Genomic DNA, 128697 nt, shown 5'->3' with positions numbered 1-128697 from the left:
CTTGCAGTGAGCCGAGATCGGGCCACTGCAATCCAGCCTCAGCCTCCCGAGTAGCTGGGACTACAGGCGCCCGCCACCTCGCCCGGCTAGTTTTTTTTTGTACTTTTTTAGTAGAGACGGGGTTTCACCGTGTTAGCCAGGATGGTCTCGATCTCCTGACCTTGTGATCCGCCCGTCTCGGCCTCCCAAAGTGCTGGGATTACAGGCGTGAGCCACCGCGCCCGGCCCTATACTAGTGTTTTTTAAAAAAATTTTTTACTATTTTTTTATTTTATTTTATCTTATCTTATCTTATCTTATTTTATTTTATTTTATTTTATTTTAGACAGGGTCTCGCTCTGTCACCCAGTTCAGTGGCATGATCTTGGTTCACTGCAACCTCCGCCTCCTGGGTTCAAGTGATTCTCCTGCCTCAGCCTCCCGAATAGCTGGGATTACAGGTGTGCACCAACATGCCCGGCTAATTTTTGGATTTTTTTTTTTCTTTTTTCTTTTTCTTTTCTTTTCTTTTTTTTTTCTGAGATGTAATCTCGCTCTATCACCCAGGCAGGAGGGCAATGGCACAGTCTCGGCTCACTGCAATCTCTGCCTCCCAGGTTCAAGCGATTCTCCTGCCTCAGCCTCCCAAGTAGCTGGGATTACAGGTGCACACCACCACACCTTGCTAATTTTTGGATTTTTAATAGAGACAGGGTTTCACCATGTTGGCCAGAATGGTCTCAAACTCCTGACCTCAAGTGATCCACCTGCCTCAGCCTCCCAAAGCTGGGATCACAGCATGAGCCACCATGCCCAGACTGTTTTTTTTTTTTTTTAAGATAGGGTCTTGCTCTATTGCCCAGGCTGGAGTGCAGTGGCATGATCACAGCTCACTGCTGCCTTGACCTCCTAGGGTTCAACCCATCCTCTTGCCTCAACTTTCAGAGTAGCTGGGACTATAGGTGTGTGCCACCATGCCTGGCTAATTTTTAACCTTTTTGTAGAGATGGGGGTCTTACTATGTTGTCGAGGCTGGTCTTGAACTCTTGGCCTCAAGCAATTCTCCTGTCTCAACCTCCCAAAGTGCCGAGATTACAGTTGTAAGCCACTGTGGCTGGCCTGATTTAAATACAGTTTAATTGTGAGTCTTGGTGATTGCAGCCTGTGAAGGACAGAGTTAGGACTAACTGGCAGGGCATATTATCATGTGGCTCCCAGCTGTGCTGGAGAAGGGGCTGTCAGTCTATCCTCCTGTCTCTGGATAGGATGGATGTCAGTGGTCCTGTTAATGTCAGTCTTCTGGGCAATAGCCATCCCACTCTTTTATTTTGATTTTATTTATTTTTTGGGTTTTTTGTTTTTTGCTTTTTGTTTTTGAGATGGAGACTTCCTCTGTCACCCAGGCTGGAGTGCAGTGGCCCTATCTCAGCTCACTGCAAGCTCCGCCTCCCAGGTTCACACCATTCTCCTGCCTCAGCCTCCTGAGTAGCTGGAACTACAGGTGCCCGCCACCACGCCCGGCTTAATTTTTTGTATTTTTAGTAGAAATGGGGTTTCACTGTGTTAGCCAGGACGGTCTCGATCTCCTGACCTCGTGATACTGTTATGCCTAGACCGTTTGATCCCTAAAGAAGACCACCAGAGTCTAGTGTCAAAGCCAAGCGGCAAGGATCTTTACTACAAGTTCGAACTTGGTCCCTCCATTCCACAGTATACAAGAGGGCCCCGAACAATGCGAGCGTTTGCTTTTTATAGCCCGAAAGTTGCAGGGGAACAAAGAAATTCTTTTGGCTCCCGCGCTTTCAGTAACCTCGAACGGCTGTCCCTTTATCGGAGACTTTCCAGGTGGTGTTTGTACTGGGCTCAGGGAGTTGGAGAGATATATGGTGGTATGTGGTGGGATGGGAGGATGGGATGTGTTTGTACTAGGCTCAGGGAGTTTTGAGCCCGGGGCTGAGGAATGTGCCCAGCTCCTTTCAATACGCCCGCCTCAGCCTCCCAAAGTGCTGGGATTACAGGCGTGAACCACCGCACCCGGCTATTTTTTTTTTTGAAACAGACTCTTGCTCTGTCACCCAGGCTGGAATGCAGTGGCATTTAACTGACATGTCAGTTAAAATCAAGAGTGAAGGCCTAATCCCAGCACTTTGAGAGACCAAGGCGGGTGGATCACCTGAGGTTGGGAGTTCGAGACCAGCCTGGCCAGCATGGTGAAACCCCGTCTCTACTAAAAATACAATTAGCCAGGCATGGTGGCAGGCACCTGTAATCCCAGATATTCAGGAAGCTGAGGTAGGAGAATCGCTTGAACCCGGGAGGCAGAAGCTGCAGTGAACCAAGATCACACCATTGCACTCCAGCCTGGGCAACAGAGTGAGACTCCATCTCAAAAAAAAAAAAAAAAAAAAAAAAAAGCAGTGAAGTCTGGGCACGGTGGCTCACGCCTGTAATCCCAGCACTTTGGGAGGCCGAGGCGGGCAGATCACTTGAGGTCAGGAGTTTGAGACCAGCCAGGCCAACATGGCAAAACTCTGTCTCTGCTTATAGAAAAATTAGCCAGGCATGGTGGCCGTATGCCTGTAATCCCAGCTACTCAGAGGTTGAGGCAGGAGACTCACTTGAGCTCAGGAAGCGGAGGTTGCAGTGAGCCAAGATCACACCACTGCACTCCAGCCTGGGCAGCAGAGCAGGACTCTGTCTCAAAAAAGTCCAAAACAAAACAAAAACAAACAAACCAACCAACCAAAAGCCCGTTCCTGGCTGATGCTGATAAGACATGTTAGTTAGACTCTGGCTATATCTAGAAGGTGCCACAGCCAGGACACCTGTGTCTGGCTGGGACATCTGTCAATGGGACCCTGGTTCTGGAAGGAGATGGTCAGTCCCCCCATGTTCAGCTGGGGTGCTGACAGCTGAGGGTGTCACACTCACCTGGTGCTGCCGGTACAGCAGGGGGATGGTGAATACACCGATCACTCCTGTGGGTACAGAGACGGGGGGCGTCAGGGTGTTCCCAAGAGATGAACAGTTCCATCTGGAGCCCTGTCCCCCACCAGACTCCAAGTCCCCACCTTGCCCCTCACAGCCTTCCCAGCTCACCCAGAATGAGAAGCGTCAAACCATTGAAGATGGCACCCACGAAGGTCAAGATGTAGAAGAGGAGGGCCAGCTGGGGGTGAAGGTCAGGGTCAGCAGAGCCCACCCGGAGTTCCCTCCCACCTGTGAGTTTACCCAACAGTCACCCTCCCACCCGGTAGCTGTGCAGAGGTGAGAGGGGAACCCAGAAGGGGCTGAGAGCTCCAGGCCACCTTGAGGGAATCCACGAGGTCTTCTACCAGGAAGAAATGCCGCAGCTGCGTGGCCGCCGAGACCACGCGGGAGGCGATCTGCTGGGACAAACGTTCCGTCTGCTCCCGAGTCAGGGTGAGGTCCACATCCAGGTAGGCCCTGCGGGGACAAAGGAATGTGGGGCAGATCAATGGGTGACCAGCTCAGACTGGTGCAGGCGCAGCTGAAACAAGGGCGAGGAATGGCGGCCGGGAGAAGACCAGAGTTAGGACTGAGGGGCAGCCCCAAGGAACCACGTGTAGAGGGCTGGGGTCAGGGTCAGGGTCGGGGATCGAGGATGAAAGGTACCAGGTTAAGATTGGAGATTAGGACTGGAGGGTAGGTGAGAGGATCGGGATGAAAAACAATCAAGATGAGTCGGGGTCTGGGTGGGAGTAAGTGCCTGATTTGAGGTCATGGGTCATGCTTTAGGGTCACGACAGGGGCTCAGGTCAGGGGCCAGGGGTTCTCACTGGAAAGGGTTGGCTCCGTCCCCCCGGTGCACGGCCTGCAGCACTTTGCGGTAAACCCTGAGAGAGATGGTGCCGCAGAGCAGCAACAGAGCCACGTGCGCGGCCACGGACACGATGCTAAAGTGCAGGAGGCAGAGGAGGGAGACCATGAGGCCTGTGAAGACCACTCCTGACGTCCTCGTGTCCTTCCAGTACAGCAAGTCCGCCACTGTGGAGGGGTGGGGAGTATCAGGGCTTGTTCCTAACCTGGCTGGTCTCCTCACCTCCCTCTCCCTGTCCTACAGCTGAAAAATGACTCCTTTACACACCGGTTTGAGCATAACCTGATTTCCGTGTTTTTTTGTTTTTTTGGTTTTTTTGAGAGACAGGGTCTCACTCTGTCGCTCAGGCTGGAGGGCAGTGGTGCCATCATAGCTCCCTGCAGTCTCGACCTCCTGGGCTCAAGTGATCCTCCCACCTCAGCCTCCTCAGTAGCTGGGACTGCAGGCATGCACCACCACTCAGCTAATTTTTTTTTTTTGCTTCTGTTTTTATTTTATTTATTTATTTTTGAGACGGAGTATTGCTCTGTCACCCACGCTGGAGTGCAGTGGCTCACTGCAAGCTCCACCTCCCGGGTTCATGCCATTCTCCTGCCTCAGCCTCCTGAGTCGCTGGGACTACAGGCGCCTGCCACCACGCCTCGCTAATTTTTTTGTATTTTTAGTAGAGATGGGGTTTCACCATGTTAGCCAGGATGGTCTCGATCTCCTGACTTCGTGATCCGCCTGCCTCGGCCTCCCAAAGTTCTGGGGTTACAGTCATGAGTCACTGCACCTGGCCTTGTTTCTGTTTTTAGAGGTGGGGGTCTCGCTGTGCTGTCTAGGCTGGTCTCGAACTCCTGGCCTCAAGTTATCCTCTCGCATCAGCCTTCCAAAATGCTGGGATTATAGGTGTGAGGCACAGCACCCAGCCCGATTTGCAAAAATTTTTTTTTTCTTCTGTTGCCCAGGCTGGAGTGCAGTGGCACAATCTCCACTCACTGCAACCTCCGCCTCCCTGGATCAAGTGATTCTCCTGCCTCAGTCTCCTGAGTAGCTGGGATTACAGGCATGTGCCACAATTCCCGGCTAATTTTTGTATTTTTAGTAGAGATGGGGTTTCACCATGTTGGTCAGGCTGGTCTCGAACTCCTGACCTCGTGGTCCACCCACCTTGGCCTCCCAAAGTGCTGGGATTACAGAAGTGAGCCACCATGCTAGGCCTCAAATTTTTAGTGCCCTCTTTTCTTCCATGCTTATCTCCCTTCTTCTCCCTCTAGAAAACCCAAGTTAACCATCTAGCAAGTCCCATTAATTTTACTCCTCCCCATATAATTATATGTGGACACAGAAATACAAACTGATGCTTCTTGGTCATTTCTTATGAAAAACGGAATTATGCTGGGCATGGTGGCTCACACCTGTAATCCTAGCACTTTGGGAGGCCAAGGCAGGCAGATCACCTGAGGTCAGGTGTTCAAAACCAACCTGGCCAACACGGTGAAACCCCATCTCTATTAAAAATACAAAAATTAGCCGGGCTTGGTCGCAGGTGCCTGTAATCCCAGCTACTCGAGAGGCTGAGGCACAAGAATCACTTGAACCTGGGAGGTGGAGGTTACAGTGAATTGAGATCACGACACTCCACTCCAGCCTGGGAGTCAGAGCAAGACTCTGTCTCAAAAAAAAAAAAAAAAAAAAAAGAAAGAAAGAAAAGAAAAAAGACAAATGGAATTACATACACACTTTTCTGCATCATACATACTTCACTCCACTTTTCCTCCTAATCAACTGAAATAGCTCCCTCTCCTGTTTTTTTCCCAAAGACAGGGTCTCACTGTGTTGCCCAGGCTGGAGTGCAGTGGTGTGATCATAATTCACTGCAGCCTTGAACTTCTGGACTCTAGTGATCCTCCACCTTTGGCCTCCCAAAGCACTGGGATTAGAGATGTGAACCACCATCCCCGATTAGCTTTTAATTCATTCATTCTTTTTTGTTTTTTTGACAGAGTCTCACTCTGTTGCCAAGACTGGAGTGCTGTAGCGTAATCTTGGTTCACTATAACCTCAGCCTCCTGGGTTCAAGCTATCCTCCCACCTCAGCCTCCTGAGTGGCTGGGACTACAGGCACATGCCACCATGCTTGGCTAATTTTTGTATTTTCAGTAGAGATGGGGTTTTGCTATGTTTGCTAGGTTGGTCTTAAACACTTGGCCTCAAGCAATCCACCTGCCTCAGCTTCCCAAAGTGCTGGGATTATAGGCATGTGCCACCGCGCCTGGCCTTAATTCATTCTTTTAAAGAGCTGCATAGTATTCTGTGTTGTGGCTATGCTGTCATTCATTTTATTTAACTATGTACCTGTTGCTGGGTCAATTTGTTTCCTAACCCCTTCACCACAAGCAGAGCTGCAAGCAACATCCTTCAACAGATATTCTCACCTCCTGGAGCGGCTATTTCTGAGATAGATTTCCAGTGTGGAATTGCTGGGCGGACTGGTTATGTGTTTGTTTATTTGAGATGGAGTCTCGCTCTGTTGCCCAGGCTACAGTGCAATGGCACAGTCTTGGCTCACTGCAACCTCCGCTTCCCAGGTTCAAGCGATTCTCCTGCCTCAGCCTCCTGAGTAGCTGGGATTACAGGATGGCACCACCACGCCTGGCTAATTTTTTATATTTTGGTAGAGATGGGGTTTCACCATGTTGGCCAGGCTGGTCTCGAACTCCTGACTACAAGTAATCCTTCTACCTTGGCCTCCCAAAGTGTTGGGATTACAGACATGAGCTACCATGCCTGGTCTTGTCTTTTTTTTTTTCTTTTTTTTTTTTTTTGAGACAGAGTTTCACTCTTATTGCCCAGGCTGGAGTGCAATTGTGCATGCGATCTCGGCTCACTGCAACCTCCACCTCCTAGGTTCAAGCCATTCTCCTGCCTCAGCCTCCCGAGTAGCTGGGATTACAGGCATGTGCCACCATGCCTGGCTAATTTTTTGTTATTTTTAGTTAGAGATGGGGTTTCACTGTTAGCCAGGATGGTCTTGATCTCCTGACCTCAGGTGATCCACTCGCCTTGGCCTCCAAAAGTGCTGGGATTACAGGCGTGAGCCACCATGCCCGGCCGTATTTTTTTATTTTTATTTTTTATTTTTAGTTTTGGAGAAAGGGTCTTACTCTGTCACCCTGGCTGGAGTGCAGTGGCATGATCACGGTTCACTGCAGCCTCTACCTCCCAGAGTCAAGCAATCCTCCTACCTCGGCCTCCTAGCAACTGGGACTATAGGTGGCATCACCATATCTTGCTAATTTTTTTTTTTTTTTTTTGGACAAAGTCTTCCTCTGTCACCCAGGCTGGAGTACAGTGGGCATGATCTCAGTTCACTGCAGCCTCTGCCTCCTGGGTTCAAGAGATTATTGTGCCTCAGCCTTCCAAGTAGCTGGGATTACAGGCATGAGCTGCCATGCCTATCCTGGCTAATTTTTAAATATTTTGTAGAGATAGGGTCTCGTTATATTGCCCAGGTTGAATTCCTGGCTTCAAGTGATCCTCCCACCTCAGCCTCCCAAAATGTTGGTATTATAGTCATGAGTCACCGTGCCCGGTCATATGTAATTTTTAATGTCTTAAATTTTGAAACACTGCTTACTAGTAAGACCATAACAGTTCTTATTTCCACAAGAAGCAAGAGAAAGATCTTTCCCCAGCATCCTGCCCTGCCGTGGGTCATAGTTCTTTTTAACTTTTGCCAGTCTGTCAGGTGTAAAGTGATATCCCCTTGATGCCCTTAGCAACACATGTTTCTAAGTCCTAAATGTATTAATAACGCCATACTCCTTTCCAGGGCCTAACTCAAATTTCTGACCCCTTTCTGAGACCCTAAAACACACCTCCTAAACCCAACCTCAGCCCTGAGCAGTGACCTTTGTACCCCAACCTTCATCTCATCTGTCTAAACTTTAGGCTCACTCCTGTAATCCCAACATCTTGGGAGGCTGAGGCAGGAGGATCACCTGAGGCCTGGACAACATAGTGAGACCCTGTCTCTACAAACAAAATAAGAAAATTAGCCGGGGGTGGTGGCCTGCGGCTGTAGTCCCAACTACTCGGGAGGCTTAGGTGGGAGGATCACTTGAGCCCAGGAGTTCGAGGCTGCAATGAGCTATGATCCCACCACTGCACTCCAGAAAGAGCAACAGACTCTGTCGCTTAAAAAGAAAAAGAAACTTTAGTAGTCTGCTTTCATTTGAGTCCTGAAAACCAGGAACTCGGTACCTTTCTATTTCTTTCCAGACCCTCTCTATCCTCCCACCCTCCCTCCAACTGACCCCTCTGACCTGTCCCTCTTAGAGGCTCACCCCTCACTTCTGTATCCTTCCAATGCATCTCTCATTTACCTCGAAATAGGACAGCCTCCTCCCTCCCCATCGCAGGGCCCTCCCAGGCAGGCTCCTAGTGGCCGGCGCCAGTGGATGGGGGAGGGGCCAGGTCGCCTGAGGCGGGGGCTAAGTTTAGGCATGCTGGGGGGAGGGGGCCTCCCCGCAGCTGTTCTGGCCCGTCTGGCCCCTGAGTGACAGCGCTGCCTGGGACGAGGCTGGGGGAGGGGGTCCTCCCTGCTCCTGGGCCCCAAAGTGCTGGCTCGAAGGAGAAGGGACCCCATTCTCCCTCTAGGTCCTCCCTAGACTGCCCCTAGGCCCCCTAGCCTCAGCCTGCAACGCTGGGGAAGCAGACCAGTAACAAACGTGCCCCAGAGGTGCAGGAGATAAGGGCGAGTCCGGACCCCCTTCCGCCGACCTCAGCCCCCGTCCAGCCCGTTCCGCAAGCCCACCTTTACTCCCCATATCGGCTCCGAGTGAGAGGCTGGGGACACCGCTGCTTCTCGGGGATTTTGCCCACTTCAGTAGAACCCGGAGGACAGGAGTAGGGGGGGTGGGGCCCCTTTGGACCCAGCCAATGGCTGTCCATAGAGGTGGGGACAATTCCAAAATTGGAACCGTCTTGTAAACAGCCAAAAGCAATGATGTCTTTAACCATTCCATAGCTGTTCCTGGAGGTGGAGCATATTTTAAAGTAAGGCTGGGCCATTTTACAACTGGTCAATAGATGTGGTCTGGAAAAAGAGGGCTTTTGTTTGTTTTTTCAAATAGAGATCGAGTCTCCCTATGTTGCCCAGGCTGGTGTTGCACTCCTGGCTTCAAACGATCCTCCCAACTCGGTCTCCCAAAGTGTTAGGATTACAGGCATGAGCCACTGCGCCCGGCCAAAAAGAAGAGTTTTTAAAAGGCACAGAGTTTACTTATAAATATTCTATGGCCACATCTAAATAAGGAAAGAACTGCATTTTTTCAGGAATTTGGTCTGTCCAAAATCAGCCACTAGGAGGAGCACTCCAGAAGAGGGAGGATTATTTTATTTTATTTTTATTTTTTGAGAAGGAGTCTCGCTCTGTCAACCAGGCTGGAGTGCAGTGGCGCGATCTTGGCTCACTGCAACCTCTGCCTTCCAGGTTCAAGCGATTATCCTGCCTCAGCCTCCCGAGTATAGACGGGGTTTCACCATGTTGGCCAGGCTGGTCTCGAACTCCTCACCTCAAGTGATCCGCCCGCCTCGGCCTCCCAAAGTGCTGGGATTACAGGCGTGAGCCACCACGCCCGGCCGGGGAATTTTTTTTAAAAGAGCGGAGTTTATCACGTCTAGCCAGTAACAATACCTTTTCCCTTTTCCACTATCTGCTGTTCCTTTGCGAGGTTGGTCCCTTTAATTCAAAATCCTCTCACCCTTTGCCTTGTGTGGTCCAACACAGCATCTTCACACACGTTACTTACCTAGAAGGCGTGGCTCCACCGTGAATTCTAATTGGTCCGTGCTATCGAAGCACTGTCCCCTTATTGGCTCTCGCTCCAGTGGCCCCCGCTGCTTTTCTTCCTCTTCCAGCAAAGGCTCTTCGGACCCAGAGTTCGAATCTCGCGATCGGGATGGGGACGGAGTACCGGCCTGGGGTGTGCCAGAGCCCGGACTGAGCTGGGGAGTCAAGACCTCGGGCGGTGAGGACTGAGCAAGTCGGAGTCGTAGGTCCAGTTCTGACACGGTAGAGAGAGAAGGCCATGAGCTTTCTTCTTGGAGGTGCCCCGAGGAGAAACCACCCACCCCTCTTGGCTTCGGTCCCAGCACCTCGGACATCTCACCTTCCCCAGCTTCTCCTGCCTCCAATCTGTTGGATTCTTCGGGTTCTTCGTCTTCCAGCGGGGTGGAGCTGCTGGTGGAAGAGTCCTCCCCGGATCCCACTCCCCGTGCCACCCAGCCCAGCTTGTCCAACCGAAGCCTCAGGTCTTCCAGGGGGCGCTCGGATGGAGGGGCGGTGTCAGAATCACCCCGGCGTCCAGGCTCTGGGGATTGGCTCAGGCTGGGGATGCTCTCCAAGCTGTCGCCCAGGCTGGGTTGAGGGTGCTGGTCTCGTGGTTCCGAGACTGAGCGGCCCTGGGGGCGGGGGCGGCGGGCAGTTGAATCCCTACGGCCCCCGGAGCCCACTACGCCATCAAAGGCGATGTAGGAGAAGGTCAACTCCCGGGGGGTGCCCCAGTCCTGCGACGTGGTCTCCTCCTCGTCCTCCTCTGAGAATTCCCGGGCTGTGTGAAGCTCCCGAAAATCAGAGTCGTCGTTCCCTCCTGCAGTGGGTGAAGGAGAGCCTTGTTTCCCTCAGCAGGCCCCTGAGCTGCCCAGCCCTGAACCCCTTCACATGCTCCCCTCCACTTACCTTCTGTGGAATCAGGGGTTGAGGAGGCTGTAGACGGAGCTTCTTCTGCGAGAGGGAAAGAATCGAAGACTCTTAGAAGCTTAGACTGTCCGAATCACAGAAGTGTGCCAGTCCTGGAATCTTAGAATATTTGAATCACGGGACTTTTAGAACATTCTGCACACAGACTCTAAAACCTAGCATCACTGCCTGATGAAGCTCAGAGTCTTAGAAGTCCAAATCCAAGAATCTTAATCTTAGAGTCTTCAAGACTCTAAGCTGGGCTGGGTGGCCAACAAAGTAGGAATCTTAGGAGGTTTCAATTCATTCATCCGTTCAACAACCATTTATTGAGCACCTACTATGTGCCAGGCACTGTTCTAGGTCCTGGGGATATAGCTGTGAAGAAAACAGACAAAATCTCTACCTTACTAGAGCTGATACTCTTTGGGAGAGACAAACAATAAACAAGTGAATATATGATGTCGGGTGCAGATGAGCATATGAAGCAAATTAAAGCAAGGTAGGGGGAGAGAAAGTGAAGAAAGTGAAGGGGTGCTGTTTCTCATAGGGTGGTCAAGAAGGCTTCTCTGATAAGAGGAAGTTTGATCAGAGATCTGAAGGAAGTGAGGAAGCCATGCAGATGTTCAGGGAAGACTTCCAGGTACAGAAGGAAACCAGTGCAAAGGCCCTGAGCCAGGCACCAAGATTGGCATCTGAGGAACAGAGAGGTGCGAAGATGTGACTGGAGAAGAGTGACTGAGGAGGAGAGGGGTGGGAGGTGAGGACAGAGAGGTAAGGGGGGTGGGGAGGGACAGATGAGATGGTCCTCCCTTTGTAATCTGAAGTTAACAACAAGATCTTAGAATGTTGGGATGATACTCGGATATGCTGAAATCACCAATTCTTGGCATTTTGGCATCGGGACACCCAAGACATGGAAGTGGCTAGATCTAAGGGTGTTGAAATCCCCAGCTGTCAGAACCCCCATGTGCGGGACAGAGAACGGTAGACATGAACTGTTACAGCTGTGAGCTCAGAGATTGGGAGGATCAAGCTAGGCGTTTTCAGCTGGGAATCCAGCCCCTTAGAGCTAGTTCAGAGCTTTGCACGTAGATGATGCTCAATGCGGTTTAGAAATTGAAATCTGACGCCCTGTGCCCTCACCTTGTTTTCTCAGCTGGGGAATGGGAGGCCTGGAGTGGTGTGGGTCTTCCGCAGGATTACCATTAATCAGTGGTGAAGGCCACTAAGGACCCATGAGTCCTTGCCCCCAAACCACGGATGGCTGTTTTCCCGGGACAGGGGGTTGGACAGTTTGGGCGAGGTCGGGGCTGTCTCTTGGACAGAAAACGGGGTGGGATGCGAAGACGAGTGATTAGGAGCCAGACCCCTGTTTTTCATCCTGGATCTACCCTCCGTTCAACCCCCTCCCCGCCAGCTGCGGCCAGCACCAGAGCCTGGGGACAGCTCCCCGCGCGCGTCCACGTTCCCGGGCGGGGCCGGGAGGCACATCCCAGAGCGCAGCGCGCCCCTCGCCTGCTGTCTCAGTGGCCCCTCACCTCCGCCCTGTTTCGTCCAGGTCCTCCGGGTCAGGCTGCCCCCGTCGCCACCAGAGAGCGGGGGAGGGGAGAGCTTCCTTTGTCTCCTATGCCTCCTCCCCCCACCCCGGCTCTCCTGCGGGCAAGCGCTGAGGGGACACCGGGGAGTACCCCACCTGGACGTCTGGGGCCCACCCCAGGCCCCAGCCTCCCTCTACTCACTGCAGTGGGCGAAGACCGGCAGGACCTGCCCCATGGCCCCCCTCGGGCCTGCATCGGGACCCCCGCCCACTCCGGCTGCGCCGCCCTGGGCCCGGGGTCGCGGGCGCTCATCTCCGCCGCGCCCACGACGCCGCTGCCATCCTCGCCGCCTCCTCCTCCCGGGCTGCTCCAGCAGCCGCCGCCGCCGCCGCCGCCGCCGCCGCCCTGTGCTCGGCTCGGCGGGGGCGGGCGGGGCCGCGTTGGGAAAGGCACTGCAGCGCGCGGCCGGGGGCGGGGCCAGAGGATGGGCGGGGCGGTACCAGAGGGAGGGCGAGGGGCGGGGAAACGCCGAGGAGCAGACGGAGGGGCGTGGCCTTCTTACTAAAGGGGCGGAGCCAAGAAGGTGGGCGACAGTGCCAGGAAGGAGTGGAAAGCGGCCTGAAGGGCGGTGCCTAGACCGCAGAGGGCGCAGCCTTTAGGGGAAGAGGGGCCGAGGCCTGGAGTCGGGCGAGGGACACGGGAGAGGATGGTGAACGAGCCTTGGCAGAGAGGATAGGAGCGTGGATCCCTGAGTGTGTTGGGGTGGAGCTAGGGGTGCCATTGAGGAGGGGGTGGAAAGATTCTAATGCTCTGAGGTAGGGTCTGAGCCTAGATTTGCAGAGGGAGCGAGAAAGGGGGCCGAAAGAAACGATTCAGAAACTTTTGGGGCACGCGGAGGAGCTCAAACATGGGCGGGGCTAAAGCAACGGGGAATTATTCAAATATAACTGGGTGGAGTCGGATTCCAGGCGATTCCAAGTGTGCGAAAATTAGAAGGGTCTGGAGCTGTGTGCGTGAATCCTGGATGGGCAGGGCCTGGAAGAGAAAATAGCCGAAGCCCCAGAGGGGAGGGGTCGAACTAAAAAAAGTAAAGAAAAAAAAAAATATATATATATATAGTTTTTGAGACAGGGTCTCGCTCCGTCGCCCAGACTGGAATGCAGTGATGCCATCACGGCTCACTGCTGCCTCGATCTCCCGGGTTCAGGTAATCTTCCCACCTAAGCCTCCTGAGTAGCTAGGATCACAGGTGTGTTCCACCGCGCCTGGCTGAATTTTAATTTTTGTAGAGACGGGGTCTCTCTATATTTCGCAGACTGGTCTCAAACTCCTGGGCTTAAGCAATCCGCCTGCCATGGCCTCCCTAAGTGCTGGGGTTACAGGCGTGAGTCACCGCGCCCGGCCAAGTATGGTATTTACAGGTTTTGAGGCTGGGGGCTGTACCACGGAGGCGGGAGGAGCTTGGATTGGGTGTTGAGAACACAGATTCTATAATTAGTTTCCCTGTAACACCGGTTACTTCTGTGACTCTGTTTCTTCCTCCATGTGTAAACTGGAGATGATGATGTATAACAGCGTGCGACACATTAGTACTATGTGATAGTTTGCTACTGAGACAGTATTATCTTTTTTCTTTTTTTCCTGATTGAGATCCCAAACCCCGCTTTGTAGGTGCAGGAGAGAGGAGACCCAGAAGTGTAATTCCTTCTAGTGACCCGCCTAAAGAGGGTCAAAGGACAGGAAGGAGATTTAGATGGTTTAAAATCTCACAGCGGAGGGGATTAATGGAGGGGGCGGGCAGGTGTACAGGGTGGAGACTTCCTGATCCCAGGGCTGAAGGATGGCGGCCCTGGCCCGCCAGCTGCAGCGTCTCCTCTGGACCGCTTGCAAGAAAAAGAAGAGGGAGAAGGAGGGGGAGGAGGAAGAGGAGGATGAAGAGGAGGGGCGCGGGGCCCTCGATGGGCCTCGGTCTCTGTTGACAGCGCCGCGCCGCGCCCAGCGGCCGCACGGGGGTGCCGAGGCGTCTTGTGGCCTGCGCTTCGGGGCGAGCGCAGCGCAAGGCTGGCGCGCGCGCATGGAGGATGCCCACTGCACTTGGCTTTCGTTACCTGGTCTGCCCCTGGGCTGGGCCTTGTTTGCCGTCCTCGACGGCCACGGTGGGGCTCGAGCTGCCCGCTTCGGTGCACGCCATTTGCCAGACCATGTGCTCGAGGAGCTGGGCCCGGAGCCTAGCGAGCCCGAGGGCGTGCGCGAGGCGCTGCGCCGAGCCTTCTTGAGCGCCGACAAGCGCCTGCGCTCCCTCTGGCCCCGCGTGGAAACAGGCGGCTCCACGGCCGTGGCGTTGCTGGTCTCCCCGCGGTTTCTGTACCTGGCGCACTGCGGTGACTCCCGCGCGGTGCTGAGCCGCGCTGGTGCCGTGGTCTTCAGCACAGAGGACCACCGGCCCCTTCGACCCCGGGAACGCGAGCGCATCCACGCCGCTGGCGGCACCATCCGCCGCCGCCGCGTCCAGGGCTCTCTGGCCGTGTCGCGAGCGTTGGGCGACTTTGCCTACAAGGAGGCTCCGGGGAGGCCCCCCGAGCTACAGCTTGTTTCTGCGGAGCCTGAGGTGGCCGCACTGGCACGCCAGGCTGAGGACGAGTTCATGCTCCTGGCCTCTGATGGCGTCTGGGACACTATGTCTGCTGCTGCCCTGGCGGGACTGGTGGCTTCGCGCCTCTGCTTGGGTCTGGCCCCAGAGCTTCTCTGCGCGCAGCTGTTGGACACGTGCCTGTGCAAGGTCCTGGGGGCGTGGCGTGGTATCTTTGAGGCTTGGCGCAGCAAAGAGAGAAAGCCTCGGGGTTTTGGGGAGGACGGCTTTGATGCAGAGGCAAGAGTAAAGCTAGAGAAGGAGGGGATGGGGCTCAAGCGAAGGGCGTGGCATGAAGTGGGCAGGGCCAAAATACAGGAGCGGAGCCTGAGGGATGCTTTGAGGCAGGAGGGGAGAGTTAGCAGAAGGGATTTAAGACAAAGGGCTTGGTCTTTTGGAATGGGGCGATTCTGGGTCGTAGGAGCCAGGCCTGAAGTATGATTAGTACTGGAAGGTGGAAGAGCAGGTAAACATCAAAGCGGGCAGAGCTTTAGGGAAAGGGCATTATTCTCTCAATAGGGAGGGCCTAGGACCGGGTTTGGTCCCAGTAGGAGAGGACTGGCAGGTGAATGGGACGTGAAAGAAAGGGGCATAACCAGAATGAAGTGGGGGACTTGAACTTGGGGATTGTTGGGAAGCTCTGCCTTCGATTCTCCCCCACTGGGCTCCGTTTTCTCCACCGGCTTCAGGGCAGCCTGGACAACATGACCTGCATCCTGGTCTGCTTCCATGGGGCCCCTAGGCCTTCTGAGGAGGCGATCAGGAGGGAGCTCGCACTGGACGCAGCCCTGGGCCGCAGAATCGCTGGTGAGCAGGCTCCAGGGGCCCAGCTGGAGGGGTGGTCGGCCAGCGAAGGCTCTGCCATAACTTTTTCTTTTTCTTTTCTTTCTTTTTTTTTTTTTTTTTTGAGATGGAGTCTTGCTCTGTTGCCCAGGCTAGAGTGCAGAGGCACAATCTTGGCTCACTGCAACCTCCACCTTCCGGGTTCAAGCGATTCTCCTGCCTCAGCCTCCTGAGTAGCTGGGATTACAGGCATGCACCACCACACCCAGCTAATTTTTGTATTTTTAGTAGAGACAGGGTTTCACTATGTTGTCCAGGCTGGTCTCAAACTCCGGGCCTCAAGTGATCTGCCCACCTCGGTCTCCCAAAGTGCTGGGATTACAGGCTTGCACCCTTGTGCCCAGGCTAACTCTTGACCCTTTCTCAGAACTGTGTGCCGATGCTCAGGAGCTGCCCAGCCTGAACACAGTTTTCAGGACTCTGGCCTCAGAGGACATCCCAGATTTACCTCCTGGGGGAGGGCTGGACTGCAAGTGAGTTGGGGTGAGGAAGGGTGGGGTAGAATGGGGGTGGGGTGGAAGGAGGAGAGTCCCCTCCTGAGGGCCTTCCTGTGCTCTCCAGGGCCACTGTCATTGCTGAAGCTTATTCTCAGATCTGCCAGGTCTCAGAAGAGTGCAGAGAGGTAAGGATCCTGTGTTCTCCAATGTTTCTGTTAGGAGAGGATCCCCCCACCCCTCTTAGTGACAGGGAAATTGAAGCCAGTGAGGATAAGGGATTTGCCTGATATATTTTGTTCCTCTTTTCTCTTCTCTTCTTTTATTTCTTTCTTTTTCTTTTTTTTTGAGACGGAGTCTCGCTCTGTTGCCCAGGCTGGAGTGCCGTGGCCGGATCTCAGCTCACTGCAAGCTCCGCTTCCCGGATTTACGCCATTCTCCTGCCTCAGCCTCCCGAGTAGCTGGGACTATAGGCCACACCCTGCTGTTTTTTGTATTTTTAGTAGAGGATGGCTTCACCGTGTTAGCCAGGATGGTCTCGACCTCCTGATCTCATGATCCGCCTCCGCCTCGGCCTCCCCAAAGTGCTGGGATTACAGGCTTGAGCCACCGCCAGCCTCGCCATCTTTTTTTTTTTTTTTTTTTTTTTTTTGAGATCGAGTCTGCTTGTAGTCTGGCTGGGAGTGCAGTGGCTCGGATCTCAGCCTGACTGCAAGTCTACTCCCAGGTGTATGCCATTCCTGCCTCAGGGGCTCTCCCGAGTAGCTGGGACTACAGGCACCCGCCACCTCGCCCGGCTAGTTTTTTGTATTTTTTAGTAGAGACGGGGTTTCACGGTGTTCGCCAGGATGGTCTCGATCTCCTGACCTCGTGATCCGCCCGTCTCGGCCTCCCAAAGTGCTGGGATTACAGGCTTGAGCCACCGCGCCCGGCCCATCTTTTTCTTCTTTTTTTCTTCTTTCCTTCCTTTCTTTTTTTTCTTTTCTCTCTCTTTCTCTTTCTTTTTTTTGAGACTGGGTCTCGCTATGTTGCCCAGGCTGGTCTCAAACTCCTGGGCTCAAGGGATCCTCCTGCTTTGGCCTCCCAAAGTGCTGTGATTACAGGTGGGAGCCACTCAACCCAGCCAGCTTGCTATATTAATACATTCCTACTCCCAGCCCTGAAGCATTGTGCAAGGCATGATGAGGAAGACGCAGATGCAAAGAAGAGACTGTGATTTCCCTCCAAGAAATGTGGACCTGCAATGCTCTACATTGCCCCATCAGCCCAAGTGCTTCCCACATCCAAGAATAAGATGGAAACATTCAGGGAATGCTAATGACTAATTCTAAGGCCTGGATGCACAGCAGATACCATCAGGACATATATGAGTATGTCCAGGTCTTAGACGAAAGAAGCTATAATGGGGCCCAGAGAGCTAAGAATTTGAAGATATCCAAAGAGGTAGTGGTGGACTAAGGCATGGAGTGGGATCAGGGAAGAAATGGGAGGGAGAAAGCTGGGTTTAGAGCCCCAAGGCCTTTTTTTTTTTTTTTTTTTTTTTGAGATGGAGTTTGCTCTTGTTGCCCAGGCTGGAGTGTAATGGCGCAATCTCAGCTCACTGCAACCTTCACTTCCCGGGTTCAAGCGATACTCTCATCTCAGCCTCCCAAGTAGCTGGGATTACAGGGACGCGCCATCACGCCCGGCTAATTTTGTTTTTTGTTTTTGTTTTTGTTTTTTTTCTGTCGTCCAGGCTGGAGTGCAGTGGCCCGATCTCAGCTTACTGCAAGCTCCGCCTCCCGGGTTTACGCCATTCTCCTGCCTCAGCCTCCCTAGTAGCTGGGACTACAGGCGCCCGCCACCTTGCCCGGCTAGTTTTTTGTATTTTTTAGTAGAGACGAGGTTTCACCATGTTAGCCAGGATGGTCTCGATCTCCTGACCTCGTGATCCGCCTGTCTCGGCCTCCCAAAGTGCTGGGATTACAGGCTTGAGCCACTGCGTCCGGCCTAATTTTGTATTTTTAGAAGAGACTGGGTTTCACCATGTTGGCCAGGCTGCTCGCAAACTCCTGACCTCAAGTGATTCGCCTGCCATGGCCTCCCAGAGTGCTGGGATTACAGACGTGAGCCATCACGCCCGGCAGAGCCCCCAAGGCCTTTGCATGGCAGAGATGGGAGTTTGGTTATTATCGTGTTGATGAGGGAGGACTGTTGATAATTTCTCGGTAGCTGAAGGAGGTTATTTGTCAGTTTTCTTTTTTTTTTTTTTTTTTTTTTTTTTTGAGACGGAGTCTTGCTCTGTCACCCAGGCTGGAGTGCAGTGGCCGGATCTCAGCTCACTGCAAGCTCCGCCTCCCGGGTGCACGCCATTCTCCTGCCTCAGCCTCCTGAGTAGCTGGGACTACAGGCGCCCGCCGCCTCGCCCGGCTAGTTTTTTTGTATTTTTTAGTAGAGACGGGGTTTCACCGTGTTAGCCAGGATGGTCTCGATCTCCTGACCTCGTGATCCGCCCGTCTCGGCCTCCCAAAGTGCTGGGATTACAGGCTTGAGCCACCGCGCCCGGCCATTTGTCAGTTTTCTTTGAGTCGTGAGAGGCGGAAGCCCAATTCAAGCTGGGAAAGCACAACAGGGAATTTACTGGGCCATGTAATTGAAGAGTTCAGAGTCTTAAGGCATGGCTGCATCCAGTTGTCAGAAATGATGTCATCGTGAATGGGCTCTTTTTATTTTCTCCGAGTTGGCTTCATTCCCTTTCAGGGTCTCCTCCTGAGATAGCAGAGACTTGCAGCTCCAGGCTTACAGCCCAGCAGCCTATCCTCCCCGGTGAAGAGAGTTTGCCAATTTCCCCTGAGTTGTGCCGCAGTGGTCTTTGGGGGCTGGTTCTCATTGGCCACACCAGGTCACGTACCTGACCTGTCACTGTGTCTCTAATTGGCCAGGCTGGGGTCGCATTTGGGGTTGGGGTCCACTCCAAACCTTAATGGATTGTGAGATGGGGTATGGTGGTCCCTCAAAGGAAAAGGAAGAGGTGCCAGGAGACAAGACAGGATTTCTAATTCCCTTCTCCCACATTTTGTGTTACAGAAGGGGCAGAATGGCGCTGGGAAGTCCACCCCCACGCATTTGGGCTCAGCTTTGGACATGGAGACCTGACAGCTGTTGTCCTTTGGGGACCCTTTGCTCCACTGGGGCCTCAACAGAACTAAAGAAGAAAACCGACCCTTTCCCCAACTACATGTACCAGCGGAAGGAAGGAAAGCCAATGTAGGAACCCAAAATGCTTATTTCTTCTCTTACTTCCCTCTCACAGAAAAGTCTTACGAGAGGGGAAATTCCACTAACATCCAGACCAAAAAGAAAAAAAGCCCAAAACGAAAAAAAAAAAAAAAACCCCAAAAAAACCCCCAACCAAATGTCTTTGAAATATTCAGATTCTGAGAGATCACCCAGTTCAATAACCTCTTTCCTTCTTATTATTCATCTGTTTTTGAGGGGAAGTAGAGTTTTGATTATTAAACTTTATTTACGTAAGTGATTCCAAATGCATTTTCTTGTAAAAAACAAACACTGAATAACACGGTGAAACCCCGTCTCTACTAAAAAATACAAAAAACTAGGCGGGCGCCGTTGCGGGCACCTGTAGTCCCAGCTACTAAGGAGGCTGCGGCAGGAGAATGGCGTAAACCCGGAAGACGGAGCTTGCAGTGAGCTGAGATGCGGCCACTGCACTCCAGCCTGGGCCACAGAGCGAGACTCCGTCTCAAACAAACAAACAAACAAACAAACATGATTTGCCTAATCTGTTAGCAAATATGTTATAGGGCTGCTGTGTGCCTGGCCTTAGCCTCACAGCCATGAGCCAGACTGACTCACCAAGATCCTTGCCACCGTAGGGCTGACGTCTTGGTCATGAGACACAGCAAATAAGGGAATCAATAAGTAAAGTCATCTCGCCAGGTACAGTGGCTCACACCTGTAATCTCAGCACTTGGGGAGGCTGCGGTGGGAGGATCACTTGAGCCCAAGAGTTCGAGACCAGCCTGGGCGACATAGCAAGATGCAATCTGTAATTTTTTTTTTTTTTCTTTTGAGACTTAAGTCTCACTCTGTCACCCAGGCTGGAGTGCAAGGGCGCTCTCTTGGCTCACTGCAATCTCCGACTCCGAGAATGGGTTCACGCCATTCTCCTGCCCAATCTGTAATTAATAATAAAAAAAAAATAAAATAAAGTCATCTCGTACACTGACTAGTGTCACGAAGAAAATAAAACAGGAGGATGTGTTGAGAAAATGACTAGGGGAGTTACTTCGGGTTTTTTACTTTTTTCAATTTTTAAAATTTTAATTTATTTAATTTACAAAGTTTTGAATGGGCAATAAATTCACTTGGTTTGAAATGCAAAGAGTGTGACATGGCATACAATGAAGTCTTTCTCCATCCCTCTCACACTTCAATTTTCCATGGTGGGGGAGGTAGCTTTTGAAACAGGGGGATCAGGAAAGGTCTCTGAGGAGGGGACAATTGAGCAGGGACCTGACAGAGAAGAGTCAGCTCTGCAAATACCCCAGAGAGTGTTCTAAGGCAGAGGGAATAACCAGTATGAAGGTTTAGAAGCAGAATAAAATTTGGCCTTTTTTAAAAAAAAAAAACAGAGTTTTCACTCTTGTTTCTCAGGCTGGAGTGTAATGGTGCAATCTCGGCTCACGGCAACCTCTGCTTCCTGGGTCAAGCTATTCTCCTGTCTCAGCCTCCCAAGTAGCTGGGATTACAGGCACGTGCCACTACACCCGTCTAACTTTTTGTATTTACTACAGACGGGGTTTCACCATGTTGGTCAGACTGGTCTCGAACTCCTGACCTTAGGTGATCCACCCGCCTCGGCATCCCAAAATGTTGGGATTACAGGCTTGAGCCACCAGGTCTGGCCAAATTTGGCATTTTCAAGACAGACTTGAGACCTCCCAAGTGTGGTGGCTCACGCCTGTAATCCCAGCAATTTGGAAGGCCGAGGCAGCTTGATTGCAGGAATTCGAGACCAGCCTGGGCAACATAGCAAAATCTTGTCTCTAAAAAAAAAAAAAAAAAAAAAAAAAAGATCTCTGTGACCACCAAATTCCCTAGAATCCCACACTCTCTATCTCACTGGTAACTCTTGCAATGAGTTTAAAGTGGACTTTTTACATATATTAATATATGGTATTTTGGGTGTTTCCTTGATTTTTTTCATTCCCTTTGTATCTTTGGCAACTTTTTATCCACTCAATGGATGTTTTCATTCTGTGTCATCCAGTCATTTACACACTTCATGCCACCCGTTTTTTTAAGAGACAAGGTCTAAGTCTCTTTCCCAAGCTGGAGTATAATAGCACAATCATTGCTCACCACAGGCTGGAACTCCTGGGCTCAAGCAATCCTCCTACCTCATCTTCCCAAGTAGCTGGAACCACAGATGGATGAAACCACACCCAGTTAATTTTTTTTTTTTTTTTAGAGATGGGGTCTCGGCCAGGCGCAGTGGCTCACATGTGTAATCTCAGCACTTTGGGAGGCTGAGGTGGGCGAATCATCTGAGGTCAGGAGTTCGAGACCAGGCTGACCAACATGGACCCGTCTCTACTAAAAAATGCAAAAATTAGCCGGGCGTGGTGGTGCATGCCTGTAATCCCAGCTACTCGGGAGGCTGAGGCAAGAGAATCGCTCAGACCCAGGAGGCGGAGGTTGCCGTGAGCCAAGATTGCGCCATTGCACTCCAGCCTCGGAAACAAGAATGACACTCTGTCTCAAAAAAAAAAAAAAAAAAAAAGAGATGGGGCCTCACTATGTTGTCCAGGCTGGTCTCAAACTTCTGACCTCAAGTGATCCTCCCGCCCTGGCTTCTCAAAGCACCAAAGCACTGGGATTACAGGCGTGACACACCGTGCCCAGTCCACACCTCCTTTAGTTGTTGCTCACTCCGTGCTTCAGAAAGGGATGTCCAAGGGTTTCACTATTCCCTGCCCTCATCTTTTTGTTTTGTTTTGTTTAATTTTTTTTTGAGGAGTCTTGCTCTGTCTCCCAGGCTAAAGTGCAGTGTCACGATCTCAGCTCACTGCAACCTCCGCCTCCCCGGTTCTAGTGATCCTCCCACCTCAGCCCCTCAGCCACCCAAGTAGGTGCGATTACAGGCATGTACCACCATGCCTGGTTAATTTTCTGGTTTTAGTAGAAACGGGTTTCACCATGTTGGCTAGGCTGGTCTTGAACTCAAGTGATCCATCTGCCTCGGCCTCCCAAAGTGCTGGGATTACAGGCGTGAGCCACTGTGCCCAGCCTCCCCTGTCCTCTTGATGGACATTTAAGCTATTTCCAATTTCTTGCTGTCACATCACTGCTGCCATAAAGATTATTATGTACATATGCAAGCATTCTCTTACGCAGGGGTCTTGCTACCTGTTTTGTACAGCACTTAAGCTAAGAAGAGTTTTTTTACATTTTTTTAAGGATTGTAAGTAAAAAGAAAAACCGTCAAAGAGTGTGTAAACCAGACCCTATGTCTAGCATATCTAAAAGATTTCCTATTTGAACTTTTACAGAAAAAGTTTGCTAGCTGGGCATGGTGACTGATACCTCCAATCCCAGCACTTTGGGAGGCTGAGCCAGGGGATCACTTTAGCCCAGGAGTTTGAAACTAGCCTGGGCAACATAGCGAAACCTTGTCTCTACAAAAATTTAGCCCGGCATGGTGGTGTGCACCTATAGTCCCAGCTACTCAGTGGGCAGAGGTTGGAGGATCGAATGAGCCCTGGAGGTGGAGGCTGCAGTGAGCCCTGGTTATGCTACTGCGCTCTGGCATGGGCGACAAAGAGAGACCCTGTCTCAAACAAACAAACAAGCAAACAAACAAACAAAAAACCACGTTTGCTGATTGTTGCTGTAGTGTAAGTGGCACCCAGAAATACCACCCCTCCTATTTCACAGATGGGAAAGCTGAGACCCAGAGAGGAGAAAGCAGTTACCCAAGGTCACACAGAACTGGAGTTCTCATTCAGCTAGATAAGTTTGTTGAGCTGCTGAGCCGGGCCTGGCTGGGGCGAGTGAGGTCTGGAAATTGATTAAGTCAACTGAGTGCAGTGGCTCACGCCTGTAATCCTAGCACTTTGGGAGACTGAGGAAGGTGGATCACCTGAGGTCATAAGTTCGAGACCAGCCTGGCCAACATGGTGAAATCACATCTCTACTAAAAATATAAAAATTAGCTGGGCTTGGTGGCCCGTGCCTGTAATCCCAGCTACTTAGGAGGCTGAGGCAGGAGAATTGCTTGAACCCAGGAGGGGGAGGTTGCAGTGAGCCGAGATCGTGCCAGTGCCCTCCAGCCTGGGCAACAGAGGGAGACTATATCTCAAAAAAAAAAAAAAAAGAAAAAAGAAATTAAGTCTACCCCTTCTCCCAGACAACTCAGCCTCAGGAGACACACTGAGAAACAATGATAACCTCTGAGGATCAGGGTTCAAGATCTCCCAGAGTGGGGTGGAGAAGGGGAGGGGAATTAATGTCAGAGCTTGGCCTGTAAGGAGGAAGTGCTCTCCAGGTAAAGGAGGTCAGGACAACATCCGGACATGGGACTCGGCTTGGAAATACGCTGGAAAAGTGGATTCTCTCACCTAGTCAGCTGGCCCTGAGAATTGTTGGTTTTACACTCAGATCTTTGTGGCTTTCCGGGTTCTGGGGGCTCAGGCAAGAGGGTCATAGGCCAGATTCATTCCCTGTCTCCAGGCCTCAGTTTACCCATGTGTAAACGTGAAACTAACTGATTTCCCAGGGCTCGGGCGCCTCACCCGGGCCAGGTGGCGCTCTACCCAAGGGGCGCGACCACATCAGTGACGTCACTCGGGGCGTGGCCGGCAAGACACGCTGCGGAAGCCTCGGAGGGTGTCTGGGCTCAGCCTGGAGCCGGCGTGTGGGGGCGGGGGCTCCGGGGAGGGTGTCCTCACCTCCGGGCCCTCCTGAGGGCTGGGATGATCCTGCTGTCCTCCGCAGGCGAAACTGAGTCAGAGCGGGGCGTACGTGGGTCGGAGGCTTTACATACCCAAGAAGCCGGCGCCTCCTGCCCACCTCGGGCGAATGCCAGGCCCCCAACTCCGGCACTCCTCGCCAGTCCCCACCTCCACCCCCACCCCACCCCCGACCCTGCGGCTGTGAGTCAGCGGCCGACCGCGCCCCCTTGGCCCACTTCCTCCTCACCTTCCCGGGGCGGGCGGGGTGGGGTGAGAGGGGTGGGGCCCTACTCCCCCCACCTCCCCTCCCGCGCGGGTGGGGGGCTCGCCCCCTTAGTAACCCCTCCGAAATTGACAGAAGAGAGACGCTGGGGAGGGGCGGGGTTCTGAAGATGGGATTTCAGGGAGAAAATCTGAGACCACTTGCTTAACTAACTGGAGGGTCCTCTTCGACCCCCAAAATTGAGCGGAGTACGAGATGGAGAAGTCGATGGGGAAAGAAATAGTGCCCCTTCCGAGACGCTCCTGAGAATTCCCACAGTGGAAGCGAACTAGGGAGCAAGGGAGGTCGCCTTCCCCTTCACCAAGCTTGCCCCTCCATGTGGTGGTGACTCCCAGGGTGCACCCCTGGACGACAACGTTGGGGAGAGCAGCAAGATCGCGGAAGCAGAGGGTGCCGAGTTGCCCTTTTAAGCGCCCTCCACCCCCTCGCCTGGAGGCGCGCGCGGCCCCTTTAAGGCGCGGGGCATTGTGGGTGCGGGGAGTGGAATTTTGGAACGAAATGTAACGAAGAGAAGTACAGTAGTAAGAGTAACAGTGTAGCCGCCGCCGGCAAGGGGGGCGCGTCGGGGAGCAGACGCCGCATCCTCTTTCTGCCGCAGGGACCTCTCATCAGATCGCCTGAGGGAAGCGGCGCCCGGAGACCCGCCCCGGCCCGGTCCACGTTCTACCCAGGAAGCCGGACTCTATGGGGCGGGACCCTGGGGGAGCCTGAGTCGAGCCCGGAGCCAGCCCCGAACCCCTGAACCTCCAGCCAGGGGCGCCCCGGGAGCAGCCAGTCCGTGGGCGAGCCGCCCGCCCGCAGATCAGCCATGAGGTGAGCCGGACCTGCCCCCCGACCCGTCCCCGCCCGGGCGGGCTCCGCGCCCCGCCTTTGTCCCCCTCCCCCCCAGCTCGCTCCGGGCTGGAATTTGGGGACAGATCCTTGGGAGCCTCGGATTTGGGCTGAATCCCCTAGGACAAGCCCCAAAACCGTCGATCACTTCTCCACGACTGACTTCCCAAGCTCGGGGGGTGGTGGCGGTGAGGTTCCCCTGGGAGCCCTCAAGATTTGGGGACGCTCGGAGGACTCCCGAATTGTTAAGACTTTTTTTCAGAGGACCTCAAAGTTGGCAGCGACTCCCCGCAGGGATGCCAGGATTGAGGCAGGGCTCAGACTTTCCTCCCCCTCCCCCCAAACTTCAGCTCGAGGTCGGGGAAGGATTGTGGGGGAGTGGTTTGGGAGACCCTGGGACTTGGAAGAGAGACTGACACTCAGACCCTTGGTGTGCAGGGACCCCGTTTACGTGGTGCTGGAAAAAGTCTCTCCAAGTGAGACCGCGCTCCTGAACTTCGGGGGTACTTCTTAATCCCCTAAATTTTGGGGGGCACTTAGGTCTTCCTGTGGAAGAGGCTGGTGTGAACCGATCCAGGGACCCGGACGCAGCCTCCGGAGTCTGGTGGGACTCCCCTCCCCCGTCGCTCCGCACGCAATCTGCTTAACAGGCAGTGCCTAGGACAGAGCGGGCGCTCGGAGCAGAGGGCGGCTCCCTGCCCCGGGCCATAAGGGCGGCCCGGCTCCCCCACCTGCGCGGCCCTGTGGAGGGAGGGGACGCAGCAGCTGGGGGAAGGGGGCCTTTGTCTTCCTGACTCACCTGTCGAGACAGCTGGTGTGGGGGGCGGGCACCGAGCGCTGTTGGGCCGGCTGCCTTCCCCACCACGGCGCCTCCCCCTTTGCTCGCCGCCCCCCCCCATCCATCCGGAGCCTTGGGGTTGGAGGAGGGGGAGCTGGAAAGCTTCAAGGTCATAGCCCTCTTCCCTAGGGACCCAGGCTTCCCAGATAATTCCAGCTATCTTCCCAGGAATTTAATCCTGGGGGCGGCGGCCCAAGGGACCCAGGGATTTGGTCTGGCCGGGGCCTCCCCCGAACTCCTGGACTCACCTGAGGGCGGGGCCAGTGTGGGCAGGGGGACCCAACCATCCTCCCATTCTCCCCTCCCTTGGCCCCCCATAATCTCTCCCATGGGGCCAGAGCCTGACAATACTATCTCCCTTCCTCCACTCTCTCTGGGACTTCCTGCCCCAAAGCCCCCAGCCTTAGCAGGGAGGCCCCTGGGGACGGCTGGGGATTAACCCCGTGGTGCCCACATCCCCTGCATTTCCTGAACCCCTGCCCTTTGACATCGGAGTGGAGTGGCGTTCCTTTTTATGACCACTAGAGAATTCCCCTCCCGCGTTTGTTCCTTCTGATGTGAAAGGCATGGCTGGAAAATTTGGAGCAAGGAGGACACCCACAGATACCCTCAAGACTTCCTGCCTATCCTATCCGCTCCCCATTATAGCAACATCCCTTCCAAGTCCGCCCTGGAGAGGGGTCAGTTTAGGGAGCGTCGCTCTCTTCCTTCGCCCTCTTCCTCCGGGACTCTTCTCTCCCCTTGCCCCCCAGCCCCGCCCCTCCACCCCCCTCGCGTTTCCGGTCCCAGGCTCAGTGGAAGGCGGATGACGGATGTCCGAGTTAGTGCTGCCTCACTCACTGCAACCGTAAAAGGGCAGGAGTGGTGTCTGGGCCGGCCCCCTGCCCTCCCCACCACCACCACCACCACCAGCCCTGGAAGCCCTGGCCCTCCCACAGGGCCCACCTCTTGCTGGGGCGGTGATCAAGCATCCCGCCTTGTGGGGGTGCTGGGGTGGGGTGCAGTGCAGAAGTGACCAGATGCCTGTCCCACCAGAAGGCCACTCCCACCTTTCCAGGGGTCTCCCCTGCAGGTGGTCACACCCCGACTTACTGGGCTGTGCCTCTTCTCCAAGGACAGCCAGGATTCAAAATCCATGTCCCTATTACCCAGCTGGGGAAACTGAGGCTCAAAGAGAAAAAGACATGGCCAAGATCCCTCAGAAATTCCTAGGCAATGTTGGAGGGGTGGAGGAACCTAGGATCCACTGATTTCTGGCTGGTTTGGCTGGGGGACAGTCCTGGGGGCAGTTGGAAGAGAGGATGTTAAGATGGAAAATTACAAGATATAGTTCTTTTTATCCCAATTTGACAAATATTTGTTGAGTGTCGGCTGTGTCCCAGACTGGAGCTGGGGTGCTGGGAAGACAGAGAAGCGAGGCAGAGGTCTAGAATCTCAGGGCAGAAGGGACTTGGGGAGAATTGGGGTCTATTTCTTTCTTCCAATAATAGCTATTTTATTTTATTTTTTTTAAATAAGAGACCATTTGATCAAGCATCTATTTTATGTGGGGCATTTTTGTGCCTGACAGCAATTCTGGGTTGTTTTTTTTTTTTTTTTGCTCTTGTTGCCCAGGCTGGAGTGAAATGGCGCGATCTTGGCTCACTGCAACCTCCGCCTCCTGGGTTGAAGCAATTCTCCTGCCTCAACCTTCCGAGTAGCTGGAACTACAGGTGCCTGCCACCATGTCCGGCTAATTTTTGTATTTTTAGTAGAGATGGGGTTTCACCATAATGGCCAGGCTGGTCTCTAACTCTTGACTTCAGGTGATCCACCCGCCTCACCCTCCTAAAGTGCTATGATTACAAACATCAGCCACCACACCTGACCCCTCACAGCAATTCTAACAATGATACTATTACAGCCTTGTGGCCTCCCCACCCCGGGACTCAGTTTATAGATGGGGAAACTGAGGCACAGGAAAGTTAGGCAAGGTGCCTATTAAAGTCAAACAGGGGCCAGTCGCAGTGGCTCACGCCTGTAATCCCAGCACTTTGGGAGGCCGAGGCGGGCGGATCACCAGGTCTGAAGATGGAGACCATCCTGGCTAACATGGTGAAACCCAGTCTCTACTAAAAATACAAAAAATTAGCTGGGCGTGGTGGTGGGCGCCTGTAGTCCCAACTACTCGGGAGGCTGAGGCAGGAGAATGGCGTGAACCTGGGAAGCGGAGCTTGCAGTGAGCCAAGATCGTGCCACTGCACTCCAGCCTGGGCGACAGAGTGAGACTCAGTCTCAAAAAAAAAAAAGTCAAACAGGACCAGGTGCCAGGGCTCATGCCTATATCCTAACACTTTGGGAGGCCAAGGCAGGAGGATCGCTTGAGTCCAGGAGTTTGAGAACAGCCTGGGCAATATGGTGTGACCCCGTCTCTATAAAATATACAAAAATTAGCTGGGTGTGGTGGCATGCGCCTGTAGTTCCAGCTACTCTGGAGGCTGAGGTGAGAGGATCGCTTGGAGTTTGAGGCCGCAATGAGTCGTATTCTTGCCACTGCACTCCAGCCTGGGTGACAAAGTAAGACCCTGTCTCAAAAAAAAAAAAAAAAAAAAATACAGATAACATGCCTTCTGTGTTCTCAATGAAGAAAAAGAAAAAAAAAGGAACTTGCTTTCACTGTGAAAACACTTAAGATAATTCAGATAAACCAAATGAAACGGAAGCTGCAACATTTATCTTATGGGAAACTGAGGCCCACCAGGAGGAAGGGACTAGAGTGGCCCACACAGGCCCCACAGAGTCGAGACCTGGTTCCTTACTTAGGGTTGCTAAGAAGATTTGTCGTTTGGAAGGGTGGTGTATATGTATCCCAGGTTTTATGGTATAAGGAGGGTATGGGGTAAGTCTTGGGTTCGGGGGGCAGAGAAAGGAAGGGTCAAACTGTGGTCTGGAAGTTTCGTGAAAACCGGATTCACCGTGCTTGATTACCTCCGGTGATGGGAGGCTGTCTCTTTCTTTTTTTTTTGAGACGGGAGTTTCATTTATGGCCCAGGCTGGCGTGCAGTGGCCAGATCTCAGCTCACTACAAGCTCTTGCCTCCCGGTTCACGCCATTCTCCTGCCTCAGCCTCCCAAGTAGCTGGGACTACAGGCTCACCACTCCTGTCCGGCTAGTTTTTTTTTTTTTTTTTTGTACTTTTTAGTAGAGACGGGTTTCACCATATTAACCAGGATGTCCTCATCTCCTGACCTCGTGATCCGCCTCGGCCTCGGCCTCCCAAAGTGCTGGGATTACAGGCTTGAGCCACTGCGACCCGCCGAGGCTGTCTCTTTCATGTGGAGCTGCAGTACTATTACAGGTCCTGGCGCTTAGGGTTTTTACCAATATATCTTTTCATCCTTACAATGAACCCAGTGAGTTATTGTTTCCAGGGCTGGAAACTGAGTTTCAAAGAGGCAAAGCCACACAACAAGGAGGCAACTTGAACGGTCTTTTCTTTTCTTTTTTTTTTTTTTTTTTTGAGATAGAGTCTGGCTCTGTCGCTATAGCTGGAGTGCAGTGGCTGATCTCCGCCACTGCAAGCTCTTGCCTCCCAGGTTCCGCCATTCTCCTGCCTCTAGCCTCCCGAGTAGGCTGGGACTTACAGGCTCGGCCCACCTCAGCCCCGGGCTAGTTTTTGTATTTTTTAGTAGAGACCGGGTTTCACCGGGTTAGCCGGGCTGGTCTTGATCTCCTGACCTCGTGATCCGCCCGTCTCGGCCTCCCAAAGTGCTGGGATTACAGGCTTGAGCCACCGCACCCGGCCTTGAACGGTCTTTTCATCTGCCATGTGCTAGAGTTTTCCAAAATGTGGGGACTTGCAGGGAGGAGAGAGTCCTGGGCTGACTGGAAAATTAAGGCACTCTCATGTCCAATGGAGGGTTCTAGACTTCAGGAGAACACTGGAAACAGGCAGACCTCATTTCCATCTCACAGCCCTGGCACTCCTGTTTTATGGCTATGGGATTTTCTGTTCCTGCTTTTGTGTAGTTTACAGTTTTATTTATTGAACTTAAGTAGTGAATTAGGTTTTTATAGGTAATTTCAACCCATGATAAGAAAAGAAATAATAAGCAGTTTGAAATACTTATTGAAATTATTGAAATGGTGGCTGGGCCTGGTGGCTCATGCCTGTAATCTCAGCACTTTGGGAATTCAAGGCAGGCAGATCACCTGAGGTCAGGAGTTTGAGATCAGCCTAGCCAATGTGGCAAACGCCCAAACCCCGTCTCTACTAAAAATACAAACATTAGCCTGACGTGGTGGCACACGCTTATAATCCCAGATACTCAGGAGGCTGAGGCAGGAGAATCGCTTGAACCCGGAAAGTGGAGGCTGGGAGGCTGAGGCACGAGAATTGCTTGAACCTGGGAGGTGGAGGCTGCAGTAAACAGATTACGCCACTGCCAGCCTGGGCACAGAGTGAGACTCTGTCTCAAAAGATAAATGGTGCAAAATATTTGTTTTCTCCCTCCCCAGTCCCTGAGTTCCCCTCAATGGAGGCAGCCACAGTTAGTGTCTTGGGAAACAGTCTCTGCATATATCACCACTCTGGGTACAGATGTATTTATATGTTCCTCACTGTTGGGTTTTTTGTTTGTTTGTTTGTTTTGAGATGGAGTCTTGCTCTGTCTGTCGCCCAGGCTGGAGTGCAGTGGCGCGATCTCAGCTCGCTGCAACTTCCACCTCCCAGGTTCAAGCGATTTTCCTGCCTCAGCCTCCTGAGTAGCTGGGATTACAGGCACGTGCCACCATGCCTAGCTAATTTTTATATTTTTAGTAGAGATGGGGTTTCACCATGTTATTCAGGCTGGTCTCAAACTCCTGAGCTGAAGACATCTGCCCGCTTCAGCCACCCAAAGTGCTGGGATTACAGCGTGAGCCACTGCGCCTGGCCTACCTTTCTTTTGAGACGGAGTCTTGCTCTGTCTCTGTCACCCAGACTGGAGTGCAGTGGTGCAATCTCGGCTCACTGCAAGCTCTGCCTCCCGGGTTCACGCCATTCTCCTGCCTCAGCCTCTGAAGTTGCTGGGACTACTACAGGCGCCTGCAACCACGCCTGGCTAATTTTTTTTGTATTTTTTTAGTAGAGATGGGATTTCACCATGTTAGCCAGATGGTCTCGATCTCCTGACCTCGTGATCCACCCACCTCGGCCTCCCAAAGTGCTAGGATACAGGCGTAAGCCACCGCGCCCAGCCTGTTTTTTGTTGTGTTTTTGTTTGTTTGTTTGTTTGTTTTTGAGACAGAGTCTGGCTCTGTCCCCCAGGCTAGGGTGCAGTGGTGCAATCTTGGCTCACTGCAACATTTGCCTCCCGGGATCACATGATCCTCCTGCCCAAGCCTCCCAAGTAGCTGGGATTACAGGCTTCGGCCACCAAGCCTGGCTAATTTTTTCTATTTTTGGTAGAGACAGTGTTTCACTATGTTGCCCAGACTGGTCTCAAACTCCTGACCTTGTGATCCGCCCGCCTCAGCCTCCCAAAGTGCTGGGATTACAGGCATGAGCCACTGCGCCCGACCCTTTTTTTTTTCTTTTTCTTTTTTTTTTTAAAGCCTCTGATCAACACTACCTTGTACTTTGGCTTTAAAAAATTTCAATTTAGCTCTGCTTCTTCATCTTTAAATGAAGATAAGAACTTGTGGGAACTTGGTTTCAACTATGAGCCCCTCTGCTTACTTGCTGTGTGATCTGGGGCAAGTGCCTTCACTCCTCTGTGCCTGCAATTCCCTCTTGTCAAAAGGGTGAGTGTCAGAGCCTATCCCATGAGGTTGTAGAGCCGTGCAGCAGGGAAACTGGTGTCCAGCACCAAGAAGAGTGTCTGGGACCCAGGCTGACTGAGAAATGGTAGGTGCCCTTGGTAAAAGTTTGCCTTTTTTTGAGAGAGAGTCTCTCTCTGTCGCCTAAGCTGGAGTGCAAGCGGCCTGAACATGGCTCACTGCAGCCATATCCTCTTGGACTCAAGCGATCCTCCTGCCTCAGCCTCCTGAATAGCTGGGACTACAGGCAAGCACCACCACATCCAGCTAATTTTAAAATTTTATGTACAGATGGAGGTCACCATCTTGCCCAAGCCAGTCTCTCTCTTCTTTTTTTTTTTTTTTTTTGAGACAGTCTCGATCTGTGTCCCAGACTCCCAGGCTGGAGTACAGTGGTCCGATCTCGGCTCACTGCAACCGCCTCCTGGGTTCAAGCGATTCCTCTGCCTCAGCCTCCCGGATAGCTGGGATTACAGGCATGAGCTACCATGCCTTGGCTAAGTTTTGTATTTTTAGTAGGCATAGGGTTTCACCATGTTGGCCAGGCTGGTCTCGAACTCTTGACCTCAAGAGAGCCACCTGCTTTGGCCTCCCAAAGTGCTGGGATTACAGGCATGAGCCACTGCACCCGGCCTTCCCAAGCCAATCTCAAACTCTTGAGCTCAAGTGATCCTCCTGCCTCAGCCTCCCAAAGTGCTGGGATTACAAGCGTGAGCCACCTTCCCTGGCCAAAGTTTGCCCTTTTTTACAGATGTTTAGTAACTATTGAGTCACTACTATGTGTTGGGTGCCATTCTAGGTTCTGGGGACACAGCAGTGAACAATTGGGACACAAATGTCTGCCTTTTTGGTAGCAGAGACAGACAAATATTGTGTTGGGCAGGGGTCACTGCTGTGCAGCAGGGGATGAAAAGCAGAGAAGCGTTCCCAGCTAAGGGAGTGAGGATGGCTTCTCAGAAGGGGTGACATCTAAGGAGAGACCTGAAAGTGGGGAGAGGCTAGGCCTGAGGAAGAAGCAGCACACAGGCCTGAGGCAGGAATGTGTCTGGCCTGCGGGAAGAGCAGCATGGGGGTAGGAGGCATAGGGTCTGGAACAGAGTCCCCAAGGGACAGTGGAGCGGGAAGAAATGAGATCTGAGGACACACAGATCACGGAGGCCCTGGAGAGAACTTGGCGTTGATTCTGTAGGAGCCTGGAGCTTTCAAGAAGCGGAAGAGACATTCCACCTTGTGGGTTTTTGTTAGTTTGTTTTGTTTTTTTAGAGATGGGGTCTCACTATGTTGCCCAGGCTGGTCTTGAACTTCTGGGCTCAAGCAATCCTCCCTCCTCGGCCTCTCAAAGTGCTGAGATTACTGGTGTGAGCCGCTGTTACCGGCCCCACCTTGTGTTTTAACAGGATCCTTCTGTTACAGTGGGGACAGTGTGCCCTGGAGAGGGGCAAGACCACCCCTTTGTCACCCAGCAGGCGCCAAGTTCTCCGGCCAGTCCAGAGCCTCAGCAGGGCAGGGCCGCCTGGGAGAGCAAAGTGCAGCCAGGGCGGGGCAGCAGCAGCCCCGGGCTCCTGGCCAGAGTGTGCCCTGGGTGTGGGTGGCAGGTGTGGGTGAGGCCGAAGCCTTAACCCTGCCCTGCCAGGGGCAGCAGGAGCCAGAAACAGCCCCCGAGGCTGTGCTTGTCTGGAAAGGGCACCTGGTGTTTGGGTGGGGCTCACGCAGTTCCCCGGGGTTAAGGCTTGGGAGCCTGAATTCACATCTGCACTCTGTTCCTCACTAGCTGTGTGACTGTGGGCAAGTCACTCAACCTGTCTGGGCCTCTGGTCCTCACCTGCAATATTAGGATGAAAGAGTGGCTCTCTGGATAAGCTGCAGTGAGAATTAAATGAGTGACTTTGGGGGAGGGTTTAGGGCCCCTGATCCTCCTGAAATGTCTGGTAAGAGGGAGATGGCACAATTATGTAAATCCTAGGGTCCCTACCCCAGGTTCCTACCCACAGCTGAGTCTGTCTAGGGACTTTCTATGCCCTGACTTCCCAGCGTCAGTGTCACACCCAGCCCGCAGCCCTCCTAGAGACAGAGGCTTTGTGGGGGGGTCTAATTTCTCTCCCCGGAAACCTCTGACCACCAACTTCCCCATTTCAGGAAAAAGCCCATTGGGGGTAGGGTGGGGGGGGAGACCAGTGCTTCTCCTTCCCCTGTGTGACCTTGGGCAAGTCACTTCCTGTTTGAGTTCCTGTGTAGGCCTGCGTTGTTTCCTTACTGGGGGAGAGGGGACTGAACCTCCAGAGGGGCTGGTGGGAGGGTCCTAGGGTTGTAGCTGTCCTGGGCCCCAGTGCTGCCCATGAGAGGGAGGTGGAGAGTTACTGAGCTCTCGATGTGTGCCGAGCACTATACAGCTTACTTAGCTTTTTTTTTTTTTTTTTTTTTTGAGACAGGGTTTCGCTCTGTTGCCCAGGCTGGAGTGCAATGGCGTGATCTCAGCTCACTGCAACCTCCACCTCTTGGGTTCAAGCAATTCTCCTGCGTCAGCCTCCTGAGTAGCTCAGAATACACCATGTGCCCAGCTAATCTTTTTTTTTTTTTTTTTGAGGCCCAGTCTGGCTCTGTGCAGGCTGGAGTGCAGTGGCGGATCTCAGCTCACTGCAAGCTCCAGCCTCGGATTCCAGCCATTCTCCTGCCTCAGCCTCCCGAGTAGCTGGGACTACAGGCGCCGCCACCTAGCCGGCTAGTTTTTGTATTTTTTTAGTAGAGAGCCGGGGTTTCACCGTGTTAGCCAGGATGGTCTCTATCTCTGACCTAAGTGATCCTTCCCGTCTCGGCCTCCCAAAAGTGCTGGGATTACAGGCGAGCCACGGCCCGGTCCAGCTAATCTTTCAATGCGTTTTTGTAGAGACACAATTTCACTGTGTTGCCCAGGCTGATCTCGAACAGCTGAGCTCAAGTGATCCCTTAGCTCTCCCAGCTTCCCAAAGTCACATGATTGCAGGCGTGGTAGCCACCGCTTACGTATACAGGCACTTTAGGTGCCCAGGTTCATGTGCCCCTCCCCCACTGCCCTGGAGCTGGGGACTGTCATTTTCCCAGTTCACAGGCGAGAAGCGTTCTTGAGTGGGAAGGTCACGTGCCTGAGTCACATGCAGTAGGTGGCTCAGTGGGGATTTGAACCCAGGTCTGGGGATATCAGCTCCTGAACTCTGCAGCAGTTTACTGACACCTCCCGCCCAGGCTGAGTCAGATGTTGCCTTTTCCAGGAAGTCCTGCCCGACTCTCCAGGCTGGGGCAGGCGTTCCTTCAGGGCACCACCAGACCCTGGGCTCTTTGGTCCTATCCCTGGGTTGGCACCGTCTGGGGACAGCTGTGTCTCCCACACTGGACTGTGAGCCCCAGGAGGGTGGTGCGAGGGGCTGGCTCTGGTCACTGCCAGTAATGGCCATCAGCCCACCCAACAAGGGCCAGACACAGAGCAGGGAGTATCTGGGGAATGGCCGCTAGTGCCCTGGGGAGGCAGGCGATGGGTGGGCAGCGGGAAGTCCCTTTGGAGGAAGAGCTCAGAGGTCTGGGATGGATCCCCAACCTACTGCAGGCCTCACACTTCCCCTTCCAAGTCTCAGCTTCTTCCTGAGCAGGCAGTGGTGGCGTGGGGGCATGTCCAAGCCTGCTGGTAGAGATAGGGAAACTGAGGCCAGGCAGGGGCTGGTCCCTAGTGCAACTCTGGGCTCTTGGCCTCCTTCTGGCCCCTCTGTCTTCCTCCTGCCCTCGCTCTGCTAACCTGCATCCCTCCCCGACGGCGTTGGCCTCAGCCTCTTACACCTCTCAGCCTGTCTCTCCATCTTTATCTTTTTTTTTTTTTTTTTGAGACAATCTCGCTTGTCACCCAGGCTGGAGTGCAGTGGCATGATCTTGGCTCACTGCAAGCTCCACCTCCCAGGTTCACGCCATTCTCCTGCCTCAGCCTCGAGGAGTAGCTTCTGAGACTATGGCCCACCACCCGCCCGGCCTTTAATTTTTTTGTATTTTTATAGAGATGGGGTTTTCACCTTGTGTAGGATGGTCACCCGATCTGGCCTCAGATCCAGCCACCTCGGCCTCCCAAAGTGCTGGAATTACAAGCATGAGCCACCGTGCCCAGCCTCCATCTTTATCTTTTCCTTCTTGTTAGTTTTGTTGTGTTGTGTTTTTTATTTTTCATTAAAAATTTTTTTTTGTAGTCTGGGTATGGTGGTTCACCCCTATAATCCTAGCACTTTGGGGGGCTGAGGCAAATGGACCACTTGAGCCCAGGAGTTCGAGACCAGCCTGGCCAACACAGTGAAACCCTGTCTCTACTAAAAATACAAAAAATTAGCTGGGCTTGGTGGTGCGTGCCTGTGATCCCAGCTACTCACGTGGCTGAGGCAGGAGAATGGCTTGAACCTGGGAGGCAGAGGTTTTGGTGAGCGGAGATCATGCCACTGCATTGCAGCCTGGGTGACAGAGTGAGATTGTCTAAAAAAAAAAAATTAGTTGGGTGTGGTGGTGCATGCTTATAGTCCCAACTACTTGGGAGGCTGAAGTGGGAGGATCAATTGAGCTCAGGAGATGGAGGCCACATTCCAGCCTGGGTGACAGAGCAAGACTGTGTCTCAAAAACAAAACTGAAACTAAAAGTAATTATTATTAGAGATGGGGGTTGCCCAGGCTGGTCTGAAATGCTTGGTGATCCTCCTGCCTCAGCCTCCAAAGTGCTGGGATTACAGGTGTGAGACACCATGCCAAGAACATCTTGATCTCTTTCTGTGTCTTTCCGCCTTTTCCTCCAGGTCCGCTGTCTGCCCATCCTTTTTCCCCACTCCTCCCCTATCTGTTCATCTGTCTGTCTGTCTGCCTTTCAGTCTGTCTCTCTCCCCTTTGTCAACCCAGCTCTCCCTTTCCCACCTCTCTCTGCATCTGTGTCTTCCACTTCCAGTTTCTCCCTCCCTGTGTCTGTCTGTCTTACGTCTCGTTTGTGTGTTTGCCCGTCTCTCCTGGTCTGATTTTTTCTCCTGATCTCTCTGCCCGCTCTCTTTCTGTCCACCTGGCTCCTGCCTCCCTCACTCTCTTCCTTCCACACTCTGTCTTTGTCCCTTGGAATCTCCCAGGGAGACCCAGATGAGAAGGTGACCGGCCCCTCTCCCTTTTCCTCCCGCCTGCAGCGAGACGGTCATCTGTTCCAGCCGGGCCACTGTGATGCTTTATGATGACGGCAACAAGCGATGGCTCCCTGCTGGCACAGGTCCCCAGGCCTTCAGCCGCGTCCAGATCTACCACAACCCCACGGCCAATTCCTTTCGCGTCGTGGGCCGGAAGATGCAGCCCGACCAGCAGGTACAGCTTCCCGCAGGCCCCTCTTTGCGGGCTCAGCCCCTACCTGCCCCACCCCTGCGCCTGCCACCCCTAACCCTCCCTTTCCCCTCCCACCAGGTGGTCATCAACTGTTCCATCGTCCGGGGCGTCAAGTATAATCAGGCCACCCCCAACTTCCATCAGTGGCGCGACGCCCGCCAGGTCTGGGGCCTCAACTTCGGCAGCAAGGAGGATGCAGCCCAGTTTGCTGCCGGCATGGCCAGTGCCCTAGAGGCGTTGGAAGGTCAGAAACAGCGGTGGGCAGTAGGTGGGCAAAGGGGACCACTGAATGCGGCTTTGTGGCCTCAGGCTGCTGGTTTACCACTCTGGGACTTTGCTTACTCATTGGTAAAATGGAGCAAATTCATTGCTATCCTGAAAAATTATCATGAGGATTTCGTGCGTTCCAGTGTGCCTGTGCACACCTATGCATAAAATGCACGATTGGCCTAGCGTGGTGGCTCATGCCTGTAATCTCGGCACTTTGGGAGGCCGAGGCAGGTGGATTACCTGAGGTCAGGAGTTCAAGACCAGCCTGCCCAACATGGTGAAATTGCATCTCTACTAAAATACAAAAATTAGCTGGGTGTGGTGGCAGGCACCTGAAATCCCGGCTACTTGGGAGGCTGAGGCACGAGAAGCACTTGAACCCAGGAGGTGGAGGTTGCAGTGAGCCGAGATCGTGCCACTGTGCACTTCAGCCTGGCGACAGAGCAAGACTCCTTCTCAAAAAGAAAACAAACGCACAAAAAATGCATAATTACTCAGGGATCAGTACTCCATGAACTTTACACAGGCACACTCCTGGCAAACCACCTCCCAGATCAAGACATAGGTAGGTACCGCCCCAGAAACAGGATCTCGCTCTGTTGCCCAGGCTGGTGTGCACTGGCACAATCATGGCTCTCTGCAGCCTCCACCTCCTGGGCTCAAGTGAGCCTCTTGCCTCAACCTCCTAAGTAGCTGGGAATACAGGTGTGCATCACCATACCTGGCTCTTTTTTTGAGACAGAGTCTTGCTCTGTCACCCAGGCTGGAGTGCAGTGGTGTAACCTCAGCTCACTGCAACCTCCACCTCCTGGGTTTGAGTGATTCTCCTGGGGGACAAGAGTGAGACTTCATCCCAGAAAAAAAAAAGAGCCTCCTGAGTAGCTGGGGTTACAGGCATGCGCCACCATGCCCAGCTATTTTTTTGTATTTTGTTTTTATTTTTATTTATTTATTTTTTTGAGACAGAGTCTTGCTCTGTCCCCCAGGCTGGAGTGCAGTGGCGTGATCTCGCCTCACTGCAACCACCGCCTCCCAGGTTCAAACGATTCACCTGCCCTAGCCTCCCGAATAGCTGGGACTACAGGCGTGAGCCACCACACGCGGGTAATTTTTTGTATCCTTAGTAGGGACAGGGTTTCACCATGTTAGCCAGGATGGTCTCGATCTCTTGACCTCGTGATCCGCCCGCCTAGGCCTCCCAGAGTGTTGGGATTACGGGTGTGAGCCACCGTGCCCGGCCTTTGTAGTTTTAGTAGAGAAGGGGTTTCACCATATTGGCCAGGCTGGTTTGGAACTCCTGGCCTCAAGTGATCCACCTGCCTCTGCCTCCCAAAGTGCTGGGATTATAAGTGTGAGCCACCACGCCCAGCCACCTGGATCATTTCAAAATTGCTTTTCTACTTTTTGTGGAGATGGTCTACAGGCTGGTCTCAAACTCCTGGGCTCAAGTGATCCTCCCACTTCAGCTTCCTAAAGTGCTGGGATTGCAGGCATGAGCCACTACACCCAGTCCAGTTGCTTTTCTTTTTTTTTTTTGATATGGAGTCTCTCTCTGTCTCAGGCTGGAGTGCAGTGGTGTGATCTCGGTTCACTGCAACCTCTGCTTCCTGGGTTTAAGCAATTCTGCCTCAGCCTCCCGAGTAGATGGAACTACAGGTGCACACCACCATGCCTGGCTAATTTTTGTAGTTTTAGTAGAGACGTGGTTTCGCCACGTTGGCCGGGCTGATCTCGAACTCCTGACCTCAGGTGATCCACTTGCCTTGGCCTCCCAAAGTGCTGAGATTACAGGAGCAAGCCAGGCGCCCAGCCCAGTTGCTATTTCTTAAACCTTAACATGCACATGAATCACCTGGGGATATGGTTACAGTGCAGGCTCCGGTGCAGATGGGCTAGGGAGACTGAGATTCTGCATTCTCACAAGTGCCCTGGTGATACCGAGGCTGCTGGTCCGCGGACGTGACTGAGTAGCGAGGTTTTATGTGACTGCCATGCATCTGGCCTGGAATCACTGCTGTAGAACTGAAAGTCACCAAATGCAGCGGTGTTTGCTTTGTGGGGCAACTTCTGTGCTAGTGCGGAAGGGGTTTGCTCCTCTGGGGCACACAGAAAAATACAGTGCGCTTCAGTGTAGTCATCTGTAAAATGGGGCTAATTCTTGTTAATTCATAGCCAATTCCATTCAGGTGGGTGCTGGGGCCAGCGGCCTGGAGGTAGGTGAGGAAGAAGCTCTTTACCTTTCCAGGTTCTTAGGTAAGGTCCAAGTGGCTGTGACAGTGGTTAAGAGCTGGCCAGGGGCCAGGTGCAGTGGCTCACGCCTGTAATCCCAACACTTTGGGAGGCCGAGGCGAGTGGATCACTTGCGGTCAGGAGTTTGAGACCAGCCTAGCCAATATGGTGAAACCTCGTCTCTACTAAAAATACAAAAATTAGCTAGGCATGGTGGCAGGTGCCTGTAATCCCAGCTACTCAGGAGGCTGAGGCAGGAGAATCTCTTGAACCCGGGAGGCGGAAGTTCCGGCGAGCTAAGATCACACCATTGCACTCCAGCCTGGGGGACAAGAGCGAGACTTCATCTCAAAAAAAAAAAAAAAAACGAGCTGGCCAGGTGCTGTGGCTCATGTCTGTAATCCCAGAACTTTGAGAGGCCGAGGTGGTTGGATAGCTTGAGCTCAGGCGTTTGAGACCAGCCTGGGTAACATAGCAAAATCCCAACTGTACAAAAAAATAAATGATTAGCCAGGCGTGGTGAAATGTGCCCGTAGTCCCAGCTACTCGGGAGGCTGAGGTTGGAGGATCACCTGAGCCTGGGGAGACTGAGACTGTGGTTAGCCGTGATTGCGCCACTGCATTCCACAGCCTGGGTGACAGTGAGACTCTGTCTCGAAACAAACCAACAGTGGTTAAGAGCCTGGAATCGGCCTGAATTCAAGTCTTGTTCCTGCACATTCCAACCTGGAGAACTTTGGGGCAAGTGACTGTCCCCTGGGCCTTAGCTTCTCCTGTCACTGGGACATCACAACAACACCTGCCTTAGGGCAACTCAGGCCAGGGAGGCTGGTGCTGCCTCACCTCCCAGGGTGTGTCCTCCTGGGCCTGGAGCCTCAGGGCCTCAGGAAGGAGGAAGTGAGTGCCCCTGGGCAGGATTCCTGGGAGGCCTGGAAGAGCAAGGGAAACGCCAAGGGCTGAGCAGAGTTCTGGGACTGACTTGTGGCCCTTTCTCTCTCACCTTCCAGGAGGTGGGCCCCCTCCACCCCCAGCACCTCCCACCTGGTCGGTCCCGAACGGTCCCTCCCCGGAGGAGGTGGAGCAGCAGAAAAGGTGGGGCTGGGCCCTGGGTGGGGAACCTTAGCCACGGCCAGTTCCATACGGTCTAGAACCCTTGACTCCTAGAGTTCAGAACCCAGCCAACTTGCAGTTTTCAGAATGTTCAAGAAATTTCTGACACTGAGAGTTGCAGAACCTCCTGGTCCCTGCAGATTCCTGGAAATCAGAATATGGTGGTTGAAAGAATCTCGTGGCTGGGCGTGGTGACTCACTCCTGTAATCCCAGCACTCTGGGAGGCTGAGGCGGGCAGATCACCTGAGGTCAGAAGTTTGAGACCAGCCTGGCCAACATGGTGAAATCCCGTCTCTACTGCAGATACAAAAATTAGCCGGGCATGGTGGCGCCCGTGCCTGTAATCCCAGCTCGGGAGGATGAAGCAGGAGAATCGCTTGAACCTGGGAGGCGGGGGTTGCAGTAAGCCAAGATCGAGCCACTGCACTCCAGCCTGGGTGACAGAGTGAGACTCTGTCTCAAAAAAAAAAAAAAAAAAAAAAGAATCTTGGGCATTTTGTCATTCGGGTGTTCCTGACAGTTTAGTGACTGAGATCTCGCATTCAGATCTCTCCCTGTCACTGCCCTGCCCTCTATTCCCCCCACTCTCACCCACCCCCATTCTTGGTTCCCTAGGGGAGGAAGGCTTGGGTGAGGATTAGGAGCCAGCGTCCCTGGAGACCTCTGAGAGAGGATGGAGGTCGCTGGCCCCTTCGCTGGTCATCCTTAGGGCCCTGATTGACGGCAGCTCCCTCGCCTCCCCCTACAGGCAGCAGTCCGGCCCGTCGGAGCACCTAGAGCGCCGGGTCTCCAATGCAGGTGATGCTCAGATGGCTTCGGGAGTTGGGAGGGGGCCTCCCTGGAGGAAGAGGCCAGCTAGCTGGACAGTGAAGAACGAAGCTTCTCTTTCAGCTGCCCCCTTTTCTGTGTTTGTTTCAGGAGGCCCACCTGCTCCCCCAGCTGGGGGTCCACCCCCACCACCAGGACCTCCCCCTCCTCCAGGTCCCCCCCCACCTCCAGGTTTGCCCTCCTCGGGGGTCCCAGCTGCAGCACATGGAGCAGGGGGAGGACCACCCCCTGCACCCCCTCTCCCGGCAGCACAGGGTCCTGGTGGTGGGGGAGCTGGGGCCCCAGGCCTGGCCGCAGCTATTGCTGGAGCCAAACTCAGGAAAGTCAGCAAGGTGAGGGGCCGGGAGAGGTGGGAAGGGGCAACAGGGCTTTTATGGGGGATGAGGCCAGGGCTGCCAGCGGTGTCATAGGCCTGGAAGGCCAAAAGGCCTGCCCCTAAAGCTCCTGCCCCTTTTAAATTTCTCCAGCAGGAGGAGGCCTCAGGGGGGCCCGCAGCCCCCAAAGCTGAGAGTGGTCGAAGCGGAGGTGGGGGACTCATGGAAGAGATGAACGCCATGCTGGCCCGGAGGTGAGCCTGAGCCTGGACACCCGAGTCAACTGGAGATTCCAGTTTAGTAGGGCCCAGTCAGGGGAGGGCTCCGATTCCTGTTTGGTTTGTTTCTTTTGGTGAATGTTCCCCACTTTGATAACCAGGTTTGGGATATAATGGTGGGGTTTGTCATTTCCTGAAATGGCTGAGGCTTGCAACCACCCAGGTAGCCTGTAGAATGTTCTGAAACCCAGAATTCTAGAACCGTAGGAGATCCTGCCTTGGAATTCTGGGAACTCAGATTCCGGCAATCTCAGTGTTCTAACACAGCACCGCTCCACCCTCGGAATCTTACTATTCCCTAATATAAGAATCATAGAACCTTCTCTATCCTGATTCTAGAACCGCAATATCTTGAATTTTTTTTTCTCTTTCTTTTTCTTTTTTTTTGAGATGGAGTCTCGTTCTGTCACCCAGGCTGGAGTGCAGTGGTAAGATCTCAACCCACTGCAACCTCCGCCTCCAGGGTTCAAGCAATTCTCCTGCCTCAGCCTCCTGAGTAGCTGGGATTACAGGCATGAGCCACCACGCCCGGCTAATTTTTGTATTTTTAGTAGACTCAGAGTTTCACCATGTTGGCCAGGCTGGTCTTGAACTCTTGACCTCAAGAGATCCGCCTGCTTCAGCCTCCCAAAGTGCTGGGATTACAGGCGAGAGCCACTGCGCCCAGCACAATCTCTTCAATTTCGCAACTAGAGTTTCCTTAGGTTTTCTGAGTTCCAGAATTCTATGCCCTAGCATCTACATTTCTAGAACTCCCCTCGGAAGGGGATGGGTTGGGTGACGGAGCATGTGTTTTTGCTTTTCTCTCCTGCAGAAGGAAAGCCACACAGGTTGGGGAGAAAACCCCCAAGGATGAATCTGCTAATGTAAGTTAGGGGCTCTTCTTGCCCTTCACCTCTTAGGCCGGATCATGAGGGTAGGGATAGTGGGATGTGTGGGGTTTGAACCTGAAAGAGGAAATGCGCAGAGGTGCGGCAGGGGCTGGCTCATGGCAGTTTTATTTCCTACCAGCAGGAGGAGCCAGAGGCCAGAGTCCCGGCCCAGAGTGGTGAGTGAGTGCCCAGTCCAGCCACAGGAACTACAAATCCCAGAATACCCTGTTCTCACATGTTAAGCACCTTCACGGGAGAGTCAGGGCGATGGTGCTGGGGATTGTAGTCTCCTGAGATGGGGCTTTGAACAGGGGCTGATGAGATTGGGGGAGTAAGATTGATTGGGGGGCAGTCTTTTGTCCCTGATCTTTCTGATTTGTTGCCTATCCCCAGAATCTGTACGGAGACCCTGGGAGAAGAACAGCACAACCTTGCCAAGGTAGGCCATTGGTACTGGGGCCCTTGGGGAGGTCAAGACGGGCAGATCGCTTGAGCCCAGGAGTTCAAGACCAGCCTGGGCAACATGGCGAGACTCCAACTCTACAGAAATTAGCCAAGTGTGGTGGCACTTACCTGTGGTCCCAGCTACTCGGGAGGCTAAGGTGGGAGGATCACTTGAGCCCAGGAAGTCGAGGCCGCAGCGAGCCGCCATCGTGCCTGCACTCCAGCCTGGGAGAGAGAATGTGACTGTTTCAAAACAAAACAAAACAAAAACTGGGGACCTCAAAATACTTGGACTTGCCCAATTTATAAGGCGGAACTCAATGTGATCCCTGGAATAGGAGGTGGGGAAGCAGGTCCTCTTTTTAATTTCATTGCTCTCCCAAACCATGCCAACTCCCCCAGGATGAAGTCATCTTCCTCGGTGACCACTTCCGAGACCCACCCCTGCACGCCCAGCTCCAGCGATGACTCGGACCTACAGAGGGTGAAACAGGTAACTTGGAGGGGAGGTTGGGAACCACAGCAAGAGAGTTCTAGGTCTGGCCCCTGCCACTGGCATGCCATATGATCCTAGATAACATCTCAGAAACCTCAGGTTTCCAATCTGACAAATGGAGAGGCTGGATTGGATCAAGGATGACCCAGACCTCACGCCCCCTTTTCTGGCGCCTGTGACAGACATTATTAATCTGTCACCGCGCTCATTCCCGATGAGTGCCTTGAATCCCTTCCGCACATTGACCCAGCTGTCCGTCACCAATTGGAGTTGGCAGGAGGCTGGAACGCACTTGCCAGCCTTGGTACTGGATGTTCTCCAGTACTTTTCCGGCTCCAAGGATCCAGAATTCTCCCCTAGAATCCTCCAGTCACTCTGCGACCTTGACAGCAATGTCATGGTGTCGGGGTAGGGGTGGGTCTCAAACCTACTCCCTCTGGCTTTTCCATCAACAAGAAAGAGGGGACTCTGGCAGGGCACGGTGGCTCATGTCTGTAATTTCAGCACATTGAGAGGCTGATGTGGGAGCATTGCTTGAGGCCAGGAGTTTGAGACCAACCTGGGACAACATCGGGACACTTCATCTCTAAAAATAACTTTAAAAAATTACCTGACTCAGCTGGGCGCGGTGGCTCACGCCTGTAATCCCAGCACTTTGGGAGGCGGAGGTGGGCGGATCACGAGGTCAGGAGATCGAGACCACGGTGAAACCCCGTGTCTACTAAAAATACAAAAAATTAGCCGGGGTGGCTCACGCCTGTAATCCCAGCACTTTGGGAGGCCGAAGTGGGTGGATCACCTGAGGTCGGCTTCAAGACCAGCCTGGCCAACATGGCGAAACCCTGTCTCTACTAAAAATACAAAAATTAGCTGGGCCTGGTCGGGGGCACCTGTAATCCAGTTATTTGGGAGGCTGAGGCAGGAGAATCGCTTGAACGCAGGAGCCAGAGGTTGCAGTGAGACGAGATTGGGCCACTGCACTCCAGCCTGGGCAACAGGGAGACTCTCTCAAAAAAAAAAGAAAAGAAAAAGTTACCTGATTGTGGCGGCAGGTGCCTGTGGTCCGGGCTACTTGGGAAGCTAAGGCAGGAGGATTGCCTGAGCCTGGGAAGTTGAGGCTGCAATGAGCTGTGATCGTGCCGTTGCACCCTAGCCTGGGCAACAGAGCAAGTCCTCATCTCAAAAAGTAACAGAAGGGATATTCGTTCCTACAAGTCCCAGTACCCGCTCCTGATTAGTTGTACCCCATTAATTTTAGGAGCTTCTGGAAGAGGTGAAGAAGGAATTGCAGAAAGTGAAAGAGGAAATCATTGAAGGTGAGGTGGTTTGGTTTGGTTTGGTTCTTAAACATTTACTTATTTCGGAGGCATCATGTCCCTGGGCAAGAGCCCTGTTTTGGAAGGGAGGAGGCAGAGACTGTGCCCCTGACCTCTGCTTCTTGTTTCCTTCCAGCCTTTGTCCAGGAGCTGAGGAAGCGGGGTTCTCCCTGACCACAGGAACGGACCCAGAAGACCCGCTTCTCCTTTCCGCACACCCCGCCTGTCACCTTGCTTTCCCTGCCTCTACTTGACTTGGAATTGGCTGAAGACTACACAGGAATGCATCGTTCCCATTCCCCATCCCACTTGGAAAACTCCAAGGGGGGCGTGGCTTCCCTGCTCACACCCACACTGGCTGCTGATTGGCTGGGGAGGCCCCCGCCCTTTTCTCCCTTTGGTCCTTCCCCTCTGCCATCCCCTTGGGGCCGGTCCCTCTGCTGGGGATGCACCAATGAACCCCACAGGAAGGGGGAAGGAAGGAGGGAATTTCACATTCCTTTGTTCTAGATTCACTTTAACGCTTAATGCCTTCAAAGTTTTGTTTTTTTAAGAAAAAAATATATATATATTTGGGTTTGGGGGGAAAAGGGAAATTTTTTTTTCTCTTTGGTTTTGATAAAATGGGGTGTGGGAGTTTTTAAATGCTATAGCCCCGGGCTTGCCCCATTTGGGGCAGCTATTTAAGGGGAGGTGATGTCTTACCGGGCTGGGGGTGCCTCCCCCCACCCCAGGGACTCCCCTTCTCTCTGGCTCCTCCCCCTTTTCTATGAGGAATTAAGATGCTGTAACTTTTTGGAACCTCAGTTTTTTGATTTTTTATTTGGGTAGGTTTTGGGGTCCAGGTCATATTTTTACCCCTTGGAGAAAATAAGATGAGGGAGAAAGGAAAAGGGGAGGAAACTTCTCCCCTCCCACCTTCACCTTTAGCTTCTTGAAAATGGGCCCCTGCAGAATAAATCTGCCAGTTTTTATAAATGCTAAGATCTCTGGAGTGATTTGAAGGGCTGTTCTGATGGGGATAGAGGCGTGCTCGGCCCCCCGTGCCCCTCCAGGAAGATTTGGTCTTCTGCTGAGAACCTCTGCCTCCGCCCAGGAATCCACCTTCCCCTCATCTTCCTTCCCACCCTGCACATTGTACCTGCTCCCACATCCTCAGGCCCGCAGCCAGGATGATCTCTGGCCCCTCTAGCCTCCCTCCTCATGCCCCTTAGGAGGCCATTTCCTCCCCATCCCATCCTGCCCTTCACCACCCTGGGGGGAGGAGGGGCAGAAGAAGCCTCACTTTGTGTGGCCTTGGGCAAGTCCATTTGCTTACTCCAGGCCTCAGTTTCTGATTTGGGAAAGGGCTCATAAGATGATTCTCTGCCTCTACTCTACCACTCTCCCAGCTTCTTTCCTTTTTTTTTTTTTTTTTTTTTAATGTGTTGGGGTCTTGCTCTTTCACCCAGGCCAGAGTGTAGTGGCAGGATCACAGCTCACTGCAGCCTTGAATTCCTGGGCTCAAGGGATCCTCCTGCCTCAGCCTCCGAAGTAGCTGGGACTACAGGCGCTTGCTACGACGCCCAGCTAATATTTTTGTTTTTCGTAGAGATGTGGTCTTGTTATGTTGCCCAGACTGGTCTCTAACTCCTGGCCTCGAGCAGTCCTCCTGCTTTGGCCTCCTAAAGTGCTGGAATTGCAGGCGTGAGCCACTGTGTCCGACCTTCTTTCCTAATTTCAATGACATTTTGCAGACGCACATCATGGTTCTAAGACACATTCTTAAGATCTTTACCCCAGAGCTCCTTTAATTATAACACGCTGACAGTGTATGTAAAAAGTAGCATTCAGAGTCACAGAGCTCACCCACGCCCCCTTCAGTTGTCGGGTGGGTAGGTCATATGGCCTGGTGGAATATCCCGCTTGGACAGGGGGACCTCAGGGCTGAGGGACGGGTAGTCCCCCTGGAGGAGGCCTTTGCATGAAGGAGGGCGGAGGGAGACCTGGGCCAGTCCAAAGGCAGGAAGAAAGGGCGATCCCTGAGTACTCTGAGGGGCAGATTTGGAGGGAAGTTGGGCGAACTGACGATGACTTAGGTAGTAGAGGGATAGGCCGGTCCCTAGCAAAGGCAACTGAAGAGGACAGCGAGGGATGACCAGATAAAAGGACAGTAGCAGTAGGTCCAGGACTGGGGACTGGTGAGCTAGAATGGACTAGCCCTGGTCAAGATGGGTTTTTCCTCCCAAAAGGCCACGTCCTGCTGGAACAGACTACAGAATGCCAGGCTGGGAGGCGTCGCCCTGGAAGACCCAGCATAGCCATGCCAGTAGGGTGCGCCATAGGTGGAAGAAGAGGGGGGTTCTGTTGGATCGATCCACTCAGGGAGGGGAGGATGCCAATGGCAGGTACTAAGATGGATTAAGGTCAGGAGCCACAGGGTGGTGACTTATTGGAGCTAACACTGTGCAGGATTCACCCCCACCTCCCTTCCCCCTAAGACTGAGGTAGATGGAAGGGGGCGAGTCAGGAAGTCCGTACGAACTTTGTGCATCTTTACAATGGTCTGTACCAATGAGGTGGAGGTAGTGGGTGTTTGGTGCAAAAGATAAGCGTCCTAGGGGAAGGCTCCACTCAGGTGAGTGAGGGTGCGGGTGACAGAATGAGAGGTGGCTAAATCCAGGTGCAGAATCCAATTTTCTTTTGCCAAAAGTGGTGGACGTCCTGCTGGCCTACCTAGCCGGATGGAGGTGGGGTCTGATAAAAGACGCTGCCTCTCCAAAGTGCTCAACCAATGCGCTGGCAGGGGCGGGGTGGGAGAGGGCGGGGTCCTTCTTGGAACGTTCCACCTGCAGGAGGCGGGGAGTCCCAGTGGAAGGTACCACTGGGGCAGTTTAGTAGGGAGGTTGGTCGGCTTCAGCCCAGCATCTCTGCGGCGCCCTCGAAGGACTGGGTGGTGTCAGCTGGGCCTGTCCAGGATGGGACAGTGCGGAGAATAGGCCAAGACGGAGACTTCGCAGTCCAGGCAGTAGTCACCTCCAAGACCAGGGCCCCGAGACCTCCTATTTCTCCGACGCCGGCACAACTGGGGGCGCAGGCGGCGGGTCTCGGAGGCAGAGGTGGGCTCGCACCTCTTGCAGCTGAGCGCGCAGCTCCTCCAGGGCGAGCTGCATCTGCGTGGCCTGCACCTGCGTCTGCAGCTCCTCGAGCGCCAGCCCCAAGTGGCCCACCTCGCCCTGCAGCGACTCCCTAGCAATGCGTCGCTCCTTTTCCTTGCGGCGCTGCTTCAACTGGTGGCGCCAGTACTCCAGCATCAGGCAGCTGCAGGCGGTGATGAAGATGATGCCCTCACCCAGCAGCTCCGCGCCCAGCTCGGCGGCTGCCCCCTCGTTCAGCGGCTTGACGGCAGCGGCATTGAAGCCCATGATGCGCATTTTGGTCCGCATCTCCAGCCAGTGGTACACTGCGGGGAAAGACTGGAGTCAGGGATCTTTTGCAGGGTAGCCTCCTGCAAGCTCAGCCCCTCTGTGCCTCGATGTCCCCGATGTAGCAATGGGGATGTGGTCACCACAATCGGACGCGTGCTGGAGGGGGAGCCTTAACGAAGACAAGCGCAGGCCTCACACCCAGAATCCTCTAGGGAAAACTTGCTTAACTAATGACTTACTCACGTGAAGGTGGAGTGTCAGCTTTTGCATCTTTATAAACACAGAAGATGCTGATGCTCTTTTGTTTTATTTCTTTTTCTTCTTTTGAGCCAGGGTTTCGCTCTATCGTCCAGGCTGGAGTGCAGTGCCGAGATCACGGCTCACTGCAGCCTCAAATTCCTGGGCCTCCTCCTCCTGCCTCAGCCTCCAGAGTAACTGGGACAACGTGTGCGCGCCATCATGCCTGGCTAATTATTAAATTTTTTTGGTAGAAACGGGGTCTCCTTGCGTTGTCCAGGCTGGTCTTGAACTCCTGGGCTCAAGTGATCTTCCTGCCAAAGCCACCCAAAGTGCTGGGTCTACAGGTGTGCATAGCCCGGAGGCTAACTCTTAATTCCATCAAAAATTCATACTTCGCTGGGCGCGGTGGCTCACGCCTGTAATCCCAGCACTTTGAGAGGCTGAGACAGGTGGCTCAGTTGAGGTCAGAAGCTCGAGACCAACCTGGCCAACATGGCGAAACCCCCACTCTACTAAAAATACAAAAATTACTCGGGCGTGATGGCACGTGCCTCTAATACCAGCTACTCTGGAGGCTGAGGCAGGAGAATCGCTTGAAACCGGGAGGCAGCGGCTGCAGTGAGCCGAGATCATGTCACTGTACTCCAACAGAGCGAGACTCTATTTCAAAAAAAAAAAAAAAATTGTAACTTGATTTTTCACTGCATTCCCCTCCAACCTCATGAACTACATGGAATTCGTCACATATTCTACCTCCTTCCCTTTCCCCTCCCAATTTTTACAAGTAGTTTTTATTTTTATTCTTTTACTGTTTATTTTTATTTATGTATGTATAGTTTTTTTTTTTATTGAGATGGGGCCTTGCTCTGTTGCCCAGGTTGTAGTGCAGTGGCACCATCTCAGCTCACTGCAACCTCCACCTCCCAGGTTCAAGCAATTTCCAGCTAATTTTTGTATTTTCAGTAGGGACGGGTTTTCACCATCTTGGCCAGGCTGGTCTCGAACTCCTGACCTCAAATGATCCATCTGCCTCAGCCTCCCAAACTGCTAGGATTACAAATGTGAGCCACCACGCCCAGCCTTTATTTATTTATTTATTATTTATTTATTTATTTTGAGACAGTCTCACTCTGTCCCCCAGACTGGAGTGCAGTGGTGTGATCTCGGCTCGCTGCAGCCTTTGCCTCCCACATTCAAGCCATTCTGGTGCCTTAACCTCCCAAGTAGCTTGGATCAATGGCATGCGACATCATGTCAGCTACCTTTTTTTTTTTGTATTTTTAGTAGAGACAGGGTTTCACTATGTTGGTCAGGCTGGTCTCGAACTCCTGACCTCAAGTGATCCACCTGCCTCAGCCTCCCAAAGTGCTGGATTATAGGCATGAGCCACCACGCCCAGACTATTTTTTTTTACTGTTTATTAGTAACCTATGTAATTGCTTTGTGCAATGCTTTGTGCTGCCTGAAATTGAAAATATAGACAATGTAAAATATGAAGGTTATGGAAATATTAATCCTGTAGATCCATAATGAAGATGTATTTTTATTTCACTAAACCAGTGGTGTGTGAAGCATTATCATTAAATACCAGCTGTACTCACTACTTCATATCGTGCCACATTTTTGTTTTCTTTTATTTCAACTTTGATGTTACTGTATGAAGGTTTTAGTTTTTCCTAGAATGATGATTCTCAAACTATGCAACCCACAAAAATTCACCATGGGACTAAGATCATCCAGATGTTTGCTCCTATTCTGTTTATTAAATAAATACTCATGGATACACTGGCTGTTCTCTGGGCTGCTGCAGGACTGTTCTCCTTCATATCGCTCCTCCTGTTTTGAGAAACTTGCATTCTCTTTGTTGAATTTCATTCTAGTTTTCCTGGAGTATATCCCTAAATACCTTTCGCAGAAAGGATGCTTAGTACCTCAGTGTTTTGAGTCCTTGAATATCTGAAATATCTTTTTCCACCTTCACATTAGATTAGATGATAAATTCTAGCCCCAGAATGACTAGTTCTAAATCCTATTCCTCAGCAGTTTGGTGGCCTGGTTCCATGATGTATAAAGGCAGAGGGGCTTGTTGTCACCCCTGTGGCACTGACATTACACCAAGATGGATGCTTTTCTCATTCCCCTTACTTTAAACTACTTTAAACTATCTTCTATCCAAATCCTGTTTCTCTCTTTAGCCCTTGAATTTTTCTTGTCTGCTCAGTAAAGGATTAACCTCACCCAAATAGAGGTCTGACCTTTGCCTTTTACTCCTGGGAGGTAATTTTTTAGTTCTTGGAATGTACAGCCTGAACTGGGGACTTGGGCCACACCAAATGGTTTGTGCTAATAGTGGTGATTTATGGTAGGGGCTTTGGGCCATGTGGTATCAGCTTAACCTCTGGAGGGGCTAGAATCTAAGGGGAGCCACACAAGTGGTCAGCCTTATCCACATGCCTATCCCTACTAAAAACCCTGGACACCGAGGCTCAGGGAGACTTCCCTGATGGGTGATATCATGTCTCTCATCATTACTGGGAGAAGTTAGTGCTGTCCACAACTGCACCAGGTATTAAACTGGCACTTGGAACTCTCCTGGACCCATGGACTTCTTCCCTGGGCTGATTGTAATCTGATTCTTTTCACTGTAATGAGCCACAACCATGAGAATAACTGACCCTAGTGAGTTCTGTGAGTCTTTCTAGCAAATTACTGAAACTGATGGTGGTCTTGGAGACTCCTGGGCTTGCAGTAAATATCAGAAGTGAGGGTGGTCTCGGTGACCCCCTAACTGTGTCTTATCCGTTGCCTCCTCTCCATTTTCTCCTACCTTTCCCCTACCCCTTCCCAGTCTGGAATGCCACCTTGCACTGATCTCATTTGCCTTTCCTGTTTTTTTCATTGCTCCTTTTTGTTACACCAGTGGGAGGTTTTGTTGACTTTTCAGAACTTATTTTTTCCCCTGATTTTCATAGTCTTTATTTAAAATTTGATTATAAAATGTCCAAACATACAGGGAAGTTTAGTGTTCATTGGGCTTTAAAATTATTTTATTTTTTAAAAGAGATGGGGTCTTACTATGTTGTCCACCCTTGTCTCAAACTCCCAGCCTCAAGCAATCCTCCCACCACAGCCTCACAGCCTCCTAAAGTGCTGATTGCAAGCATGAGCCACTGTGCCCAGCCCTAGGATTATTTTTATTTTTATTTTTATTTTTGAGATGGAGTTTTGCTCTTCTCCCCCAGGCTGGAGTGCAATGACACTATCTCCACTCACTGCAATCTCTGCCTCCCAGGCTCAAGCGATTCTCCTGCCTCAGCCTCCCCAGTAGCTGGGATTACAGGCATGTGCCACCACGCCCAGCTAGTTTTTGTATTTTTACAAAATAAAATGTGTCCACCACAGCCACCGTTAAGCAGTGGGCAGGTTGTCACCTCTGACTCTGGCCTGGAGATAAGTCAGACTCAATCCATGTGAATTCTACAATCAGTTTGTCAGTTTGCACACACATGCACATGCACAAATATACAAACACACACCTTTTGGCATAGAATTGGGATTGACTTGAATCTATAAATCAGTTTATAAGATGATATCTTTACAATATTGAACCTTCCAAATGAAGGAATCCACAGCTTTGGCACAAAGATTACTTTACAGTGAAAACACTTGATATGTTCTCTAAACTTCTCTTACTGAACTAAAGGAGAGCCTCCTGAAAATACAACTGCCATTAACCCCCTCTGAGGGAGTTTTCTGCAAATTCCAGAAAGGAGACAGACTGTCCATCTCTATTAGAATTAAAAATCACACAGGAAAACAATAGAGGCCAGGCACTGCGGCTCATGCCTGTAATCCCAGCACTTTGGGAGGCTGAGGCGGATCACCTGAGGTCAGGAGTTCCAGACCAGCCTAGCCAACATAATTAAACCCCATCTCTACTAAAAATACAAAAATTAGCCAGACATGGTGGCGGCTGCCTGTAATCCCAGTACTTGCGAGGCTGAAGCAGGAGAATCGCTTGAACCTGGGAAGTGGAGGTTGTAGTGAGCCGAGATCGTGCCATCACACTCCAGCCTGGCGACAAGAGCAAAACTCTGTCTCAAAAAAAAAAAAAGAAAAGTAAAGAAAATAATAGAACTATCCATACTTTTCTACTGAACCCCTTTTTCTTTTCTTTTTTTTTTTTGAGATGGAATCTTGCTCTGTTGCCCAGGCTGGAGTGCAGTGGCGTGATCTCGGCTCACCACAACCTCTGCCTCCCAGGTTCAAGCGATTCTCCTGCCTCAGCCTCCCAAGTAGCTGGGACTACAGGCACGCACCACCATGCCCGGCTAATTTTTGTAGTTTTAGTAGAGATGGGGTTTCACTATGTTGGCCAGGCTTGTCTTGAACTCCTGACCTCGTGATCCCCTGCCTTGGCCTTCCAAAGTGCTGGGATTACAGGCGTGAGCCACTGCGCCCAGCCTGAACCCCTTTTTCTTAAGTCGGTAAATAAACCTTTACTTCCAGCTATTCAATGAGTTACTCATTACAGAGTTCCCTTGCCTAATGTGTAAACAAACTTTTTCTCTCCACCTGTTGATCTGTCTATTGTTAATCAATTCACAGGTTCCCAACAACAGGGATCTAGATTAGTAGAGGAAAAGATTTTCCTGTCAATGCAATCCATGAACATGGTATTCTCTTCATTTAGGTCTTTAAGGAATTTATCTCAATAATGTTTTGTAGTTTACAGAATAGATACCTGCATATAAATTCAGTTTATTCCTATGCATTAGATATTTTGATACTATTTTGATGGCAACATTTCAAATTTCATTTTCTATTTGTTTGTTGCTGGTACTGATTATAGCAATAAATTGATTTCTGTACCTTATATCCAGTGATCTTGATAAATTAATTCTTACTTTTTTTTTTTTTTGAGACAAGGTCTCAGTCTGTCACCCAGGCTGGAGTGCAGTGGTACAATCATAGCTTACTGCAGTCTCAAGTGATCCACCCACCTCAGCCTCCTGAGTAGCTGGGACTGCAGGGATGCAACACCATGCCTGGCTAAGTTTTGTAATTTTCTGTAAAGACAGGGTTTCGCCATGTTGTTCAGGCTGGTCTCGAACTCCCAGGCTCAAGTGATCCACCTGCCTTGGCCTCCCAAAGTGCTGGGATTACAGGCATGAACCGCCATGCCCAGCCTAATTAGTTCTTATTCTTCTTAGTCATATAGTTTGTTTATAAATTATTTTAATTGTACATACACAATGTAGTTGTTTGAACATAATAACTGTTTTTTCTTTCTTTTTTTTTTTTTTAAGAGTTGAAGTCTCACTCTCTCACCCAAGCTGGAGTGCAATAGCACAATTATGGCTCACTATAGCCTTGATCTCCTGAGCTCAAGAGATCCTCCCACCTCAGCCTCCTGAGTAGCTGGGACTAAAGGTGCCTGCTGCCACAACCTGTTAGAAATTGGTTTTCTTGCCGGGTGTGATAGATCACACCTGCAATCCCAGTACGTTGACAGGCCAAGGCAGGCGGATCACCTGAGGTCAGGAGTTTGAGACCAGCCTGGCCAACATGGTGAAACCCTGTCTCTAATGAAAAAATAAAAACATTAGCCAGGTGTGGTAGCATGCACCTGTAATCCCAGCTACTCAGGAGGCTTAGGAAGGAGAATTGCATGAACCCAGGAGGTGGAGGTTGCAGTGAGCCGAGATTGCACTCCAGCTGGGTGACAGAGCGAGACTCCATCTCAAAAAAAAAAATTAATTAAAAAAAAAAAAAATCTGGGCCGGGCGCAGTGGCTCAAGCCTGTAATCCCAGCACTTTGGGAGGCCGAGATGGGTGGATCATGAGGTCAGAAGATCGAGACCATCCTGGCTAACACGGTGAAACCCCGTCTCTACTAAAAATACAAAAAAACTAGCTGGGCATGGTGGCGGGCGCCTGTAGTCCCAGCTACTCAGGAGGCTGAGGCAGGAGAATGGCGTAAACCCGGGAGGCGGAGCTTGCAGTGAACTGAGATCTGGCCACTGCACTCCAGCCTGGGTGATAGAGCGAGACTCCATCTCAAAAAAAAAAAAAAAAAAAAATGCAGGCCAGGCGCGGTGGCTCACACCTGTAATCCCAGCACTTTGGGAGGCTGAGGCAGGCGGATCACATGAGGTCAGGAGTTCAAGACCAGCCTGGCCAACATGGCAAAAACCCATCTCTACTAAAAATGCAAAAAAATTAGCCAGGCATGGTGACGGGCACCTATAATCCCAGCTAATAGGGAGGCTGAGGCAGAAGAATAGCTTGAACTTGGGAGGCAGAGGTTGCAGTAAGCCAAGATCACGCCACTGCACTCCAGCCTTGGTGACGAGTGAAATTCTGTCTCAAAAAAAAGAAAAAAAAAAAGTGTATGGAAACGCAAAGGGCCAAGAATAGTAACATTGAAGAGAAAAACTGGAAACCTTACAGTACCGGATATAAAGCTATCATAAAGCTATAATCATCAAAACAGGGTGGCATTTCAACATGAATAGACAGGCCAATGGTAAAGTGTAGAGAATCCAGAAATATTCACACATGCACAGTCATATGACTTGTGACGAAAGTGACACTGTGGTGCAGCGGGATAAGAATGGCCTTTTCCAGACATGTCATTGGATCACCTGAATATGCGCAGACAAAAAAATAAACTTTAACATCTACCTCACATAATACACAAAAATTTATTCCACAGGGATTGCTGATCAAAATATGAGAGGCACAAATATAACACTTTTATATAAAAACAAAAAAGTAGGAGGCTGGGTGTACTGGCTCATGCCTATAAACTCTGTGCTTTGGGAGGCCAAGGTGGGAGGATTGCTTCAGAGAAGGAGTTCAAGACCATACTGGGCAACATGGTGAAACCTTATCTCTACAAAAAATAAATAAAATTAGCTGGGTATGGTGGTGCACCTGCCGCCATGCCAGGCTAATTAAAAAAAAAAATTATTAGAGATGGGGTTTCGTCATGTTGGTCAGGCTTGTCTTGAACTTCTTTTTTGTTTGTTGTTTTTTGAAATATAGTCTCGCTCTGTCGCCCAGGCTGGAGTGCAGTGGTGCAACCTTGGCTCACTGCAACCTCCGCCTCCCAGCTACTCAGCAGGCTGAGCTACGAGGATCATGTAAGCCCGAGAGTTGAAGGCTGTAGTGAGTTGTGATGGTGCCACTGCACTCAGGCCTGGACAATAGATCAAGACTCTGTCTCAAATAAAAAAACAAACAAACAAAAAAAAAACTTTCATTCTTCAAAACATGCCAGCAAGAGAGGGAAAAGGCAAATCATAGACTGGAAGAAGCCATTTGCAATATATCAATCCGACAAATAACTCAAATGCAGGACATACAGAGACCTCCTGCCAATCAAAAGGGGAAAGGTAGAGGAACCCTCCTGCCTATCAAAAGGGGAAAGGTGGAGAACCCAGTGGAAAATTTATTGCAATACATCAATCTGACAAATAACTCAAATTCTGGACATACAGAGACCTCCTGCCAATCAAAAGGGGAAAGGTAGAGAACCCAGTGGAAAATTGATGGCAATACATTAATCCAACAAATAACTCAAATTCTGGACATACAGAGACCTCCTGCCAATCAAAAAGGGAAAGGTAGAGAACCCTCCTGCCAATCAAAAGGGGAAAGGTAGAGAAGCCAGTGGAAAATGACTTGACTCACAAAAGAGGATGGTATCTTTTTCTTTTTCTTTTCTTTTTGAGATGGAGTTTTGCTCGTGTTGCCCAGGCTGGAGTACAGTGGTGCGATCTTGGCTCACTGCAACCTCCGCCCTCTGGTTTCAAGCACTTCTCCTGCCTCAGCCTCTCGGGTAGCTGGGACTACAGGCACGCACCACCACGCCCAGCTAATTTTTTGTATTTTTAGTAGAGATGGGGTTTCACCATGTTGGCCAGGATGGTCTCGAACTCCTGACCTCGTGATCCACCTGCCTTGGCCTCCCAAAGTGCTGGGATTACAGGCGTGAGCCACCACGCCCGGCCACCCAGGCAGTTTCTTAAAAAGTTAAACATAGGCCAGGTACAGTGGCTTACACATCTGTATTCCCAGCACTCTGGGAGGCTACTCATCGCTTGAACCCAGGAGTTCAAGACCAAACTGGGCAACATGGTGAAACCCCTTCTCTACAAAAACATCACAAAAGAATTTTAATATTTTTATTTTTTCTGCCACGCTCAGCTAATTTTTGTATGTTTTGTAGAGATGACGTCTCACTATGTTGCCCAGGCTGGTCTCAAACTCCTGACCTCAAGCTATCCACCCACTTCTGTCTCCCAAAGTGCTGGGATTACAGGCATGAACACTGCACCCAGTCAAAAAACACAAAAATTAGCCCGGCATGGTGGCGTGTCCCTGTAGTCCCAGCTACTGGACGGGGGTGGGGTTGAGGTTGCAGTGAGCAGAAAGCGTGTCACTGCACTCCAGCCTGGGTGACAGAGCCAGACCTTGTCACAAAAAAAAAAAAAAAAAAAAAAGGAATGAGATATTCATGCAATAAAATGGACCATGCATTGTATGACTCCATTTATATGAAATGCTCAAATAATGCAATCTATTGAGGCAGAAATCTATTGAGATCAGTGATTTTTAGGGGATGAAGGAAGGAGGCGAATGGAGAGTCACTGCAAATGAATGTGAGGGATCTTTTGGAGATGATGGAAATGTTCTGAAACTGGAATGTGGAGATGGTTGCATAACCATGTCAGTTTACTGAAAATCATCAAATCTTACCCTTAAAATGGGTGAGTTTCGGCCGGGCGCAGTGGCTCATGCCTGTAATACCAGCACTTTGGGAGGCTGAGGCAGGTGGATCACGAGGTCAGGAGATTGAGACCATTGTGACCAACATGGTGAAACCCCATCTCTACTAAAAATACAAAAATTAGCCAGGTGTGGTGGCAGGCACCTGTAGTCCCAGCTACTCAGGAGGCTGAGGCAGAAGAATCGCTTGAACCCAGGAGGCAGAAGTTGCAGTGAGCTGAGATCATGCCACTGCACTCCAGCCTGGGTGCCAGAGCGAGACTCTGTCTCAAAAAAATTAAAAAATAAAAAATATAATTAATTCAAGATGGATTAGAGACTTAAATGTTAGACCTAATACCATAAAAACCCTAGAAGAAAACCTAGGTAATACCATTCAGGACATAGGCATGGGCAAGGACTTCATGTCTAAAACACCAAAAGCAACGGCAACAAAAGCCAAAATTGACAAATGGGATCTAATTAAACTAAAGAGCTTCTGCACAGCAAAATAGACTACCATCAGAGTGAACAGGCAACCTACAGAATGGGAGAACATTTTTGCAATCTACTCATCTGACAAAGGGCTAATATCCAGAACCTACAAAGAACTCAAACAAATTTACAAGAAAAAACAAACAACCCCATCAAAAAGTGGGCAAAGGATGTGAATAGACATGTCTCAAAAGAGGACATTCATACAGCCAACAGACACATGAAAAAATGCTCATCATCACTGGCCATCAGAGAAATGCAAATCAAAACCACAATGAGATACCATCTCACACCAGTTAGAATGACAATCATTAAAAAGTCAGGAAACAACAGGTGCTGGAGAGGATGTGGAGAAACAGGAACACTTTTCCACTGTTGGTGGGATTGTAAACTAGTTCAACCATTATGGAAAACAGTATGGCAATTCCTCAAGGATCTAGAACTAGAAGTACCATATGACCCAGCCATCCCATTACTGGGTATATACCCAAAGGATTATAAATCATGCTGCTATAAAGACACATGCACACGTATGTTTATTGCAGCACTATTCATAATAGCAAAGACTTAGAATCAACCGAAATGTCCATCAGTGACAGACTGGATTAAGAAAATGTGGCACATATACACCATGGAATACTATGCAGCCATAAAAAAGGATGAGTTTGTGTCCTTTGTAGGGACATGGATGCAGCTGGAAACCATCATTCTCAGCAAACTATCGCAAGAACAGAAAACCAAACACCGCATGTTCTCACTCATAGGTGGGAACTGAACAATGAGATCACTTGGACTCGGGAAGGGGAACATCACACACCGGGGCCTATCACGGGGAGGGAGGAGGGGGGAGGGATTGCATTGGGAGTTATACCTGATGTAAATGACGAGTTGATGGGTGCTGATGAGTTGATGGGTGCAGCACACCAACATGGCACAAGTATACATATGTAACAAACCTGCACGTTATGCACATGTACCCTAGAACTTAAAGTATAATAAAAAAAAGAAAAAGAAAAAATAAAAAAAGAAAAGAAAACAAAGGGTGAGTTTCATGGTGTGTAGATTATACCTTGATAAAGCTGTTTAAACAAACAAAACAGGCCAGGGCGCGGTGGCTCATACCTGTAGTCCCAGCTACTTGGGGGGTTAAAGTGGGAAGATTGCTTGAGCCTGGGAGGTTGAGGCTGCAGTGAGCTGTGACTGTACCACTACACTGCAGCCTGGGTGACTGAGTGAGTCTCAGAAAAAAAAAGGCCAGGCGCAGCATCTCACATGTGTAATCCCAGCACTTTGGGAGGCCAAGGCAGGTGGATCACCTGAGATCAGGTGGGCGTGGTGACGGGTGCCTGTAATCCCAGCTACTTGGGACGCTGAGGCAGGAGAATCACTTGAACTTGGGAGGTGGAGGTTGCAGTGAGCCAAGATGGTGCCACTGCACTCCAGCCTGGGTGACAGAGAGAGACTCCGTCTCAAAACACAAACAAGCAAAAAAGCCAGAACACCGGGGTCCAGGACCTCTCTCACTGGAATTGGCAAATGCTGTCATGAATGGTAGGGGGGGTGGGTGGGGAGGTGGGGTTCACAGTCTCTATGCTGGGCCCAAGTGGATCCCGCCTAACTAAGAGACCTCAGGAATGAATGTCTGTATTTCTGAGGTTTTTGATTTTCCAGAATCTAAACCCCTCTGTTGGACTGGGGACACGCCACGGCTGTGAGTCCGAGTCAGGAACAGGCTGCAACAGAAACTGGAGAAACCCATGGCTTCCCCGTATGGGGACTAGTCTCCCACAACCAGAAGGCTGCCATATGAAGTCACCGGCAACCCAGGCTCCTGGTTCAGCCCTACCCTCCTCATTACGGGGCTCTTAGCCACATGCCCAAAAGATGCCTGCTGCCCCTTGGCATCACAGCCTCCTTCCAGGCAGGAGGTGGGGGCAGGGGGTGTCAGAGGAAGTGTATGTCTAATCTGTCACTTTTTATGGAAAAGTCACTGAATTTTACAGAACCCCCATCCCACATAGCCATCCTGTACTATAGGGGGGTCTGGGAGGTCCACTGTTCTTGGCTGGATACATAGTTACCCTTCATTTAATTGGGGCCTTGTGTAGCAGCTCAGGCTTGTAATCCCAGCACTATGGGAGGCCGAGGCAGGAGGATCATCTGAGTCCAGAAGTTTGAGACTAGCCTGGGCAACACAGGGAGACCTTGTCTCTACTAAAAAATAAAACAAAATAAATAAATTTTTTTTGAAGGAAAATTTGTATTTTAATTATTTTTATGCACAGAAAACTCAACAGTGTACATTTAACCCAGTTTAGTGGCAACTTCTTTAGCTTTTGCCTTTTCGAGCTTGGCGATACGAGTCACAGACTTGGGACCCAGGACATTGTCGCCCCAGTGACAGTAGATCTCATCGTATCTGTTGTTGTAATTGGTCCTGATAACTTCCACCTGCTTAGCCAAAGCGCCTTTGTCTTCCGAGTTCACTTGTGTAAAGGCGACAGTGGTCCAGGTCTTCCTGTGGACTAGACGTCCCAGTCTTGCCTTCCCCTTGATAATGCAGTAAGGGACCCCCATTTTACGACACAGGGTAGGCAAGAAGACAACCAGCTCGATGGGATCCACGTCGTGTGCAATCCCCACCAGCTGAGCTTTCTTGTTCTCCACCAAGGTGGTGACGGTGCTAACTCCTGCTCCAAGGACAGGTGGTCTCTTAGTGGGGACATCCCCTTTGCCAGCAGCCTTCTTCACGGCCCGGGCCAACAGCCTCTGCTTCTTCTCTTGCTTTATCTCTGGTCTGTACTTGTGGGCCAGCTTAAGCTGTCTGGCAGTCCAGGGCCTGGGTGAACTGGTTAATCGCGGGAGGCACTTCCAGTCGCTTATAGAGGATGGCTCTCTGCCGCTGCAACCTGATATAGCGGGGCCATTTCACAAAGCGGGTGAGGTCTCTTTTGGGCTGGATGTCCTGTCCAATGCCAAAATTCTTAGGCCTTTTCTTCTTCTTTTTTTTTTTTTTTTAGACGGAGTCTGGCTCTGTGGCCCAGGCTGGAGTGCAGTGGCCGGATCTCAGCTCACTGCAAGCTCCGCCTCCCGGGTTTACGCCATTCTCCTGCCTCAGCCTCCCGAGTAGCTGGGACTACAGGCGCCCGCCACCTCGCCCGGCTAGTTTTTTGTATTTTTTAGTAGAGACGGGGTTTCACCGTGTTAGCCAGGATGGTCTCGATCTCCTGACCTTGTGATCCGCCCGTCTCGGCCTCCCAAAGTGCTGGGATTACAGGCTTGAGCCACCGCGCCCGGCCAAGATACATTTTTTTTTTTGAGAAAGAGTCTCACTCTGCTAGCCAGGCTGGAGTGCAGTGGTGCAATGATGGCTTATTGAAGCCTCGACCTCCTGGGCTCAAGCAAACCTCCTGCCTCAGCCTCCTGAGTAGCTGGGACTATAGGCACGCACCACCACACCTGGCGCATTTTGAAACATTTTATAGAAACAGGGTCTCACTATGTTTCTCAGGCTGGTCTTGGACTCCTAGGCTCAAGCGATCCTCCCACCTCGGCCTCCCAAAGTGCTGATATTATAGGTGTGAACCACCATACCTGGCCTGAACCTGAAATCTTGGGGAAGGCTTCAAGGATACAAAGAGACCCCTAGGATCCATATTAGGCGGTGGGGTAGGTCCAGGGCAGTGGTGGGGGGTGGTACCCATGGTGCTGACAGCCTTCTGACCTTGGAGTCCCCCAGTGCTTCATGCTCGCTGCAACCCAACAGACAGACTCCTTGCTGAGAAGTGGCTGCCCAGCCAGGGACTATAGTTAGGGGCAGTTAGGTGTGGTCAGGGCACCAAGTTCTAGGAAAAATAAGCCAGCCAAGTGAAGTGGGTTACTTCCAGCCCTGGTCCATACAAGCCATGCTGTGTCCTCATGAAGACCATCCCCAGGGGGACTTTGAAATAAACACACTGAAGATGGCAGAGTTGCAACAGCCTGAGTCCCTGAATGACAGTGTGGAGGAGGAGGGCTGCCCTGCCAACCTGTTCCCAGCTAGTACAGCTGTGCATTGCTTAATGACAGGGACACAGTCTGAGAAAGGCATTGTTTGGTGATTTCGTCATTGTGCAAACATCACAGAGTGGGCTTACACAAACCTAGATAGTGTAGCCTGCTACACACCTAGGCTATGTGGTCGAGCTTTCTGCTCCTAGGCTATAAACCTAAACAGCATGTGACTGTACTGAAAATTGCAGGGAGTTACAACACAATGGTAAGTATTTGCATGTCTAGACACATCTAAACGTAGAAAAGGTACAGTAAAAATACGCTATTATCATTTTACGAGACCACTGTTGTATATGCGGTTTGTTGTTGACAGAAACCTCATTATGTGGTACATTACTTCACTGTTTTGGTGTTTTTTTTTTTTTTTTGAGATGGAGTCTCGCTCTGTCACCAGGCTGGAGTGCGGTGGCACGATCCCGGCTCACTGCAACCTCCACCTCCCTGGTTCAAGCGATTCTCCTGCCCCAGCCCCCCAAGTAGCTGGGATTACAGGCACGCGCCACCAAGCCCAGCTAATTTCAGTATTTTTAGTAGACAGGTTTCACCATGTTGGCCAGGATGGTCTCGATCTCCTGACCTCGCAATCCACCCACCTTGGCTTCCCAAAGTGCTGGGATTACAGGTGTGAGCCACCGTGCCCGGCCCATGACTTCACTGTTTTATTTTGTTTGTTTATTTATTTATTTATTTATTTATTTTTGAGACAGGGTCTCACTGTGTTGCCCAGGCTGGAGTGCAGTGGCACAATCTCAGCTCACTGCAAGCTGCAACTCTCCGGCTCGAGCAGCCATCCCACCTCAGCCTCCTGAGTATCTGGGACTAGAGGAGCAAGCCACCACGTGTGACTAACTTTTGTATTTTTGTAGAGATAGCATCTCTGTATATTGCCCAGAGGCTGGTCTCAAACTCCTGGGCTCAAGCGATCCTCCAGCTTTGGCCTCCCTAAGTGCTGGGATTACAAGCATAAGCTAGCATGACTGGCCTATTTTTATTTTTATTTTTAATTTTTTTTTTTTTTTTGAGACAGAGTCTCGCTCTGTTGCCCAGGCTTGAGTGCAGTCATGCGATCTTGGCTCACTGCAACCTCCAACTCCTGGGTTTAAGTGATTCTCCTGCCTCAGCCCCCTGAGTACCTGGGATTACAGGCACACACCACCACGCCTAAGTTTTGTATTTTTAGCAGAGATGGAGTTTCACCAGTCTCGAACTCCTGACCTCAAGTGATCTGCCCACCTTGGCCTCCCAAAGTACTGGGATTACAGGCGTGAGCCACTGTGCCCAGCTGTATTGTAATTTTTATGATTTATTTGTATTTGTAGAGGAGGAGTCTTGCTATGTTGCCCAGGCTGTTCTCCAACTCCTGAGCTCAAGCAATCCTCCTGCCTGAGGCTCCCAAAGTGCTGGGATTACAGGTGTGAGCACTGCAACTGGCCATCGTTACTGTTTTAAGAGCAAGAAGTAAACTCCATTCACTCAGTATCATTACACATCTTGGGTCTCTGTTACAGAATCGGCATCTCTAACTATAAACCTGTCAAGGTTCCTGCTGGTTTTCTTAGCCAGTGAGCTACCTGATATCCTTCTAGTAAGTTCTTTTTCTGCTTCAGTTAGCCCAGGAAGGTTCCTGTTGCTGGCAATGCAGAGTCATTTTGCAACTGTTTACTCTGTGCTAAGCAGCTTCCTAAGTGTTTTGCATGTATTGATTGATTCACTTTCATAATAACCTTACAAAGGAAGTTCTGTTATCAGGCACAAGATACCCAGTGGCTGGCCCAAGCTCACCCTACTGAGGCAGAGCTAGGGACTGACTCCAGGTATTTTGGGATCAGAGCCCATGCCCTTCCCATGATGCTTCACTGCTCTTGAGACAAACGATCTAAGCCTAAAAAGACTGCACGCTACATGCACGTTCATAGCAGCCCTATTCATAGCCACCACGCGGCGGAGACAACCCCAACGTTTGGCAGAGGCATGAATAAACAAATTGTGCTCTAGCCTTACAATGGACTATTATTCAGCCATAAAAAGGGATGATGGGGGCCAGGCGCGGTGGCTCATGCCTGTAATCCCAGCACTTTGGGAGGGTGAGGCAGGCGGATCACCTGAGGTCGGGAGTTCGACAGCAGCCTGACCAACATGATGAAACACTGTCTCCACTAAAAATACAAAATTTGGCCGGGTGCAGTGGCTTACACCTGTAATCCCAGCACTTTGGGAGGCCAAGGCAGGCCGATCACCTGAGGTCAGGAGTTCGAGACCAGCTTGACCAACATGGAGAAACCCCATCTCTACCAAAAGTATAAAATTTAGCTTGGCATGGTGGCACACGCCTGTGATCCCAGCTACTCAGGAGGCTGAGGCAGAAGAATCGCTTGAACCTGGGAGGTGGAGGTTGCAGTGAGCTGAGATCATGTCATTGCACTCCAGCTTGGGCAACAAAAGCAAAACTCTGTCTCAAAATAAATAAATAAACAAAAATAGGAAATTAACTGGGCATGGTGGCGCATGCCTGTAATCTCAGCTACTTGGGAGGCTGAGGCAGGAGAATCGCTTGAACCCGGGAGGCAGAGGTTGTGGTGAGCCAAGATCGTGCCATTGCATTCCAGCCTGGGTAACAAGAGGAAAATTCCATCTCAAAAAACCAAAAACAAACAAACAAAAAACCCATAAAAATTAGCCAGGTGTGGTGGCAGGCACCTGTAATCCCAGCTACTCAGGACGCTGAGGCAGGAGAATTACTTGAACCCGGGAGGCGGAGGTTGTAGTGAGCCGAGATGGCGCCACTGCACTCCAGCCTGGGTGACAGAGCGAGACTGTCTCAAAAAAAAAAGTAACAAAGTTGCCCATCACACATAAGAGCAATTATTATTCAGAGAAACTTATTCTAACAAGACATATAATATATAATGTATGATATTAACATATCATCAATGTGTTATAAAACGCACATAATGGGTTTCACACATTTATAATATATATTAAGTAATACAATGCACATATATCTGTAGTTATTCTTCATGAAATGGAATATAATAAAACAGACAATATTAAACTGAACTGCAAATATTAAGGGTAATTAATGAAACTTTCATTTCAATGATATGTACATAAGCATATATACTACATATAATATACGATTTATGTTACACATGACATAAAATACACATTTTATACTCCATTGTATGTCACATAATACATGAATTGTACACTTTTAAAATACATAGAATTGTAAATTATTGTATAAATATGCACACGATGGATTATACAAACTCTGCTTTTTTTTTTTTTTTTTTGAGACGGAGTCTTGCTCTGTGCCCCAGGCTGGAGTGCAGTGGCGCGATCTCGGCTCACTGCAAGCTCTGCCCCGCCGGGTTCATGCCATTCTCCTGCCTCAGCCTCCCAAGTAGCTGGGACTACAGGCGCCCGCCACCTCGCCCGGCTAATTTTCTTGTATTTTTAGTAGAGACGGGGTTTCACCGTGTTAGCCAGGATGGTCTCGATCTCCTGACCTCGTGATCCGCCCGTCCCGGCCTCCCAAAGTGCTGGGATTACAGGCTTGAGCCACCGCGCCCGGCCTTGCTTTTTTTTTTTTGAGACAGGGTCTCACTTTGTCCGCCAGGCTGGAGTGCTGGGGCGTGATCTCAGTTCACTGCAGCCTCAACTACCTGGGTTCAAGCAATCCTCCTGCCTCAGCTCCCCAAGTAGCTGGGACTACAGGTGTGTGCCAGCATGCGGGGCTAATTTTTTTTGTTTTTGTTTTTTTGAGACCAAGTCTCGCTCTGGCACCTGGGCTGGAGTGCAGTGGTGCAATCTTGGCTCACTGCAACGTCCAACTCCCGGGCTCAAGCAATTCTTCTATGTCAGCCTCCCAAGTAGCTGGGATTACAGACGTGCACCACCACACCTGGCTAATGTTTGTATTCCTATTAGAGACGGGGTTTCACCATGTTGGCCAGGCTGGTCTCAAACTCCTGACTTCAAGTGACCCTCCCACCTCAGTCTTCCAAAATACTGAGATTACAGGCGTAAGCCACCGCGCCTGGCCTAAAACTCTGCTTCTTATTGTGGCACATGGCTGTAGATTGAGGTGGAGGTTCTGAGATCTGCGCGCAGTGGGGGTTACTGCTGAGCGCTGGGGATATTTCCTGTGGGGAAGGAGGGAGGGAGGGAGGACTCCGCAGAGGGGGAAGCTGAAGCCAGATGCGGTGGAAGCAGAGGCCTGAGTGATCCTGTGGGGGCTCCAGAGCTGGGATGACCTCCACAGTTGTGCCAATCAAGGCAAGGGGCAGCCTTTGCTTGCCTGGACCCCTCGCTCAGCGTCTCCCCTCGGTTACTCTATTCCAGGGGAGGATAAACTTTTTCCGTAAAGGGCCAGAGAGTACAAGGGCCCTAGGATCTCTGTGCAAATACTCAGCTCTGTCACTGTACTGCAAAAGCAACCGTGGAAAACACGGAAACGAATGAGTGCCTGGGTTCTTTATTTACAAAGACAGGTAGCAAGGGTCCCCTTGATTTGGCCCGAAGGCCTTGGTCAGCGCGCCACTGCTCTATTCTGACAGCTAGAACCTCTTGCTGTTCCAGGAACAGGCCAACGCCACATCTGTCCTAGGACTTTCACAGATACTCACAGCCCTCTGTCTCCCTCCATCTGAAGCGCTGCCTCCTCCCTGCCCACCTGTCCAGATCAGCAGTGCCCATGAGTCCGGAACTCCTCCCCTGCCTCTATTCCTCTCAGTCCTCATCACCCCGTGCTGGATTAGATCTTTCCCTTTTTTTTTTTTTTTTTTTTTTTTGAGACGGAGTCTCATTCTTGTTACCCAGGCTGGAGTGCAATGGTGCAATCTTGGCTCACTGCAACCTCCGCCTCCCGAGTTCAAGCGATTCTCCTGCCTCAGCCTCCTGAGTAGCTGGGATTACAGGCATGCGCCACCACGCCCTGCTAATTTTGTATTTTTAGTAAAGACAGGGTTTGTCCATGTTGGTCAGGCTGGTCTCAAGCTCCCGACCTCAGGTGATCAGCCTGCCTCAGCCTCCCAAAGAGCTGGGATTACAGGCGTGAGCCACCGCGCCCGACCACTCTTTCCTTCCTTATTGCCGTTCTCTGGCACTAGAACGTCGGCTCCAGTGAGGGCCTCTGCTTACTCCCAACTGGTTCCCAGTTACTAGAACGGAGCCTGGCGCAGTCGATCCTCAATACACTCAGAGATGCCATGCTTCTCCTCTCTCTGTCCACACCGACTCCAGCTATAAGCCATTGCCACTGGGGACCCAAGCCCGCCACTCAGGAACACAGCGAATGGCCCAAGAGTGGCTCCGTGGGCCAACAGATCAGGTTGGGGCTTATGTAAAGTCCATTTTCTCCTGGGGTGGCTCTCAGCCATCTTTCCCCCTTCCAGGCAAGGGCATGCCCTACAGAGAAACCAACAAGGGGGACAGCACAGCCTACCAGGAGATGGGAGAGGCACAGCCCTCAGGGCACCTCCCAGGGTTTTGTGAGCTGGGATGGATGGTTTTATAGTCCTGAGTCACCCCGGAGGGGGGAGTCTGCATTCAGCCCAGCCCCTGCTTCCTAAACAACTATGGGGTGGGGCAGGGAACACTGGAAAATAAATGTATGTGTGAGCATCTGTAAGTAAGACTGGGTGAGGGCAGGGCTGGGGCTGCCTCTGTCACCGCTGTGACCCCAGCACGGGGTGGGGCAGAGAGTGGGTAACTCAGTGAGTTTTTTTTTTTTTTTTTTTTTTTTTTTGAGACGGAGTCTCGCTCTGTCGCCCAGGCTGGAGTGCAGTGGCCAGATCTCCGCTCACTGCAAGCTCCGCCTCCCGGGTTCGCGCAATTCTCCTGCCTCAGCCTCCCGAGCAGCTGGGACTACAGGCGCCGGCCACCTCGCCCGGCTAGTTTTTTTGTATTTTTAGTAGAGACGGGGTTTCACCGTGTTAGCCAGGATGGTCTCGATCTCCTGACCTCGTGATCCGCCCGTCTCGGCCTCCCAAAGTGCTGGGATTACAGGCTTGAGCCACCGCGCCCGGCCGAGTTTTTTTTTTTTTTGCGGGAGATGCTCCACCAAGGACACTGGGTCCATGCCCGGGTGCAGCACCACCTCAGTGAGTTTTTCGAGTGAAAGAATAAAGGATATTTTTTCCTAAGGTTGACATGGACTTTATTTATTTATTTATTTATTTAGAGATGGAGTCTCGCTCTGTCGCCCAGGCTGGAGTACAGTGGCATGATCTCGGCTCACTGCAACCTTGGCCTCCCGGGTTCAAGTGATTCTCCTGCCTCAGCCTCCTGAGTAGCTGGGACTACAGGTGCACGCCACCATGCCTGGCTAATTTTTGGATTTTTAGTAGAGACGAGGTTTCACCATGTTGGTCAAGCTGGTCTTCAACTCCTGACCTCAGGTGATCCACCCGCCTTGGCCTCCCAAAGTGTTGGGATTACAGACGTGAGCCACCGCGCCCAGCCCCAAGGACTTTTTAAATATGAAAAAAGAATGCATCAACTTGAAGACAATCAGCTTCATTTACAAATTTATTCTAACCCCTCTCCCCACATTGCAAGGTATACACAATTTTAGCTAGTAGAACACACGAGCAGTGAACCATCCTCTGGCCTCCTGCATTTTGAAAGGACATTCTTTCCATTTCCACACACCCCGGCCACCCCTGGCACCGCAGTGGGGGAAGTAGATGGCCCTGCTGCCCATGAGGACTGGCCACCTGTCAGGGCAGGGCAGGACTGAGTACGAAGTCTCTGAGATGTGAGAGCAGCACTCCATCCGGGTCAGGATGGCGCTGGGGTCAGGAATTGGAGCTCCTGCCTGTCTTCACATTCCCACCTCTGTCTTTGTGTGTGTGTGTGTGTGTGTGTGTGTGTGTGTGTGAGACAGAGTCTCACTCTGTCACCCAGGCTAGAGTGCAGTGGCATGATCTCAGCTCACTGCAACCTCTGCCTCCTGGGTTCAAGCAATTCTCGTGCCTCAGCCTCCCGAGTAGCTGGGATTCAGGAATGTGCCACGACGCTCGGCTAATTTTTGTAGTTTTAGTATAGACGGGGTTTCGCCATATTGGCCAGGCTGGTCTCGATCTCCTAACATCATGTGATTCGTCCACCTCGGCCTCTCAAAGTGCTGGGATGAGAGGCGTGAGCCACCATGCGCGCCTGGGTCAGTCCCAGTTTTAAACATAGCCCCACTCAGGACCCACTCGATCAGTTCCCTCTGCTCCAAGTTCTCCCCCTCTTCCAGAAGGAACTGAAATGTTGTTTCAGGCCAGGCACAGTGGCTCACACCTGTAATCCCAGCACTCTGGGAGGCCGAGGTGGGTGGATTACCTGAGGTGAGGAGTTCAAGACCAGCCTGGGCAACCTGGTGAAACCCCATCTCCACTAAAATACAAAAATTAGCCAGGCGTGGGTGGTGGGCGCATGTAATCCCAGCTACTCCGGAGGCTGAGGCAGGAGAACTGGTTGAGCCTGGCAGGTGGAAGCTGCAGTGAGCCGAGATCGCAGCACTGCGCTCCAGCCTGGGTGACAGAGCTAGACTCTGTCTCCAAAAAAAAGAAAAGAATAGAAAAGAACAGAACAGAAAAGAAAAGCTGTTTCAGAACCTGTTTCCTGGCTTTCTATTTGGGCAGATCTTGGTCCGGGCCATATTTACCTCCTTAGAGAAGGGAGGTGAGGACGGAAGTGGGGGAAAGCCCGGCCCTCCCACTTTCACCTGCAGCTTCCCGAGAGCGGGCCCAGGTGGAATGGTTGCCCCTTTTACACAATGCTATGATCTCAGGTGTGATCCAGGGCTGCTCTGAGAGGGGATAGAGAGGGTCTCCCATTGTCAACGCCACCTCTGGGACGGCCTGGGCCTCTGTGTAGAGATCGCCACCCCCCCAGCCTCTGCTCAGCCATCGCCTCTCCCTCCTCACTCTGCAGTTAGGGTAATACAAGCCCCTCACTCTGCCCCTACTACTTCACCGCCCTGGGCAGTCAGCCCCTCATTGGCTGTGGCATCTCTGGCAAGTCCCTTTGCTTACCCTTGGCCTTAGTTTCCCCACCTCATAGGGTGACTCTTGGACCTCTCCCCATCAGAACCCTTCCCATCAGAGCTTATTTTAATAAGCTCTGTACCCATTGTGGAGATCCACATGATGGTTCTCAGATACAGCCTCAGGATGCCTTCATCATCTTGCGGCTCCTCTAATTAGGAGACAGCTACAGTCGGAAGGGCAGACTGCAGGCTAGTGGGACCCACCCGCCCCCTGCTTCAGTGGCAGATCCGGGAAGAGAAACCCAGTAGCAAAGAGGGGGTTCCTAGACTGTTCCTCTCAGCTAGCGGGAAGGCTAAATGGCCCGCAGGGTTGGCGGGAGTCCCAGGGTACTTTTTTTCTAAGAAAAGGTCTCGCTCTCTCATCCAGGCTGGAGTAAAGTGGCAGGATCACAGCTCACTGCAGCCTCAACCTCCAGGGCTTGCGTGATCCTCCTGCCTCAGCCTCCCAAGTAGCTGGGACTACAGGCATGCACCACCGCATCTGGCTAATATTTTTATTTTATTTTTGTAGAGATGGGTTCTTACTGTGTTGCCCAGGCTGGTCTTCAGCTCCTGGGCTCAAAGAGTTCCCTCCTGCCTTGGTCTCCCAAAGTGCTGAGATTACAGGTGTGAGCCACTGCACCTGGACGCCAGCATACTTTTGGGGTGAGGAGGAGTATGGGCTGATAGCTTGAATGGTGGGCCCCCAACAGACATGTCCACATACTAACCCCCAGGACCTGTACTTATGACAGTTTATTTGGAAAAAGTGTTTTTTTAGATGTAATTAAGGGTCTTGAGGTGGGATCACCCTGAACTCAAGATAGGCCCTAAATACAATGACAGGTGTTCTGGTAAGTGACAAAACAGAAGAGGGAAAAGGCCATGTGAAGCTGGAGGCAGAGCCAAGGAAGGCCTGGAATCACCAGGAGCTGGAAGAGGGAGCGTGTCCCTGTCAGCACCTTGGTTTCAGACTTCTGGACTCCAGAACTGTGTGAATTAAATTCCTGTTAGACTGAAGCCATCAAGTTCACCACCCACTGGTGACCTGTTATGGCAGCCCCAGGAAATTAATCAAGGAGTTAAGGCCAACTGGTGGCCTAATTGGTAGGATGGGGGTGGGACTGGGGGCTATGGAGGCAGGAGGGTACCGCTACATGAAGACGGGCTGTCGGGTCAGTCCAGAGCTCCGAGGAAAGAAAGCAAGAACACACAGATTAGGAGACGCGGATGGAGGATGAAGGATGTGACAACTGAATTCATGGGCTTGGATTCGACTGGGGCCCTGAAAAATGCTGAGCAAGGTGGGGAAGGCAAGAAAGGACATGCCACACAGTACAAGCTTCAGGGACTCTGAGGACAGGAAAATAGGGGGCTGAGGCAGAAGGACAGGCTGGATTAGCCCTAGTTAGGATCAAATTTCTCACCATGGAAAGAGGGTTGGAGGACATTCACAGAAAAGACCCTGTAGCGCCATTCCAGTGGGTCGTGCCACAGACTCAAGGATGAGAGTGTTCTGTTGGAATAGTTCACTTGGGGCCTCAAGGGAAGGTACAATGATTCCATGGATTGACTGCAGGCCAGGACCTTTTGTGTTTGTTTGTTTGTTTTGAGACAGAGTTTCGCTCTTGTTGCCCAGGCTGGAGTGCAATGGCACGATCTCGGCTCACCGCAACCTCCGCCTCCTAGGTTCAAGCGATTCTTCTGCCTCAGCCTCCCGAGTAGCCGAGATTACAGGCATGTGCCACCACGCCTGGCTAATTTTGTATTTTTTAGTAGAGATGGGGTTTTGTCATGTTGGTCAGGCTGGTATCGAACTCCTGACCTCAGGTGATCCACCCATCTCGGCCTCCCAAAGTGCTGGGATTACAGGTGTGAGCTACCGCGCCCAGCCAGGTTTTTTTTTTTTTTTTTTTTTTTTAAGATGGAGTTTTGCTTGTTGCCTGGGCTGGAGTGCAATTGTGCAATCTCGGCTCCCTACAACCTCTGCCTCCCGGGTTCAAGCAATTCTCCTGTCTCAGCCTTCCAAGTAGCCGGGATTACAGATACATGCCACCATGCCCGGCTAATTTTTGTATTTTTAGTAGAGACGGGGTTTCATCATATTGGTCAGGCTGGTCTCAAACTCCCAACATCAAGTGACCCGCCCACCTCGGACTTCCAAACTGCTGGGATTACAGGCGTGAGCCACCGTGCCCGGCCAGGATTTTTTTTTTTTTTTTTTTTTTTGAGACATAGTCTCACTCTGTCACCGAGGCTGGAATACAGTGGTACAATCTCGGCTCACTGCAACCTCCACCTTCCAAGTTCAAGCAATTCTCTTGTCTCAGCCTCCCAAGTAGCTGGGATTACAGGCACCCACCACCACGCCTAGTTAACTTTTGGTTTTGAGATGGTGTCTTGCTCTGTCGCCCAGGCTAGAGTGTAATGGTACCATCTTGGCTCACTGCAATCTCCACCTCGTGGGTTCAAGCAATTCTCCTGCCTCAGCCTCCCGAGTAGCTGGGATTACAAGCGCACCCTATCACACCCAGCTAATTTTTGTATTTTTAGTAGAGATGGGGTTTCACCATGTTGGCCAGGCTGGTCTGGAACTCCTGACCTCAAGTGATCTGGCCGCCTCAGCCTCCCCAGGTGCTGGGATTACAGGTATGAGCCATGGCTCCCAGCCGCACCTTTGTTTTTTCTCCTAAAGACAGCAGTGATGCTCAGCTAGAGCTGACCTTAGAAGGTGACGGGGAGAAAAGACCACTGCAACACACTGCATTTCCTTACAGAGGTCTGTACCCATTGACAAAGAGAAGGGGGTGTTCCAGTGTAACAGATGAGTGTCCCGGTAAAGGTTAACACTGATCAGGTAAACCGGGGGGGGGGGGGGGGGGAGCGTTAACAATAACACATTGATTCAGCTCAAGACCAGGTTCCGTTTTTTCATTTGCCAGAGTGCCCGCGGTGTCCTGCTGGCTGGGACTTTGCAGGTCGTCCTGGTTTGGAGTCGGGGCTAGGAGGTGAAGGATGATGGAGAGGGCTATGTTGCAACACTTCACCTGCTGGTCCCAGTGGCAGGTAACTGCTGCTCTTATCAGCAGGGGTAACCAAATGCCAAGTTGCACCAAAATCCTGGTGGTTTCCACTGGGCCAGCACAGGCAGGGGTGGTGTGGGAAGAAGGCCACGTTAGGTACATAGGCCATGTCCAAATTCAGGGTCCAGCAAGCTCCTATTTCTTGGACGCAGACACTGCCTGGGACGCGGACCGGCCGGGGTTGCAGAGCTGGGCGCGCACCTCTTGCAGCTCTGTGCGCAGTTCCTCCAGGGCGCCCTGTGGAGGCGCCGCCTGCACCTGCGCCTGCAGCGCTTCCAGCGCCAGCGCCAGGTGGCCCACCTCGTCCCGCAGCGCGTTCCAGGCGGCGCGCTGCTCTTCCTCCTTGTGACGCTGCTGCGCCTGGTGGCGCCAGTACTCCAGCACCAGGCAGCCGCCGCCCACGATGAAGATGGTGGCTTCGCCCAGCAGCTCCGCGCCCAGCTCGGCTGCCGCCTCCTCGTTCAGCGGCTTGATGACCGTGCCTCGGAAGCCCATGATGCGCATCTTGGTCCGCATCTCCACCCAGTGGTACACTGCGGGGGAAGAGAGGGGTCAGGCTGCGCTCTGGGAGCCCCCTGCAAGCCCCACCCCTCTCACCCAGGAAATGCAGTCACCTAGCCTGGGTAACCCAGGGGTCTTTTAAAAGACCAGAAGATTCTAGCGAGCAGCCAGGGATGAGAAACACTGCCCCAGAAGGGAGGTCCTCAGACTTGAGGGGCCACGCCCCAAGAGGGACACCAGGGACTTCCACAGCGCAAAGTTCATGGACGGTGTAAAGGTCCAGTTGCCAGATGCTTAGCTCCCTGTGTTCCTCCCTTAAGCCACCGCCAGCCAGGCTGTCCTGCCCTGGCACTGTCGCCCCACCCACTTCCCAGGAGAAAGACCAACCCCCTTTCTTGCCTTATTTTCCCAAAGTGCAAAGTTGGGGCTGCAGGTTGGTGGGGGGGATGGGGGCTCCTGGCTCCAAAGGGCAGCTTAAGGTGGCAATCGATGCTAAGTGCCTCTGAACACTTAGATACATTTGTAATAATCAATCAATTTTGCAAGTTTGATGGCTCCAATCCTAGAATTTCATCAGCCCTGAAGGTGCAGCTAAGAGCTGCAGCTCTTCACAGTGAGGTTTTGGGCACATACCTTGGTGGGAGCTCAAGAGGTGAGTGGTGCTGCTGGAACAAAAACTCCTTCCTTGCCTAGCTGCTTCTTTATGAAGGAAGATTCTCAGCACTTGAGTCTTTAAAACCAGTGCAGAATTGATGCTGCACCCTGACTCACTCCTGCAACAATTAATATTCATCCAAGGGCACATGAAACCACAGAGGGAACCCTTGTCTGGTGCTTTTGCAGACTCATTTGCAACATCTTCTTTTACTTTAAAGGTTTAGTAATTATTCATGAAAATGTATAAAAGATGAACTCTTTTGTTGTTGTTGTTTTGGAGATGGAGTCTCGCTCTGTTGCCATGCTGGAGTGCAGTGGCACAGTCTTGGCTCACTGCAACCTCTGCCTCCCGTGTTCAAGCAATTTCCCTGCCTCCGCCTCCTGAGTAGCTGGGACTACAGGCGTGCACTACCATGCCTGGCTAATTTTTTGTATTTTCAGTACAGAAGGGGTTTCACCATGGCCAAGCTGGTCTCGATCGTCTGACCTTGTGATCCACTCGCCTTGGCCTCTCAAAGTGCTGGGATTACAGTCGTGAGCCACTGCTCCCAGCCAAAAGATGAACATTTTAAAGTAACTGTGCACTAATAATAATTTCAAAATTAACTCAATCCAGAAGAAAACAATTTAGCATTTAGAACCTTATGGTCACAGGAAATTAACATGTAAATTTCTGTATGTATTTTGGTTGCCGACATATAAATTAGATGGAATTCTGTGGGTATGTGGACTGTAAATACAAAAGTACACGAATGAAAAGAAACCATGTGAAATTTCTGACTGAAAAAGAAGAGCTTGTTTTTATTTTTATTATTTTCGAGACAGGGTCTTGTTTTGTCACCCAGGCTGGAGTGTAGTGGCGCAATCGTGGCTCACTGCAGCCTCGACCTTCCAGGCTCAAGTGATCCTCCCACCACCTCAGTCCCTTGAGTAGCTGGGACTACAAGTATGTCTGGCTAAAATTTTTTTTTTTTTTTTGAGACGGAGTCTCGCTCTGTCATCCGCTGGAGTGCAGTGGCGTGATCTCGGCTCACTGCAAGCTCTGCCTCCCGGGTTCATGCCATTTTCCTGCCTCAGCCTCCCGAGTAGTTGGGACTATAGGCGCCCGCTACCATGCCTGGATAATTTTTTTGCACTTTTAATAGAGACGGGGTTTCACCATGTTATCCAGGATGGTCTCGATCTCCTGACCTCGTGATCCGCCCACCTCAGCCTCCCAAAGTGTTGGTTGGGATTACAGGCATAAGCCACTGCGCCCAGCCATTTTTGTATTTTTTTTTAAATAGAGATGGGGGTTATCAGTATGTTGCCCAGGCTGGTCTCGAACTCCTAGGCTCAAGCAATCTGGCTGCCTCAGCCTCCCAAAGTGCTGGGATTGCAGATGTGAGCCACTATGCCTGAGAGAGAGAGATATATATATATATCTCCTTAAACCAGACATTGGAAGGCATCAAATCATTATTATTGTATGTAATTTACGATAAATATGAAGGGAAGGGATGCACCAGCCGTCTGGACGTGTCAATATCATAACACACCAGAACCAGAAATTCCATCCTTCACAACTACTTAAGGTTATGAAAAAAGTTTTACTTGTCAACTTGAAAATGCACTAGAGGGCACACAATTTTTTTTTTCTTTTTCTGAGACAGGATCTCGCTCTGTTGCCCAGGCTGGAGTGCTATGGCAATCTCGGTTCACTGCAACCTCCGCCTCCCAGGTTCAAGTCATCCTCCCACCTCAGCCTCCTGAGTAGCTGGGACTACAGGCGCATGCCACCATGCCTGGCTAATTTTATTTTTTTGGGTAGAGATGGGCTCTTGCCATATTCCATCATATTTATTTATGTATTTAACAGATGGGATCTCACTCTGTGGTCCAGGATGGAAGGCAGTGGCTCTATCACAGTTCACTGCAACCTCAAACACCTAGACTCAAGCAATCCTCCCACCTCAGCCTCTGGAGCAGCTGGAACTACAGATGCCGTACCATGCCTGGCTGTTTTCAATTTTTTTTTTTTTTTTTTTTAGAGACGGGGTCTTGCTATGTTGCCAAAGCTGGTCTTGAACTCCTGGGCTCAAGCAATCATCCTGCCTCAGCCTCCCAAAGTACTGGGACGACAGGAGAGAGCCACTGTGCCCAGCCACTACACATCTTTCATCTTCAAAGGGGTGGGGCGGCAGGAAGGCGTGGGGGCGCTCTGCTGGAGCTGGAGGGAAGACCTGAGGCACGAGCCCAGGGCCCGAGCAGTCACTGTCACTGTCACTGTCAGCTGCTGCAGTTACTATTACAGCTGACTGTGGCTTAGGCCCTGGGCTTGTGGGTTCCTGGGATCCAGGCTGTGGAGACCCTCCCACACTGAGGTCTTAGGGTCAGGCTGACCTGGGGTCCCCCTAGGGCTCTGCCACCTGCTCTCTGGTCAATGACAGCCTGCTCCGAGCCCCCCTCTGTAACACAGGAAGGACAGCATCATCCTGACAATAACACTCGCCAGCCCTGGTGGCGGCCCAGAGCTGGGCCCGTAACTGTCACTGCCTCCTTCATGTCAGGGACACCTAGCACAGTGGCCAGAGAGTGGTGAGGGCTGAGGCCTCCTCTGGCCTTCCTGGGTGGGGTTCCCAGTGTGCAACTGCAAGTGTCTCAGCGTAGACCACGCATGGGGATTTGGGCCAGCAGGTGGGTCTGGGTGTGCCAATGGGAGTGGGCACGTACCCAGGCCACAGAAAATCAAATCAAAGAGGGTGTGTGTGTGTATGCGCGCAGGCATGGGCTTTCAGGGCTCTTAGAGTGGGGGCTGACGGCATTCTCTCTCGGGTCAGCGGTCAGATGTGGGCTTCAGGAAACAAGGCCCAGGTGGGAATGAATCACAACAGGGCTGTGATTCTAGAAGTGATAGCTGTGAGGGGCCGGGACAGAGTAAGCTGGAGGACTCACCAGACTTGCGGGGGTCAACAGGTTCCAGATGTCTCCTAGACCCCTCACACTCAGCGTGTCCAAACCTGAACCCAGCTCCCGGCCCCACACCTGTCCCCCAGCTAGAGACCGGGGCCTCATCCCAGCTGTTACCCTCCTCCCATGGCCTCTCAGCTGCGTGTCGGGTCCATTCTGCATCTTGAACATCTCTCCCAGTGGATTCCCTTCTGCTGTCCTCGTCCAGGATCCATCCCAGCTCTGACCAACGTTCCCCTCCCTGACCTGAATAGGAGGAATGCAGCCTGTCTATCCACTTCCAAGTGCCTATCACAACCAGGAATAGTGGCTATCCAGTTACTTGTCTGCAATCAGTCTCCCCACTGTCCTGTAAGCCTCACGAGGGCAGGGCCCAGGGCTGTCACTGTCACTGCTGTGTCCCCAGCACTGCCCAGTGCCGGGTCAGGCACACACATGATGCTCATTAGATCTAAGCTTAACACATAAGTGGGTCCCGCCTCCAGCCTCCTTCCCATCTGGCCGCCCCTCACCCTCTGCACCAGGCTCCACTCCAGCAATCAGAAGGAACTGGTGAGAAGAAAAGAACAAACTGGCCAGGCTGTAGCTTAGCCTTTATTTTTATTTATTTATTTTTTTTGAGACAGAGTCTCGGGCTTCTGTTGCCTAGCTGTGAGTGCAGTGGCTGGATCTCGCTCACTGCAAGCCCGGCCTCCCCGGTTCACGCCATTCTTTCCTGCTCCCAGCCTCCCCGAGAAGCTGGGACTACAGGCCATCACAAGGCCAAGAGTTTTTGTGGTTTTTTTAGAGACGTTTCGTCGTGTTAGCCAGGATGGGACGATCGACCTCATGCTGCTCTCCTTCCTACAGGCAGCTGGGATTACAGGCTACTGCCCGCCAGCTCAGGCCTTTAATCCTGGCACTTTGGGAGGCCGGTGACAGGTGGGACTGGGTGGGGTCAGGGAGTTCAAGATCAGCCTGGCCAACATGCGTCCCCATCTCTACTAAAAATACAAAAAAATTAGCTGGGCTTAGTGGGAGGCCCTGTAATCCCAGCGCCACTGGGAGGCTGAGGCAGAAGAACTGCTTGAACCTGAGGCGAGGCAGTGAGCAAGAAGATCACGCCCACTCACCCAGGCTGGGCAACAAGAGCAAGACTCTGTCTCCAAAAAAAAAAAAAAAAAAAAAAATTAAAAAGAAAAAAGAAAGAAAAGAAAAAACCTACCATTCCCCGTCGCTCCCCACCCCCAATCCCTGCCGCAAATAAAAGTAACACATTGCAAGAAAACAAAGTACTCAAACTACAAAACGTAGTCAAAGTTCCCTCCTCAGAGGAACCCTCAACTACTGCCGTCGTCAGCCTGTTTTCCCCTAGCGCCATCTCCTGGACAGCCCGCAGTAGGCACACCTCACTCATTTCTGAGCTCTTCAGCTGGAGGTTTGTTCAGATCTAAACCATTGTTAGTTACTCATAATCCAGCGCCACTATGAAAGGTGAGCACTCTGTCCCCACACGGCCTGCCCTTCCTCCACTCCCCCATTTCTACAGGGGATTTGTGTGTAGTTTTTATTATTGTATGTTCCGTTTTTTTTTCAGACGGAGTCTCGCTTTGTCCCCAAGGTTGGAGTGCAGTGGCGTGATCTCGGCTACACGGTGCAGTGGCCATGGAAACACTCTCCAATGTGGTGTGACTAAGGCAGAGAGGAGACCCTCTTGAGTGCTGTTTCATGAGACTTCACTGCTTTTTTTTTGATCGAGTTTTGCTCTTGTTGCCCAGGTTGGAGGGCAGTGGCTTGATCTTGGCTCACTGCAACCTCTGCCTCCCGGGTTCGAGTGATTCTCCTGCCTGAACCTCCCAAGTAGCTGGGATTACAGGCGCCAGCCACCATGCCCAACTAACTTTTGTATTTTTAGTAGAGACGGGATTTCTCCATGTTAGCCAGGCTGGTCTTGAACTCCTGACCTCAAGTGATCTGCCCACCTCGGCCTCCCAAAGTATTGGGACTACAGGTGTGAGCCACCATGTCTGGCCTGACTCCAACTTCATGAGAGATCTTAACCTATAATTTTCCTTTTCTGTAATGGCTTTGTCAAGCTTTGATATCACTATTCTATTGGACTCATAAAATGAATAAGTCAGTGGTCCTACTTTCTCTATTACTTAAAAGAACTTGGACAATGGTATCCTTCCCTCTCCTTCCCCTTCCCCTTCTCATCCCCCTTCCCCTCCCCTTCCCTTCCCCCTTCCCTTCTCTTCCCTTTCCTTTCCTTTCCTCTTTCTTTTTTTTTTTTTTGAGATTGAGTCTCACCGTGCTGTCCCAGGTGGACTGCAGTGGCGCGACCTCAGCTCACTGCAACCTCTACCTCCTGGGTTCAAGCGATTCTCTCACCTCAGCCTCCCATGTAGCTCGGACTACAGATGCACACCACCACACCTGGCCAATTTTTGTATTTTTGGTAGAGACAGGGTTTCACCACGTTGACCAGGCTGGTCTCGAATTCGTGACCTCATGTGATCCACCCGCCTCGGCCTCCCAAAGTGCTGGGATTACAGGTGTGAGCCACCGCAGCTGGCCTCCTCTATTTCTCTTTTCCTGTCCTTTCCCAATTCTTCTTTTAGATCGCAGCTGAACTGTCCCTTCCTCCAGGAAGCTCTCCCTGAACCACAGGCTGGGTCAGACACATTCTCAAGGTTCTCAAAGCTCCCTGGGCTTAACACGAGACCAGCCTTAATAAATGGCAGCAAGAACTTTGGAGTCACACAGACCTGGACTCAAATCCTGGTTCTGTCACTTTCTGGATATGCAAGTTGAGCCTTGGTGTTTCCTCATCAAAACTAGGGATCAAAATACTCAACTGGCAGGAATGGGAGAATGGCAATGACAGAGTAAGGGAGAAAATGCTCAGTTTGTAAATGTTAATCTAATATCCTCTTCCTGACTCCTATTAGGAATTTTATTCCTGGAAGTACGTCCTACCCACTGGTCTGAATCTACTCTTGGGTTACATAGAATCGTTTTCCATCTCCTCCCTGAACTCTCCCTCCAGACTCACTCCCTTTCATCTGTCTTCCATAACAGAGAATCCCAACTCAGATGTCCCCTCCTCCAGGAAGTCTTCCCTGACCTCCAGACCCCTGGGCTCCTCCATCCGAGCTCTGACTGCTCTGGGTCCTCACTGCATGGTGACAAGTCTGTCTCTCCAACTGGACTGTGAGGCTGATGCAGGCAGGGCTTGAGCCTAACTCGGTCACTGCACTGTCCCCAGCCCCAGCTAGGCACAGAGCAGGCACTTAATGAAAAAGCTGATCTGTGGAGGTGCCCAGGAGGTGGTCATGGACAATACCCGCTGGTCACTCTCTCTGCACTGTTCCCAGTCTCAGCTGCACTTAATGAAAAAAAGCTGATCTGTGGAGGTGCCCGGGAGGTGGTCATCATGGGACAATAAAGGGTTCTCTGTCTCTTGGCTCCCATCTCTCTCCTGATGCTTTTGGTGTTATCTGTCCCCTCGAGAATGTGGCACTGTGCATCACCCCTCCTCCTGGAGATGTGTGCTTCTCTTGGCTCCAGGCCCCCTCCACCCGTCTGTCTCTGATATGGACCCTTTCCTCGGCCTCAGTGGCTGGCATTTCTCAGGGTACCATTTCCCAAGCCCTCTTCTTACTCGACTGTCACATCCACTTCCCGGGGCCACTCAGAACTTCAGGACCCAAATTCCTGTGCTCAGATCTCTCTCAGCCCGGGAGCTCCAGGTCACAGGCACTTCAGACACGCTAGGTCACAACACAATGGCTGACCAGGCCCAGGGAGGAGATTTCCCAGAGAAAGGAGGGATATCTTAACCCACGGAGTCAAGTAAAGTAACATACTTGGCCACAGTTAACTATTGTTCAAGATTTTTCTGAGCATGAAACTGCAGGTGGCTGGAATGCAACCCTTTCCTCAGGAAATGTGCTGCTAAGACAAAACAGCTCCCTCCATGGTGGGGGACTGGGGCTCAGGAGCTTATGGACAAATAGCACAGGCTGGACGCAGTGGCTCATGCCTGTAATCCCAGCACTTTGGGAGGCCGAGGTGGGTGGATCACCTGAGATCAGGAGTTCGAGATCAGCCTGACCAACATGGAAAAACCCCGTCTCTACTAAAAACACAAAATTAGCTGGGCGTGGTGGCACATGCCTGTAATCCCAGCTACTTGGGAGGCTGAGGCAGGAGAATCACTTGAACACAGGAGGCAGAGACTGCAGTGAGCCAAGATCATGCCACTGTACTCTAGCCTGGGCAGCAAGAGCAAAACTCCATCTCAAAAAAGAAAAGACAAAGTGCCTCCCCCACTATTGGGAACAAGTCTGCACACGATCGCTGCTTCCTCGTAAAACGAAGGGAAGGTATTCCTCATAGGGGCCACTACTCTCCTGCAAGTGATGGTGAAGAGTCATCATAAGGACACAGTAGTGACTGCTAGAGTCCACAGTGGCAAGAGGGCCATGATCAACATGCTGGCTACTGAGAGGCTAAATCCCGTGGAACCGGTAACCGGAATTGTTTACCAGTGAGGAGAGAGAGGTTATTTAATGTGGGAGAGGGAGAGGAAAAACATTAAATCTTTATCTTCCATACGAGGAAGTCAGCTGATAATAAAAGATAGGGAAGATAGGCCGGGTGCCATGGCTCACACCTGTAATCCCAGCACTTTGGGAGGCTGAGGTGGGTGGATCACCTGAGGTCAGGAGTTCACGACCAGCCTGACCAATAAGGTGAAACCCCATCTCTACTAAAAATACAAAAATTAGCTGGGTGTGGTGGCAGGTGCCCGTAATCCCAGCTACCCTGGAGGCTGAGGCAAGAGAATTGCTTGAAATCAGGAGGCGGAGGTTGCAGTGAGCTGAGATCGCACCACTGCACTCCAACCTGAGTGACAGGGCGAGACTCCGTCTCAAAAAAAAAAAAAAAGAAATATGATAAATACCAAAAAAATAGCCAAAAGAGTTACAGTGGCTACCTGGGGGAGACAGAAATTGAGGTAGAAAAGGAGGTGCTGGGTTTTCTTCTATCATAAATCATACAACTATCAGACTGTTTAGCCTAAGTAATACAGTCCCTGACTTATGATGGTTCAACTTGCAGTTTTTCAACTTTATGAGGGTGTGAAAGCAATAAGCATTCAGTAGAAACCATACTCCAGGCCCGGCGCAGTGGCTCACGCCTGTAATCCCAACACTTTGGGAGGCTGAGGTGGACAGATCACCTGAGGTCAGGAGTTTGAGATCAGCCGGGTGAAACCCCGTCTCTACTAAAAATAAAAAAATTAGCTGGGTGTGATGGCGCACGCCTGTAATAGCTACTTGGGAAGCTGAGGCAGCAGAATCGCTTGAACCCGGGAGGCAGAGGTTGCAGTGAGCTGAGATCACACCACTGCCCAGCCTGGTCGACAGACTGAGACTCGGTCTCAAAAAAAAAAAAATAAAAAATAAATAAAAGAAATGACACCTAAATGAACGTGCGTTTCTGGAGAAGATCCTGGAACAGGCAGAAAAGGACACCAGTGGAAACACTGCTGAGATAGGAATGAAGCCTGCAGGCTTTATACCAGTGTTCATTTCCTGGGTCGCCTCATTGCAATGTGGTTATGTAAAATGTTATCATCCGGAGACTCTGGGTGAAAGGTATGTGGGAACTCTCTGTACTATTATTGTAACTTTTCTCTGAGTCTAAAATTAATCCAAAGTAGAAAAAAACGAAAACAGAAATAGCCCCCAGGTGGCTCGACTATGAGGAAATGGACCTTCTCACCCATTTGCTGGGGTAAGTGTAAATCCATGCACACCCTGGAGTCAGTCATTCTGCTTCTGGGCATTTATGCCAGGTTCACCTGTCCAGGTGCGAAAGGCCTTACTGGGCTCCTTAATCCTGCAGCACAGTGGTTGATAACAATTAAAAAGCCAAGACAGGCCGGGCGCGGTGGCTCAAGCCTGTAATCCCAGCACTTTGGGAGGCCGAGACGGGCAGATCACGAGGTCAGGAGATCGAGACCATCCTGGCTAACCCGGTGAAACCCCGTCTCTACTAAAAAATACAAAAAATTAGCCGGGTGAGGTGGCGGGCACTTGTAGTCCTAGCTACTCGGGAGGCTGAGGCAGGAGAATGGTGTAAAAACCTGGGAGGCAGAGCTTGCAGTGAGCTGAGATCCGGCCACTGCACTCCAGCCTGGGCGACAGAGCGAGACTCCGTCTCAAAAAAAAAAAAAAAAAAAAAGCCAAGACAGACCCTCCAACACTATAATCTCATAAATTCCAGCATTTCTGTCAGCAATTGAAATAGAGTAAGGAAGTCTGGCTTTCTGTTTTTGTTTTGAGACAGGGTTTTACTCTGTCACTCAGACTGGAGTACAGTGGCAAGATCATGGCTCACTGCAGCCTAGAATCCCAGGGATCAAGCAATCCTCCTGCCTCAGCCTCCCAAGTAGCTGGGACTACAGGCAAGAACCAGCATGCCTGGCGAATTTTTTTTTTTGAGACAGAGCCTCTTGTTGCCCTGGCTGGAGTGCAATGGTGTGATCTTGGCTCACTGCAACCTCCACCCCCCGGGTTCAAGTGATTCTCCTGCCTCAGCCTCCCGAGTAGCTGAGATTACAGGCGCACGCCACCATGCCCAGCTAGTTTTTGTACTTTTAGTAGAGACGGGGTTTCACCATGTTGGACAGGCTGGTCTCAAACTCCTGACCTCATGATCCACCTGCCTCGGTCTCCCAAAGTGCTGAGATTATAGGCGTGAGCTACTGTGCCCGGTCTTTTATTTTATTTTATTTTTAAATAGAGATGAGGTTTCGTCATGTTGCCCAGGCTGGTCTTGAACTCCTGAGCTCAAGCGATCCGCCTGCCTTGGGCTCCCAAAGTGCTGGGATTACCAGTGTGCGCCACTGTGCCTGGCCAAAACAGATAATTAAAACTTTTTTCAAAAAAATCAAACAAGCCACCTTGGCCCCCAGGACTGCACAGGTTAAGCCTCTACCTCTGCACCTCTGCTGCTCCCTTCTCAAGACCCAATAAAACAGCAGTCTTAGGTGGAAAGACAGCAGAAGTCACAAGAACAAAGGGAAGCTGGCTGGGGGGGGAGGCGAGGGGGGGTGGTAATGTGACTAGGCAGAAGGGGAGGGAATCAATGATGCAAGCCTTGAGGCAGGAGCAGATGGCTGAGAGGTAACTGAGCCAGCAGGGAGGCTGCTGAGACCTAGGCACTCATGGAAGGGGGCGGGTACGGGGAGGAAGGGGAGAGGGGGAAAGAGCGGTGGCAAGAAGCAGAAGGAATTGGAGACTAGGACCACACGTGCCAGGTGGCTGAGGGTGGGGTTAAGCCCAGAATCCCTCCTTGACTGGGGGTGAACCAGGAGGACTCCGAGAACAGCCCAGGGGGCAAGTGCCACACTGTAAACAAGCCTGTTCCTCTGGCATGGGGCTGGTGGGCAATGTAGGCGTCGAGAGCCCACTCAGCCTTGGCCTTGAACTCCAGTGACCCTGCCAGGTGTTGCTGGGGACAAAACCACACCTGCCACTGAGGTCCAGATAGGGGCTCTGCTTAGCTGTGAGCCTGGCCATGGGGTGATGAGGATGGGAAAGATCTGGGTCAAAGACATCCTAATGGCTCCCAGACCCCTGCTCCTCTGTCTCCCTCCAAAGCCACTTAAAAATACACCAACCAGTTCTTTTTTAAGAGTTTGCATTGTTCCCTGCTGTCTTTGAAGTTCCACCTACATTTTACTTTCTCTATAAAGTTTTATCCTAATGTGACTTTTAATGCTCAATATCCTGTCATATGTCTCTGAAACAAAAATATATCTATAAATTAAAACCAAAAATTTCATTCTTTGTGATTTTAGTTAAAACTTTTCTCTGCTGGGCACAGTGGCTCACGCCTGTAATCCCAGCACTTTGGGAGACCAAGGCGGGCGGATCATGAGGTGAAGAGATTGAGACCATCCTGGCTAACATGGTGAAACCCTGTCTCTACTAAAAATACAGAAACAAAACATTAGCTGGGCGTGCTGGCACACACCTGTAGTCCCAGCTACTCGGGAGGCTGAGGTAGGTGCTTGAACCTGGGAGGCGGAGGTTGCAGTGAGCCGAGAGAGTGCCACTGCACTCCAGCCTGGTGACAGAGCAAGACTCTGTCTCAAAAAAAAAAACAAACAAACAAAAAAAACAAAGGAAAGAAAAACAAAACAGCCGGGTACCATGGCTCACGTCTGTAATCCCACCACTTTGGGAGGCCAAGGAGGGCGGATCACGAGGTCAGGAGATCGAGACCATTCTGGCTAACACAGTGAAATTCCGTCTCTACTAAAAACACAAAAAATTAGCTGGGCGTGGTGGCGGGTGCTTGTAATCCCAGCTACTCGGGAAGCTGAGGCAGGAGAATGGCGTGAACCCGGGAGGTGGCGCTTGCAGTGAGCCCAGATGGCACCACTGCACTCCAGCCTGGGTGACAGAGCAAGACTCCGTCTCAAGAAAAAAAAAAAGAAAAAGAAAAAAAAAACTTTTCTCTTGGATTGCATTATCATGCAATTGCTATTAGTATACCACTGACTGAAACAGCATGCATTACATAATTTGTTTAGTGGCTGGGCGCGGTGGCTCATGCCTATAATCCCAGCACTTTGGGAGGCCGAGGCGGATAGATCACCTGAGGTCAGGAGTTCAAGACCAGCCTGGCCAACATGGTGAACCCCTGTCTCTATTACAAACACAGAAATTAACCAGGCGTGGTGGCATGCCCCTGTAATCCCAGCTACTCGGGAGGCTGAGGCAGGAGAATCATTTGAACCCGGGAGGCAGAGGTTGCAGTGAGCTGAGATCATGCCACTGCACTCCAGCCTGGGCAACAGAGTGAGACTAACTTTTGTATTTAGTCTAATTACGGCTAATTTTTGAAATTCTAGTAGAAACGGGGTTTCACCATATTGGTCAGGCTGGTCTTGAACTCCTGACCTTAGGTGATCCACCTGTCTCACCTCCCAAAGGTTGGGATTACAGCCATGAGCCACCGTGCTCGGCCACAAAAAGATTTTTAAATTAGCTATACATGGTGGTGCATGCCTGTGGCCCCAGCTACTCAGAAGACTGAGATAGGAGGATTACTTGAGCCCCCAGGTTCAAGGCTGCAGTGAACCATGATCCTGCCACTGTACTCCAGCCTGGGTGACAGAGTGACACGTGGTCTTAATCAATCAATCAATCAATCAAATCTGACAAATACATACAAGAAAATAAAATTATAGAATATGTCACTGATGACCACAGATGAAATCTTTAGGAAAATATTAGCAAACCAATGCCATCAACATATAAAAAAGATAATACAGCATAATCAAGTGGGGTTTCTGCAGGAATATAAGATTGGTTTAATATTCTTATTTTTAATTTTTTTTTTTGAGACGGAGTCTTGCTCTGTCACCCAGGCTGGAGTGCAAAGGCACGATCTCAGCTCACTGCAACCTCTGCTGCCAGGGTTCAAGTGCTTCCCCTCCCTCAGCCTTCCGAGTATCTGGGATTACAGGCGCAGACCACTGTGCCCCATTAATTTTTGTATTTTTAGTAGAGTCAGGGCTTTGCCATGTTGGCCAGGCTGGTCTCTAACTGACCTCAGATGATATACCCGCCTTGGCCTCCCAACGTGCTGGGATTACAGGGGTGAGCCACCACTCCCTTAGGTGATCCACCCGCCTGATTTAATATTCTTTAAAAAATCAATTATTTTTAACTGATCGTAGTAATAGAATTGTGGTTGCCAGCCTCCAAGATGCCCTCCTCCCCAACAATCCCCTGTATCCTGGTGTTTACAGCCCTGTATTCTCCCTTCCCACATGTACCAGGGTTGGTCTGTATGACCAACAGAATATAGTAGAAGTAATATGTCACTTCCAAAATTTTATGAAGACACTGCCTCTTTAGTCTTGGTCACTTTCATTCTTGATTCAAGTGAATCAACCTTCTTGGAAGTAGATCCTCCCGCCCTGGGCAAGACTTCGGGTCCACAGACTCCTAGGCAGGGCCACCCAACGAAGCCGTTCCTAAATTCCTGATTCTCAAGAACTGTATGACATAATAAATGTTTATTTATGATCACATGGAAAAGTACTCAATAGCACCATTCACCAAAGAAAAGCAAGTAAGTTACCATTTTATACCAAACAGAATGGCTAAAATTAAACTGTGAAAATATTAAATATTGCAAGGATATGGGGCAACTGGAACCACATGGCAAAACTCTTTGGTAGTTTCCTATAAATTTGTTGTTGTTGTTGTTGTTGTTTTCGTTTTTTTGAGACAGAGTCTTGCTCTGTCACTGGAGTGCAGTTGTGGGATCTTAGCTCACTGCAACCTCTGTCTCCCGGGTTCAGGCGATTCTTTTGCCTCAGCCGCCTGAGTAGCTGGGATTACAGGCACCCGCCACCACATCCAGCTGTTTGTATTTTCAGTAGAGACGGGTTTCACCATGTTGGACAGGCTGGTCTTGAACTCCTGACCTTGCGTGATCCGCCCGTCTCAGCCTCCCAAAGTGCTGGATTACAGGTGTGAGCTGCCATGCCCAGCCAGTTTCTTATAAAATTAAATATACCCTTACCATACAACCCAGAAATTTTACTCCTAGATAATTACTGGGAGAATATCATTTCTACCCAGAGAAATGAAAACATCCATATAAAGGCTTGTACACAAATGTTCATAGCACCTTTATTTGCAATAACTTGGAAACAACCCAAATGTCCATCATTAGGACAGTTATCAAACAAAGCATGGCATATTCATATACTGGAATAAAATAAACGAATACACTTTTATTAAGAGTAGCAAACAAAATAAACTGGCCAGGCGTGGTGGCTCACACTTGTATCCCAGCATTTTGGGAGGCCAAGTGGTGAGGATCACCCGGGCCCATGAGTTCAAGACCACTATCAGCAACTTGTGAGGTCCATCTCTACAAAAAATAAAATAAAGGAGCCGGGCATGGTGGCATGTGCCTGTGGTCCCAGCTACTTGGGAGGCTGAGGTAAGAGGATTGCTTGAGCCCAGGAGGTTGAGGCTGCAGTGAGCCATGTTTGTGCCCCTGCCCTACAGCCTGGGTGACAGGGGTAGACTATGTGTCAAAAAAAAAAAAAGAAGAAGAAATGAACTACTGATACATGCAGCAAGAAGTATCTCAAAAGTATCAAATGGACAAAAGCTAAACATAAATTTCCATTTACATCAAGTTGAACAACAGGCAGAACTAAACAATAAGGAGAGAAGTCAGGGAGACAGAGCAGGGAGGAGGGACCTTTTTAGAGTGATGATGATGTTTTATATCTTGGGTACTAGTTACATGGGTCTACGCATTTACCAATACTCACTGAACTGGAGCCTTTAGATTGTATAGATACTATATCTTAACAAAGAATATACCAAAAAATCAAGTGCCGATAATTAAACATAAGAGGAGGAGTTTGGGAGCCAGTGGGATGTGACTTCTTATCCTGTGTTGCCTCAGGGAACCTGTTTCTCTCACTTTGAGAGATTTCCTCACTCATAAAACCAGGATGGTCATAAACTCCCTAATAAGGTGGTTAAGATCATTTGCTGAGATAATGGAAAGCATTTTAAATAAAAGCTGTTGTTATCAGTCAATAAATCATTATTCAGGGTAAACATAGCTTCAAGCCAGTCTGCAGTGGCTGCCCTTTCCCAGATGTGATCCAGCCAGATGATGATGATGATGATGACGATGATGATGATTATTATTGTGAGACACGGTCTCACTCTATCACCGAAGCTGGGGTGCAGTGGTGTGATCTCAGCCCACTACAACCTCAGCCTCCAGAGGTCAAGTGATCCTCCAGTTTCAGCCTCCCAAAATGCTGGAATTACAGGTGTTTGCCACCGCACCTGGCAATCCAGTCAGTTTATTTATGTATTTTATTATTTATTTATTTATTGAGACAGAGTCTTGCTGTGTCACCTAGGCTGGAGTGCAGTGGCGTGATCTCGGCTCACTGCAACCTCCGCCTCCTGGTGTCAAGCCATCCTCCTACCTCAGCCTCCCGAGTAGCTGGAATTACAGGCGTGCCCCACCACACCTGGCTAATTTTTGTATTTTTAGTAGAGATGGGGTTTCACCATGTTGGTCAGGCTGGTCTCAAACTCCTGACCTCAGGTGACCCGCCCACCTCGGCCTTCCAAATTGCTAGGATTACAGGCGTGAGCCACTGTGCCCTGCCCAATCCAGCCAGTTTTAAGCTTGCCCTAACAGTGCTCCAAGTTTTAACAGAATTGTGCAGGCCACAATAGCCGGGCAGTGCTTCCTCCCACAGACCTGGCTTGATCTTTCCATTATAGCAACTGAGACTGCAGTTAACACACAGTGCTCCAGTTACCAGAGGGGCACGACTGGTTCCATCTGCCCAGCATCTTGGGGGATCGTATCTCCCCAACTTTTGGTTCAAGGGATTCAGGAGGAGGTAACCCCACTCCTGAGTCTGGCCAATTAAGGCACTGCTTTCCCTGGGTCACAGAGACTGTGCCGGGATGGGGATGTGACGCAGGGTGGGCCACTCGATTCAGCCTGGGAATTCGGCGGGAAATTCCAGTTGAAGCACCCCTCTGTACTCTGGGGTCACTGGGCAGGTAACTAATACCCTCAAATGTGCCCCATGAGAGCAGGGATCTTTGTTCTGTTGACTACTGAGTCATGCCTCTCAGAACAGTTCCTGGCACACAGCAGGCACTAAATAAAGATTTGTTGAGTGAATGAATTACTCAGCCTCCTAATGGACTGAACCATAGCCACACCCCAGAAAATGATCCCCACCTCTACTCTCCTCCCAGGCCTGGAGAGACCAGCTCAACTTGGTATAGAGGACACTCAGGAGTTTCTAGAAGCAATTAACAGAGAGGTTAGGGCCGCGTGCTGTGGCTCACGCCTGTAATCCCAGCACCTTGGGAGGCCAAGGCAGGCAGATTACTTCAGGTCAGGAATTCAAGACCTCCCTGGCCAACATGGTGAAACCCTGTCTCCACTAAAAATACAAAAATTAGCTGGGCGTGGTGGCGGGTGCCTGTAGTCACAGCTACTCAGAAGGCTGAGGCAGGAGAATTGCTTGAACCCAGGAGGCAGAGGTTGTAGTGAGCCGAGAGAGCGCCACTGCACTCCAGCCTGGGCGACAGAGTGAGACTCCATCACAAAACAAACAAAAAAGATTTCAGAACAACTTTAGTGTTTCTGATTACCAGTGCTACTTTATATTATTCTCTACTGTCTTAGTAATTCCATCCTCCCCACCTCCATTAGAGTTTAGAAGCCGATACTCACCAGGGCAACCTCCCATACACCAAGGGGCGGGAGGTGACCCGGCTGTGGTAAGCTGGCAGTGAGGGGAGTTTCCTAGGGGCTTCTGGAAAAGGATTTTCCTCCTTGAGGCGCTATCCTCACTTATCTGACCACCCGCTCCTCCATACACACACGCACAGACTTCCTCCCTTAGGAAACATAAAGCCACAATGCCTGGAGCCGCAGCAGCCCTACTGAGGCCATGAGGACTGCCTGAGCACCAACACGGCAGAGACAGAGTCCTCAGGTTCCTAATGACACCACTGAGCCACCAAACCAACCACGAAGAGGCCTTCCTCAGGGCTTACTGAAAAGTCAGCAAAAAACACCCTTTTGATTTAAGGTTTGATTGACATTTACTGGCTGGGTTTTTTTTTTGTTTTTTTGGGTTTTTTTTTTTTTTTTTTTTTTTTTGAGACAGAGTCTTGCTCTGTCGCCCGGGCTGGAGTGCAGTGGCCGGATCTCAGCTCACTGCAAGCTCCGCCTCCCGGGTTTACGCCTCAGCCTCCCGAGTAGCTGGGACTACAGGCGCCCGCCACCTCGTCCGGCTAGTTTTTTGTATTTTTTAGTAGAGACGGGGTTTCACCGTGTTAGCCAGGATGGTCTCGATCTCCTGGCCTTGTGATCCGCCGTCTCGGCCTCCCAAAGTGCTGGGATTACAGGCTTGAGCCACCGCGCCCGGCCTACTGGCTGGGTTTTCAATTAATTACAGATGAGCACAAACTGATACAGAGATACACCGGGGTCAATTACAGATGGCTTCCTGTGCTTTCTCAGGCAGGCGCCATCCCCAGGCTGACACGGGCGCCCTCTCCTGTCCACTTGACATATTGCTTGCGGCCAGGACAAGTAGATTCCCTGGGATGCACTCAGGTTGCAAATCAGTCAGCCCTCTACACAGGGGCTTCTGAAAAAGACTGCTATTCAGAAATTGGCCAGAAGATTTAGCCATGAGAACATGAGCAAATTCCAGCAAATGCCTCTGCATAATGAAGGGTGGGACTAAAAAAGGAGCAGCGAGATTAAATGCAGCCAATGACACACTTCTTCCATCTGAGACTGTGTGCCTTAGTTAGGTCTTTGCCAGCTGTGACAGCCACAAAGAATGTCAAAGCCAGCCGGGAGCAGTGGCTTACGCCTGTAATCACAGCTTTTGGGAGGCTGAGGCGGGCAGGTCAGTGGAGGTGAGGAGTTCGAGACCAGCCTGGCCAATATGGTGAAACCCCATCTCTATGAAGAATAAAAATAAAAAAAAAATTTTTTAAATGAGCTGGGCGTAATGGCACACCCCTGTAATCCCAGCTGCTCAAGAGGGCTGAGGCAGGAGAATCGCTTGAACCTGGGAGGTGGAGGTTGCAGTGAGCCAAGACTGTGCCACTACATTCCAGCCGGGGGACAAAGTGAGACTCCATCTCAAAAAAAAAAAAAAAGTCAAAGCCAGACTCTCACAGAGGGTTTCACCAAGAGTTTCCAAATTTACTTAATAATGTCTGTATAGGAGAATGTTTTCAGTGAGAGTAAAAATATTTGGGGGGGGCATGAATACATAAGTTTATTTTTAAAATGTTTACATGCTCATTTCATCCCTCTAATTTTTGTGTATGTTTTTAAATGCATATAACATAGCCATACTGTTATATGTTAGCACTATACATGACCGCTAAATACTTTTATTTATTTACTTATTTTATTTTATTTTATTTTTGAGAAACACTCTCGCTCTGTCACTCAGGCTGGAGTGCAATGGTGCGATCTTGGCTGACCGCAACCTCCACCTCCCGGGTTCAAGCAATTCTCTTGCCTCAGCCTCCCAAGTAGCTGGGATTACAGGCATGCACCACTATGCCTGGCTAATTTTTTTATTTTTAGTAGAGACAAGGTTTCTCCAGGTTGGTTAGGTTGGTCTCGAACTCCTGACCTCAGGTGATCCGCCCACCTTGGCCTCCCAAAGTGCTGGGATTACAGGCATGAGCCACTGTGCCTGGCATTTATTTTTTTTAGAGAGACAAGGTTTCACTGTGTCAACTAGGCTGGAGTACAGTGGTGTGACCAAGGTTCGTTGCAGCCACGACTTCATGCGCTCCAGTGATCCTCCCACCTCAGCCTCCCAAGTAGCTGGGGCCATAGGCGCACACCATCACTCCCAGCTAATTTTTTTTATTGTTGGTAGAGATGGGGTTTTGCCACGTTGCCCAGGCTGGTCTTGAACTCCCGGGTTTAGGTGATCCACCCGCCTTGGCCTCCCAAAGTGCTGGGATTACAGGCATGAGCCACTGTGCCTGGCTGACTGCTAAATAATTTTACATATGTGTACACACATGCATACATATATGCTAGGAAAGGAACCTCAGAAATGTTTCCTTGATAGGAGAATATAATAACAAGCATTTGGAGGTCACCAGCAGCAGCCTGGCTACCATATAATATAACTGATGTGATGCTCTGGTGATTATAAATAGACTCCAGCAAAGTGATTTTCAAACACTGGTGCGCGTGAGAATGCACTCCAGACTGCTAAAAATAAACATGTCCACCCCTTCCCCACGTCTACCAAATCAGGACCTGCAGGTAGCACTCCTGGGCATCTACCGGAAGCACCCCAGAAAGCTCACTAGTTTTCCTCCATATTGTACACCTTTCAGCTCCCCAATCCTCTCGGCACTTGTGTTTAATCTGGTGGTTAGTCAGCCCTTCTACTAAGAGCTGAACACCAACTGTTGTAGCTGTCCTTTCTAGAGGTTCTGTTTAATTCTTTTTCCAGCTTCCTGGCAATTTTTAATTTTACTTGTGTTTCAAGATCCTTCTCTTTTATCCATTTAATAGATAAGCTTAGGTATTTTATATCTACATCTGATCATTTCACATGTTTGCAGGTTGCGACCTGCCATGTTTTTCTGCTGGCTCTCGCTCATGGTGGCTGCTTTTTTCATACGGTATATAATTTTTTTTTTTTTTTACTGTGAGCTTGTATGCTGGAACTCTGTCTGAAGGAGTTCTCCAAGGCCCAGGCAAAGAGAGCACAGGCAGAAAGAGTTTATGTTTGTCCTTGCTAGGTGCTTAGACACAATTAGGTACCCCTAGGGGTTCATTCTCAGCGTGCAACTTCTAGGACCTTTCAAAGAGGCCCCAAGTCCACATGAGGGGCAGTCAGTGGCTACAAATTCTCAGAGGAGAATGTATCAGTCTCTACCTAGGGCAAAGGCTTGTGTGCCTTAAGAAGGAGGTTTTTTTCTAGTTTACCAGGTACCTTGGCAGAGACCTGGCTGTCTCCTGGCCAGTTCCCCCACAGCATAGTCCCTATCCCCCAGGCCAAGTGATATGGTGTGGCTGTGTCCCCCACCCAAATCTCATCTTATATTCACACAGAAAATTACATTCATACAAAAAATTATGTTCATACAAAAAATTAGCCGGGCATGGTGGTGCATGCCTGTAATCTCAGCTACTTGGGAGGCTGAGACAGGAGAATCACTAGAACCCAGGAGGCAGAGGTTGCGGTAAGCTGAGATCATGCCATTGCACTCCAGCCTGGGCAATAAGAGTGAAACAGTCTCAAAAAATAAATAAATGAAATAAATAAAAAGTAAATAAACATGTACAGAGTACTTGAGGGCCAGGTACAGTTCTATGTTTTATGGATATGAACATCCACATAACAACCCAATTACAAGCATAAAACTGAGGCCCAAAGAGGTTAAATAACTCTTCCTGGGGTCACATAGAAAGTGGCAGAGCAGGGATAGATAAGCGGGCAGCCTGGTTCAACGCTGGGCTGTAAAGAGTAAACAGTAAACACTGTTTACTGAATGGTGCTAAGGGAACATCAGACCTATGAGGTAAGTGCTATATGGTACAGAAAGGGTACAGAAAGGCAGAGTGACTCATGCAGGACACACACCACGTAAACAGCGGGGCAAGGATCTGAGTGCACCAAGTCTTTATCCAGAAGCAGAGGTTTTGGTACTTGGGCAGTAATGACAAGAAGGGATTCCGGCTGGGCGCGGTGACTCACGCCTGCAATCCCAGCACTTTAGGAGGCCACAGCGGGCGGATCATTTGAGGTCAGGAGTTGGAGACCAGCCTGACCAACATGGTGAAACCACATCTCTACTAAAAATACAAAAATTAGCTGGGCGTGGTGGCGGGCACATGTAATCCCAGCTACATAGGAGGGCAAAAGCCTGGGCAACAAAGTTAGACTCCGTCTCAAAAAAAAAAAAAAAAGAAAGGATTCCATGTATACCCCATCCTGTAGTAGCAACCAGATGGGCATGTCCCAGGCCTGGGCTCACCTATCCACTATCCTGTTGCATCCTCACAAGAATCCTGGGAGATAAGTTCTATTATTATCCCATTTGATAAATATGGAAATGGAAGCTCACAGAGGTCAAGCTGCCTGCTCAAAGTCACATGGCTAATAAGAGGCACTGCCAAGATCCGAAGCCGAGAGTGCCTACTCTGTGGCAGACTGCCATCGGGGACCCCTTCGTATCATACCCTGTGCAGTCCTTTCCCACACTCACTGTAGTCTGTGCCTGGGGCTGCTTTGACCAATAGAGTGTGGTGGAAATGACGCTGGAAGGTTCTAGGCCTTGCCCTCAAATAACCTGCAGCTTCTGCTTCTTCCTGCATGAAAATTTGGCTGTTGGGGAGTCCTGAGCAGCCGTGTGAGATATTCAGCTACCCTGCAAGAGAGACCACGTGGAGAAGAGAGGCCTAAAGACTATGCTGAGAGGGAACCAACTGCCCAGTGCCAGTTCCAGATGACTCCAGCCCAGCCACCTCCGCCTGTACCTGGATAAGAGCCCGCCAAGCAGCAACCGGCAAAAGAACTGTCTGGTTGAGCCCAGGCAAGCCACAAAGGTAACAGAAACTAAGAGTGACTGGGTTTTTTGTTTGTCTTTTTAAGACAGGGTCTTGCTCTGTTGCCCAGGCTGGAGTGCTATGGCACGATCTTGGCTCACTGCAACCTCCACCTCTCTTGGGTTCAAGCGATTCTCCTACCTCAGCCTCCTGAGAAGCTGGGACCACAGGCATCCACTAAATTTTTATATTTTTAGTAGAGAAGGGGTTTTGCCATGTTGCCCAGGCTGATCTTGAACTCCTGGCCTGAAGTGATCCACCCACCTCAACCTCCCAAAGTGCTGAGATTACAGGCATGAGCCATTGCACCTGGCTAAGAGTTACTATGTTAAGCCACCAAGCTTTGGATCAGATGGCTATGAAGAAAAAGAAAACTGAAACCAAGTCCATGGGCTAAATTCATAATAATGGCCATAGAGCTGAGCACTTCTGAAAAAATGACCTCAGCAACCCGAACGAATGATTGTGGTGTATCCGCTTCCCACGGCCACTATAACAAACTACCACAAATGCAGTGGCTGAAAACAACACAAATTTATTATCATTTGAGACAGGGTCTTGTTCTATCACCCAGGCTGGAGTGCAGTGGTGCGGTCACAGCTCACTGCAGCCTCATTCTCCTGGGCTCAAGCAATCCTGCCCCAGCCTCCTGAGTGGCGAAAACTATAGGCATGCATCACCATGCCCCACTAATTTTTTTTTATTTTTAGTAGAGACAAGGTCTCGCTGTGTTGCCCAGGCTGGTCTTGAACCCCTGGGTTCAAGTGATCCTCCTGCCTCGGCCTTCTAAAATGCTGGGATAACAGGCGTGAGCCACCACACCTGTCCTAAATTTATTATTTTACAGTTCCAGAAGTCAGAAGTCTGAAATGGGGGCCAGGTGTGGTGGCTCACGCCTGTAATCCCTGCACCTTGGGAGGCCAAGGCGGGTGGATCACCTGAGTTTAAGACCAGCCTAGCCAACATGGTGAAACCCTATCTCTACTAAAAATACAAAAAATTAGCCAGGTGTGGTCGCGGGTGCCTATAATCCCAGCTACTCAGGGGACTGAGGCAGGAGAATCGCTTGAACCCAGGAGGCAGGGGTTGCAGTAAGTTGAGATCATGCCACTGCACTGCAGCCTGGGCAACAAGAGTGAAACTCCATCTCAAAAAAAAAAAAAAAAAAAAAAAAGTCCAAAATGGCTTTCACTAGGCTAATCTCAAGGTGTCTGCAGGGCTGTGTTCCTTTCTGGAGTCTCCAGTGGAGAATCCATCTCCTTGGCTTGGCTTTTCCAGCTTCCAGAGGCTGCCCACATTCCTTGGCTCATGCCTGCCTTCCTCCATCTTCAAGGCCAGCAAGGCAACATCCCTCAAATCATTCCCTCTCTTGCCTCCCTCTTTCCCTTATAAAGACCCCTATGATCACGCTGACCCCACCTGCGTAATTCAGGATCATCTCCGCATCCCCAAATCCTTAATTTGATCACATCTGCAAAGTCACCTTTGCTGTGCATGGTAACATACTCAACAGGTTCTTGGGATTAGGATGTGGACATCTTTGGGGGACCAGTCACTCTACTGCCTACTGTGTGTGATAAACCAGGAAAGGGACCAGTGCACTCCAAAGGAATAAACAGAGATGAGCTGGAATTTTCCCACTGCCCAGAGACGTCTCACAGCCTCCCTGGGTGTACCAAAAGTGAACTTTGCAGGCATGGCCTCAACCTGCCTAGCATCACCAACCTCCTCTACTTTCGGGTTAAAATAATTTAAACAAAGGAATTCTGTGTTTAAAAAGATCTCTGCCTCCCCAGCAGGGTGCACCATCGATGATTTATGCTTCTAGCGTGTACTATTCTTTCCTCAGGCAGCCACAGCTACTGCTGCAGCCTCTCCTGTGAGACAGCTGGGCCCAGCCTGCTGAGTCAAAAGTATCTCAGCCAAAGGTACAGATACTGGATTTATTGGTCAGCTCGGGACGCCTGACCTGAGAGAACGCAGGGCCACCAGTGCACCCTGGGAAATTCCAATTGCCATGGCTGGGGGCCAGAGCAAGGGGCAATTAGCAGTGTGAAGACATTAATGATGTAATTAAAATGTGTAAATGTAAGAAGCCAGTACATCGCAATATCCGGTAGCATCTCCAACTCGACCTGTCCCTAACTGAGCTCCAGGTCTTTCTGTCCAACCTGCCCCTTCTCCAGTCGGCCATCTCACACCCAATCCATGGGAGATCCTGCCGGCTCTACCTTGTAAACAAATCTACTGGTTATTCATCACGAAGAGGAAAAGGAAAGTTTCTCGACATGGTTACACCTTAACCAAGCGATCCAAATCACCATCACAAATGACAGAACAGGCCGGGCGCGGTGGCTCACGCCTGTAATCCCAGCACTTTGGGAGGCCGAGGCGGGCGGATCACAAGGTCAGGAGATCGAGACCACGGTGAAACCTCGTCTCTACTAAAAAAAAATACAAAAAATTAGCCGGGCGCGGTTGTGGGCGCCTGTAGTCCCAGCTACTCGGGAGGCTGAGGCAGGAGAATGGCGGGAACCCGGGAGGCGGAGCTTGCAGTGAGCTGCGATCCGGACTGTGACCTCCAGCCTGGGCGCCCGTGAGAGACTCCGATACAAAAAAAAAAAAAAAAACAACAAATGACAGAACAAACAGACCTCAGGAGCCCCCTGAAGGGATGGCCTTAGGAGGCACCTCGAGTCTGTGGTGCTCCCGCCAAACATGTTCAACATGAATCCAATCAGGGGAAGCAATCAGGAGACTCCAGACAGCGGGACACACTATCAATCAGAGGACTGGCTCCGATGCCAATGTCATAAAAAACAAGCGCAGGGATACTATTCTACGGCAGGGTCAGCAAACTCTTCCTGTAAAGGGGCAGAGAGGAAATATTTTAGATTCTGAGGCCGGGCGAGGTGGCTCACGCCTGTAATCCTGAAACCTCTCTTTGCAAAATTATGACTGACACAGTGAAAGAGATCTAACTTGACTGACTTCATCTTGCTTCCAACCTCTAAGCTGTCCTTGTACATTCCTGAGCAAAGGCTGAACTAACTTTGGGAGAAACTTATAGTTTATAGTTTAAACAAACATAGTGCCTGGCGCAGTGGCTCACCCCTGTAATCCCAGCACTTTGGGAGGCCGAGGCGGGTGGATCATGAGGTCAGGGGTTCGAGACCAGCCTGACCAATATGGTGAAACCCCGTCTCTACTAAAAATACAAAAATTAGCCAGGCACAGCAGCAAGCGCCTGTAATCCCAGCTACTCGAAAGGCTGAGGCAGGAGAATCGCTTGAACCTGGGAGACAGACGTTGCAGTGAGCCGAGATCGCACCACTGCACTCCAGCCTGGGTGTCTGAGTGAGATTCTGTCTCAAAAATAAATAAATAAATAAATAATAAAATAAAATAGAACTCTGATCTTGTCCCTCTTCTGCACAGAACCCTCCAGTGAGTCCTGTTCCACTCAGAGTAAAGCCAAGGCATTTGCAGTGACCCACAGGCCCCATACAAACCGTCCCCCTTTCCCGTCATCAGTTTCCTCTGTACTGTGTGCCAAGCACGCTCATGCCTGTGTGCATGCGGGATCCTCTGGGCTGGAACGCCTCTTCCCTCAGATACCAACACTGCTCGTTCCCTCCCTCCTTTGCATATTTTCAGTGAGTTCTCCCTGATAATCCTGTCTACACTTATAGCCTTCCTTTAAATATTCCTTGTTCTACAACCCTGATTTTTTCTCCTAGAGTAATTATTGCTATCTAATATATTTCATATTTTAACTTTTTTTTTTCCGAGATGGAATCTCACTCTGTCACCCAGGCTGGAGTGCAGTGGTGCAATCTCGGCTCACTGCAAACTCTGCCTCTTGGGTTCAAACGATTCTCCTGCCTAAGCCTCCCGAGTAGCTGGGATTACAGGCGCCTGCCACCATGCCTGGCTAAGTTTTGTAGTTTTAGTAGAGATGGGGTTTCGCCATGTTGCCTAGGCTGGTCTCAAACTCCTGACCTCAAGCGATCCGCCCGCCTCAGCCTCCCAAAGTGCTGGGATTACAGGCGTGAGCCACTGGGCCCAGCCAACTATTTATTTCATTTACTGTCTGGCTTCCTCCACAATAATGTAAGGTACCTGAGAGCAAGCTGTTTTGCTTTTTCCTGCCTGTTGTATCTATAACATCTACATGACAGCCATGACCCTATGCCAGGCACTGACTTAACATTTTATATCCATTTACTTAATCCTCACAACAACGCAATAAATATTATTTACAGCATAATGCATATATAGCATATACACAAAATGAGAATAATAATAGCATCTACCTCATCATAATTGGTGAGGACCCAATGGCAGAGGCTGGGAGGTGCTCAAGACAAGCCTTGGCACCAAATACGAGCCCAGTGAATGTGACTATTACATAACACCCATTGTACAGAAGCGGAAATTGAAGCTAAGAGGGGCTAAAGGACATACCCAAAGTCACCAGTCTGGGTAGGGATTCAAACCTATGTCAGTCTGACTCCAGAAGCCATTTTCTTTCTTTTTTTTTTTGAGATGGAGTCTCGCTCTGTCACCCAGCCTGGAGTGCAGTGGTGCGATCTCGGCTCACTGCAACCTCCGCCTCCTGTGTTCAAGTGATTCTTCTGTCTCAGCCTCCTGAGTGGCTGGGATTACAGGTGCACGCCACCATGCCTGGCTAATTTTTGTATTTTTAGTAGAGAAGGGGTTTCACCATGTTGGTCAGGCGGGTCTCTAACTCCTGACGTTGTGATCCGCCCGCCTTGGCCTCCCAAAGTGCTGGGATTACAGGCGTGCCTGGACTTTTTTTTTTTTTTTTTTTGAGACAGAGTTTCACTCTTGTTGCCCAGGCTAGAGTGCAGTGGCACGATCTCGGCTCACTGCAATGCCTGCCTCCCGGGTGCAAGCGATTCTCCTGCCTCAGGGTCCCAAGTGGGATTACAGATATGTGCCACCATGCCTGGCTAATTTTGTATTTTTAGCAGAGACGGGGTTTCTCCACGTTGGTCAGGCTGGTCTCTAACTCCCGACTTCAGGTGACCCGCCCACCTAGGCCTCCCAAAGTGCTGGGATTATAGGTGGGAGGCACCGCGCCTGGCCCAGAAATCTTTTTATTTATTTATTTATTTATTTATTTATTTATTTATTTATTTATTGAGACAGAGTCTCGCTCTGTTGCCCAGGCTGGAGTGCAGTGGCGTGATCTCAGCTCACTGCAACCTCTGCCTCCTGGGTTCAAGCAATTCTCCTGCGTCAGCCTCCCAAGTATCTGGGACTACAGGTATGTGCCACCACGCTTGCCTAATTTTGTATTTTTAGTAGAGATGGGGTTTCACCATGTTGGCCAGGCTGGTCTTGAACTCCTGATCTCGTGATCCACCCACCTCCGCCTTCCAAAGTGCTGGGATTACAGGGGTGAGCCACTGCGCTCCGCTCCAGAAGCCATTTTTAAAACCACAATGCTAAGAATGTCACAGTGTTTGGAAGACAGGCAGAGACAGGAAACAAACTGGGTCTAGGAATTCAGTGTCCAAAGTCCTGCCTCTGGCACAAATCTCTGCGTATGACCTGAGCAATTAACTTCTGCCCTCAAGGCCTCCATTTTCCCTTCTATAAACCAGAGGAAGTCATTCCTCTTTCTGGACATGGGGACAAAACAGTTGTGGGGGTCAAATGAGATGGCTAACAGGAAAGCACTGTGGTAACCGTGAAATCTAATACTTTCCCATTCTAAGAGCTGCAGCCCCAACAATGACCCCGTCAAACACCGAAGAACCAAGAATTCTGGGCCCTGGAAAGCAAACTTTAAGCATCCAAACTTACAGAGGGGAAAAAAGGTACACTCCCTTAACTATGTAGGCCTTGTATGTGGTCCTCTCTCTGCCCCATTGCTTTCCTTGCTCCTTGTCCTGGTGTTGTCCTCACCCTTCAGGTCCCAGTTCAGATGTCTCCCCTGCCAGGAAGCCCTCCCTGAACCCCATGCCACATCAGGTGCCCAGTGAGCTCCCCCATCTCAGCTCTGCCCACTGTGGGGGGATACATCCGTCCCCTGCTGGACTAGGAATTCCTTGAGGGCACAGATTGGTGCTGGCTTGGTCCCTGCTGTTTCGTCAGCATTGCCAGCACAAGACCTGACACAGGGCAGAAGCTCACAAAATACTAGCTAAAGGAAGTAATGAATGGATGGAGGGATGAATGGTGTGTAACCGCCCAAGGGGTTCACCTTGCCCGCTGCCTAGACAGAGCTGATTCATCAAGGCAGGAGAACTGCAAGACAAAGTAATTCACGCAGAGTTGGCTGTGCGGGAGGGTTTTTTGTTTGTTTGAGACAGAGTCTCGCTCTGCTGCCCAGACTGGAGTGCAGTGGCACAATTTCGGCTCACTGCGACCTCTGCCTCCCAGGTTCAGCAATTCTCCTGCCTCAGCCTCCTGAGTAGATGAGACTACAGATGTGCACCACCACAACCAGCTAATCTTTGTATTTTTAGTAGAGACGGGGTTTCACCACGTTGGTCAGGCTGGTCTCGAACTCCTGACCTCGCGATCCGCCCATCTTAGCCTCCCAAAGTGCTGGAATTACAGGTGTGAGCCACCGCACCTAGCCAGGAGTTTTACTATTACTCAAATCAGTCTCCCTGAGCATTCAGGGAGCATATATATATATTTTTTTCTTTAGATGGAGTTTCACTCTTTCGCCTGGGCTGGAGTGAAGCGACGTGATCTTGGCTAACTGCAACCTCCATCCCTGGGTTCAAGTGATTCTCATGCCCCAGCCTCCCGAGTAGCTGGGATTATAGGCACCGCCACCATGCCCGCCTAACTTTTGTATTTTTAGTAGAGATGGGGTTTCACTATGTTGGCCAGGCTGGTTGCAAACTCCTGACCTCAGGTGATCCACCTGCGTCAGCCTCCCAAAGTGCTAGGATTACAGGCCTGAGCCCATGGGCCCAGCTGGAGCAGAGTTTCTAAGGATAACTTGGTGGGTGGGGGAAGCCAGTGAGCCAGGAATGCTGATTGGTCAGATATAAAATCACAGGGAGTCCCAGCAGTCTTCCTGCGCTCAGTCAGTGGCCCCCGTGCGTGGGCCAGTTGGGCCAGTTTATTGATCTGGGTAAGGCCAGAGGATCCATCAAGTGCAGGGTCTGTAGAATATCTCAAGCACTGATCTTAGGAGCAGTTTAGGGAGGGTCAGAATCTTGTAGCCTCCAACTGCATGACTCCTAAACCATAATTTCTTATCTTGTGGCTAACGTTAGTCCTACAAAGGCAATCTAGTCCCCAGACAAGAAGGAGGTCTGCTTTGGGAAAGGGCTGTTACCATGTTTGTTTAAACTAGAAACTAAATCTCTCCCAAAGTTAGTTCAGCCTTCGCCCAGGAATGAACAAGGATAGCTTGGAGGTTAGAAGCAAGATGGAGTCAGTTAAGTTAAATCTCTTTCACTGTGTCAGTCATAATTTTGCAAAGGCGGTTTCAGTGGTTCTCCGACCCAGCCAATTATGTTAAATTCCCTTATGTTATGTCCCACGTAGCACACAGATCACCTTTTTAAAGTAGTTTATATTTTGGGTGCTTACTATGCTCTTTATTTCTATTTATTTATTATTTTTTGAGACAGTCTTGCTGTGTCGCCCAGGCTAGAATGGCACAATCTAGGCTCACTGCAGCCTCCACCTACAGGGTTCAAGCGATTCTCCTGCCTCAGCCTCCCAAGTAGCTGGAACTACAGGCGTGCGCTACCACATCCAGCTAATTTTGGTATATTTTGTACATACGGGATTTCACTATGTTGGCCAGGCTGGTCTCGAACTCCTGGTCTCATGTGATCCGCCCGCCTCGGCCTCCCAAAGTGCCGGTATTACAGGTGTGAGCCACCGCGCCGGACCTTACTATGCCCTTTAGATCTGAGCTCGGGCGGCCCCCTCTAGGCAGCCCTGCTGGCCTCAGGTCCTTGGGTCAGGAGCTCCTCTGAGCTCCGGGGTTCCCACTTTCCCGACCACTCTGGGTTGACAGTGATGGATCAGGAGTGTATCTCCCAGTGCTGAGCAAAAAGGCCGCATAGTCTCTCTACCGAATGAAAGGACGGCGTATGAGCGCATTAATGAGTACACAGATGAACGTCCTCTCTGGTTCAAAGTCCTTTTCCAGATTCCCAGGCCATGCCTCCAGACTTCACCCCCGAAACATGCCCCTAATCCAGACTTACTGCCTACAGTAAAACTGAGGCACGTCGACGTCCTAAACGGAGGATATACAAGCACCTCCCAGATCAGGGGAAACTGAGGCACAGGGTGGAGCTTTTGAAACGAAGTTGCCCAAGGACGGCCGGGCAAAGGACCCCGTCCGGTTTCTCCTCAGCCCCTCCCCTAGTTCCTCTATCCTGGAAAGCTCCGTCTAAATTTCTCCCATCCCTCACACTATTGGTTTAACAGGGCATCAGTCTCCAAGTGCTCTTCCTCTATTGGCTGGCATTTCCTACTCACGCGGCGGCGCCCTGACCCGCCCCCTTACGCCACGCCCCACCCTCACTATTGGGCCACCCGCACGCCCCTCTATCAGGAACCCTCCCTATTGGCCACTGGACTTTGCCGGTTCGGGCTGTGATTCGTCGTAAACAGAAGTCCATCCCCTGAGCAACCACCTGAGAGGGGTTGGAGAAAGGAAAAAGGTTGGAGGGAATTCGGGTCAGACTCACGTTGAGCCGGCGGGAGGCAGATATAGGTCTTGAAGAACTCGCTTCGGCGGGCGGCCTCCTTAATGCGGTTGGCAAGCGGCTTGCTGACCTGCCGGATGCCCAAGTATAGCAGCTTCGCCATAGGGAACGCGCCCACCACCATCTTGGCGGTCTCACAGGGCACGCGCAACCCTGCTGACTGGGCGGGGCGCCTCAACCTCTTCACTCCTCCCCCGCCCTCTCGTGGCCATGCGTGCGCCAGTACGTATGTACGTACGCTTGGGGGAAACTGCAGAGGCGCACCCTGACGTCACCCCGTCGACGCTGACGTACCGGCGTCCGTTCACTGAATATGCAAATATACACGGAAGTGAGGCGGGTCGGGGGGCGGTGCCGTTAACGGATGCTGGAAGGCGCGTGGATTCCCACGCCCGCCTTGGCCGACGTCACTGTGCTCCTTCATGATGTCATGTACCGAGTTGGCGTCCCCACCCAAAGGAGGCTCTTAATTAGTCCTAATTAGTCCTATGAGCCCCAAATACACCTTGCTCAGCAAGCTAGGGCTCTCATTGGGATTAAGAGGAAGCCACGTAGCCATATAGACCTTGGTTGTATGGCTCTGTCATGCCTCTGGGATCCATGACAGAGGATCCCAGCTCTGTCATTTCCTCGCTGTGTAATATTAGATGAGTGGCATAACCTCTCTGGACTTCAGTATTACCGTCTACCAAATGGGAATCCTAATAGCACTTGCCTCTTTGGGTTGTTGTGAGGCTTCTGCGCTAATCATGAGTGTAAAACAGTAGACCATGGGAAGTGGTTAGAATGGTGCCAGTCATATAGTTAAGCACTCAGTAAATAGCCCTTCTTACTATACAGGTAATGATTGCATTATTATTGCTAACTCCAGGCTGAGGGTGCATTTCGCCCCCAGAAGCAGCGAATACAACCCTTTCCCAAGTAACTGACAAAGAAACTGAGGCCCAGAGCGGGGCAGGGGGTCGCAGAATATTCCTGCAGAGGTTGCTATCCTAGCATCTTGGCTAATAAAACCATACCCGTTCTCAAGCAACCCAACTTCCTTCATTAGGAGGTAGGGTCCCCAGGGAGCTAGTTCAGAAATAAGTTTAAGGACATGTCCCAGACTGTCCTTTCTTACCCAGCAGGGAGTAAAATCATATAAACAATGTCAGGAAGGGGTTGAGAGAAATTCCTGGATGATGGAGTGCTGGTGGGTAATTGAGAGATTCTGGGAGGCAGAGGGACAGAAGAAAAACAGGAACAGAGGACCGGCCGCCATGGCTCAAGCCTGTAATCCCTGCATTTTGGGAGGCTGAGGAGGGTGGATCACCTGAGGTCAGGAGTTTGAGACCACCCTGGCCAACATGGTGAAATCCCATCTCTACTAAAAATAAAAAAAATAAAAAAAAAAAAAATTAACCGGGCATGGTGGCAGGCACCTGTAATCCCAGGTACTCCAGAGGCTGAGGCAGGAGAATTGCTTGAACCTGGGAGGCAGAGGTTGCAGTGAGCGGAGATCATGCCACCGCACTCCAGTCTTGTTGGTGACAGAGTGAGACTCCATCTCAAAAAAAAGAAAAAAGAGCAGGAACAGAGGAGTGGTGTGCAGGAGGAAACATACATTCAGGACACAGAATCAGGGGGCTCTGGACTTCCTTGGTATCCACTCTGACTCTCTCAGTTTCCTTTGTCAAGCTCCTGGCACTGAGGGACCTGCGTTTCCTCATCTGTAATGATGGTGCTGGTGTGTGTGAACCCTGATATTCTGAATTGCTAAGAATGCCAGGATTCCATAAAAACAATCTTTCCCGGGCTCCCTTCCAGACTGAAGGTATGCAGGAACTTAGGACTACTTAAGGTCCATCATTCACTTGGGACCAGCCCCCTTCCCATTTTACAGACTGGTCAAGTGAGGCCAGAGGATGAAAAGGATTTGCCCACAGTTCCAGAGGAAATCAGGGTGGAGCTAAAACAGGGATTTATTTAGTTTATTTTATTTTTTGAGATGGAGTCTCGCTCTGCCGCCCAGGTTGGAGTGCAGCGGCATGATCTTGGCTCACTGCAAGCTCTGCCTCCCGGGTTCACGCCATTCTTCTGCCTCAGCCTCCCGAATAGCTGGGACTACAGGTGCCCACCACCAAGCCCGGCTAATTTTTGTATTTTTAGTAGAGATGGAGTTTCACCATGTTAGCCAGAATGGTCTCGATCTCCTGACCTCGTGATTCACCCTCCTCGGCCTCCCAGAGTGCTGGGATTACAGGCATGAGCCACTGCGCCCGGCCTTTTTTGTTTTTGTTTTTGAGATGGAGTCTGGCTCTGTTGCCCAGGCTAGAGTGCGGTGGCGGGATCTCAGCTCACTAAACAAGCTCCGCCTCCCGGGTTCAAGTGATTCTCCTGCCTCAGCCTCTGGAGTAGTTGGGATTATTGGTTCGCACCACCACGCCTGGCTAATTTTTGTGTTTTCAGTATAGATGGGATTTTAACATGTTGGCCAGGCTGGTTTTGAACTCCTGATCTTAATCGGTCCACCTGCCTCGGCCTCCCAAAGTGTTGGGATTACAGGCGTGAGCCACCACGCCTGGCCTAGTGCTTAATTAATTTTATTGAATGAATGCAAATGAGCATTTGGAGGGAAGGAGTAGTGTGCAGGTTTTCATCTGATTCTTCAAGGAGACTGTTCAAAAAGTTTCTGGGGCAGGCCATGGTGGCTCGCACCTGTAATCCTAGCACTATGGGACGCCAATGCAAGAGGATTGCTTGAAGCCGGGAGTTTGAGACTAGCCTCCAGAGGCTCCAGAGGCTGAGACAGGAGAATCACTTGATCCCAGGAGGTGGAGGCTGCAGTGAGCCGAGATCGTGCCAATGCACTCCAGCCTGGGTGACAGAGCGAAACTGTCTCAAAACAAAACAAAAAAAATTGGCCAGGCACGGTGGCTCACGCCTGTAATCCCAGCACTTTGGGAGGCCGAGGCAGGTGTATCACCTGAGGTCGGGAGTTTGAGACCAGTCTGGCCAACATGGGGAAACCCGGTCTCTACCAAAAATACAAAATTAGCAGAGTGTGGTGGTACATGTCTGTAATCCCAGCTACTGGAGAGTCTGAGGCAGGAGAATTGCTTGAACCCGGGAGGCGGAGGTTGCGGTGGGCCGAGATTGTGCCATTGCACTCCAGCCTGGGTGACAAGAGTGAAACTCAGTCTCAAAAATATGTATATATATATTCTCGCCCCAACATCTCCATTCCAGTAGCTTTATGGCAGTGGGATAGGGTGGGAAGACTACTAGGCCTCCCAGATCCCAGGCCTCCCTCTCTTCTCTAGCCCTCCAGCACTCCAACACCAAAGCCTGGATTTCCCCCATCTCCGTGCTCCCTCCACCCCAGAAAAATCATTGAGTGCACTTTTTCCCCCTATTCCTCTCCTCCTTCTTCCTTTCTCTGAGAAGGGTTCCCGGGAACGTCTTCTGGGAACCTCTGTGGAGGGAGGGGAGGGCAGGGGAGGGGGGAGGGTAGGAGGGTTGTGGGTGGATCTTCACACCTCAGGAGTCTGTTTACACACCCGTGAGGAGGAAAGGGAGAGGAGACCTTCTCTGAAGGGCGAGGCCTGTTCAGAGCTGGGTGCTTCTTCCTGCCCTCCAGCCTAGTTACGGAACAGTGGCCATTCCTGGTGACCCCTGAGACCAGGGGAGGGAGGGCAGCCTTGGCCACCCTGGGGCGTGGGAATACAAGCAGAGATGGGGAGGGGAGAGGGAGCCCAAGTTGGCTCCAGCGCTGACTCACCAGCCATGCGACCTTGGACTGGTCGCCTGGCCTCTCTGGTGACCGCCCTAGACCAGGGCCTGGGATCCTTCCTGGAAATTATTCCTGCTCAGACGCCCCAGTCCCCCTTTTCCCGGAATGGGAGAGGTACTCATGTTTCATCATCCCGCTGGCCCCTGTGCTGCTTCCATGAGAGGATTCCTTCACAAGAAATCCAAGGCTGGGCATGGGGGCTGAAGCCTGTAATCCCAGCACTTTGAGAGGCTGAGGTGGGAGGATCACTTGAGGCCAGGATTTCAAGACCAGCCTGGCCAACATGGCAAAACCCCGTCTCTACTAAAAATACAAAAATTAGCCGGGCATGGTGGTGCGCACCTGTAATCCCAGCCACTCAGGAAGCTGAGGCACAAGAGTTGCCTGATCCCAGGAGGCGGAGGTTGCAGTGAGCCGAGATCCTGACACTGTACTCCAGCCTGGGTGACAGAGCGAGATTCTGTTTCAAAATAAATAAATAAACGAACAAAAATAAAACTCCAAAAGCTGATCACTGCTCCTTGTTAAATCCACCTGGCCCAACTGACAGCACATCCCTCTCGGACTCCTGCAGTCACCTCCTCACTGGGCTCCCGGCTTCTATCCTTGTCTCCCATATTCCTTTTTCATTTTGAGACAGGGTCTTGCTCTGTCACCCAGGCTGGAGTGCAGTGGTGCAATCACTGCTCATCGCAGCCTCCACCTCCTGGCTCAAGTGATCCTCCCATCTCAGCCTCCCAAGTAGCTGGGACTATAGACACACACCACCATGCCCGGCTAATTTTTAAATTTTTTCTAGAAACTGGGTCTCCCTATGTTGTCCAGGCTGGTCCCAAACTCCTGGCCTCAAGCAATCTTCCTGCCTCAGCCTCCCAAAGTGCTGGGATTACAGGCTTGAGCCACCATGCCCAGCCAACCTCCCATATTCTACTCCCTACTCAACAGCCCATGGGATACGGTTAATAAAGTCAAATCACCTTCATCCTCTACTGAGAACCCCCTCATAGCTCCCATTTATCTCAGATTAAAAGGCAGAGTCCTCACTGGGACTTACATGGCGCCACACGACCTGCTGTCCCCTTTCCTGTCTCATTTCCCCTTTCCTGTTGTCCTCCCCACCTCTGCTGCAGCTGCACTGCCATACCTGCTATCTTTCAAATTCAGACAGTCTATCATTATTATCTGAGATGGAGTTTTGCTCTTGTCGCTTAGGCTGGAGTACAGGGGCACAATCTCAGCTCACTGCAACCTCTGCCTACTGGGTTCTAGCGATTCTCCTGCCTCAGCCTCCTGAGTAGCTGGAATTACAGGCACCCACCACCATGCTCAGTTAATTTTTTATTTTTGTATTTTAGTAGAGACAAGGTTTCACTATGTTGACCAGATGGTCTCAAACTCCTGACCTCAGGTAATCCGCCAGCCTTGGCCCTCAAAGTGCTGGGATTATAGGCGTAAGCCACCATGCCCAGCCAAAAATTCAGACACTCTCTAACCCCAGGGCCCTTGCACCTGCAGTTCCCTCTGCCTGAAATGCTCTTCCCACGACAGCCACAGGGCTGAGTGCCGCACATCCTTCAAGTCTTTGCTGGAAAGCCACCGCAACAAGCCCTCCTCTGCCCTCCTTATTTAGATCAGACTCCAAGTCATCCTCTGTCCCCTCAACTGGCCTTACACAGAAAAATGTCCCCTTCACATTTAGCAATTCCAAACATTACATATTTTTTATTTACTTGTGTATGGTGAGCCCTGTGAAAGCAAGGCCAGGCTGCCTCAGTCATTGCTGTATCCCAGCCCCACCCAGCACAGTGTGCTACATAAACCTCTGTTGAATGGATGAATAAATACGCAGCCAGGCGCAGTGACTCACGCTTGTAATCCCAGCACTTTGGGAGGCCGAGGCAGGTGGATCATGAGGTCAGGAGATCGAGACCATCCTGGCTAACATGGTGAAACCACGTCTCTACTAAAAATACAAAAAAATTAGCCGGGCGTGGTGGCGGGCACCTGTAGTCCCAGCTACTCGGGAGGCTGAGGCAGGATAATGGTGTGAACCTGGGAGGCAGTGCTTGCAGTGAGCTGAGATCGCACCACTGCACTCCAGCCTGGGCGACAGAGCGAGACTCCGTCTCAAAAAATAAAATAAAATAAATACCCTTTCCTCTTGTCCCAAACCTTCTTCCCAAACCTTCCTGCATCACTCCTCCAGGCAGTCTGCCCTGATTGCCCTTCACTTGAGTTCTGACATTCTCCCTCTTCATCCCCAGTCCTGACTTGGAGATCGCTGTTTATCCAGAAACTTAGAATTGCTGTCTTACGTTCTCTCCCCTGTATGACCAGGGGCTTTACAAACATAATGACTCTATATCCTCTGTATTTCTCCTTCCACTTTCTCCCTGAGTCACAGACTTTAATCCACTTGTTGGAAAAAAAAAAATCTAACCTTCTCTATTTGTCTTTATTTTCTGGAAACCAAATGTTTGACTTAATTTATGTGGCCAGACATGGTGGCTCACATCTCTAATCCAAGCACTTTGGGAGGCCGAGGCAGGAGGATCTCTTGAGCCCAGGAGTTCAAGATCAGCCTGGGAAACATAGTGAGACTCCGTCTCTACAAAAGGTACAAAAATTAGCCAGGCATGGTGGCGCACATTTGTGGTCCCAGCTACTCGGGAGGCTGATGTGGATCTCTGGAGCCCAGGAGGTGGAAGCTGCAGTGAGCCACGATTGCACTACTGCACTCCAGCCTGGGTGACACAGCGAGACCCTGTCTCTAAAAATAATATTTACTCATCTCCTCCTCCAGGAGGCCTTCCACAACTGCCAAACTGTGATGGCATCTGGGAGCACAAAAGTTGACCAGCGACACACCAACCTCACTCTTCCTAAGTTCTTGTATTCTTATATTAACATAGCCCTTTTTCCATACAATTTGCATACACCAGACCAGGAGAGAAGGGACTGTGGGATGAGAGGGGAAAACTGGGGGTTCTGTGCCACACGGGGTTCACTGTGCTGGTGGCAGCATCTTCAGCTGCACCTGGTCCCCCTGGGAGGGCAGAGTGGCCGCCCAGCCGCCAGTCATGGCCTTGACTGTGCTGTTCCTCTTGGAGGTGAGTGGGGTCTCCAGGGTGAGTGAGGCGTTGGCCATCTCCTGGGGCTTGTCGCTGGCCAGAAAGCGGAGCAGGTTGTGCAGAGCCTTGGCCACGTCGCTGCGGGCACCCTCGTTGACCAGGCAGTAGAGGATGGGGTCCGCCACACAGTTGAGGCTGGTGAAAGCCAGTGAGCTGTGGTATGCAGAAAAGACGCGCTCCTCGAAGCCGCAGTCCCAGGGACGGCCCAGGTAGATGGCGCTGCGGGACAGCAAGAGCACGTGATAGGGCGCAAAGCAGACCAGCACGATGGCGATGAGGCTGAGGGCCAGCCGCTTGATCTTGGCCTTCTCCTGGCGCTCGGTGGACACGCTTCCTCGCACGGCACGCAGGATGCCCCGGTACGACAGCAGCATGAGCGCCCACGGAAAGAGGAAACCCACGAAGACCCGATAGAGGTTCATCCAGGCCACCCAGCCTTCCATGGGGAACTTCTCAAAGCAGAAGGTGTGATTGTAGCGGTCTCGGAAGAGCTCGTCATGGAACAGGGGCGCCGAGTTGGCGCCCAGCTCGGTGGCCCAGACCACGGAGCTCACGGCCACGGCGGTCTTGACGCGGCGCAGGCGGGCGAAGCGGAGTGGGTGGGCCACGGCCAGGTAACGGTCCACCGAGATGCAGCACAGGAAGGCGATGCTGATGTAGATGTTGGTGTAGAAGATGAACCCGAAGAGCTTGCAGGACCCGGGGCCGTGGATCCAGTTGTCATGGTGCAGGAAGTAGTCCACCCACAGCGGCAGGGTGCAGATGTACAGCAGGTCCGCGATGCTGAGGTTCATCAGGTAGACGCCCAGCTCGTTGCGCTGTTGCACCTGGCGGTAGGCCGCCCACAGAGCCAGGCAGTTGGTGGGCAGCCCCACGCCGATGACGAAGATGTAGAGGGATGGCGGAAAGAGGTGGTCCACAAGTGAGTCCACGTGGCAGCCCTCCCACGTGTGGTTGCCCATGGTGGGCACTTCGGCTTCTGGGACGCTTCCCCTGGCCCACGGGGGCTGTGGGGCCACGGGGAGCGGGAGGCCATGGGGCCCCCTGAGCCCCTTCCTTGGAGGCTCAGGGGAACATGGTGGGATGTAGTCTACAGGGAAGAGTTGAGGTCGGGTAGGCTGGGCTGGGCTGGGAAGGGCAGAGCTTGAGAGGGAAAAGTTGGAGGAGGGATGGAGTTATGACAGGAAGGAAGTCTGGAGGATGATGAGATTAATAAAGAGGTTTGTCAAGGAGGTTATGTATAGAGTTAATCAGGGTGTCAATGAGGGAGTATAGGGGTGATACAAAAATTGGTCTCGGGGAGTGTTTATGGAGGGGACGAAAGCATCACTGGGCAACCGTGAGAAGGAGATGTTTGCAGGGCAGTTAGGAAGTATGTGTAGCCATACTGAAGTAATAATGGCTGGGGGATGTTCTAGAAGATACAGGAAATACATGAGACAGTGTTGAGATAGGACACAGGGCAGTTAGGGAGTGTCGGAAAGTCCAGGCAATGCGGATGGGAGTGCTGGCATTTCCTAGGACCCCAGAAAGAAACACAGATAAGGTCACTAGTAAGGAGAACGTTCTAGAAAAGGAGGTGTCTGGCACAGGTTGGACAAAGACAAAAGGCTCAGTCTGGGGACTGCAGGAAGGAGTCTTAGGAAACAGGAAGCAGGTGAGTAAGGTCTAGATCAGAGATGAGTTTGGGGACAGAAGGGAAATTTGAATGGGGGCAGGGGAGGGACTCCAGATTGGTCCTGGTGGGGGCTGAGAGACTGGGATGAAGTCAGTTCACCGCTGACTTTGCAGTGCCTGTTGGGAGAGAGGACAACAGTGAGGGAGTCACGGACACTCTGACCTTCTTCTCCCCACACTCCTCACCATAATTGCTGTGGACTGCAGAGAGTGGACACCCCAACAATGCCTACTTGAGCCCCACCCTAAGCAACCACTCTCTGAGAACACAGATTTGAGGTTTCAGGCATATTTTTCCCCTGATAGATGTTAGAATAAAGACTCAACTCAGGCCAGGCACAGTGGCTCACGCCTGTAATCTCAACACTTTGAGAGGCTGAGGTGGGAGGATCGCTTGAGCCTAGGAGTTCAAGACCAGCCTGGGCAACGCAGTGAGACCCAGTCTCTACAAAAAGGAAAAATAAAAATATTAGCCAGGTGTAGTGGTGCATACCTGTAGTCCCAGCTATTGAGGACGCTGAGGTAGGAGGATCACTTGATCCCAGGGGATTCAGGCTACGTGAGCTATAATTGCACCACTGCACTCCAGCTTGGGCAACAGAATGAGACCCTTTCTCAAAAAAACAAAAAACAAACAAACAAAAGGCTGGGTGCAGTGGCTCACACCTGTAATCCCAGCACTTTGGGAGGCCGAGGCGGGTGGATCATGAGGTCAGGAGTTCAAGACCAGCCCGGCCAACATGGTGAAACCCTGTCTCCACTAAAAATACAAAAGTTAGCCACGTGTGGTTGTGTGTGCCTGTAATCCCAGCTACTGAGGAGGCTGAGGCAGAAGAACTGCTTGAAACCAAAAGGCGGAGGTTGCAGTGAGCCGAGATCACGCCACTGTACTCCAGCCTGGGCAAAAGAGTGAAACTCTGTCAAACAAAGAAAAGAAAAAAAGAAAAAGAAAAAAGACAGAGAAAAAAGGGAAAAAAGTCCCAACTCATATTTTAGCACTTTCTTGCAGAAGCCCTGTAAAACTGGCACAGGTATCACATCATGCTTCAGGAAATGCCAGACTAGTCTAACTCTATCATGTCACAGACAGAGAGAAGGGGCCCAGAGAGGCTGAGTCACCTCCCTAAGGATGCACAGCATGGAAGCAATAGGACCAGGGCTGGGGCCAGCCTCCCTCTCCTTACCCAGGAATCCCATTCTTGTCAACAAGGATAATAACAGCAAACGTCAATCGAGCCCTACTACATAGCAGATCCCATTCCAGGCATTTTTACGCATATTATTTCTTTGTATTTATTTATTTTTTGAGACAGGGTCTTGGTCTTTCATCCAGACTAGAATGCAATAGCATGATCACAGCCCACGGCAGCCTCAACCTCCTGGGCTCCTAGTGATCCTCCTGCCTCAGCCTCCCAAGTAGCTGGGAACACAGGCATGCACCACCATAGTATAGATGGAGGTCTTCCTGTGTTGCCCAGGCAGGCCTCGAACTCCTGATCTCAAGAGATCCTCCCCTGTAATCCCAGCACTTTGGGAGGCTGAGGCGGGTGGATCATGAGGTCAAGAGATCGAAACCATCCTGGCCAAAATAGTGAAACCCTGTCTCTACTAAAAATACAAAAATTAGCTAAACGTGGTGACACGCACCTGTAGTCCCAGCTACTCGGTAGGCTGAGGCAGAAGAATCGCTTGAACCTGGGAGGTGGAGGTTGCAGTGAGCCGAGATCACACCATTGCACTCCAGCCTGGGTGATAGAGTCAGACTCCGTCTCAAAAAAAAAAAAAAAAAGAAAGAAAAGAGAGATCCTTCCACCTTGGCCTCCCAAAGTGCTAGGATTACAGCAGTGAGCCACCATGCTTGGCCGATTTATGGATATTATTTCACTGAAATTTTCAAGACTCCTATGAGAAAAGTAGTTGTTCTTCCTCTTTGACAAACTGAGGCACAGAGCTGTTCCGAGACCTGTCCAAGGTCCTGATGTCTAGAGTGCGGCCATCGCCGCTCTCAGTCCTCGTCTCCAGCCTGTGCTTCATTTTCCACCCCAGAATAACTGGACTAGCCAGATACAGTGGCTCATGCCTGTAATCCCAGCACTTTGGGAAGCCAAGGCAGGAGGATCGTCTGAGGTCAGGAGTCCGAGACCAGCCTGGCCAACGTGGTGAAACCCTGTCTCTACTAAAAATACAAAAATTAGCTGGGCATGGTGGCACGTGCCTGTAATCCCAGCTACTCGGGATGCTGAGGCAAGAGGATTGCTTGAGCCCAGGAGGTAGAGGTTGCAGTGAGCTGAGATAGCACCACTGCACTCCAGCCTGGGAGACAAGAGACTCCGTCTCAAAAAAAAAAAAAAAAAAAGAAGGACTGGCACGGTGGCTCACGCCTGTAATCCCAGCCCTTTGGGAGGCCAAGGCAGGTGGATCACCTGAGGTCGGGAGTTCAGGACCAGCCTGAGCAACATGGAAACATGGAGAAGCCCTGTCTCTACTAAAAATACAAAATCAGCCCGGTGTGGTGGCGCATGCCTGTAATCCCAGCTACTTGGGAGGCTGAGGTGGGAGAATTGCTTGAACCCGGGAGGCAGAGGTTGCAGTGTGCTGAGATGGCGCCATTGCACTGCAGCCTGGGCAACAAGAGCGAACTCCATCTCACAAAAAAAAAAAAAAAAAAAAAAAGAATAACTGGACAGAAAAGGGTCCTGGGCTGCCAGTGGGGACTGGGAACCAAAGCTGCAGAGGAGTAAGGGAAAGGGGAGAGTCAGGAGTTGCTGGGAACAGTCAAGGTCAGGGTCAAGGTCAGGGAGCATGGGGAAGCCCTGGGGTTAGCGCCAGCAGTCTCCTCCCTCGGGGACCACTCCCTTCACTGTCTCTGCCCTTCCCCCCCCCAATTTTCCTGAGTGAGAACCTTGAGCCTGCCACCCATTTTGTTCTGGGAAGATCTGCACACACAGGGTAAAGGATATTCATGGACCAAGCCCGTGTCATCAACCCCAGAGAGAAGCGGAGCCAAGTCCAGAGTCACAGGCAGCCTCAGGAGCCATTCCATCTAGGGAGTCTTTTGGTTTAGTTATTTTGGATATGAAGCCGGTTTTTTTTTTTCCCAACAAGATCTTAACCAGAAACCAATCTAAAACAGTGAAAAGGGTGAGCTGCTAGCTGCTCTGGTGAAACGAGGTGGGGTGGAGTGGCCACCTCTGAAGAATCCCCAGGATGCACTTTTAAAACATTTTTTTTTTTTTTTTGAGATGGAGTCTCTTCAGCTGCCCAGGCTGGAGTGCAGTGGTGTGATCTCGGCTCTTCCTGAAAGCCCAGCCCCGGGTTCACGCCATATCTTCCTGCCTCAGCCTCCTGAGAAGCTGGGACTACAGGCGCCTCGGCCACCTCACGCTGGCTAATTTTTGTATTTTTAGTAGAGACGGGATTTCAACTCTTAGCCAGGATAGTTCGATCTCCTGACCTGGATCCGCCGGCCGGCCCTGGCAAGTGCTGGGATTACAGGCGTGAGCCACCAAGGGCCTGCCTTAAAACATTTTTAAATGGAGTTTACAGAAGTCTATTGACCAGATGAGGAAACCGAGCCCCAGAGAGGGGAAGGAAGGAGGTCCATGGGAGTCTCCCAGATGCCAGAGCATCTTTCCATGGGAAAGTCCTCTCGGCTCCATCTCCCCAGTGCTTCCTGAATCTGTGTGCGTCTCTCTCAAACACCTGCCACTGTCCACTCTGCGTCAGTGTCAGCATCATCGCTCGCTGGGATCATTGCAGTAGCATTACCATTGCTTTTCTGGGCTGCTACTCTGACTTCCTTCAAATCACTTCCCATATGGCAGCCAGAAAGATCTTTTCTTTTTTTTTTTTTTTGAGACGAAGTTTCGCTCTTGTCACCCGGGCTGGAGTGCAATGGCCTGATCTTGGCTCACCGCAACCTCTGCCTCCCGGGTTCAAGTGATTCTCCTGCCCCTTCCTCCAGACTAGCTGGGATTACAGGCATGAGCCACCATGCTGAGCTAATTTTGTATTTTTAGTACAGACAGGGTTTCTCCATGTTGGTCAGGCTGGTCTCCAACTCCCAACTCAGGTAATCTGCCCGTGTTGGCCTCCCAAAGTGCTGGGATTACAGGCGTGAGCCACCGCACCCAGCCAAGATCTTTCTAACATGAAAATCAGTTCTTTTTTTTTTTTTTTTTTTGACAGGGTCTCACTCTGTCATGCAGTGTTGCAATCTTCACTCATTGCAGTCTTGACCTCATGGGCTCAAGCGGTCCTCCCACCTCAGGCTCCTAAGTAGCTGGGACTACAGATGTGTGCCACCACACCTGGCTAATTTTTCTATTTTTTGTAGAGATGGGGTTTCCCCATGTTGCCCAAGCCAGTCTACAACTCCTGGGCTCAGATGATCTTCCTGCCTTGGCCTTCCGAAGTGCTGGGATTACAGGCATGAGCACCTGGCCTAGTTCTTGTTACTTCCCTGCTTGAAACCCTCCAGTGGCTTCTAAATGGACTTGCGGTAAAATCTAGCCTCCTCATCCGGAGTCACAAGGCTCTGTCTGACCTGCTGGGGCAGCCTAGCCAATCTCACCCACCTCTCCTTCCTGCCTCACCAGGCTCAAGGCCACTGACCTTCTTTCCAGCCTCAAACCTTTGCACATTTACCATACTCTCCATCTGGAATGCTTTTTTTTGGAGACAGAGTCTTCCTCTGTTGCCCAGGCTGGAGTGCAGTGGCACAATCTCGGCTCACTGCAACCTCTGCCACCTGGGTTCAAGTGATTCTCCTGCCTTGGCCTCCCGAGTAGCTGGGATTACAGGTGTGCACCACCATGCCCAGCTAATTTTTGTATTTTTAGTAGAGATGGAGTTTTACCATGTTAGCCAGGCTGGTCTCGAACTCCTGGCCTCGAGTGATCCACCCACCTTGGCCTCTCAAAGTGCTGGGATTATAGATGTGAGCCAGTCCTCTTCCTTCAGATAGTCTGAGTAGCTCCGTTCCCTCCTTCACTTCCTCAGGAGTCCCTCTCCACTCAGTCCCCGAATCTCCCCTGCCCCAGGACCCTCTCCTCACATCACCTTGTGTCTTGTTTGTGTCTGACTGTCTAGAATATGTATTCCAGGAGGGCAGAGACTCTGTGTGTCTTGTTGACTGTTGCATCCCTAGCACCCAGGACAGGCCCAGCATACAGTAGGTGCTCAATAAATTACCAAGGTCATGGTCAGGGAGCACGGAGCCATTTGCCAATGGCAGAAACCATTCCAGAAGCTTTGTAGAGGCCAGAGGCATAGAGTAAAAACATATTCTCTGCCCATGAGGCTGCCCCACCCCACCCCAGGCTCAAACAAGGGCATGGGGAGGAGGGGGAAGGGAGGGAGAGGAGTGGGTTCCCAGGGGAAGAGGTGGACAGGGGAGAGCTGGAAAGGGCAGGATCTATCCGCTTCTTAATTGACTTTGAAAGGTCAGGGCTGAGTCCTGCTCAGTAAGTCCTGCCCCCTGTGGGGTCCTCAGCGGCCGAGCTGCCTCCCTCGCCTCAGACTCCTGGGCAGAAGCTTGTGGGTCCTGTGGAGATGGAATGGGTGGGGGCGTACTCTGGGCTGGAACAGTGCGATCCAGTCCCTCCCTTTCATTAGAAACCTCCCACCCAGGCCAAGTCACTCAAAATATCTCCCTCCCCTCTCCTCTGCCCTCTCTCTCCCCATCTCTCTGCCCCTAGTCTCTCCCTTCCTCCTGTGACATTTAAAGAATTACGTCTCCAGGAGCCTCAGTCTCCCCTTCTGTGAAAGGGGGCACAGCCTTTATACTCATCACATCACAGACTGGAACGTCCTTGCAAGAATGCGGTATCAGCTCCAAAACGTGCAGGATTTGAACAATTATTATTATTCCACCGGGACTAGGGGGTTGAGACAAGAAATGAACCAGTTCTTCATGGCAGGAGGCACCCACCAAGGGCTAGAAGTCCCCTTTGCCCCACTTTCTGTGACCCTCAGCGCTCTGCTGACCCGGGCAGGAAACATTTCCGGCAGCCAGAGGAGGAAATACACTTCCCATTGCTAATTTCCTCGAGGGGGAACCGGTCTATTCTCACCACTCCTTCCTCCCACCCCTCCTCCCCAACCTGCTGGCATCTTGGGGATGGTGGACATGGGGGGAGGGGTGCCCAGACAGCCCTCTCTTCTTCCCCACGTGAGATGTGCCCAACGTGGAAACCCCAAAAGTCAGCATGGAACGTCAGACTCTTAGAATGCCACAGTGCAGCCGACGTGTATGTGACAGCTGCGGGTGCGAGGCTATTTTTGACCCCTTCCTGGTACAGATGGGGAAATCGAGGCCCGCAGTAGCAAGGCAGTTGTCTAACTCACTTGATGTGTCAAGACTGGGCAAACCTCCTGTCGCTCTTAACTAAACAGCTTCCCTTCCCCTGAGGTTTTTCTCTTCACTCTCTGAACTTCTGTAATTTTTCTCAAGTCTTTCTGAGCATCTCTGGCCCCTCTGAGAACCTACTGGAAGGTATGACCTTCTCCCCACAAAAAAAGCAAGCGACCTTCCATCACCTGCTCCCCATAACCCCGTTCCCCTTCCAGGACCCTCTCTGGTTCTAAGTTCTGCCCCTTACTTAGGCTCTGTTGAGGGGGTGAACCCCCAAATCTCACAGTCCACAAGAAGCTCCCCTTGTCTGTCCCACAGGCCCCCACTCCTTGGGTCCCTGCTGGCCCCTTCCAGAGGGTTGGGGGGAAGAGAAATATATCCAAGATTGGAGCGATAGTGGGATGGGAAAGACTAGGAGGACCCAGCCCCCCACCCCACTTTAGCAGCCTCGGCTGCTGCATCCTGCCAGCCACCCCAAAACCCAGCAAAGCTGAAAAACTTGGAGGATTTCGAGGACAAGAGGGTGAAGTGCTACAGCCCCCCGCATCCCCCAGCACCCCTCAGCTCACTCACCGGCCTTGTCCCCGATGCCACCAGGCTATCTCACCTCCCCCTTTTCCTCCTCTGTGGGCTCCTGCTCCCCCGCCTTCCCCCAGCAGCCCCAGGGGACCGGCCAGCTCCGGTCTGCTCATTAGGGACGAAATGTGATCACCGGTCCTCGCTCCCCACCTGGTGCCCTGGCGGCCGGCGGAAACCAGGGGGCAATCGGGCCACCCTAACCGCCCCACTGCACCTCAGTATCCCCGTTTCAACCTAGGGGGTCTCTGTGTCCCCCACGCCCACACTGCCCATTAGGGATACCAGTCCTTAGACTGCCTCTCTGACGTTCTAGGTCCCTACGGTTCTGCAATCTTCAGGTTCTATCCTTAGTTCACTTCGCAGTTGAATGTTCTATTATAACATTCTAGAGCATTACTCTTCTTTCATTCTATTTATTACATCGTGGCTTTGTAAGTACCTACCCTAAGTTTCCAATATTCTAGGAGTGTCACATTCCAAGATTCGAAAGTTCTATTGTTAGAACATGCTATGATTTTTTTAAGCATTCTATGACTTTCATAATCTATTATTAAACCGTCAGTGATTTTTATCTTTCCCCAGCAAACAGGAATACGTATTTCCCTTTTCTCTTTTACAGAAATGGGAACGTACACTAAATACGGTGAGCCCCACTTCCTTTTCTTTCCCCCCTTCTCTCGCCTGCTTTTGAACATTCCAGCAGCCTGATTTCTAAGATTGTGCAGAATTCTAAGAAACTATGGATTCACAGAGGGAAGAGAGGGGCATGTTAGTCACCACCTCCACCTGGCTCCTAAATTCTCACCACCTGGGGGTGACATGAGATATCCAGGCCGCCTCTCTACCCTTTCCCTAGTGGGCCTAGCCTCAGCCCTCCCCGCTCACACCAGCTGAGTTATTATTTGTCTAGACACAAACCAAATTATAGGCCCTGTCCCCGAGGGAACGGTGGGCTCCAGGCGGAGGGTCAGGAGACTGAAGCTGGAGTTAATCCCGGTTCCCCTCCACCTCCCTCCTTCTCTTCCCGAAACTCCACCCCTTCCACCCAAACCAACTCTTGCCCCTCTCCCTCCCCACCACCATGGTTTTGGAAATATTTTCTCTCCTCTGCTTCTAAAACCCTCTCTTCTGGATTCCAGCCATTTCTACTCACCCTGGCATCTCTCCCTCCTCATTGAGAAGACCTCTTTCCCCAAATTAATCTGGCTTAGTGGTAGAAGAAGAAGCCAGCTCTCTGGATTTGGGCTTCGGTTGAAAACTGGGGTCCCAACCCTCCAGCCTGGCACTGACTCACTGTGGGGACTTCTGCTCTTGGGCCTCAGTTTCTCCATCTATAAAATGGGGGTGGGGGGAGTTGGCCTAGGTGGCTCTGCAAACCCTTTCCAACTCTCAGCTGCCATCACTGAAATGTGCCAAGATTTCAACACTCCTCTTTTTGGATTGAAGGACTCCAGTATCCCCAGGACCTTTCATTGGAAGGATCTGGAATTTCCAGGCCTCCCCTCTGATCCTTCTTCCATCTGGGCCCTTCCATTAAAAGATATTCACGTTCAAGGTTCTTGATCATATGATTCCCAGGGTTCCAGGGGCCCCCATGGGACTCTTATCCTCTTCAGCTGGAATTCCCCCAGAAAAGAAAACCTCCTCATCCTCACCCCAAACCTGAAGTCAAGTTCATCTACAGAGACAGATCTGGGGGCGGGTGCCCCCTTGGTGGGTTCAGGAGGAGGGGTGCTGATGATGGGCTCTGGAGGGGGCACTGGGGGGTGTGGCCCCATCTTCTCCACTTCTGCCCCAAACAAATTCCCCAATGCACATCCAGCCCGAGTGCGCACACCCACATCCCACAACCGATGCCTCCCAGACATTCTGGGGCTGTTCCTCAGCCTAGTTTGGGAGGAGGGGTTGTCCAGTTCCCCGGGGGGAGAGTGAGGCGGAAGCAGGAAAGAGTTAACGGTGACCCAGCCAAATCCTGGAAGAGAGGAAGTAGGCGAGGAAGTTCACCCCCCAGCCAGGAATTCCTGAAATTGGCGGGCGGGGTGGGTGCGACTTCTGGGGCAGTGGGGTGGCTCCGGGAAGAGGGCGCTGGGGTCAGGGTGTCACTTAGAGTCCTCCTGCCCCAGGTCACAAGCCTCCTGCCCTCTACTCCCAAGCAGCTTCCCAGCCCAGAGGAAAGTTCCGGGATGCGGAGGATTTGGAAGGAGAGAAGACAGAGCAGAAGGTGCCAAAACAGGGTTATAAGAGACGGAGAGACAGAGACAGGGCAATAGAGAGAGACGGAGAGACATGAAGGGAGAGAGCAAAGAGATACACAGAGACAGGGAGAGATGGAGATAGAGGCAGAGACATCCACAGAGGTCCCACAACAGATGGGGGAGAGGCAGAGGCAGGGACAGAGGAAGGTGGGACCCAGAGACAGAGAGACAGAGACAGACGGAGACAGACGGAGACCGGAGAGGCAGAGATCAAGAAACTGACAGAGACATCCAGAGACACAGAAAGAAAGACAGGTCCAGAGGCAGAGGGACCACAGACACAGACATCAGGCGGGAGTTGGAGACAGACGCAGAGCCAGGGAGAGCAACAGAGGGGGCGGGCACCGAGACGGCGCGGGAGACTGAGGCAGCCCCAGAAGGGGCGGGGAGGAGCGGTCCCGCCAAGAGCAGGGCAACCTAGTGAGACCTCGCAGCATCGCGGGGGCCGGGGAGGGCCCGGCACTCACCTGCGCGCGGCGACTGGACGGGGCGGGCGGCGGCACCTCTCTCGGCTGCGTCCGGGTCTCCGGTCTGAACGACGGCGCGGGGACCCAGCGGATGCCCCCGCGGGGCAGAACAGCGGCTACTCCTCCCGGCCCCCGGGCCTGAGCCGTCAGCTGAGGCCCCGCCCCGGTCAGGCCCGCCCCCATTAACCCCACCACTGCCGCTGCCCCTTAACCCCTTTCATACCACCCCATTCAACACCTCCAGCCCCCGGTGAGGCTCATCTGCTGCTGGAACACCCCCTAGTCCTTCCAAGTCCCCAGCTGGAAGGTCCCCTCTCTCGAACCACACACCCCCAACTTTATCAGGCCCTCAGCTATGGGAAGAGGAGGCCCCCCGCTACTGACCTTCCCTGAGTTGAGCCATTTCCTCCCGTAGAGACCCCAGGCCTCAGTCATTCATCTTCTGGCCGTTAACCTTCTGCATCTTCCGCCGGTAGGAGGGGGAGAACAAAGGGTTCTGTTAGGTCCCCAACTCCAAAGTCAGGGCCACCCCTAGAAGGAGCTCTGGGGTTGCACTTCCAGCCTGCCTCTTGGTCAGACCTTAGGCTAGTGACATCTCCGTGCCCCAGTTTCCTCTTTGAAACAAGGTGGTCACTCATGGTGCCTGCTTGCTTCCTTCCTTCTTTGCTTTGCTTTGCTTTTTTCTTTCTTTTCTTTCTTTTGAGAGGGAGTAATGCTCTGTTGCCCAGACTGGAGTGCAGTGGCACAATCTTGTCTCACTGCAATCTCCACCTCCCAGGTTCAAGCAATTCTCCTGCCTTGGCCTCCCAAGTAGCTGGGATTACAGGTGTGCACCACCATGCCCGGCTAATTTTTGTATTTTTAATAGAGATGGGGTTTCACCATGTTGGCCAGGCTGGTCTCGAACTCCTAAGCTCAAGCTATCTGCCCACCTCAGCCTCCAAAAAGTGTTGGGATTACAGGTGTGAGCCACCGTGCCCGACGTCTTTTTTTCTTTTGCCCAGTCTGGAATGCAATGGCACTATCATGGTTCCCTGTAGCCTCAACCTTCCAGGCTCAAGTGATCCTCCCACCTCAGCCTCCTGAGTTGCTGGGACCATAGGCATGCGCCACCACAGCTGGCCAATTTTTAAACAATTTTTTTCTACAGACAGGGGTCTCACTATGTCTAGGCTGGTCTCAAACTCCTGGGCTCAAGCCATCCTCCTGCTTTGGCCTCCCAAAGTGCTGGGATTATAAGACTGAGCCACCGAGGCCGGTCATCATGGTCCTTTTCTCTTGGGGGTTTCATTTCATTGTGTCAATGCTATCAAGGCTGTAAAATACACCAACCAAACCTCAACACTCCCCATCTTTCTCTGCCTCACTTTCCCCCTACCCTTTGGTGAAGGTGACATTCTCCGTCTCCCTTATTTTTTTCTAGTTGTCTGCCTTCCTACCAGGAGGAGTGTCATTTTTGTGTCTGGCTTGTTTACTGTTGCATGTCTGTTGCCTACAAGACAGCTGGGCAGGTGATAGGTGTGAAATACATTGTTTTCAGGCTGGGCACGGTGGCTCACGCCTGTAATCCCAGCACTTTGGGAGGCCAAGGCAGGCAAATCACGAGGTCAGGAGATCGAGACCATCCTGGCTAACACAGTGAAACCCCGTCTCTACTAAAAATACAAAAAAATTAGCTGGGTGTGGTGGTGGGCGCCTGTGGTCCCAGCTACTCCGGAGGCTGAGGCAGGAGAATGGCAAGAACCCGGGAGGTGGAGCTTGCAGTGAGCTGAAATCGCGCCACTGCACTCCAGCCTGGGCAACAGAGCAAGACTCCATCTCAAAGAAAAAAAAGAAAAAAATACACTGTTTTCAGGGAGTGAACAAATGAATGATAAGTGCTCCTAAAACATTAGCTTATTTTTATTTTTGACTTTACATCTTTCATAAACTAATCATGAGAATTCATTATTGGTTAAGGGACCTCAGATAGACGTGGCATACAACACTAAAAAATGATAGCTGTCGGCCGGGCACGGTGGCTCAAGCCTGTAATCCCAGCACTTTGGGAGGCCGAGACGGGCGGATCACGAGGTCAGGAGATCGAGACCATCCTGGCTAATATGGTGAAACCCCGTCTCAACTAAAAAATACAAAAAACTAGCCAGGCGAGGTGGCGGGCGCCTGTAGTCCCAGCTACTCGGGAGGCTGAGGCAGGAGAATGGCGTAAACCCGGGAGGCGGAGCTTGTAGTGAGCTGAGATCCGGCCACTGCACCCCAGCCTAGGTGACAGAGCCAGACTCCGTCTCAACAACAACAACAACAAAAAAATGATAGCTGTCAGGTTTGATTTTTTTTTTTTTTTTTGAGACAGAGTCTTGCTGTGCCCAGGCTGGAGTGCAAGGACATGATCTCAGCTCACTGCAACCTCCTCCTCCCGGGTACAGGTGATTCTCCTGTCTCAGCCTCTTGTAGCTGGGAATATCAGCATGAACCACCACACCCAGCTTTTTTTTTTTTTTTTTTTTTTTTTTTTTTTTTTAGTAGAGACACGGTTTCACCATGTTGACCAGGCTGGTCTCGAACTCCTGACCTCAGGTGATCTGCCCACCTCGGCCTCCCAAAGTGCTGGAATTACAGGCATGGGCCATGGTGCCCAGCTTGTTTTTTGTTTTTTTGAGACAGAGTCTTGCTCTGTCCCCCAGGCTGGAGTGCCATTGTACCATCACGGCTCACTGCAACCTCCACCTCCCAGGTTCAAGTGATTATCCTGTCTCAGCCTCCCGAGTAGCTGGGACTACAGGTGCGTACCACCACACCTGGCTAATTTTTGTGTTTTTAGTAGAGACAGGTTTTCACCATGTTGGCCAGGTTGGTCTCGAACTCCTGACCTCAAGTGATCAGCATGCCTTGGCCTCCCAAAGTGCTGGGATTACAGGCGTGAGCCATCGTGCCTGGCTCTTTTTTGTTTATTTTTAAATTAAAATTAAAATGTAGGCCAGGTATGGTGGTTCATGCCTGTAATCCCATCACTTTAGGAGGCCAAAGCAGGGGGATCATTTGAAGCCAGGAGTTTGAGATCAACCTGGGCAACATAGCAAGACTCTGTCTCTACAGAAAAAAAATTTATTTTAACTAGCCAGCTAGGTGGTGGTGCGTGCCTGTGGTCCCAGCTACTGCGAAGGCCAAGGTGGGAGGATCACCTGAGCCCAGGAGGCAGAGATTGCAGTAAGCCAAGATCACACCACTGCACTACAGCCTGGGAAACAGAGAGGGAAAAAGGGGCAGTCAAGCTCTGTGGCTCATGCTTGTAATCCCAGCACTTTGGGAGGCCGAGGTGGGAGGATCACTTGATCCCAGGAGTTTGAGACCAGCCTGGACAACAAAGTGAGACCCCCATCTCTACCAAAAAAAAAAAAAATTAACCGTGATTAAAAAATGTAATTAAAAATTACATTTAATTAACAATTAGTCTCAAAAAATTTAATTAAAATGTTCAGATCTTACGGGAACAGTATAAGGAATCCTGAAAATTGGATACACCATGTAATTAAACACCCAAATCAAGACTCAGGATATTGGCCAGGTGCGGTGGCTCACATCTGTAATCCCAGCACTTTGGGAGGCTGAGGTGGGCAGATCACTTGAGTTGAGGAGTTCAAACCAGACTGGCCAACATGGCAAAACCCCATCTCTAGTAGAAATACAAAAATTAGTTGGGTGTGGTGGTGGATGCCGGTAATCCCAGGTACTTGGGAGGCTGAGGCAGGAGAATTGCTTGAACCCAGGAGGTGGAGGTTGCAGTGAGCCGAGATCGTGCCATTGCACTCTAGCCTGAGCGACAGAGCAAGACTCCGTCTCAATAAACAAATAAATAGTCTGGGTGCAGTGGATCATGCCTGTAATCCCAACACTTTGGGAGGCCAAGGCAGGTGGATCACCTGAGGTCAGGAGTTCGAGACTAGTCTGACCAACATGAAGAAACCCCATCTCTACTAAAAATACAAAATTAGCCCAGCATGGTGGCACATGCCCGTAATCCCAGCTACTTGGCAGGCTGAGACAGGAGAATCACTTGAACCTGGGAGGTGGAGGTTGCAGTGAGCCAAGATCGTGCCATTGCACTTCAGCCTGGGCAACAGAGTGAGAATGACTCAAAAAATAATAATAATAAAAAGATAAATTCTGAATGCTCATTGGTGGGCTTAGGGTCCCCTTCTCTCTCTGGCTTACCCTAAATTTATGCTGAGACTTGATCAGGGTCCTGGAGGGAAGCAAGTGGCCAGTCCCGAGTTTAACTGGGAGCATTTATGGGCAGTTTATGGAGGGATGGGCAGAGTGGAGAAAGCCACAAAGGATGGGGCGGCACCAGGGGACCAGCCGAAGTGGGCACGAAGCCATCGCCAGCCTAGGGCAGAAGGGACAGGGAGGGAGTCTATTACCGTCTCCAGGGACTGCTCGAGTTCCCAGAGGAGCTGCGGCTCAGAGGAGGGGAACCACAGCCGCTGTGAGTGCAGGATGCAGGGAGGGGCCCAGGAAGCAAATATCCTGACCTCTCTCCACCGACCCTGCGGATAGAGTTTGCACACGGCAGTCTCCCAGGGCCCCGAGCTAGGGAAGGAAGGCTGAGAGTGACCCTGGGGTGGAGGAGGGTCACGTGGAGAATCACCAGCACTTTTCCAGCAGAACTTTCTTGGTGCATTTTTCCATGTAGGTCCAAGTCTGGCCACCAGGGGTCGAAAGAGCACCCGGATTCCCAATGAAAGGGCCGCTTTCGCAGCGCTGGGTCACTTTCCCAGAACCTGGGCAATGAAAGGTAGGTAGTGAAGGGATGAAAGGTAGGGAGTGAAGGGAGGAGGAGAAGAGGCTTTGACCCAAGAGCAGCAGAAAACTGTCTTCTAGACCTAAGGGTGATAGGATAAGGCTAGTGCAAACTCCATCCACGGGGTCGGTGGAGAGAGGTCAGGGTACATTCACTTCCTGGGCCCCTTACTGCTTCCCTGAGTCCCACAGTGGCCGTGGCCCCCTCCTCTGAACCACAGCTCCTCTGGGAACTCTGCCTGTCCCTGGAGATGGGTAACAAATTCCCTCCCTGTCCCTTCTGCCCTAAGGGTTGTGATGGCTTGGGTCTCACTGGGGCTGGTATCCTATCTCCAGCATAGGTCTGGTCACTGCTAGCTGAATGGGAGTTCCGCAGTGGACAAGTTCAGAAAGGGAGGGTTCAAATGGCTGGTGCATAAGACAATGTGACTGTAGAGGGTGCTGGCTTTTAAAAAAGTGAAGGGTCAGCCCGGGTATGGTGGCTCATACCTGTATTCCCAGCACTCTGGGAGGCTAAGGCGGGCAGATCACCTGAGGTCATTTCGAGACCGACCTGGCCAACATGGTGAAAACTCTTTATTAAAAAATACAGGCTGGGCACGGTGGCTCGCGCTTGTAATCCCAGCATTTGGGAGGCCGAGGTGGGCAGATCACGAGGTCAGGAGATCGAGACCATCTTGACTAACACAGTGAAACCTCGTCTAAAAATACAAAAAAAAAATTAGCTGGGCATGGTGGCAGGCGCCTGTAGTCTCAGCTACTTGGGAGGTTGAGGCAGGAGAATGGCATGAACCCAGGAAGCGGACCTTGCAGAGAGCCGAGATCGCGCCACTGCACTCCAGCCTGGGTGACAGAGTGAGACTCCATCTAAAAGAAAAAAAGAAAAAAATACAAAAATTTGCCAGGTGTTGTGGCAAGCACCTGTGTTCCCAGCTACTCAGGAGGCTGAGGCAGGAGAATCGCTTGAACCTGAGAGGCAGAGGTTGCAGTGAACCGAGATCATGGCACTGCACCCCAGCCTGGGAGACAGAGCAAGACACCATCTAAAAAAAAAAAGTTTTATTTTATGTTATTTTAATTTTCTTGAGACAAAGTCTCACTCTGTTACCCAGACTGGAGTGCAGTGGCGCGATCTCGGCTCACGGCAACCTCTGCGTCCCAGGTTCAAGCAATTCTCCTGCCTCAGCCTCTGAGTAGCTGGGACTACAGGTGCCTGCCACCACACCTGGGTAATTGTTTTGTATTTTTTAATAGAGATAGGGTTTCACCATGTTGGCCAGGCTGGTCTGGAACTCCTAAATTCAGGTGATCCACCTGCCTCAGCTTCCCAGAGTGCTGAGATTACAGGTGTGGACCACCGCACCG

General features: G+C 51.2%; 5 protein-coding genes across 14 annotated transcripts in view; 2 read left to right on the top strand and 3 right to left on the bottom strand.

The window, feature by feature from the left end:
- RTN2 (reticulon 2) overlaps positions 1-12553 on the bottom strand; it is a 14160-nt gene extending 1607 nt beyond the window's left edge. The window contains exons 1-9 of one of the 2 annotated variants that reach the window (XM_003915718.4): positions 12290-12553; positions 10548-10592; positions 9979-10458; positions 9619-9873; positions 8622-8840; positions 3780-3987; positions 3288-3426; positions 3079-3148; positions 2911-2957 (exon numbers count right to left, since the gene is read on the bottom strand). In XM_003915718.4, the coding sequence (XP_003915767.1) occupies positions 2911-2957; positions 3079-3148; positions 3288-3426; positions 3780-3987; positions 8622-8840; positions 9619-9873; positions 9979-10458; positions 10548-10592; positions 12290-12323 (1497 nt within the window). In that variant the 5' untranslated portion in view covers positions 12324-12553. The remainder of the gene's footprint in view (positions 1-2910; positions 2958-3078; positions 3149-3287; positions 3427-3779; positions 3988-8621; positions 8841-9618; positions 9874-9978; positions 10459-10547; positions 10593-12289) is intronic. The other variant, XM_003915719.4, reaches the window with a different exon arrangement.
- Positions 12554-13649: 1096 nt separating this feature from the next.
- On the top strand, positions 13650-19537 carry PPM1N (protein phosphatase, Mg2+/Mn2+ dependent 1N (putative)). The gene is made up of 5 exons (XM_021931200.2): positions 13650-14867; positions 15407-15524; positions 15928-16033; positions 16122-16182; positions 19061-19537. Exons 1-5 carry the CDS (start codon positions 13929-13931, stop codon positions 19127-19129), a joined length of 1293 nt encoding a protein of 430 aa, XP_021786892.2. The 5' UTR covers positions 13650-13928; the 3' UTR covers positions 19130-19537.
- Positions 19538-24195: 4658 nt separating this feature from the next.
- On the top strand, positions 24196-46176 carry VASP (vasodilator stimulated phosphoprotein). 7 transcript variants are annotated; one of them, XM_021931203.2, is made up of 14 exons: positions 24196-25045; positions 36845-37016; positions 37113-37278; positions 40541-40625; positions 41393-41442; positions 41563-41589; positions 41743-41804; positions 41943-42040; positions 42879-42930; positions 43076-43112; positions 43330-43375; positions 43783-43873; positions 45135-45192; positions 45329-46176. In XM_021931203.2, exons 1-14 carry the CDS (start codon positions 25041-25043, stop codon positions 45364-45366), a joined length of 987 nt encoding a protein of 328 aa, XP_021786895.1. In that variant the 5' UTR covers positions 24196-25040; the 3' UTR covers positions 45367-46176. The 7 variants fall into 7 exon arrangements, 6 of the variants coding, with proteins under 6 accessions (XP_021786895.1, XP_021786894.1, XP_021786893.1 ...); XM_021931202.2 differs by having other exon boundaries at positions 41940-42040; XM_021931201.2 differs by having other exon boundaries at positions 41563-41804; positions 43079-43112.
- A 780-nt stretch (positions 46177-46956) lies between these two features.
- Positions 46957-104637, bottom strand: OPA3 (outer mitochondrial membrane lipid metabolism regulator OPA3). Of its 2 annotated transcripts, none has more exons than XM_017952526.3 (2): positions 104279-104637; positions 46957-48634 (listed from the first exon to the last, which is right to left on the bottom strand). In XM_017952526.3, the coding sequence occupies exons 1-2, from the start codon at positions 104418-104420 to the stop codon at positions 48234-48236; spliced, it is 543 nt and encodes a 180-aa protein (XP_017808015.1). In that variant the 5' UTR covers positions 104421-104637; the 3' UTR covers positions 46957-48233. The 2 variants fall into 2 exon arrangements, with proteins under 2 accessions (XP_017808015.1, XP_003915778.1); XM_003915729.5 differs by lacking the exon at positions 46957-48634 and adding an exon at positions 72949-73798 and having other exon boundaries at positions 104279-104619.
- Positions 104638-110940: 6303 nt separating this feature from the next.
- GPR4 (G protein-coupled receptor 4) lies at positions 110941-122672 on the bottom strand. Of its 2 annotated transcripts, none has more exons than XM_003915727.3 (2): positions 122533-122672; positions 110941-112993 (listed from the first exon to the last, which is right to left on the bottom strand). In XM_003915727.3, the coding sequence occupies exon 2, from the start codon at positions 112159-112161 to the stop codon at positions 111073-111075; it is 1089 nt and encodes a 362-aa protein (XP_003915776.2). In that variant the 5' UTR covers positions 112162-112993; positions 122533-122672; the 3' UTR covers positions 110941-111072. The 2 variants fall into 2 exon arrangements, with proteins under 2 accessions (XP_003915776.2, XP_009193009.2); XM_009194745.2 differs by lacking the exon at positions 122533-122672 and adding an exon at positions 119805-119858.
- Between the last annotated feature and the right edge of the window lie 6025 nt (positions 122673-128697).

The sequence above is a fragment of the Papio anubis genome, chromosome 20, assembly GCF_008728515.1.
Source record: "Papio anubis isolate 15944 chromosome 20, Panubis1.0, whole genome shotgun sequence".
In the NCBI taxonomy this organism is placed as follows: Eukaryota; Metazoa; Chordata; class Mammalia; order Primates; family Cercopithecidae; genus Papio; species Papio anubis.
Note: the sequence above shows the minus strand (reverse complement) of the source record. Positions and strands in the feature narration are given on the sequence as shown.

Coding starts and splice junctions, on each gene's coding strand:
- VASP (XM_003915723.4), top strand. Junction 43,874..45,134: donor ACCTACAGAGGGTGAAACAG/GTAACTTGGAGG, acceptor CATTAATTTTAG/GAGCTTCTGGAAGAGGTGAA. Junction 45,193..45,328: donor GAAAGAGGAAATCATTGAAG/GTGAGGTGGTTT, acceptor GTTTCCTTCCAG/CCTTTGTCCAGGAGCTGAGG.
- PPM1N (XM_021931200.2), top strand. CDS start 13,929: ATGGCGGCCCTGGCCCGCCAGCTGCAGCGTCTCCTCTGGACCGCTTGC. Junction 14,868..15,406: donor TGGACACGTGCCTGTGCAAG/GTCCTGGGGGCG, acceptor CACCGGCTTCAG/GGCAGCCTGGACAACATGAC. Junction 16,183..19,060: donor TCTCAGAAGAGTGCAGAGAG/GTAAGGATCCTG, acceptor TTTGTGTTACAG/AAGGGGCAGAATGGCGCTGG.
- GPR4 (XM_003915727.3), bottom strand. CDS start 112,161: ATGGGCAACCACACGTGGGAGGGCTGCCACGTGGACTCACTTGTGGAC.
- OPA3 (XM_017952526.3), bottom strand. CDS start 104,420: ATGGTGGTGGGCGCGTTCCCTATGGCGAAGCTGCTATACTTGGGCATC. Junction 48,635..104,278: donor CTGCCTCCCGCCGGCTCAAC/GTGAGTCTGACC, acceptor CTTTCCCCGCAG/TGTACCACTGGCTGGAGATG.